This window comes from Echeneis naucrates, chromosome 1 (genome assembly GCF_900963305.1).
Source record: "Echeneis naucrates chromosome 1, fEcheNa1.1, whole genome shotgun sequence".
NCBI lineage: Eukaryota > Metazoa > Chordata > Actinopteri > Carangiformes > Echeneidae > Echeneis > Echeneis naucrates.
The window spans coordinates 14794423-14938601 of NC_042511.1; the positions used below are offsets into that span (position 1 = coordinate 14794423).

At 42.2% G+C, this 144179-nt stretch overlaps 1 protein-coding gene across 9 annotated transcripts; it reads right to left on the bottom strand.

Moving 5' to 3' along the window:
• Positions 1-1509: 1509 nt before the first annotated feature.
• ptprdb (protein tyrosine phosphatase receptor type Db) lies at positions 1510-90022 on the bottom strand. 9 transcript variants are annotated; one of them, XM_029511866.1, is made up of 41 exons: positions 89885-90022; positions 66592-66741; positions 55680-55825; positions 53307-53448; positions 47732-47920; positions 46505-46513; positions 43857-43874; positions 42095-42205; positions 41943-41954; positions 41106-41375; positions 40327-40436; positions 39606-39803; positions 30544-30669; positions 30255-30402; positions 29935-30080; positions 29540-29684; positions 28340-28642; positions 26948-27141; positions 26291-26317; positions 25565-25682; positions 24678-25265; positions 24172-24266; positions 22549-22805; positions 21274-21364; positions 20525-20749; positions 20259-20419; positions 19016-19027; positions 18446-18558; positions 18290-18331; positions 17608-17705; positions 15577-15700; positions 13120-13295; positions 10204-10323; positions 9205-9359; positions 7239-7524; positions 4609-4787; positions 4371-4497; positions 3725-3850; positions 3463-3617; positions 2435-2570; positions 1510-2331 (listed from the first exon to the last, which is right to left on the bottom strand). In XM_029511866.1, exons 2-41 carry the CDS (start codon positions 66674-66676, stop codon positions 2263-2265), a joined length of 5832 nt encoding a protein of 1943 aa, XP_029367726.1. In that variant the 5' UTR covers positions 66677-66741; positions 89885-90022; the 3' UTR covers positions 1510-2262. The 9 variants fall into 9 exon arrangements, with proteins under 9 accessions (XP_029367726.1, XP_029367736.1, XP_029367763.1 ...); XM_029511876.1 differs by lacking the exon at positions 46505-46513; XM_029511903.1 differs by lacking the exon at positions 43857-43874.
• Between the last annotated feature and the right edge of the window lie 54157 nt (positions 90023-144179).

Consider the following 144179-nt stretch of genomic DNA (forward strand, 5'->3'; position numbering starts at 1 on the left):
ACTGAAGTCTCCATCAAAGAAAATATATGCATATACATAAAGCTTGTGCAAGTGTGCCAGGAAGAAAAGATGGAAAGTTGCCAACAAAAACTATTTCCAGTCCAAAAATGATCAGACCGTCCTGCTAACCGACTTGAAACCCCATTTGTCTGTATTTGAGTCTCATTTAAGAGGCTTTTTCGAGAAAAAAAAAAAAAAAAAAACATGACATGACGATGCAGTTGCTTGGTTGAAAGTGATGAGTACAACTATCCAGCCTACACGGAACCTTCCATACAAAATTTCATAGCCGCAACCAGAACACACGAGATACTTTCACGTAACGTAACAAAATCATATACACGGACATTCAGCTCACATACACACAAGCACACACACATAAAATACACAAAGAAAACCCTTTAAAGTAACTTTATCAAAATAGGCGTGTAATATAAGGCACTAGAAATCTAAAATCAAAAATACTTATTAGATGCTTTTTGAAATGTGAGTTTGATCATTCATTGGTTGCCTTTGACGTACAGAAGGACGACGCCCCGTCTACTGGAGTGGTGACATGGATAAAAGGTCTACTTTCTGACAGGCCAGAGGTCGTCTGTCCTCGAACCCTGGTGGGAACCATATTGAGTGAAACATCCTTGTGCCTGGAAAATGATGCGCCATCATTAGTATCATCATAATGGCATGTAACCGCAATTAGTGACTTGACACAAAAATATATAATACATCTACTTATTGCACACTGATTCAGACAGAGAGAAAAGTCATAGGTGAGCATTCCAGTGAGATACTTGTTCCTTCCCTGACCGCCCCCCCCCCCCCCCAGCCCCATCCCACCCCTTTCTCTGCATCCCTTTCTTGCTCCCTACTTGAAAAATCTTTGTGAAGCTTATTTGGACACATAAATAGTTGTTTGTTTCTTCTTATATTTTACTTTCTGTGCATACTCTCTGTAGGTGTGTTATATCTGGTTTTCTCTCAACGTGCACACTTGGCTCGATTATTCCCAGGAATTTGTACCTCTGTGGGCCCCTGGGAGTTTAAAAAAAAAAGAGAGAGAGAGAGAGAGAGAAATGGCCCCAGGTCTTTGACATCGCAGGCCAGATAGAGATGAGGCCAAGACACCTGTGTGCATGCGAACGTCTGTGTTTTTGAAAACAGAGTCTGTAGAGAGTACAGGAGGGTGACACTCAATGGTGGCGTTTTTCATAGAACTGTGAACATTTTCCACACTAGATTTGATTGTACACTTTTAAACAGTACAGTATCACTTTTTAAAAAAATATCGCTACAGTTCATTGGATTACAGGGAAATGAAACAAAAACAAACTTTGCCTTTTTATGGTCAGCGGGGACAAAATAGTACATCTGTCAAAATAAAAAAAAACAAAAAAAAAAACAAATGTGCCCTAAAGAATACCCAGTTCTTAAAAAACAAGATAATCCCATATTCATATAAAAAAAAAAAAAAAAAAAACCTAAGTCATGTTTAACTTTGTGGTATGCATTTTAACTTCAATTTTTCATGTATCTTTAATTGTGAATAACGGTTGAACGGGTGGTCTGTATTACTGTATGGTAGAAATACATATTTTTCATTCACAGGAAACGAGTCTGTTTCCAAAATAAAACAGAAAGGGGGGGAAAAAAAAAAAAAACACTTCTTGGTGTCTTTTTTTGGGATGTGTATTTTTTTTTGTCTTTTTAACACTGTGTGCTCTGTGTTTACAGTCTCCTATTGGCAATTCTCTGGTGCTCGAAAGTTCCAGTTCTTTCAGTCCATGAGGCTTCCATGGGATGGATTTGTAATCTCCTCAAGATAGAAAAAAATCTAAATTTTCCTGTGACAGCTGAATACTGTAGCTGGGTCCGGTTTAGGTCGGCGATGCTACACTGGTGGTGAATGAGGTGAGCGTTCCGCACCCAAACATGGTAAAGCAATCTGGGTGCCCACAAAAGCACTGAAACGAATAAAAATCTAGATCTGATCAAGTATTCTGGTTGGAACAGTGGTTGAAGTTGCTTCTTCAGACTGACCAATGGGTGTGTTTTGGGCTGAGGGTGAGAGGAAAACACCCTTGTCAAGCAGGTTGCTATGGCTCAGTTAGAGGTGCTGATTCTGGGTACGGGTTAAGCCGATGGTCCCCCTTCACTCTGCATGTGGTGGCAAAATCTTCAAAGAAACATCGCAGCCTAATGCATTAATTCAGGCCTAAGAAAAGTGCACTAGGTGGGATGTGGCATGAGAGACAGCCACTGGCTTTATGTTGCATAGTGATCAAAGCTTCCCAGGTACTCCAGACTGGCCCGGTAGCAGAACTGGTACTGGTCCTGGAGGAACACAGAACAGGTCAGTGACACCAGACTGGAGCTGAGACAGACAAAGGAATGGCGTGCGGGCTGATAGAAGCGAGAGGACAAAATGAGACATCACCTCTGTCTGAACTGTGGCAGGTCTCTGGGTACGCAGCATCTTGACCGTCTGGAAGATGTCCACCACTCCTTCGTACCTCATCCTCTCCAGCACAATGCTGAGAGTGATGAACACACCAGTCCTCCCTACTCCAGCACTGTTAGAGGACAGATGGAGAGATATGTAGAAACGGCTGTATCTAAAACTGTAAGGCGGAGCCATTTACAACAAGGTGCACTTGTCAAAAGTAGCCTGTTATGTTTACATATGTGTACACGAGATACAGTCGCCTCATCGCCTCAATGCATCCTCCAGCTCCGTCCTGTCTCAGCTTTATTCTAAGCACTCAGCACTTTTTCTTCCCTTTGCACAAATGTAACATTTACATATGTATGTAAACCAAAAGGATTTCATTAAAGAGGTCAAATTGAGCTAAATTTTCTGAAGTAAAGATCCCGATCGTCGGCTGTGCTCTGGGAAAAAAAATCTGCCTTCCCTATAAGCCCAAAACACAAAACCTCCTATGTGCAGAATGTTCTGATTAGTGGATTGGTGAAGGATGATGAGAACAGGGAAGGCTGCTCAAATTCTGTTTATCTGTGAGAGCATTTTTCCGATAGGAGGTTTTGCGTTTCGGCTATCGATATATGGTAAGTAAAATAATTATAATGTTTTTATGATATTAACAACTGTAATAAGTAATGACTACATGACAGGGCTTCTGAAAAATGATGATAAAGCATTTTACAAATTAAACTAGACGGTGAACTCCATAGTTAACCGTTAGTCTCAGCTATTATATAATATAATTTGAAACTAGGTACAAAAAGATAGGTCCAAAAAAAAAAAAAAAAAAACAACAAACAAACAAACAAAAAAAAAAACAAGGCAAGTGTAAGTAAAAGGTCTAAAATGGACACTGGGGTTTTCAGTATTTATGTAGTTCACATCCAAACTCTCCCACACATTTCAGTGAGATGTTCTTCTGCTTTATCACACATATTCTCTCTCCCAGTGACACAGGAGTCTTTGGGAAGGATGCATCTTACCTGCAGTGCACAGTAATTGGCCCGTCTTGGCCAAACTGTTCTTTCGTTTTGTGCACCTGGCCAATAAAATCAATGAATCCCTCCCCTGACTTTGGCACTCCTTGCTCTGGCCAATCGGTGAACTGGAACTGACGAACTGTCCGCGACTGGCCATCCTAAAAAGCAAAGAAATGTGTTGTTATTTTTTCATTCCCGAACAAAAAGAAGTTAAAAAAAAAAAAAAAAGAAATAAAAAAATGTTGACCGATCACTGAGGGCTCACCCTGGCGTCGGTGACTTTGAACTCTCGGAGGATGTACTGAGGCATGTTATACTCAGCCATGGGATCCACCACAAAGTACTGGTACCTGGCTGAGCGCTCTGCAGGCCAGTACTGGTGACATTTCTCCTGCAGAAAGATAACAGAGGCTTCAGTTCAGAGCTACCCACTGCGTCTGAAAGAGTCCTCCGACATTATGAAAATGTGTTCTTTAATTGTGAAAAGCAATAACTAATAGGGAGGTAAGTATTGAGATTTACGAGTTATAACTCACAATCGTTTGCATTCTTGTTAGTGGGTTGATTGCATTTTTGTTGATTATATATTTAATTGTAGTGGTTTACAAAGGACAAACATCAGCTCATGGCGCTGTCTGAGCAATTGCTGTTTAAGCTGCACTTCCGCTTGTCCTTCAAAATAAAAACTTCCTTGCAAATTAAAATCTGATATCAATGAGTCTTAAATATAATTAGTGTGTAAAAGAAAAATTAATCATGCAATTCAAATCATTGATTTGTATATTCAGACTGATCTAAACAGAAAAAGTCTTATTAATGCATTTTTCAAAGATTTTGTCTGGATTTTTCTGTAGAACTAACTGTACTAACTGTAGTATATCCTATATTGTGATGACACTGGACATGCGTACCCGTCCCATTTCTCTCAGTTTGGTTAGCATGACAACAATGGTGGAGTTGTGCTCCCACAGCATCCTCCAGTAATCCTCTGTGGTTTCAGCTAACGGGCCTTGGGTTGCTATATAAGCCTTCTGCTGCCTGCACACACAGATACACACGTGCAGAATATATGAATTTGGCACTCACTCTGAAGGCCTAGAAGGCAAATAAAAACATTGCAGGATAACAGTTCAGCTCGCTCTCTCTGACCTGTATCCATCAATGAAGCTGGCATTGATATAGTCGGATCCCTCCACTCCTCTGATTGGCTGCAGACACACGCGCGTGGTCTCATAGGGCATGATGTTCACCAGCCGGTTCTTGAACTTGTTGCACGGCAGGTTTGCACTGACGAACCGTGATGTGTGCGCCTTGGCACTGGCCAAACGCTGGAATACAAAGAGAATCCGGCCAAGTTTTATTTGGTCATACTGAGTGATCCTAAGATACAGGCGTAAGTCATATTATTAGTGAGAGCACACAGAACATGAAGGACGGATGGATTTAAAGGGAGGAAGCAAAAAAAAAAAAAAAAAAAGAAAAAAAAAAGGAAGTTCACACAAATTCAAGGACTTCATTCAAATGAATTCAGCACGAAGCTTGGTTTTCCTCTGGCTCATTGGACAACTGAAAGGAAATAATCAGCTTGACAGTAATCAGCCTGGGGATATTTAGTCAGACATTTTCAATGGAACAAAGGAGGGCCAATCTAAGGGGACAAGGGCAGTGGTCGGGAAGGGAGGAGGTGAGGAAACATAATAAGATGAACGAGAAGGGGAAAGACAAAATCAAGTCGGGGTCACAGGAAACCACATGGCCCCACGCTCTCTCTCAATAAACATGTGAGCCAAAGTTGATCCTGCACAGAAAAAAAAAAAACAACCCCAACCTGGAACACACACATTCATAAGAATACATGCAGACAGACAGACGTGAGCGCACACAACCACTGGATGACATGGCATACAACGAACAGCGGAACAACAGAGAAGCGGCAGAGGGAAACCGCAGACTCGTAGGGTGGGGTGGAGGGGGGACGGGCAATGGGGTCTCTTGAACTGAGTCTCCACCATCAGAGACTCCCGGAGCCCTGTGGGAGCAACAGCAGTGCCTCATTTTCTTTTAGACAAACCAAGACGGAAAATCCCACATACTCAAAAGTTCATTAGTTCATTTGTTGTAGCCTGAACCCAATGCTCAGCGTGAACAATAGTAATTCTTTGTGTTGTTTGTTTTGTGTTTGACTCTGTCTTATCAATAAAGCCCGGCAGAAACTAAACATCACACCCTATTGGTACATGTCATAAAAACTGGCAGCCTCTCTTTTTTTATTTATTTATTTTTTTATAACTCAAACCATAAACTCTTTGTGGACGGAAACAAAAACATTGTGTCTTAATATGCTGTTGAAATAGCAAATGTTGCCAGAACAGCTCTGTTCCTTTCTTTTCTCCCACACATGCTTCAGCTTTGTGTGAGGGATGCGACATCGCTGCTCTTTGAGAAATTCCATCCTTCTTGCTGGTTTTTTTTTTTTTTTGTTGATGAAGGTGGAAAGTGACGCTTCAGATGGCAGTCCCCCAACGCCCCATAATAATCCGGTGACTCGGACAAACCCTGGCATGTGTTTTACATCAAAGCAAGGTTGAGCAAACAGTTCAGTGAGAGCTCGGTTCATTGCCATTCAGGGCAGACCGCTGCCATTAGAACAGGAATGCCAGAGCATAGGATGAAGGAGATTGCTTGGAGTGGCTTTGTGTTTACTTTGCCCTCTGAGCGTCTGAGCAGACACAAACCATTCCAGGGAAAATTTAAGACACCTGCTTTCAATATATACCTTTATTGCTAAAACTGATTTGCTTTTCACCCAGCCAGACTAGACAGGTCTGCACAGAGCTTGTCCGGCAAGAGGTCAATATCAAAGTAAAGAAAATAAAAATAGCTGGGGAAAAGAGAAAATAACATGACTCAGTTACACTTTGAACCCATTGTGTACTCCTCCTGCTTCTGTATTGATGCTGTTGTTTGGCGGGCTTGCTCTGAATTCTGATCAGCTCCCTTGATGTTTGAAAATACCCATTTGACCTTTTTCAGAGTCCCAAAGATTTTTGGTCTATATGATATGTGTTTTCTGTGCAGGCCCACTAAACTTTTAAAACTACAATGGCTCCTAAAACCCCTGGTGGAACTCTCTTACCTTGGATTCATAACGTGCAATCCCATAATCCCTTTCAAATCCAACCATCCATCATGACCATATGAAACGCTCAGCGGGGGACTGAAAATCTGAGAACCTCTAACCGCTCTGTGGAAGATGCTGAGTACTACCGAGGTCAAGAATCTCAGGTTCAACAGAGAAGAAGGTTGTTCTCTCTTGAACCTGACATTCTTGACCTTGGTATTACTCAGCATCTTTCCCAAAACGGTAAGAGCGTCTTATATTTTCAGCAGCTACCAAACAGCTTATGTAGGCGAGAATATTTCCAGGTCAGGAATATCCTAATATCTTGGGTCAACATGGATGAGCCGTGCTGGAGATACTGATCAGCAGGGAAAGTCTCAATGCATACTGTACTTTGTTTATAAGGACAGAATGGACCAACAGGACCACCGAAGTCTCAGTGAGGAACAGTCCCACTTTCAAGGATGCTTTAGAGCCTACTATACTATGAGGCTACTGACCCTGAGGTCTGGATTCCCATGCGACGCAGGGCAAGTAAAAGGTAACTCTCACTTCCAGAGAGCAGTGAAGTGTCACATTATTATCATTTAATCATTTTTATGAACCGTCATAAATCGGTCATTTCAGAACCTTCAGGGATATTGTGACTAGGTCTCACCTTGAACTCCAGCTCCATGCCAGTGACATTCTCCCCTGGTTCGATCTGTGTCAGCCTTTGAATGTAGGAGTACAGGTTCCTCGCGGGGACCTCTGTGTTCCCGCAGGTCACCGCTTCCAGCAGTGCGTCATGAATGAAGATGTACTGGTCCTCCGTCTGGACCATGTAGTTCCTCTGGGAACGCATTAGCGTGACATGGCCGTAGATATCGATGGTCTTCTCCTGCTTGATTCGCTCCGTCATGGCGTCGATCACGATGAAGCAGCCTGTGCGACCCACTCCAGCGCTAAGCCCAAACAGGAGAAGACAAAAACAGAGGGGTTTGAACAGATGGCAATGTCATTTTTTTTTTTTTTTTTGGAAGCGGTGAAAACATGAATTTCCACAGTTTGTGCTGTGTTTTCAACCTTGGTACAAATCTAGCCGTGTTGCATCGTGTAGAAGCTCTTAACATATTGTGCTTCAGTCAACTAAATATCACAAAAGATGCCAGCCGGCAATATTTCCAACAAAGTATGTAAAAATTGACATCAGCGATGAGTCAGCATCACCGTCTCGCTTGTCATTAGGAAGATATCCTCTGCTATCGACATACCATCCAGAAATATAATACATTTAGCTGCCCACCCAAACACTTCACATTTTTGCTGCGCTGGTAGCTAAACAGTGAAACAGCCTGACCAAGCAGGTTTCTACGGGTGAATAAAAACCTCTTCAGATGGTTAAATTAATACCAGTGTGTTTGTGCGTGTACGCGCACCGGCTGGCGCGTGTCGCTCAGGTGGAATGAGATTGGGCCCATTGTTTGACACAGAGGCTGGTTGATACGTTAAGAAACATTATGATGGAGTCTTGCCGGCATAATTGAATTTGACTGATAATCCCGTTAGATACTCCATCTGACGGCTACGGAAGATTAGGAAGAGCTCCTCTCCCGCCAACCTTTTCACCCAGCTCTCGCCTTCATCTCCACGCCTCTTTATCTTCCCCTCCAAGTACCCATCCAACACCGGCCCCGCCACTTTTTCACTCCCACATTGCTATACACTCTTTTTTTTCTCTAAAGACCCTATTTTCTTTCCACCTTTCCTCTTCTTTAATTCATCATTTCCATTCACTGTGTCCTGCATTTGACCTCTCCTTCTCTTATTCTGCTCCTATCTCCTCCTCTAACTCCCAGCGCCTTGCTAACTCTACCTCTCAATCATTGTCTCAAGCCCGCTTTTTCTTGGCCACCATCCCCTTCTTCCTCATCTCTAACTCACTAATTCTTTCTCCCAAGGGCTTCTGCTCCAAATTCCCTCTGCTACACTGAGCCAAGACTGTAATTGCAAGCTAACAGAATCTTCGTGCAACTAATGCAGGAGCCTCCTGATGCTCAAATGACGACTCATTTCAATGCAAACGCATGAACCTAACTTAAATGTTAAGTAATCAACAGTGGAACTGACTTGTAATAAATAGGGTCAGCGTGGTGGCTGCTGGAGTTAATTTTGAGATGATGGAGGCTGTTAAGAGATGAATGTTGGCGTTTAAGCCAGTGAGGAAGGTTTCGAGTGTGCGTGATGGCAGGCCAATCTCATTTCCGTTCAGGACCTGTGAATGATTTTATATGAGCACTCCTTGACTCTTGCTGATTTTTTACAGACTCCTTTTTTTTTTGCCATCCTGTCTTTATTAGATAGGACAGGGGAGAATAAGTGGGGAGTGACATGTGGCAGGTGACACTGGCTGGAATTGAACCAGCCTCCTGTTTATGGGGCTCTACTCAATGTGCCTGTGACTCCTGAGATGAAAAAAGTTATGTTGCGAGTAAAACCCCAAAATGTGTATAACAACAAATAAATTACTCTTATTTTTGGTCAGGAATATTGGATTGTCTTCCTTTGTGATTTTGGGAATAATATTTGTAGAATGCTCAGAAAGAAATAACAAAGAAGATCAGAAACACGCAAACTGCACACACCTGCAGTGGACAACCATGGGTCCTGCATCTGGAGGGTTGCAGGCCTTGACCCTCCGGAGGAAGGCCAGGAAAGGGGTGGGGTGTTCAGGCACCCCGTGATCCGGCCAGGCTGTGAATTGGAAGTGACGAACTTCGCGCTTCTCATTGGAGCCACTCTGAAAAAGGAGGCAGCCGAAAGTGTTAAAGATAAATCTGACATGATTCCAATTTTCCAAGTTCAATTTTTTTTTTTTTTTTTTTTGTTAGTGGACAATTCCAATGATAACACCACAACCAGAAATTCAGTGGCCTTTCCCTCAATACAATCCCCCCCCCCGTCTGTGGCACACATGCCCCAATCATATTGTTTTTTAGCCATGGATTAATATCTTTTGTGTTTTTAGTTGTGGTAATTTCCTTGGATTTATTGACACTAACGCAAACAGTTTAAACTGAATCATTATCATTACTCAGAACTCATGTAAAATTTATTGCTTTTCACAACTGCTTTTAATTAACAATCATAAATCACCACATGAAATTGTTGTTTTATGTGAACTGCTAAGGTTAAATGCTTTCAATGTCAGAATGTCATCATAACTCACATAATTTAAACAACTGCTATAAATAAATGATTCATGATTTACATTTCATATGTTTTAGCAGTGATTATTTAGTCATTATCTATTTTAAACATGTGATTACTCTTTGAGTAGCATGAAAAATGTTTTTTATAAAAAAAAATTATTACTGTTATTATTATTGTTCACACCTAACTTGTTTAAATTACCATAGATATGGAATTTGATCAAAATTAATGTATTCTTCACATCAAATGTAACTGGAAGGATCAATGATGTATGAAAAAAAAAAAAAAAAAGTACGATTGCAAATAGAAGCAAAGATCTACAACATGGCTACAGATACAAGAACAAAGGGACTCAAACTAGAATGCATGAATATTTCAACAGATCAATATAATTTTGACCCCATTACACTCCACTGCTCATGTCATGTTACCTTGTAAAGAGCAAAGGTCCTGACAGAATAGGTAGCCAGCTCCACTGTGTCCAGCAGAGTGACCTGGATGAGGCCGTAGGTCTCTGTTCCCCGGGTCGGCCAGTATTGATCACACTTCACCTAGAAGGGAAGAAGGTAGATCGTAAGTTTGACATGTGCAGCACGGGTTAGGTGAGTGCATACTTGGCTGTATGTGCATGTGTAAAGATGCATAGTAGGAGTGTGTTGAAGCACATCAGTGAAAGGTGTATTCAAAATTCAAATAGTAATTCTTTGGTAAAAATGTGGATATAGAGACAACCCAGTGTGAGGCACGGCTTTTAGTAAGTGCGTGAAGGTGGTGAAGAGTGACAGAGAGAGACAGGCGGGGAGAGAGGAGACTGCTTTTTGATGGTGTGTGATCCTGCAAGTTGTTTCAAATACTAGAAAACAGTGTGGCATGAATTTTCCAAAGGTTAGCGAGCTCTCGCAGGAATCCACCACAGTCTACGGGAAAGCCAAATAATTCCCCATCTTCAGCTCCTATGTATTGGACACTGTGCATCGCCCTATATTCCAACCTCGAACATTTCTCTGAAACGACACCCTGCACACCAAATCCCAGCACCCCTTAACCACCACAACACCTGGAATTCCCCTGTATTACACAGTCATATTTGTAGTTCTTCAGCTCAGCCTCAGCGACTATAAAGGCGAGAGCAAAAAAGAAAAAAGGGGGGGAAGAAATATCCCAGAGGAGAGGAAAGAGGGGAGGAGGGCCTTGGCAGAATCAGGCCAAACCAAACGTTATGTGCTGATCCCACCAGTCCTCACATCAAAGACTGCAGGGAGCTCAGCTCAGCTCGCTCTGCATTCCACTGCTCCAGACTGGGGATTATGCATCTTGGCCCAGAATGTTCAAGCTGTAATTACGGCTTTTCAACCGTTGTTTTCCCACCAGACCTTGAGATACTGTGGGGAAAAGAATGGTCGTCCATGTAGGGGGGTTAGACCAGTGCCAAAGACTAAACAGGATCTCAGTAAATGCCTGGTGTGAAGACTATATTATCCACTGATATATGGGTTAACAGCACAACTGCGTCCCGCTTTTATATGTTTGATTGGTGCTAAAAGGAAGGATACCGGCTTGATTCCCACAGTGGGACCATCTGTGATCATCTGTGTTGTTAATGCATAAACACATAATGGCATAATGTTGAGAGGTGTTAAATGAGATTAAATAATCTCTTCCAACAAGCAGTCGACTACTCCCTCAAGCAGTATATATGGAGGTTAGGGGCTTATAATAAACATCTAAGAATATTCCAACCGAAAGCTTTCATTCATCAAATATGGAGAATTTAAAAACAGGGTTTCACAAACTAAAGAGGTATCATGTGAGACAGTAGCAGCTTGTGCCTCACAACTGAGGCTTTTAGAGTCCTCCAGCAAACAGAAAAAAAAAAAAGTCATAAAAATCCATATAATAATTTAGCCAGGGTGTTAAAAAAAAAAAAAAAACACTTTCATGGCTACGTCCTGCAAAACCACAAGAGAAGAAAAGAGAAAAACAGCTGTGGGTGTGATCATGCAAACTGTAGACACTAATGTGCACTGTGCCTGAACTGCAGTGGTTATAATAAAACCCGTTCCTAGTTAACTATAAGTGCCTTGTGGTGAGTTGAAAACAATTCAGCATTTTCACTCGTTGCACTGACTATTGGAGAAAGAGGCACAGAGTAGAGGAAAAAAAAGGTAAGGAGGAAACCATGTGAGGTGAGGTTGCATTTTAAAAGGGATTAGCAAAGGAGAGAAAGAGAGAGGTCTTGCCTTAGAGAAGAAATAAGAGGGCATCTGAGGGTCAAACAGACACAACAGAGACAGTTGGAAAAAGTTGAAAAGGAAACAAAGATTTAACACAAGGCACAGGTTAATAGGAAAAGAAGCACAGATGATAGGAAAGGATTTTTTTTTTAACATGGCTCTGGACATAATTGGATAACACTTAACCACGATTCATACCTGAAGCCATTCTCGTTCATTATATTCTAACATGACATTCTCATTACACTGGATTTTTGCTCAAGTATGTATTCTGTTAGTAAGAGCAAAATGCCTGGAAGCCAAATGATTTTCTAATTCATTACCTACCCACCTACAATTTAGCAGTATTTGTAACACCCCTGGGTCTTGCTCACGATTTTGCTCTATTTCATTTCAGTGTATTATGTTCAACTAGACACGACCCTCTGACTTGGGCCTTTAAAGTTTGGCCATCATCAATCATGTTGGCTGCTGTTTGGTTTATTCGATGTGCTATTTTTGAGCTACGTGACACACCCCGCCTTTTCCGTTTCTGTCCTCTCCTTGTTCATTCTGTTGTCTGGAATCCATCTGGACCTTATTGTCCTTCCACATCCTTAAAAAATCTTGCCGTGCCCTCATCTGGCCTGTACCTCTCAACTGCTTTCAAAAAGCCATACCCCATTCTGTCTGAATCAACACTAACTTTACCATACTTTTCTGCTCTCACTTCACTTTCCTCTAACCTTCAATAGTGAACACGCTCTATTCCCCTCGTTGCAGTTTATTATTGATTATACTTGTCTAACTTTTAAACAGTCTATAATTTTTTTTAATAGCCCATTCATCTATTCTTTCATATCAACGTCTTCCTTAACGATAGTCTCCTCCATCATATTCCACATCCTCTTCAGCTATACACTGTTGTACTTTATATAGTTAAGTTAATGCTACGACACGGTCAAAACGCACCTTTTTCCCTGTCAACACTGATATTCATCACTACAAACTTTGCTGAAAAACTGTCTAATGTGTTGCGCTTGGCCTGTTTTACTACCATTCACTGCCTGATGACGTGACGTGCTGCCGTCCTACCATGTGCCACATTTACTTCTTACCCCATTCCCATCTTACCCGTGACTTTTCTTCCAACTTGGTCATCATGATGATATTGGCTGTGTGCTGCTCCCACACCATCCTCCAGAAGTCTCCAAAGGTCTCAGGCAGGGAGCCCTGAGTGGCGATATAGGCGTTCTGACGGCGATAGCCATCAATGTAATTTGCGTTGATGTAGTCACTGCCTGGGACACCTGCAAAACAAGAAGAAAGTGAAGGTTATGAAATGTGTTGGAAATGGATGAAAGGAGAGGTGTACAGTGTGTGGTGGCGAATGAATTGTGAATGACTGAGGCAAGTGAAAGATGGAAGAGCATTAGGGAAAAACTTGCTGACATACTCCGTGTTATTCATGTTTGCCTGCTGCATCATATGTGATGAATGTTATTAGGGTTGAATATCTTTGCACTGATAACACCGAAACGCTTTGTCTGTGTCATTTTCTTTACAGATGAACCTGACTTTTATTTTCATCCAGGGGAAAATAATCTATATGGATTATTTAAAGTCTTTTGCCATGAAAGCAGGTTTATGTCCCAGTAATAAAGCGTGTGGATCATCTGAGGTCGTGGCCGGGAGATTAATGTTTTCACAGGACCTAGCGTCCTTTGGTGTTGGATTGTTCAGCCGTCTTGTTTTATAATACATGCTAAGACGATCATGGGCCTAATCGTAGTATACTCTGGATGTGTCGCTTTGAAAGGCAATATGACTGTAAGGCCCTCTTTGTGTAAGACTCGGCTGACACTGCTTGTCCTGGAAGGGATTGTGTGTGTATGTGTGTGCGCGTGTCAATGTGTGTATGTGTTTGCGATGTGAGAGACTGTCTGTGTGTGTTTGATTTAGGATCAGTCCTGCTCATCTGGGGCCTAATACCATAATCCAAAAAATCACTGAGTCACAGCTCAAACACACACACACACACACACACACACACACACACACACAGGCGTGTATATGTACGTACAGCCATGACCTGATTCTGCTGAAGTGGGACACAAAACTCCTTTGAGTTGTCTGATCGCCGTTTACGCTTAAAAAGATGGAAGTCAATGAGCACACAGTAGAATCCCGCCAGGAAGAAACTCCTGCAGCTGATTCTCCTCTAGCGTTTTATTTTAGTAGCAGGACACAGTCCCATACAGTCGTAAAACCCTTTGCCATCATTACACACACACACTGAACTGAAAGGGGAGTGTGGAGTGTTCACACAATTTATTTCAAATGGGATGGAGACAGATGGTAAGAAGAGCTTCTAACACATGTTTGTCAACCTCAGTCTTTAAAAGACAGTTTGGCTAAAGCTTTTGATGTGCTACAACTTCATTGCAAAGGACTACAGTAGAGGCATAATGCAGATAAAACAGACACACATACACTCCCAGTCACTTTTGTGGCTTCACTGGCTTGGCACGGAGTGTGTGCTCATGAATGTGTGGAGGAGACCGGGAGCAGAAGCACATATCTGTGCTTGTGTGCATCCTGGGCATGTGTTTTAAACCTTTAGTGCAGTGTGTGTGTGTGTGTGTTGGACATGCTCAAGAGTATATGTCTTTTCTAAGCTGAAAGAAAGACAGACAGCCAGGGCTCCAGGACAGGCGGGGGTGGAAGGGCTGCTCACACATGCTCTGCCCAGATAAGGCTCATCTGCTTGGGCTTGGCCTCCCACTGCCTCCTTCTCTCCACATTGGAGCTGCCAGTTTCTCTGCCTCAGGTCTTTCCCAGACGAGGTGGGCGAGTGCGGTTCAAAACGCACACTGAAAACAGGACTGAGACGATTTATTTCTTTTCATTTTTTTTTAGACCATTCAAAAAGATCAAATCCAGGAAAATGGGCACCCTATTCATATATATGAAGAAATAGGCTATAAATTAAGCGCAAGTCATGCTAATTTATTTTCATAGACATTCGAATTAATAACAGAGACTGTATCAGTTGTACAACGAGTTGCCAAAGAGTGTGGGGAAAGCTGTATGTCTGAATCCTGAAATGATCATCAGAGTGAGACACAGAATACCTTTACTGTCTCACAGCATATAATTTCATACGTGTTGGGTGGGAATTGGCAACAAAGTACATCTACATGACCTGTATATTATATCTGCTAGTAATGATATCCCATTCATCATGGACAGAAATTCTCACACACTCACAGATCAACAAAGACACATTTTAATTCCTGTGTGTGTAATTCTGTACTTGTGATGACACTATGGCAGTTAACCTCTGACCCAAACCTCATCCATCACAACTAAATAGCCAGCTTAAAACCTTCATCAATGTCCTTAACCCTGGAACCAAGTCAGAGACCTTAAAAAACACTTAAAAGAAGTGAGGAAGTGAACAAAATGCTCTCATTTCCAAAATATGTCCTGATTCTCAACATCTGTAGTCCTGTACAAACACAAGAGTGGACTCACACAGACGCGGACACACACACGCACGTACATCCACATGCTGGCAGTGTGTCTTACCCTCAATGCTGGAGAGTATAACCCTGGAGTGATCATAGGCAATGACGTTAGCATAGCGGTTCTTTGGTTTGTTGACCTCCAAGTTGGAGTTCTCCCAGGTGAACTGCTGACCGGGGTCGACGGACTACAGGTCAGAACAAAGAACAAAGATGAACAGACAGACTTTCAAAATGTTTGCTGTTCTTTAATGTCAAGTCGTTAAAAAAAAAAAAAAAAGTAAAATGTAATTATTGGTTTCAGACTGTCATACCAGCATGTGCTTTATCAGTGGGAATATGTTCTGAAAAGTAGCCACTGCTTACATGTTTAGGATTATCATTCCAGCAAAGAATAGGAGGAAAAAAAATATTTTTTGTATTATCAATAAATGTAAATTTACTTTCAAAACAATAACATGAATAATACTTTTATAATATCTTTTTTAAAACCACTTTCGAACCCTGCAGTGTGTAAGTGTGTGTAATATCAAGAATACGCTACAATAACAATAACCAATTCAAGTGTTGTGTTATAACTTAAAATCTGCCTCAAATACAGAAATTAGTGTCTAAAAAGTCAGGATTCGGGAAAATTGATTCGATAATTTGAGCTTATTGTCCAGTTTCACTGTACTGCGACTCACAACATAAAAAAGAAGTACAAATTGAAAATGAACAGAGCTTTATTGACATTGGAAACCAATATCACATTGCTAGAAACAACAAAGAGGTACAGCCTTTCAACTTTTGACAGAAAAATAGCTACCAGAGAAAGATGATAAAAGCATAATACATTTTTTGGGGGGGAGAAAGGATGGTTGTGTTAGACCAACACATTAAGTTCCTTGAGGGTAATTACAGTGTAACCATTACTGTTAGCTGGGAGAGGCAGACATGAGGTCATTATGAGGCTGTCAATGGAGAGGAACGAAAAGGAGGGAGCCAAAGCAGTTTAGCAATTTTGAATATTTTATGACACATAATTATAGTTTGGTTGAGGGAAAATGGACAGGGGTGGTACTGGATGAGAGCATCCCTATGTGTATATGAGTGTGAGTGTGTGTGTGTGTGTGTGTGTGTGTGTGTGTGTGTGCGTTTGAGGCAGGCTTTCTGTGAGCTGCCCAATATCATGTGTGTCTTATTATTACACCGCAATCGTTTCTGGCCTCTCTCTCCCTCCAGCCCTCCTTCATCCATCTCTCCCGCTCCCTCGTTAGGGGCTCAGTACTGAACAAAGCACACAGTCATGCAGAGAGAATGTGAGGCTCAACCGAGCGGTCCAACTCACACCACAATTACATACAGCTTCTCCCTCACTGTCTCTTCCACCCTCCGTTCCCCTCTCCGTCACTTTTTCTCGCCCGAAACATCCTCTCTGCGTTTCTACTTTTTACATAATGCGTCTTTGTCTTCTACGAAATACGTATCTCTGTCACACGCAATTTGTCTCACTCTTGTGGTAGCCAATTAAACCCTTATGCCTCCTTATTCACCCAGAGGCCATCAGTTTAAACAGATTTTTTTCCCCCTCTTTTTTAGCAAGGAAAAGAAAACATTTTCACCCCTTTAATCGCTCTCTGTGGAGCTCATTGCAATGCCAGCACCATTTGCAACACTGCCAGGGATATATTGGGAAATATTTCTACAGATGTGCATGTTTCTTGTCTTGTTGAGTGCTGCAGTTCGGCACACCAAGTTCAGGTGCATTGTCATCTTTTTTTTTTTTTTGGTTCCACATTAACTACGCTGGAAATTGAAGAAAAACGAATGAAAAATTGTCTTTTCTTGACAAAACACTTGCTTTCGGTGTATTTTGGCGCATTTGCTGTCTGTCTTTATTTCTGTCTCTTTCACCACCAGAGGATTGATAACCACCTGGCTGCAAGCAAACTGAGCTTACTGTTTCAATTTTTCTCTTACTTTTGTATAGATAACAACTACGCAGGATAGATGGAAATGTGCTTGATCTTGTATCATTCTGTGAAGACTGCATCAAAAGCAGATGAATTTCCAGAGTTAAAGATTTTCAGGGAGAGATAATCAGCAGTCATACCTCGTACTCTTGAGAGAACTTGAGATTGTCGTTTGCCTTGAGGCGCTCAATGTGATCTGCCAGCTCAGAGATGGGGACAGGCGGGTGACTTGCCATGCCTGCCGAGCACAGAAATAGAAAAAGAAGCCATTTCTACACACATACTGCTGAACTCATTGGGAGAAAAAATGTTAAACGTTAGGATTCTCAGAGGATGTGTTGTTTAGTGTTCTGTCCATGGCCAGTAGAGGAAGCAAATGGAAGTGGTGTTTTTTCTTTTTGTTAAGTGACCATTTTCTTTCTAGCCAGACAGACAGAAAGAACAATGTGTGTTCTGAAAGTTACTGAGGCACAATAACATGTCCTCAGAGTAAATGCACACTGCTGGTGAAGATAAAAAAAGACTATGACACAGACAGTTAAAAAATTTAGCATGAAAAGGAAAAAAACAAAAAAAAAAAACAAAAAACAACATATTTGGGTTTTTTGAACAAGTAGTTCCCAGAGGTATTTTAATGAAATGTTGTCAATTCAAGCAGCATTACCCTATTTTGGATGGGCGTTAGTTAGCATGTAAATGGTAAAGACAGAAAGAAAGGAAGGAGGACAGAAAGAAAGAAAAAAGAAAGGAAGACGAAAGGTAGCCAGACGGACAGAAATGATAACAGAGAAAAAGATCTATGGTGGACTGAGACCAACTAACTTGACAAACGGCGATAACCACGGTAAACTGATACGCGGTAGGCTGGAAAGGGAAACAACACCAGGATTATTCCTATTGATACAAGCACAATTAATACTGAGGACGTCACATCCAACTACAGAGTGTGCATCTGTGTGTACGAGTGTCACAGTCTACCTGGAGTCTGGAAGTTAATTCTGCGCAGCTCCACTGGGTCAGTGGGATGGTGAGATGACATGGCCTTGCTGCAGGGGAAACTGCCCTTCCTGCCTTCGGCCTCTGCTCTTTTTCTGGAATAACAACAACAGGCAGCATTTATATGCACTTCCACTCGATAAACTTAACCTTTCACGGCATCCAACTCCACCTCAATCTGAAAAAATTCTGAATTTATTCACTCAAACGTAACTTCAATTTTGGGGATTTGATGTTGAATTAAAGGGCCATAGAAAAGGTGAGTGTTCAACTTTAAATTGTTATTTAAACATTTGCATGGGTTCACTGATGGTAGCAGTTTCTTACTCTGAATATTTATTAAGCCATTTTATGCCCACTCTTTCATTCAGTCAGCTGGCTAAACTGTACAACTTTCAGTCTACAATGTATACAATTCAATATAGCTTAGAGAAACATGTGGACCGTCCTAAATCTATTTAGATCTATTATCTAAAGCATTCTTTGCAAAGGCTATTCAAAGGAAACATTGCTTTAGGTCAGAGGGAATGGAAATAGATAGTGTTTGTTTACCTGTCAGGTTTGCTGGATCCAAACAGGGAGAGAGGCAGATAAAAGAACAGACAAGGATGAATAACATTAGTGTCCAATCAGAAACCATCGGGGACTAAAGCACTGCTGAAGTCATCATTCTGTCTCCCTCACTTATACTAATCACGTTCTTATAGCTTGCATTAGGCGTGTGAAATAACTCTTCCTGTAGCTTTAAGGCTGAAGCGTGACTATCAAAATAAGATGTTAAAAAAAAAAAAAAAAAAGTATTGTGTTTTTACACAACAAATAGCCTGCCCATTGTCACCAAACACACACTCCCACTGTGACATCTCCCGCATAATAACTCACTAGAAACTAAGTTCAACTCAGTGAGTGAGACATTAATGGCTGCAGACCACAGCAGGTTACACTCCAGGGCTTTTGAACTTTTAAATTATTACCATCAAGGTTAATAATTTTGCTTTGCCACATTGGTCACACCAATTTGCCAACTGCTTTAACAAAGCTCCAGCTGGAAGACCAAATGATTACCATGAATTATGCTAATCAGTGATAATGTTATCGTCCACTCTCGCCTCTCTTAGCTGACTTTTCTGTGTGTATAGATTTATAGACAGATTGCGCAGAAAACATTGGTGTTGCTATCAGAACCTGTGAACTAAATTCAGCCATGACTAGTAATAGATCTAGATGTTAAAGGTGCCTCAGTGGATCTTGGTGTGAATAATTTACATTAAATATACCTTCATGTAAGTCTTGTATGTTCCCTAAATATCAAATGCATAAAGAATCAAAATCATGTTTATGTCTTTGTTCTATTAAATGCGATTAATAAATTGCCTGCTTCAGGACCTGTGGGACACAACATGCCCTTTTTGTGATTTTGTTTTGGGCACCTAGCAACACTGTGAAAGAACCATAACTACTTTGAAATAAATGAGTTGCCAGTTCTTCTCTGTGAATGAGAGACATCTCTCTCACCTCTGGCAGAGAGATGAAGCAGCATTCTGTTACCCAGACAGAGACTGCACGCTGACTGATAGACAAAATAAAAAAAATAAATAAAGAAATGGAATTGGTTGCTTCTATCTTTCTCCCTGACTGATTGTGTTATGGGTAAATATAGCTGAAATAATAGCTCTGGATTAGTCTTTAATGCATGGTGATATTCACAGACAACATCATGGTTATAAACTCAAGATTCTTCTCTCACTGATCTGGTGGCTTATTAAGCAGTTTCCTTTCACCATGGTGTCTTTACCTCTTGAAGAGGAGAATGGCGATGACAATGCACACGATGAAGATGACAGCCAGCACGGGCCCCACAACCCACAGCAGTCCCTCCTCTTCGTCCACAATAGGCTTGGGATCCACATCCAAGGATGTCACAGGATCAGAATAAGGGCTGGTAGCGTACATGGTCTGCAGAAAGACAGAGTTTAATTGTGCATTTCCACACATTCATTAGAAAAAAAAATTCAATCATATGGACAAATGGTGGAATAGCGTGTTTGTATTCTTACTTACATTCTCCGAGAGGTCGAGTAGAGCGAGCACAAAAAAGACATATTCCTGTCCATTCTGCAGTGGGCGGTTGCGGAAGTCACCATAGTTTCGTCCATCACCCAGCGTGAACTCCAGGGGAAGGGTCTTAAAGTGAGCAGTTACATAGGCCCTGGGATCTGACTGGCCAGCCTGTCTGCGGATGCGAAGGGCACGGCTAACACTCGTCCTGTTGATTTCTTTCAGGAGCTAAGAGAAAGGACAAGAGGATGGGCTGACATGAATAAATGGGCTGAACTGCGAAATATCACCTTAACACTTGTCTTCATCATCAACTAAATTGCTTCTGCATTTATCTGCTGTGACAGCAAGCAAAATAGAAACTCTGTTGGAACCAATCTCACACAAAAGTGCCTTCATAATGGAAAAATGAAAAGGCAGGAAGTGAAACTAGACGGGAAATGGCATGTGAAAGTATCGTTTGCATTATTGTAACCAGACGTAACTTTTTTCCTTTTTTTTTTTTTTTTTTTGATTGAACAGTCAATGGTTGGCCGGGTCACCTTCCTATAATACGACACAGAAAGCCTTCATCACATGCCTTTGTTTGTCTGAACACAGCACCTACATATTTTCATTTACATGTGTATCAATTTCTGATCATATTTAATAAGATTGTCATACTTAATTTTTAAAAAACAATAAGCCATGTTGGATTATAACCATTGCATGGCTATTGATTTGTATCAGACTCCTGTTTGCTGAAAGTTTACCTCATCAAGGTTCATCTGATCAGGCTCCTCCCAGGGATTCAAGAACTTTCCCCTCTGCTTCTTCAATGGCACCACCACTACATAGTAACCCCTGAAATAAGGCATGCATGCAGCGGGCTTAGTCTCAAGTAAAAATATACCATGGACAGAGATTTAAGAAAGGTCATCAATGCTTCGAAATTTAAAATGAATAATTCAGAACATTGCGTTTTGTCATATGCCCTGACGCTGAACCCAAAGTTGCTCCTCACAGTGAAGGAGGTGTGCGAAACTGCATGTGATTTTAGCAGATATCTCATTCCTAAATTCTGAGAGTTGAGATGAGAAGATCATTACTTTCTCAGAGCTAAACATTATATATGAATATACAGCCAGCTGCCTGTTAGCTTAGTTGAGCATATAGCCTGGAAATAATTGAAACATATCTTTTTGTTTATTAAATTTAAATTAGTCATTTAATAACTTTGTTTGAGAGAAGGGTTAGTACGTAAACCCAGGATAGCTGTTTCAAGCACTAGACTACCTAGGTGCTTCATATTACCCTACAAACATAAGAGTGGTACTGAGCTTCTCATGTAACAGCAGTATAGTGTAGCATGTCGTAGACATGGTGTCTGAAGCCAAAAGAAAAACAAAGACAGTGATATCACTGCAGGGAGTTTTCAGTAGAAGCCAAACAGCCTTAAGAACCCACTGAGCATCCAAAGTGTCTTCCATATGTCAATAATTCACTGCTTTATATCCTTTAGATGTGAGATGTAATGGTGAAATCCTGTAAAGCAGGATTTTATATATATATTTAGTTAATTTGTCCAAGTCACCTAAGCCGATAATGGCAAAAATGATATTTGGACTTAAAAATACTCTAAAACCCTTCTGAGGTGACAGAGACAAATTGTAGGACATTTGAGCTGAGCACATGTAAGTAGCATGTGGGGTGACTGTGGCTGTGCTCCAAGGATGAATAAGGAGTGCTTCCTTGTGGTTTCTATATTTGTTCTTGGTTGCAAAAAAAAGCGTAAGATTATCAGCTTTGTGCTTTCATTTGGCCTGTTGTGGGAATTCTCCGAGTATTGCTGCCAATTCAGAGAAATCCCCCCTGATAGTGAAATTACCTCTCACGGTCTACAAATCAACTCATTCCACAAAAACCCAACAGAAGCCACTCTGCCTTTATCACGACACTCACACCTGTTTATTAAACTCAACCAGCTGTTTAACATGCTCAATAACATGTCTCACTCTTCATCTAACTCTCCCTCCTTCATTCTCTACCTGACTTTAGCTGTTGTCTGCACAGTTGGTAGCTGCACAGTCACCATGCCGTCTGCGTTGGTTTTCCCCACCACGATGGGTTTGGTCTTCAGGAGGTCTGGGGCTGTGGTGGCAGTGACGCGGTGCTGTAGGCCCCCAGCGCTGTTGGCCCGGTTGGTGAGCAGGAAAGAGTACTGAGTATCTGGCTCTAAGCCGGTGATCAACTTTTGAGTTTGCTTGCCGTCCACTTCAACTGACTGGCCTTTTCCATACAGGATCTAGACATGGGAGGGGTCGCATCATTGAGTTATGATTGAATACCGCAAACATTTCTTCTTAACTAACTGCAGCTTGACACAATTGAACACAAAATTCTAGTTTAAAGCACTGTGTGGCACTTTGGGATGCTGGTTTGGATTGGTTTAGGTCTTTGTATCATCTTTTCCCTGCTTTGGGCCCATCCTATTCCCCCATTCTCTGTATATCTCCTGCTGCCAGGACTTCATTTAAAAAAAAAACTTGGCATCTTCTACAATCTCTATGAGAATAATTCTCAAATTTCTGTGCCCCTCAGAAGGAACACCAATAGCTCCCTGATAGCTCCTTTTTGATGTCTTTGAGGACATTAAGGCACGGATGGCTCTAAACTTCTTAAATGCAAATGAGAGCAAAGCAGATGTGTTGAGACCCTGATCTGAACTCATCGCATCTTTATGGTAAACTCATGGTCTCTGATCTTGTTGTCATTATGGATAATGCTTTTTAACCTGATAAACAGATAAATGCTGTGGTTAGAACCAGCTTTATCATCTGAAACGTCTTTCTCGAATTAAATCTGTTATCTTTTAATGACTTTGAGCGACTGATACATGCTTTTATTTTTACACACTTGGATTACTGCAGTGCCCTAGGTGCTGGCCTGCAGCAGGCCTCTATCGCATGATTGCAGTAACTTGAACATACAAGCATGAACACAACAAACCTATTCTGGCCACTCTCCATTGGCTCTCTCTTTCTCTCACCGTGAAAAACATTTGAATCTCACCTGATGTCTCGGCTTTTAATCGAACGTAAGAGGTTTTTGTTCTCAGCCTCAATTAACTGGCTGTGGACTTGGTGCTGTGATTTATGTTGGTTTGTTTATGTTTCTTAGCTTATGTAGAGAACTTATTTAGTGTTATTATATGGTGTACCTTAGTGTATTTTTTTTTTTTTTTTTTATGCTTGGAACAGCACTTTGCTTTGTAAAACGTGTTTTACGAATAAGTGGATTACTTCACTTTTGCCTGTTTTAAATGTATTTGTAGTTATACTTACACTAGCACACTGCCGTTTGCTAAGGGTGCTGTTTGGTTTTAATGCAAACTGAACACATCCTTTCTACATTCTACATTAAAATCCCAAAAATGCTTCCTCAAAGGGCATAATCCATTTATTCTAGCCAGCATCTCGGGCTAGGGTGGGGTCACCTTGGAAAAGTCGCCAGTCTATCGTTGGGCCGACATATACAAACAACCACTCACTCACAACTTTTCTTGCTGCGGGGCAACAGTACTAACCACCATGTCACCGTGCTCCCCTTTTATTTGCATTCTTTCTTCTTAATTAAATATATTTAAATAAGTACAGTGCAAATGCACTTACTGTGAAGGGTTGGGCAGGGTTCTTGTCTCGGATCTCCCAGGACAGCAGAACAGAGTTCTTCATAGCTGCCTTTACTCTGAAGTTAGTGGCAAAAACTAAGACAGAGAAGAAAATAAATAAATAAAATAAAGAGACAACAAAGATGAATATGTTTTGAAAATTAAATATTTAATCTTCCCACTGAGTCAGACATAATGGCCTTACCTGTATATCAATCCCTAGTACCAGTCTCAAGCTAACTATCTGCTTGGTTCAACGCTATGACTGGACAGCAATACTTGTTCAAGACCCAAGACTCTTACCTTGAATTTGGAAAAGGACGTAGGGTCTAAGACTACAGTGACAAGACAACGAAAAAGGGACACGTAGGATGTTGTCGTCAGATGTTGTGTGTCTGAGTGTGGGTATGAATTTGGGACAATATGTGCACTGTTTTGCTGTTAGGAAGCAGATTTCTGCTGAGCAATGAGGACGACGAGTTGTTAGGAACTGAATACGAGTCCTACCTTGGTCTAGCCGCTGCGTCCTTAACTGGACACTGGGGCTGTACGGCCCAGGGCCAACAGCTGTGAATGCGCACACCCTGACATCATACACAGTATCGGCACTCAGACCCTCCAACAATACACTTGACCCGGGAGCAGGCACCACAACTTCTGAGGCGTTCCCTCGACTGTTTATATCCTTGTACAACACCAAGTACTTTGTAATTTTCCCATTCTGCTCGATTAGAGGGACTGATTTCCACGCGAGCCGGAGGGAAGTTGCAAAGGCCTCCTCAGAGATGATATTTTCTGGGTATCCACTGGGGACGTCCTCCGAAGTAGTTACCTCCTTTACTGCCTCCTCTCCATAGCCCATTTTGTTGCGGGCAGAGAGTCTGAAAACATAGTTAGCTCCTTTGTGGATGCCCTGGGCGGTGTAACGGTTATCCTTGAAGGGGAATTCCATCACCGTAAACGGGAGCACGTCAATGCGGCCAAAGGTTAGGCGGTAGCCGAGGAGTGGGGTGGGTGGGTTTGGTGGTGGATACCACTGAAGCAGAGCAGTACCTGAATCAGCAGCAGTCACAACTAGTTTGGGTTTGTCAGGCACTAGGGGGGAACAGGGAGGGCCGGGGAGAGAGAATGAGGAGGAGCGAGTTAGAAGTTAAATGAAAAACATGTTATTTATTTCACCTCAAAATATATCTGGTTAACATGGCATCAAGAAACTGGCCTCTTACTGGCACAGCAAGGCGTGACAGAAAAAGACAAACCAATATAATGCAACAATATATAATGGCCTATGTGATGCTATTGTCCAAAAGATCAATACTAGCTGTGCATGTTTGTGTGTGCTTTTGTAGCTTTCTCGTGTTTAAATATGAGAGAGCTTGTGTGGACACACTTACATGGCAGGGCGGTGCAGACCGTAACAGGTTTGGTGCGAGCACCATCACCTTTGGCAGTGTAAGCCCCCACTGATACAGAGTAGGGAGTGTCTGCTTTTAAGTCTCCAAGAACAACCTCCTGCAAGAGAACAAAAAGCCGTGTCAGCTGTAAAAGGCAACTGCTTCTCTGTGCCCTCAGGACAATGATTGCAAGTTCAATTTAATAACCAAGTCTAGGTCAAAACTAGTCAGAAAGGTGCACCCTGCCTTTTTTTAATGTCAGTGTACCAGTAGAGATACTTTTTTTGGCTATTTTGTGGACCAGGACATTTTCAACCTGAACTTTTCTTTCTTTCATGGCTCATCTGGTTTCTGCTTGAAGATTTGGTTTGTGGTCAGCTTACCAAACAATGTCAACAGTGCTCTGGACAAATCTGGACAATTGTCAATACCAAACTGTTTAGTTTAAATACTTGACCACTGAAAGCCTTTCATAATAGTCTCTATCTTCATACTAAACACACTCAGTATTGATATGCACAATATTAAATAATAGAACCATAATTACTCATATCATCTGTTTACAGGTTTTGCAGGGTCATGAAATTAATAAAATGCATTTCCCTGACTTTAAGCCCTTGTTTTTCTGGAGAATCTGCAATTTTTAAGTAGGACTCAGGACTATTGTATGTTTAATTTTAGTTATCATTTTTGTTGAATAATAGCCTGAAATAAAGTTTTACTCACATATTCAGTTGAGTCATCATATTCCCACTGAATGATGGGACAGCATAGGAAAAAAAAAAAGAAAAAAGAGAGACAGTTCTTATAATCTGGGATAGAACCTATGTCCTTTGTGTCTTTTCTACACTTAAACATGCACATGTCTTTTACTGCCATAGAACTATAGTTATTGGGCCAGTATAACAAGATATGGGTCCATTAACTACAGTGAACAAAAAACTGATTAAACCCAAAACTGGAAAAAAAAAAAAACCCTCTGACTATTCAAACACCTTTTATTTTAATGGAATAGTTAGACATTGTGGGAAATCAGGAGCAAGACAAGACAATTAATCTTGTCCTAATTTAGAGTTAGGGTTACTACATGTAAAAAATACAACTTTCAGGTAAAATTCTTTCGATAGTGAAAACCAGAAGGCAACTTGCAAGCTCTCTTCTTTGAGAAACCTAAGTAAAAGTGATTATTTCTTTCTGCCTTTGGTGAAGACAAAAAAAGAAAAAAGAAAAAAGAAAAAGAAAAAAAAACATTACTGTACATTAAAAGAAATGCATGCATAAAATATTGAATAGAATATATATTTTTTAATTTAAACCATTAGTAAAACACTTCCTGACAAATACAATTTGATTATAAGGTGTTAGTGTGTGTGTTAGTGTTACCTGTGAGTCCTCTATGAGGATGTCCTTGATAAAGGGCTGACCTTGAGGCTCGCCATAGTTCATCCTCACATAGTGGACTTGGTAGCCTCTGATCTGACCGTGCCGCCGTTCAGGTGCTGGTGCTCGCCATTTCACCCTAATGGCCGAGGCATTCAGAGTCTCTGCCTCCACCCCTCGCGGAGGACCACTTGGAACTAAAAATGCATTTTGGGATAGAGGTCAAAAATCACAGATGATGGGCACGCAAACCTTCTTAAGTAAAGGCCTTTCATTTTAGTGAAGTTCTTTGTTCTAATTTAAAAAAATAAATAAAAATTTGAGGGGTCAGACAAAAAAGAATACTCAAAAATTTTAAAAATACAACCCTCCAAAAAGTCTAGAACTGCTCTGATGTCTTTGGAAAAAGTCAAAATAGTAAAAAAAAAAAAATGAGAGTGCTTGAGGAAAAACATGGAGGAAAAAAGCAGTGGCGGATAAGAAGCAAATGTAGAGAAAGATAAGAATGGCAGATAGAAAAGGATTTGTTGCCAAGGGCAGATTAACAGTGGCGGGCAGTCAAAGAGAAAATACTGTTATCAAGAAAAACCTCTCTCATGCTGCCAAGAACTAGACTTCTTACAAAAAAAAAAAAAAAAAATACTGACAGAAAAAAACCTCCTCCACCTCTTGTTATGACTGACCCTCAGAAGAGCACTCTAAAGTAAGATGGTGTCAGAAAAAATTCCATAGTTAGGAGAATGAGAATGGATATCAAAAAGTATCACTGAAAATATTACAAATAGCTGTAAGCAAAATTAAATCAATTGAATAAAAGTTAGTTAAAATATATCCACGTATTTGTGAAGAAACTAAAGGGGCGGAGGTCCAGTGGGGAAAAACCAAGGTGAGGAAAGGCCAAGGTACAGCTGCAGCCAAGGGGGTTATTTTTGTTAGTGTTAGTGGGAAATATTGTTATCCTCTCTTAGGGAAAATCCTAACCACACCTTTTCCCAAAAACAGGAAATTTAAGAAGAAAGGAGTAAGTGTGGATGGACGAAGCTGGTCCAAAAAAAGAGGACAAAATGGCTGCTGGGAAAAATAGGGGTTTACAAGAGAAAGCAGCAGTGAGGGGGTAGCAGGAGGAGATTTCCGGATGTTGGAGGTATCTGCCAGTTATGAAGGAATAAAGGAGAGGTTTTCCACACTGAAGGGTCTCACAGTAGTTCTTAAATGCATCATCTGTTTAGATTTGCAGCTCAAGAAATGACAAAATGCGGACGGAAACGGAAAAAGGCTTGCAGTTAGTTTAGATTGCCTTGAGCTCATTAGTGCTATGTTTTGTGCATTAGAGGTAACCATTGTTAGTGGAGGGGACCATCCTACGACAGGCAGTGGGTTTGCATTGGAACATACCGTCCTCCTCAGTGCGGATAAGCAGCTGTAAACTTTCTGGTCCAGCCCCAGCTTCGGTCATCGCTTGTACCGTTATGCCATATTCAGTCCATTTCTCCAGGTTCTCCAGGAGATAGGGAGAACTTTCCGAAGGAATTCCGTCAATTCTTTTAGACGTTTTGTTGCCCTCCTTGGTGGAATACTGGATGGAGTATCCCGTAATGATGCCGTTCTGAAACTCCAGAGGAGGCGGAGCCCAACTTACCAGGATGCTGGTAGAACTGGGGCTGGTGCATGTGATGTCCTGGGGAGGGGCTGAAGGAACTGAGTGGCCAGTTTTAAGGAAGCACAGTTGGGGGGTGGAGGGGTGGGGTTCATTGGGATAAATGTTATTTGGTCGTGTGTACAAGTTGTGATTGGTGGGTGAAAGGTGAGGGAGTGAGGTTTGCCATTGAGGAATGGTGGATGAAATTGAGCAGACGAGAGACAGAGAACAAAAGACAAAGAAACATAAAATGAAAACAAAACAATGGAAAACTGAAGCTTGTATGTAAAATGAGCCTGTGACTAGAAAGCAAGATGGTCCAACAAAGATACTGCAGGATGGCTGTCAACTTTGGTTTTGGTAGAGATGCTTGATTAATGAAAACAGGTCAATGACTTAGAGGAGATGCGAGACAAAAACACTGACTAGACCTTTAACACACAAACATACCTTTCCATAGCTTGTCCTTACAGCCTATCCAAGCCTCTGTGCCTGAGTCGTGATGAAGGTCTGTTCATCTATCTACAAAACTGTGGCTTCTTACCTTGTCCTGACTGTATCTCTGACAGACCTCAGGTTGATGGCCAACAAATTTGCTATGAGTTATAATTACTTCTCCTTTAGCGTATTTACCGAAGAGCCTTTTCTGAGGTTTTGTTCTGGATCATAAATCAGTTAAGTGGCGCTATATTTGTTGAAATATCAAAGCTGAGGTCAGTTCAAGTCTGGATTCACGCAACCTCTTATTTGTGACAATGCAAAAACAACTAATCAAGCGACATATTTTTTAAATCAAATTCAAATAAATAATGTTCAGATTGTGCATCACATATATGCAGCGTGTGGTTCACTCTGTGTTGATTGTCAGTTTTGCATTGCCAACTTTCAAAATCTTCTCTCTCAAACACACACACACACACACACACACACACAGGAGTGTGTGCAGCTGGACCTACGTGTCTGCGGTGTGTCGATGGACACTTCATTGGTATACGCCCCGATTCCATGCTTGCTCCTGGCTGCCAGCTGGAAGGTGTAGGTGGAGAAAGGCTTCAAATTCTTCAGCAGGTAGGAAGTTGTTGGCTCAAAGCTAATTTTCTTCTGATGGGGTATGAAGACAAAAGGACAGTGGAAGACATCATGTTATGAGAAAGAAAATAAAAGACTTGGCACCACTTATTATCTACAGAGTATATAAAAAAAAACACAAGCTCTTTTTGGCTCACTTTTAATGTCGCCATCAATTGTCAGCCCAACCATTCATCCAGTCATACATCTGTCCTTTAATCTGTTATCATCCCATCAACTCAGCTACAAATCCAAGGAGTGAAGTCCCTCCCTTCACTCATACCTCCTCTGTGTTGTCAGCTCGTCGGTAGACCAGCTCATATCCTGTGATTTGGTTGTCTGGGCCACCCTGGGGTGGGGCCACCCAGGACAACAGGATACTCGTCTCAGACTTGGCCTCCCCCTTAAATTCTGAGGGTTGGGATGGAACTGCGGAATTACAGGAAACAAGGATTAACAAAAAGAGAAGTAGAGAGGTATTTCCTTTCTTCTACTCTTCTGGGTACTCTTTGGTTTATCCCTGTAGTCCTTCTACAAAATGAGCACCCATATCAGTACAATTCTCTCTGTGCACACAGACAAAACCGGGCATTGGCCTCTTACCTCCAGTTTTGGCTATAATCTGCAGGTCCTGGGACAGGGGTCCGTCACCCACGGATGTGAAGGCCAGCACTCTGATGTAATAAGTCTTATTAGGAGTCAGACCCTGTATGGTGATGAAGTTGGCGCTGCGCACCATCTGCTTCTCCCACTGAGAAAACACGGACACAAATCCACACACAGATGCACACTCGCTTCTTAGATACATTGCAGACAGCACAAGTTGTCCGCCGCAGTTAATAAGAAGTGGCAACAAAATGAGATGTAACCATGCACACACACTGGCACACACCTGGTTGACTGGCAGCATGTTGTCTAATGTGTAGTACACTCTGTAGCCGACCACCTGTCCGTTCGGTTCCTCTGGTTCATCCCAGTGGATGATCGCAGTTGTTGTGCTCAGCATACGACCTCTGACCTGCAGGGGAAATGGGAAGAACTGTACACTGCATCTCCACTTGAGAAATTTTTGTTCAAGAAGTTAGGTTGGGTTTTTAGGACACTTAATATAAGTTGATGCTAGAATTTGCAAACTCGTGCACTAAAATCAGGATTTATTTATTTGATCAGTTTTATAGATGGCGGATGTCACAGCGCAGCAGCTCCTGGTTCTGAACCTGCTTTTAAATGTGCTCGGCTAAAGCTGGAGATCTACAGAAGATGGCAAAGCAATTGTTGAGGATGAACTGCTAAACTTCTTATCTGTGAAATTGAAGACTAAGTCACGATGAACTCGTGCTATTGGTGGTGAGCACATTTGATTCAGAGGGGAATGAGGCCTTCAAGAAAGCCCTGTTTGAACTCTGCCCTGCCTATGAAGGACAGCACAAAGATGTCAACAATATAAAACTTTGTCTTAGAGTGTTGAATGAATGTGGGGAGAACATTCCCAGATTTGTCTCCTACCACTTGGATGAATTGCCGACAGTTACCTTTATCAGGATGGATGCTTCTTGGCTTCTAAGGAGGATGGAGCAGTTATGTGATGGAGTGAAAGTTCTGACACAAACGACCCAGCTCCAGACTGATGTGTGTGAGCAGCTTCGCATCGGCATGGAGCAGAGCAAAGCAAAGGAATGCCGCGCTGGTGCTGCCGTTTTGAACACTACAGAGCCAGGGGGCTTCATTGGATCCTGCCACCGAGGAACCGAAGCGGCCTGACGGCGATGGGAGCTCCTGGGCGCAGGTGACTCGGCCGTGACGGGGGGTCTCACGCTCCGCAGTCGAGAGGAGGCTGAAGTTGGGGCCCGCAACCGAGACGTGGAAGGCGTCGTTAATCTTACCGCCCAAACACGGTCGGGAAAGACGACCGGTGTGTCAACCGATTTGGTTCCCCCCAAATTCCTGTTCCCCTTTACGCTGATTTACTGCTGAGTCGTGCGTAGTTGCTAACTTAAGGAAGAAACACAAATAGAAACACAGCTGGGTGTACGGAAAGCGAAATAGAACAAGCCAATGTGTAGGTTACTGGTATGTTATTTATTATATAACAAAATAAATTGAGAATGCATTTGTTCGGCCATTCTTTGTCAATCTTTGTGTAAATAGATGCCAGCTAGCATATCTGTGCGAGAGTAGCCTACGTTAAGTAAACCTCACTGCCGGATCACTTACACAAGTTAGTCGCTTCGAAATGGACTGCTAGCTAACTAGTTAGCATGCTCGACTGACGGATTGATGACATTACGTTACTATTGCTTCCCGTTCATTTGGAAACGGGCAGAGCGCCTGCGAATGACACATTTCTGCTCCTCGGAAACACCCACCGGATAGTGTCCATATGTTTCATAATTCACGAACTCGTTGAACAAAAGTTTACCATTTTAAGAACATACACTCACATGACAAACGCTCATCCTGGCCTCCCGAATGTATCAAATTTGCGCCCTTTGGGAAACTGGGCTGGGAATTAGTTTATGCCCTGGGTTAGTTCAAGTAAGTGCATGATTTATACGAAAGTCAATGATCCATTCACTGAACACTTGAAATATTTTTTCCCTGAAAGCCTACACATGATCTGTTATCTCTTGCACGACATGCCCATAAAATAGGCTATAGGTCTACATAATTATCATTGATCGATCAACCAGTTAAACTGTAGCATATACACAAGAAAAATTCAGCAACAAAGCATAGTATTTATTTACTCATAAAAATTATCAACAAGTCAACAGGCGTGGACTCGGAGCTAAGAAGAATAGGTCACGTGGGATGCTGGAACCAATCGCAGCCCACTCTGGGTGGCACGTCATCACGGTTAGGTCAGGTGACGTAAATGTGAAATGGGGAAGTAGCGCAAATGTGTGCAGCAACTCGAGCAGCGCTGTGGCACAGCGGTAATGCTGCCGTCCCGCACCTAGTTGGGAAGTGTTCGATTCCCGGCTAGGTGATGTAAATGTACAATGTAGTGTAGGTATGTAATGTAATGTATCCCCGGGGTTAAGTGATGACAATGTTAATATGTAATGTAATGATTGTATGATTTACTGTAATGTTAAGTATGTTGTATGTAATATGTATGTAAAGGTCCATTCCCGGTGTGGGCACCGGAACATGTCTACGGAGTTAATTGGTTACGAGTATTGGACTGGGCTAATGCAGATACGGCGCCCCCCCCAGGACCTAGGCCGAACCAGACCAGACGGGTGACGGCACCCCTCCAGGAACGGACCGAGACCAGACCGGAGACAGGACGCGTCCACAGACTAGACCAGTAAAGAGATGAACTATTTTAGTGAAAGATTATATTTCAGTATATTAACTTGTTTTCTTCCTAATTGTAAGCACCCATTATACATGGTGTTTCTCCATAACGATCGGGTCATTCTACATCATATATCTTGGTCGTATTATTACCTGGTGTGTATCACCACCAGGTTTCTTCTGGTTCTTCTGTCCCGGTCCTTGTGTGTGTTGTTGTGTCTGAAGCGGTGGAGTACTTCTTCTAAATTTGCGGTCAATCTTTATTTCTGTGCAGAAATAAAGCCAACATGTCACTTTCTCTGTTACTTGACTGCAGCTACAGTCAAAGATAGCGTTTTGTGTCGGGCTTTAATACAAGCTAGACTAATGGACATTAGCATTAGAGCTGTCCAGTTAGCTTACGTTACAAGCTAACGACCCTGTTTCTTACCTTGCTCTACGTTTCTCGTCCCAAATCCACCGTCACAATCTTTTTAAAAAACATTTGTATAGAAAAGTTCTCAACCTTTTATTTTCTTATTCTTCTTTCTTCTCCTTTCTGATCACTGGACTGATGCTGACTGGACATTTTCCTACCGAACTTCAGACAACAGGCTAGCATAGCAATAGTAACCAAGGGGGGCGGGGCTTAGCGAAGGATCGGTGGCCAAACCATTTGTTGTTGGGGGTGGTTTACACACAGACCTAACCGTGAATAATAATTATGTAGAGATAACAGATCATGTGTAGGCTTTCAGGGAAAAATATTTGAAGTGTTCAGTGAATGGATCATTGACTTTCGTATAAATCATGCCCTTACTTGGAACTAACCCAGGGCATAAACTAATACCCAACCCAGTTTCCCAAAGGGCGGCCAGGATGAGCGTTTGTCATGTGAGTGTATTTTCTTAAAATGGTAAACTTTTGTTCAACGAGTTCGTGAATTATGAAACATATGGACACTATCCGGTGGGTGTTTCCGAGGAGCAGAAATGTGTCATTCGCAGGCGCTCTGCCCGTTTCCAAATGAACGGGAAGCAATAGTAACGTAATGTCATCAATCCGTCAGTCGAGCATGCTAACTAGTTAGCTAGCAGTCCATTTCGAAGCGACTAACTAGTGTAAGTGATCCGACAGTGAGGTTTACTTAATGTAGGCTACTCTCGCACAGATATGCTAGCTGGCATCTATTTACACAAAGATTGACAAAGAATGTCCGAACAAATGCATTCTCAATTGATTTTGTTATATAATAAATAACATACCAGTAACCTACACATTGGCTTTTTCCATTTCGCTTTCCGTACACCCAGCTGTGTTTCCATTTGTGTTTCTTCCTTAAGTACGCACGGTAACCTAGCAACTACGCACGACTCAGCAGTAAATCAGAGTAAAGGGGAACAGAAATTTGGGGGGGAACCAAATCGGTTGACACACCCGCGCTTGGAGAAATGTCGCTGACCGCCCGGGTAATGCCGCTGGACGAAAACAGAGACTGGGTGCTGTGCCTGTCGACGGGACCGGTGTCATGAGTGCCAGCCATACCGTCGAGACAAAATGAATGAGTGTGTTTGCCACCATATTCTCTCCAGACATGGACGGTGAAACCGTGTGTGTCCTAAAGAGAAAACTCCGCCGAGATGTCGGTCCGCCGGAAGATAAATACTGTGAACAGTAGACTTGGATCACTCAGTCTGTGCTGAATGTAACGATGTCGGTGAAATGTACAGCCCTGAGCTTTGGCCTGAGGGAGCCGTTCTCCGGCGTGTCTGTGAACCAGGCATGGCTAAAGTTGTTGGATCAGGTGGGCGGCGGTTTTCGTAGTAGTATTTCCCAGCTTCCTGCTCGTATTTCGGTCTTATACAGCCCCTCACAGTTCTCCATACTTGTACCATTAGCGACCGTTGTCATTATGGCAACAATAAAAAACACGTTTCGCAAAAGGCAGCATGTCACATAGTTTGCTCATTCAAACATTTAACTTTGCTAAGCAGGACGCTTCAACCAATTCAATTACTGTATTTACATGGTCTTTGGTATCCCGGATTTGTTTGGGTTTTTGACGTATCCACATTTGGTTTTTGTGCAGTCGGTTTCTGACGGCTGAGCGCTGTCTGCGCAGGCGCAAGATGTACAAACAACATGGCGGCAAGGGTATTTTAACGAGGCCGAGCCCGCTAGAAGCCGCAGAGGTCTCGTTTTTTATGTTATCTTACAGTTCCCGCTCAGTCTGTTGCGCGGCAACTGTAAACAAAATACGTGTAAGACGTATCGCACGCCTGCGCAGATAGGACGCAGTGATCAGAAAACGGGTTACTGGTATTCATCATGTATGCAGCGATATGAATAAGCGGACTTGACTGGTATTCGTCTAAGACGACGTTGAAGACGTTTCGCCTCTTGTCCGAGGGGCTTCATCAGTTCATGTTAGTTGGTCTACTAGTCTGACCAAGGCAGTGGAGAAGGACCCAGATATGTAACCTCTGTGGGTGTGTTCACCAGAAAGTACCTGGTCCCAGGTGTACCCCTGGTGAACACCAATCGTTCACCAGGGGTACACCTGACCCCGACTGTCGTTCACATGTGACCACAACAATGGTCAATTGAAACCAGCACTTTCAGTTACACACCCACATGACGCCCCTCGGATAAGAGGCGAAACGTCTTCAACGTCTTCTTAGACAAACACAAGTCCAGTTGCCTACTAATCAATGTTGAGATGGAGAATAATGACCTGGATGAATGAGAATCTTCGTTGACGTCTCTCCATGCGATTGGCTGAAAGCACCTGATTGGCTAGTGAGTGTCAATCAAAAACATACTTTTAATCGAAAGCTTTACCAGCCAATGGCGACGTTGGCTGACCTGCGACTACAGGTCAGTCTCAAAATTCAACCTACAGATTTCGGAATTGCACATTCAGCAATTCTTATGCTCTGTAAATGTGTAGTGTGCCTCAAAATTACATGAGCGAAGTCCCAAATATGAGTACGAAACTGCGATATACAACTACGAAAACCCCCGCGAGAGTTCATTCATTATGAGACTGTTTTGACTCCATACAAATGTGTTCAATGGAGCAGGCTCAGCAGCTCAATAATGTGCATATGGGTCAGAGCGAAGGGGATTTAACAAGGCGCATGGTTGTTAACAAACTGCTTGAGGACTGTGACATTTTATGCTTGCAAGACACTTTCTTAGCTGAACAAAAGTTGGAAAAACTGAACTCATTTCATCCACAATTTCTTGGAGCTGGAGAATCAACAACTGATCTTAGTACAGGAATAAGGAGGAGTGGCTATTCACTGGAAAAAAAGAAAAAAAAAAGCTTGATCCTATGATAAAAAGTATTCGACTTTGAGTAGATTGGTGCATTGGTGTACAATATACACACAAAGATAATGATTTTATCATTCTCAATGTCTACACGCCTTATGAGTCCTGGGAGAATGAAGATGAATATCTTAATAGGCTTGCTTTTAAATGCTTTTATTCAGGACAATATCTCCTGCAGTGTGTACATTATTTGTGATATGAATGCAGATGTCACAGATAGCAACTCTTTGCTTGCCAAACATTTGAGTCACTTTTGTGAAGATAACATCCGAATGTTGTTGAGTAAAGCACTTTAGTGTTAGTGAACTCTGGCACACTACATCATGGCTGGACCACTGCATAAGCACAGCTGATGGGCATGCAGCAGTTGAGCATATGAGTATTAGTTATGGGCTATCAATGTCTGATCATATACCCTTTAATATGACCGCAAATGTTGCTGAGCTGCCAACCATTGCTGAGAATAACTGTAAAGTCAACACTGAAAAATTGGATTGGTCAACCCTTTCTCAGGAGGACATCTTGAAATATCACACAAATACTGATAAATATTTGAGTAATATTAATTTGCCTCAATTTTGTGTAAAGACGCTAACTGTAAGAATAAGAAGCATAGTGAAGCCTTCTATAGCATGTATAATAATACTGTATAGTGGCTGTTTTGTATAAAGGGGGTAAGCCTTTTTATAATCATAGCAAAACATTTAGCATCAGACCTGGGTGGAATGAGCATGTAGCTACATATTATACTGAAGCTCAGTAAGCCTTCCAAGTATGGAAAATGGCTGGAAGGCCAAGACAAGGGCCTGAGTTTGAGCATAAAAAGCTCACTAATGCCAGATATTAATATGCCATTCGCTATACAGTACAGGCCAAAAGTTTGGACACACCTTCTCATTCAAATGAAGAGGTAAGTGGGTCCAAACGTTTGGCCTGTACTGTATATATAAGAAGGAGTAAATCATGAGGGCTGATTCCATGGCCAAGAAGCCATTAAGCAACAGTGCTGCTGAGTTTTGGAAGGAGGGTGCAATCTACCCTTACCTTGCACAGCTGAAGGATAACATTGTGGCATTGTGGCGACAGCATTGTAGTTCATTGTTCAACTGTATTAAAAGCGAGCTGTATGTAGATGATTCTGACATGTAGTAGTGAATTAATAGGAATTACGGCACACCAGTTGTGTGGAAGCTATTCTTAAATTGTCTGATTTCAAAGCTTGTGGCATGGAGGGTATTTCTACTGAACATCTGAAAAATGCTAGCTTGAAGTTATCTCCTCTTCGGGCTATCACCTGGTTTTATGATCCATGGTTTACTACCAGATTCAGTGTTGTCTGTGTTGCTTGTTCAAGTTATAAAGGACAAGGGTGGTAAAGTTGGGAGCATGGATAATTACAGACCCATGGCCTTAGCCAGTGTTCTGTCTGAAGCCGTGGAAAGGATCCTGTTGGATCAAATATCTGAAAGTGTTTCATCTTCTGACAGTCAGTTTGGATTTAAACCAAAACATGGCACTGACTTATGTGTCTATGCTCTCAAAGAAATGGTTCACAACTACAGAAACAAAGATTCATCTGTCCTCATGTGTTTTATAGATGCCTCCAAAGATTTTTTATTTGTGTAAACCACAAAAAGCTCTAAATCAAACTGAAGCAAAGAGGGATCCCTGGGTACATTGTGAGGGTTCTGGCTTATTGGTACGCTCATCGGACTATGCAGGTTAAATGGGGAAGTAAGATCTCATCCTCATTTGAAGTTCGCAATGGTGTCCGACAGGGTAGAATTTTATCCCCAGTTCTGTTTAATTTATATTTGGATGATTTAACTATGAGACTGAGAGGCTTTAACACTGGTTGTCTGATTGGTGAAACACTTGTGAATCATCTTATGTACGCAGATGATCTGGTGATGCTTAACGCAAGTAGTGCTGGTCTACAGCAGCTTCTTGATTTGTACTGAGTATGGTGTGCAATAGGACAATCCCTGTAAGAGTGCTGTGTTAATATGCAGAACGAAAATGGACAAATGTTTAAAATTTCCGATTATTGAAGTTATCAGATGTGAATCCTGAGGTTTGCGATAAAGTTAAATACCTTGGGCACATTATTACGGACAAGTTGACAGATGATGATGATGATATTTCCAGACAATGCCAAAAGTTGTATGCACAAGCTAACACTGCTGCACGCAAATTCGGCATGTGTTCTTTCAATGCAAAAGTGGCTTTGTTTATTGCACACCACTGTACACAGCACAGCTTTGGTCATGTTAAATAAAAGCAAGCTTACAAAGACTGCAAGTTGCATATAATGATGCAATGAGGATTTTACTTAAAGTACCAAGAGGTGCTAGTGCAAGTTCAATGTTTGTCACTGCAGGTGTAAGCACTTTTAAAGCTCTGTTAAGAACTTTTATGTATTTATGCACATTATCATAGGGTCACTCTCCAAACCCACGATGAGCTGTTGCCATTACTCATCTAAACTGAGGATCCCTTGGAAGAAATGCCGATATGTGAACTGTTCCTAAATGTATAGTTTATACATACCGTATTTTGCGGACCATAAGGCGCACCGCATTATTAGGCGCAATACCAATGAACGGGTCTATTTTCATAGATAAGGCACATGATAAAACATTTAGAAAGTGAAGCACTGGTATTACAAAAAGTGGCAGAACGTACTGCGTATTGTTCTCTGATTGGTTTATCGTTGCCAGCAATAGAAAACACCTGAAGTTAGTTTGATGTTGGAACAACGTTGTCTCCCAACATTTGATTATAATTGGATTATGATATGGATTTAAAAATAGGGTTTACGTTAAACTAACGTTGGCTTGACGTCTAATTAGTTATCTAAAGTTGTCTGACGTTTCAACCCGAAGCCAGCCAAGGACCAATGTTTTAACAACATCCGTGTCAACTGGGAATGCTCTGACAATCCATCAAGCGGAGCGGCTTTGTTGCTTAAAAAAGTCGCACTAAAACATTTTGACAGATTTTTGAGCGCAGTGTACCACATAAAATTGGTTCGAGGTCAGTAAGGACAGCAAGAATTTATACATAAGGTGCACTGCCGATTTTTGAGAAAATATAAGGATTTTAAGTGCGCCTTATAGTGCGGAAAATACAGTATTTATTTAATTATTGATGTTTCTATAGTGCATGTTTTTATGGACCAGAGTCTTTTAATAAAGATTGAATTGAATTCTCTACATTGTGTCTAATTGTCTTGAAATATCAGGCAATTAATTATTTTGTATAACAGCTCAGCTTGTTCGTGGTACTGTGTGTTGTGAAAACTTCAGCTTTGTCAAATCAAGGCATCATGTAGACCTGTCGAGGAGGTGAGGAAGGGGCCTGCTCCGCAGTGCGAGCCTCCACCACGTCGCTGGAGGGGCCCTGGCCGATGGTGTTAACGGCTGCCACCCGAAAGTCGTAGTGGGAGTATGGGCTGAGGCCACCTACGCTGTAGCGGGTCGTGGCGATGCCATCAATCTCTTTATATGGGTCCTCTGAGCCTTTGGCACGATGCTGGAGCGAAAGAGAGAGGACAGAAGGAGAGTATGTTCATTTAAATCTGCCTTCGTCAACTTTGCACAGGAAGCTCTCTGTAAAGCTCTATGTATACACGTTACAGAAATACACTCCAAATAATGTGCTCTTTCCCACAAAGATTTAAAAAGGAGCCTTCACATATCTAATGTGGTTGTCCCAATTTTTGTGAATAAAATATTCAGTCACTGCTGTTTAAGCAGTTTGCGTTTAATTCTTACATCTCAGCTCAATACTACTTGAGTAAGAAGTTCTCACAAGACATCAGAATTTCATTTGAGCAATTTGGGCAATTTTATTACTATCAGGAGAAACAAAAGGCTCTTTTCTTTTGCAGCCCCACTTAGTGATTTAAGCTGTTAATAACGGTTTATGTTCGTATAAAAGTCTTGCTCTAGGAGCTCTAGCCTTTTGAAGGTTTGTGTCTAAGGAACCTGTGTGCACATGCAGTGGTGCTGTGCGGTAGGTAATGCATGTGCTTGTGTGTCCAACACACACACACCTGTATGATATAGTAGGAGACGGGCTCAGGGTTTCCAGAGTCCCAGGTGAGCGTGATACTTGTTGCAGTTCTCTCTGTCACCACAGGGGTCCCAGGAGCCTTTGGCAGAGCTAACACAGAGAGAGTAATCTCATGCAATGTTTCTTTAAAATAAAAAAAATAATAATAATTAATTTATACAAACTGAAAAACTTGGAAACAATTTGATGATGACACAAGTTTGGAATCAGAATGATGCCATGACCGTAATCTCTGCACAACAATTTAAAAAACAATTATCAGCTAAATTAGTACGACCACTGGACAAAACAAATCCTGTCGGTTCAAATTTGTTATCTAGCACTTCAAAGAGACTTCTAGCTCATCACATATGTAATCCAAATCAAAAATCATGCAAACTGACACATTCAGTACAGACTTGGCGATAACATCAAAATGGGTCAGCAAAGAAAGACAGCAATCAAAGAGACAAGGATTCTGCGGCTGGCATGAAACGTGATAAATGAAAAGTTAAGTGAGTTAATACAAAACAACAGACCAAAACTTTTCCCCTTTTCTTCCCAGGGACATTAGAAGAAGCATTTCTTACTTATTTAAATGTTAATAATGAATTCTGCTGGGCCGGAATAGTTCCATCAATTGTAAATCATAACAGGAACCGATTCACAGACACAGGGCTCTGTGATAGTCACAAACACTTTGCTCTTTTCAATAAAGTCTTAACCCAAAATTTTACTCAAACTATCGTAAATATTTCTTTTTTTCTTGCACCAACTCACCTTTCACAATAATTTGTGCCACTGCCTCAATCACGCCTAGTGTTGACATGGCAACGCAAGTGTAATTGTTGGACTGGCGTACGTCTGTCAGCTCCAGGACGTTGCGGCCGATGGGCATGTCATCTTCGGGTGTCAGGTCCTCTGCTCCCAGCATCCACTTCACGTAGGGCATGGGTGACCCCACGGCCACACAGGTGATGTTGACGTTCCCCCCTGGCATGATCTCGCTGTCGGCTGGCGGAATGGAGAAGCGAGGGGGGACACGGCGCACTGGACCGGACGGCAAAGTTAAGAAATTGTTTAGTTTTGTTCAGTAGCGTAAGAGAGTTGATACTATGGTTCTTTATATATATTTTTTAACAATGACAATATTGTTTGAATCTGAAGTACAGTGGATAACGCTGTATCGGATCTATATGGTGATGGACGATTATCTTTTTGTGGAGTCATGTGCTCTCAGATGAAGCTTTATTGCATTCGAAGAAGACTGGAAGCACTGTGATACAACACAATAATGGCGCAAGTGATATCAAAATGTTTTATTCATGTTTTTTTAGGTGTGTGTCAATAAATATTTAATGAGATGAAACACAAAAGATGCTCACAAAAAAAAAAAAACCTCACAGCAAAAACACATGCACTCAGAGGTAAAAAAGAGAAAAGAAGAACGCAGGGTACAGTAAATCTCAAAGGAGTGAAGGCTGTACAGACAGCCTTAAACCTTCAGTACTGCACATAAAAAAGCCAAGACACACAAACACAAATGGCAGTTTAATGGAAGAAAAGAAAATACTCAGGAGGGACTCAAACGAGTCACACAGTTGTTACAGTACCAACCTTCTCGCAGCTCTGCAGAGGGAGGTAGGACAGAAAGCAACGGGAGCAGTAGGGGGATGGAAAAACAGAAAATATCAGAGGAGACAGGGAGAAAACAAGTTATACAAAGGAGCATAATTTGTTGGACTGGTGGCTGGTTTTTATCCTCTTACCTCTGACATAGAGGTTGGCTGGGGTAGAGTAGCGTGTCCCATCACTGTTGGTGGCAACACACTCATACTTCCCCTGATCCGACTCCTCACTCATCTCTATCTGGAGGGCACCTGGAGGGATGGAGGGAAAGAGCAGAAGGTAGAGAAGGAAAAGAGAGGAAGAGTCACACAAAAAGACAGAAGGGGAGAAAGCAATCCCACAAACAACACCAGGTAATTGGATATAGTCCATAATTTCACCAACATATAAATGGCAAAAATTGCAGGAAGGGTAAATGAATCTGAGTTTTCAGCAAAAGCAAACGGAACTCTATGAAGAACAAGGGACTAAAAAAGTCTACTAGTAGACATTAACAGGTTTCTACCACTGTCAACAAGGTTCTGTCTAAAGTAGCTTCCTGATTTATAAATGTCAAGGACAGCAAAAACAAAAATAAATAAATGAAAAAAAAAAAAAAAAGCTTTAAAAAGGCACTGATACAGAGCCTATAAAAACGGGGAATGTTGTTTTCATGCAAGGCAGAAACAAATGAACAAAGCAGCCAAGAGGTGGAGAAATCCATTCGCAAATACAGCATTTAGAAAACTCTTTGCTGAAAATTGAGATATTGTTATATTAGGGAGCAAATCATGTTTCAGTTTTCAAGGATAAAATCTGACAAAGATATTGCCATGTCAAAGTGGTTATCCCCAACCCTTTCAAATCCACCAGTGGGATCAGGAGTGTGATGTCATTTTAAAACACACCCGATAAGGAGGTAAAGACATCAACCGACCTCCAGCTAGGCAAACATATAAAAAAACCAAAAAGGAACGACATACGCAAAGCCTTGGGAAGGGACCGATGCTTTCTCGCTCCCTGAAAATAGAAAAATTGTCAAAAAAGTCAACCAGAGGTTCTCTAAAGATGGTGTGGTAAGGCAAAAAAGCGCCCATAAAAACTTTATCAAAAAAGTGGTTGTTGGGGGCTTTTTATCGGTAATGGGAGAGAAAAGAGAAAGTAATGGTAAAAAATCATGAAGAAATGTGTGTGTGTCGATGTGGTTATGTGTGCAGGTTTGTTTTTTTTATGTGTGTGAGCACACTAATGTCTGGAAGTGTGTCTGAGTCTTTGCCATCTGGACTTTTCAGGCTGAGCGAATAACAGCTGGGAGGAAAAACAAAAGTAGGGCGTTTGATTGGGCAAATATAGACAAGGTAAAAAGAGCCTGGGCCAAACCTAGGTCAAGACCACAAAAAAAAAAAAAAACAAAAACAAAAACTGAAAATCAGGTCATAAAAAAATTGAAAAAACAAAACACAACGTGAAAGCATGTTTTGTTACCTCAAACTAAGCAATAAAAAGGAAAAACCCAACGAAAAACAGGTTGTAAACACACCATGCTTTAGATTGGAAAATCTAAATGATGTTAAACTGATGAATACAGAAGAAAGACCACAATATGGCAAGGAGGGAAGCAATGGATTTTTGTGTTACAGAGTAAACGCTGAGGCTGAGATGGAGAAATGACGGGATGGAGAGAGGATGATCGACAAGAAGAGGGGAGGTGATTAAAAGTCAGAGTGTAATGAATTGCGAGCTCAATTCCAATTCCCCCCTTTTGCGCCTGCTGTAGGTCTGACCAATGAGTCTTGAATCATTTGGATTAAAACCCATCCAGAGCTGCGGCCTTTTTTTGTTTGGATCTGCGAGACAAGCAGGAACCAGGGGTTGAAGAGGAATCGGGCTGCTGTGTCATGTTGGTCCTCCCAGCAGTCTTACCTCGTATGGGCGTGCCACCTGAGTGGGCAATGAATGCACGAGATTAGAGAAGGAGAAGAAGAAGACAATGTTAGTACCACAGAAGGGGAAGGGTTATGGGAGGCAGGGATTTGGGAAGGGGGCAGGGTGGGTTTGGGGGGGGTGGGGGAGGGGGTGTAGGGAGTTGGTGGGGGATTTTGCGGGGGTGGGGTGGGGGGGCTTTGAAAGAAGAAGAATCAAATTAGAGAGAAAGACTCAAAATATAGATCCTTAGAAAGTGAGAGGAGGAAGAAGAAGAGGCATTAAAGGGAAAGGCCAGAGTAAATAAAGACAGACAGAATAAGCTGGAGAAGAGAAAGACAGATACTAGAGAGACGTAGTGACAGAGCTCTAAGGAGAGAGATTATTGATTTGACTTCATTGAGTTGCAGCAGGGGGATGTGGCTGTAGGAGTAGGGGAATGTCTGCACTGCTCTCATCTGGGCGTCTCAGAGGTGGACTGAGACTGCAAGTAGACTCGGCTGCCCTGAATCTTAACCTGCTCCTGCCCTGCATGTAGTTCCAGCCAAGGTTCAATCCAACTAGCAGACCAGGATATCGATTAAAGCACTTAAACACATATTACTGTCCGTTACACAATTGTTGCGAAAGGACATATCCACCCTCCAACACTGAAACACACTTTTCAGAAAAAAAGGATATTTCGCCTGAAGTGTATTAGCGTTTTGTTTTTAGCTTGCGAGCTCTGCTGCGTAAATGACAGAAAGGTACACAATGTGACATCCAGGAAAAACCCCACCGTCAGGGCAACAGCTTAAATTGTCAACAATCTAAAGTATCTGCAGCACATGCGAAATCGATGTCTCAGCCCCTCCGAATCGAAGAGCGCGGCTGTGTTTGTGGACTCTATAACTTAAATTGACCATCAGCGGTCAGACTGTGAGAGGTTCATCACATCGCGCAAAAGGACGGCGACAACAGACTCACACTTGATACTAGACTGCTGTGTTAAGTGTTACGGTGTTACGGGCTCCAAATCAAAGATACGTGTATCTTTTAAGAGCTAACACTCCCTCTCCCTCCACCGCGCTTCTCGAAGTCTCTGTCTCTCCCAGTCCCTCTCCTCTCTCCCCCTGTCCTCATCCTGCAGGTGGTGAATCATTGCCACCCCGTGTCCCTGCAATGCCCGCTGCTCCCATATCGCTGAACTCCATACAGCATCATTTCTATGACCTCCATGCAGCACCATATGCTCCCGCTTGCACCTGTGTTGCATATCCCCTCCTCCTGCTCTCATCACTCCCTAACCCTAACCCTAATCCTATAAAGACTTTGGTCTAGACCTGCTCTACATATAAAGTGCCTTGATGTAACATTGCTATGATTTGGCGCTATATAAATAAATCTGATTGGATTTGATTTGAAATGGTGGTGTCACCTGCAAATGACACAGTGACTAGTAAAATCTGTACTTCTCTCTCTCCATTTTTAGCACTGTTATCTATCTCTTTGCTATCTCTTTCACTAAATCATTTGGTCAACACCATGTCAGTGTTTAAATTGATCACCATTTCCCAAAGCTTGATGTGATGTCTGCAAATTGTGAACGAAATTGCTTGTTTTTTTTTTTTTTTTTTTTGCAACGGTCCCAAATGCAAGAAAATTCAATAAAAAACTCAAACGATAAGAGAACACGCAGACAAAAAGCAGGAGGCAGAGACGAAAAAAACTGGAAAGTAATTTGGATTAATCAACTAATTGCTTCGGCTCCGAAGAACTTCACAGGAAAACTAATCTATCATGACGTTTGCATACATACTCTGTATCTATGTTTGTAGATATGATTTTTTTTTTGGGGGGAAAATAAGAAAATTACTAACAAAATGACAGTTAGAAACTGAAGTTACAGCACTATGGCCAAATAGCCATCTATCAGAAAAGGAATTTTCTCACTGTGTAAAATGATTGAAGAGTGGATTTTCTGAACTGCTGCACCGTTTGCCTGCATGTCTACTCAACAGACTACTATTTCCGCACTAAAGTTCGCATCAAAGCTGCATACTATACTGTACGGCCATGACTACAATTCTGAAACCTGGCATTGATTTACTCCCAGTGCCTCCACCAGAGGCCTTCCTAACAGCCAACTGATGACTTATTGACTGGTAACTGTATAGCAGACCGAACAGGGTAAGTGGGTGAGCGAATGATCAAGTGAGTGAGTGAGTGAGTGAGGGACAGAATAATTGAATAAGTGAAGGAGTGGAAAAGTAAATAGGTGAGTGTGAGAAGAATGTTATTGCACTTCTTTGGATGTGGAGAGGTTGCAGGTAAACAGGTGAGGGTGAGGCCAACTACCTTGAGGTTAACATACGTGTGTGTGTTTTTATGTCCATGTGTGTATTAATGTCCAAGTTGTAGCAGCTATGCTATAATTTTTAGAATCCAAACTGTTGCCGTGCGTAAGTGTGTGCTTGTGTGGTTATGTTTTTGAATCAGTTTCATGTTGTCTTTGTGTGCGACTGTTAGTAAAATGCATGCCATGCATTTTAATAACATTTCAACATTTGCAAAGGTGAGCAGCAGCAGCAGCAACAGTAGAAACATGAGTGAACAGTATACAGAGAAGTGGACAGTGAGGGTGTGGGCCTTGGAACAGAAGCACTTACCAAAGGACTCTGTTGTTAAAAAGATATAAAGAGAAAAGAAACAGCATAGACAAGGCATTACAATTGGACCGTTGGTTACACAGAGGAGTTGTTATAGTAGAAATACCTTGAAAAGTCAATGGGGGAAAAAAAATCAAAGAAAAACAACGGATATTGATGATTTACATAAAACTAAAAAGAATTATACAAGTCGACTATTTTGCAATCACTACACAGACAAAGAAATGCTGTAACGTGACATTTAAAAATTTTCTGTAATTTATTAAATTATTTTTCTCCTAAAAAATAAAGGTCAAAGAGGGAGTCTGAGCAAGCTGTTCACGGTTGAGACATAGAATTTACAAAATAAATGGGGAGAGAAGCAAAGAGGTTATTATCCACGAAGAAGGCAGAGTGCTGGGTGTCCAATCATAAGAAAGGGAGGGGGGGCTCACAGTTGGCCCCTGGAAGCAGAAGGAGGACTGAGGGGGGGGGGGCGTATTTGCTGGAAGTTGGAATTAGACACACTACTGTGGCTACAGACAGTCTAAAATGGGTTGAGTGGGTTGACTAATTACGTGTGTGATTTTAGTTTTTGATTTTGACAAATTGTGTCCATGCACTTCCTCCATATCACGGACACAATGTCTGCGAGGTAAATTCATACCCACACAACAAATGCTTTCCAGGAAATGGTTATTTGATTGTTTAGTCACAGCAGTGAGCTATCCTAGCGAGGCCAGTCCCTCAGTACATGCCACCATCACCTGGGTTTACCTAGGCCCTGAGTTACTCCGACAGATATGGGATGCATTGATGCATGTTGCCACAAATATTTTAGAATGTTTTTACTGGGTGAAAAATGAAAACCGTTGGTGATGGTGATTTGCACAGGAAGACCTCAGAGAGTTTGCAGAGAAAAGATGAAAGTTCACTTTTCAAGGCCTTGAGGAGTTTAGACGGGTTGGAAAACCATACACAGTCAAATCAAAGCACAGCAGCAGCAGTGAAACACAGCCAATAACCACAGAAGGAGAGTCGAACAGCAATCAGAAAAAGGGTGAAGAGCGGCGAAAAGTAAAATCAACTCTTTAGGAACAGAGAAACACACAAGAAAGATGTATCGGGTTGGAAATGACTGTAGGGGGGAAGAAAAGCAAAAGTAGATGGGAAGAAACCTCACGGTTGAAACATAAATCTGGGATTGAAGACAAGGGGAAAGAACAGAGGTATAAAAGAATGGGTTACCTGAGCGGAGCTGCTTGATACGTCCATTGTTACTGGACGTGTTGACTGGCAGGAAATCCTTGAACCAGGTAATTTCTGGGTCAGGGTTGCCGCTTGCAGCGCAGAGCATGGTGGCGGTCCGAGAACGCTCCACCACTTTCAGCTGGGGACCCATGTCTATGGTGGGGAACCCAGAGGGCAGCTGGTCCTCTGCAGAAATCAAACACACACCTTCAGCTTGGTGTCACAGAGCTGGCTCACAACCTTTTCACACTCTACTCCCACAAATAAAGAATCCTTTGATGCTTTCTTACTCTGTGTTTTAAATACACCCATTTGAATGTATTTTTTTAAAGTCATATATATATACATATATATTTTTTCATACACGGTATAACCATCTCTCTAATAATCTCTGTCCCATTCACCTTACTTGTTGTGTAACTGATGATGCGGTATATACTTGATTTTACAGCGGGGGGGGATTTATTGCATATGTATGTGTTTTCTCATCTGTCATTCTGCAAGAAAGTGAAATATTGTACTTAGTAAAATGTGCTCGTTCAGTGTTCTTTTAAATGAACCTATCTGCCACGGCACAACAAACAGTCTGTGCTCAGTACCGGAGATAACATGATGTTCAAGCCCTCAGCTGACAAGAACTTCCGAAAGTAACAACACCAGCGTGAAAAGACTTGATGGGAAATTGGCTGGTCAAATGCAGAAGCCAAATTTAGATTCAATTTAAAGTCAAAATATGTTTTTCATGAGCATTCAGCCTAGAGGCAAAACTTTTGGAAAATCCAATAGTTAGGTCAAATAGAAAAAGTAACATTTCATTCCATTTGACAAACAACCTCACTAAAGCTTTGGGCAGTCGGTCTTCGAATAAAAATCAAATGAAAATCAGTTATTCTTTGTTGGGAATCTGTTGGTAGCAGTTTAGGTCCACTTTTTGTCCGGCTGAGTCTATCGCATGCAAACATCTTTGGGAGTTCAATAAAGACACCGCTGGGACCCGCACCGTTTTGAGATGGAAAATCAAATGTGATTCCATAGACCTCTGAGGCAATTAAATCAAACATGAAGAGTCATTCCACTGTGATAGAGGAAATCAAAGGCACCAGGCCAACTTCATGCAGTTCAAGAGGGAGACTTAACAGAAAGGAACGGGACAATGCTTCGAGGAGGTGGGCAGAATCAAAGGCTAACAGACCTCCAGTAAGAAATTAAAAAGATAACAGCTTTTGTCCGTAGACTCAAATAAGTTAAATTCAGCTTTTAAGCAACAAATTCTTAACTTTATTCAAGGCTGCCCTTTGAAAACTGTACAGTAACATGCCGCATTCATGACTCATCCATAATAAAGATAGACAAGCATGTAGCGTGTGCTCGTGATATAGTTTATTTTCCCCTTTTACATTTTTTTTTTTTACCCTCTTGTGAGTTTATCCCTCTTCACCACAGAGAGCCACATTTGCGGGAAATCATAGCACTGAACCTTGCCAACGAGATGCTAATTCTGGTACCAGCCCATAGAGCTGTGGCTGACGGGTCGTGAGACGCCGGCTTCGTGAGCATGTGTGTGGCCTTTTAACAGCTCCGGTTACGATCAATCACAACTCCCAACAAATGGAAACATAGTTAATGTAAACCAAGAGAACAAGATGAGAGGGTGTTTGTGTGTACCAGTGTGTCTGTGTGGGCGAGTGGTGAAGGAGGGCAAGAGTGCAAAAAAAAAAAAATAAATAAAAAAAATACAAGGGCGGGGGGGGGGGGGGGGGGCAGAATTAAATAGAAAATAATAATGAGACAAAGAAAGAGAGACAGAAAGGAAAACAAAGGGAGAGAGCAAGAGAAAGACAGATGGAAAATAGAGGGAGAGCACAAGGGACCCATACGGCATAACAATCCTGATTCTCTCTGCTTTCATTATGCGAACGCTCACTTCAAAGCCAAGCCCTCATAGGCAGGAATAATGCATTCTATTTCATCTACCTGGGGTGGGACATCTTACTGAGTACTGAGGACGCACTGCTACAACGCTGCTCATCATACGACAGCTCACACAAGCAAAAAGCAGAGTTAGACACATGCGATGTGTGGCCAAAAAGAACAGGAAACCCAAATGAGCTGGATGAAAACACACACTCACGTGCAAATATCCAGATGTACAGACACAGACAGAAGTTTTTTCTATTCAAACCTGCCAAGATGTGAATGGATAGTGAGAACGTTAGAGGGCTGATGAGATGATGAAAACAAACACACACACACACACACACACACGAAAACACACAAGTTTACACGTGCACATGGCTAGCCTTCCACCATCCATCACAGGGAAAGGTGTAAGCAAAGCCAAAATGGGTTTGGGGCAGAGCTGTGTGTGTGTGTGAGAACAGTTAAGAACCCTGAGGTCACAGCAGATGCATAACCCTAGACTCCCTTGTTGACGGAGGGTTTCACACACCCACTGTTTCATTTGGACGTGCTCCCATTTCACTGTTTTCCACTGTGAGCCATCCAGACAATTTCACAGCTCATAAAGAGACCGGCTCTCATAATCATGGGAACCACTGTGCGAACACTGTCCTCTTTATATGAGGCCCAAAAGTGAAATCCACACACACACACACACACGCATGCTCGCTGGGTTTGTCATTTAGAAATCTGGAAGGCTGTACGTTCCAATCGTGGGAGCTACAGCACGAGCCGACGTTTGTGCACCTGCAAGCAAACCTATTTATATTATTCAGGACCGACTCAGGGAACAAACAACGTTAAGGGACAGATACATTGGTCGCATATATTGCAATACAATACAAGAGTTCTGCGCTGAAGCAAAACTCTTATTTGTATGTTACTAAAACTGTGTTGGCTCACCTCTGGTCTTATTGGTGAGGCCATTTTGCCTTTGAGGCCATTTTGCCCTCTTGTAAAAGCCACATTTCATAAAAGTCACAAGTATATTTGTGTTAGCAAAACAATGAATGTGATGAGGCTTGCATATTGACATTAGAAGGAATATATTTATCGAAAAAATTTCCCTCGCTCTACAGCTTAGGTTTTACTATGATCAGTTTCTTTTCTTCTTCTTTTTTATCCGTATTTCTCAGTAATAGTAGCACTGCTGGGACTGAGTTAAGTGCTTTGAGATTTGAGAACATGGTGACCTCCCTGAAGAAGTCAGATAGGGTGAGAGACAACAAACAGCTGGCCTCGGCTTGGTAAAATGTATTCAGAGGATGGAACAATGGGAAGCAGTGAAATCACAATCCAAACTGTCCGTATATTTGACCTACCACACTCGTGTTGCCAGCAGTTTTGCTGCACTCTGTTGAACTTATTTGGTTTAAATAAGATGGTCAAATTTTTCCATTCACTGTAGGAATGTCACCATGTTCCCAGGTCTTAGCAAATATTTGAATGGATGGCAACCAAAGCGATGATGAGAAGTTTTACCACAATTTTAAAGATATAAATAAGTCAGGGCTCAACAGCTTCACATTTCCACCTAACAACGTTGTTCAAGATCTAATTCATTCAAACGGACACACCCACAGCTTCATGAATTATAGAGTATCTGACTGTACACTGGATCTTAAAGTGCATAATTGCTCTCAAGTTCATTATTATTTCAACCATTGCCAATCACAGCCATTTACTGGAAGCCAAGATTTCAATTAGGCTGGTTCTAATCCACAGTAATTAAGCCGGCTGACCTTAACATTGGATCCATGCTGTCAGACAGTCAGCCAGTCAGTCACTGGAGCTGTGTCTTTACGGAGGCAAGGAAGACAAGGAGACATGACTGACAGGACTGCCTGTGAACCTGTGTGTGCGTGTGTGTGTGTGTGTGTGTGTGTGTGCAACTGACATTTGGACTGACAGCCTATCAGGATCTATTAGCTCCTCCCAGGTGGCCTCTTATTCATCCACAACACAATGACTCCACAGAGGGGTAGAAAGAGACTAATCACTACATAAAGACTGCCTGTCTTAGACTTAGGATAGATTTGTTTTTGTGTGTTGTTTGTGTGCATACATGTATGTATGCGTCTTCAAAGGTGTGTGTGTGTGTGTCTATATGCGCAAGGGTTTTTATATTCTCAATAAAGAGAAATATTGCAGAAGCGTGGATAAGAGATTCCATCAAGAGCGGTGGGAAAAATGAAAATAGATGCAGAGACACATAAGATATACAAATTTACACGCGCAACTTAGCCTGTATGCACACACACCTAGAGACAGGCTCACATACACGCAAATATAACCATGTGAGAAAGGGAAAATTCTGGATGGATGGAGCGGAACAGCACAGAAGATGCAAAGAGTGGTCCGACGTGAATAATTTAGGAGTTGCTGTGTAGTGGACCTAAGAGCATGTGCAGAGACGGGGAAGAGGGCGAGACAGAGAAAACGAGGAAAGCGAATAGAAAGATGGACAGAACGAGTGAAATCAAAGAGTGAGGGAGGGACCGGGCTTGGTTGGGGTACACAAACACGCAGACGAAAGAGGAGAGAGTGAGGAGGGAGAGCTGTAGACGGTGTTGTTACGAACCCTGAGAGAGATAAGAGGGAATGTGCAGGGGGGGTAAAACAATAGGCTGCATGTCCTTTACCCATGAGCATGTACTGTAAAAGCAGGCAATGTGATTATCCACAGTTGAGCAGCTTCACTCACTAAGACACTCTGGGGCTTCAAACTACTGGTACATAATGTTCTCCTAATGGACTCCACTAACACTAACATCACTATCTGCATTAATGGACACTCGCGAACACTAACAAAACCATCAACCACTGTGGACCTTGGCTTACACTCCCATGCTTATACATACATGTCTGCATCAGAAAAAAAAAAAAAAGCATGGCACAAGAGAAGCTGAATATCAGCAATCAGAATAAATGAGCAGCTGCTGTCTTGGTATTAAATTAATTTGGTCGTACCTTTTTTTCCCCCCTGTTACAGACATCGTATTAGGCGTTTGGAAAAGTATATACATATACGCATGGGAAAAAGTTCATAAATAAGTGACAGCACACTTTTTGTGTTAATAATTATTATTTCACCAATAAAGCATCCATAAGTAGAGAATCAGCAGTTAGTAGATGATTGGTGGCACGGTACTATGTAGCTAAGTAATATGAGCAATTACACACATGAGCGAATCCTCAGTGTGTTAAAATTATGAAAGCGTGAATGTTGAGCTTGAAGATTTTTTACATTTATTTCTCTTACCATGAAGATTTTGGCGAACAATCAACGAGTTGAATAAATGACTAAATATAACCTTTATTACTGCAATAAAACGTGTGTGATATAATTAAAACTATACGCCGTGGGATTGTGTGAGTCACTCATTAGCTATCTACATGTTAGTTAAGGATGCTTTAAAGGTGCAGTTATAAGTGATGAAAACTTCAAGTGCCCTTTTATCAGTTTACAAATATACAAACATTGTGTTATAAAGAATTTGCTGGATCCATTTGTAATGTAAGTGTTGAAGAAAGGTCATTAAAATATAGTTCCTTCACAGCCTCATTGCTTGACAGCTCGATGGAAACATGGCTTGTGTGTGTTCACACTGACCTCGCAGAACACTTAGCCTGGTGGAGGCTGTGATCTCTCCTGCAGGGTTGGAGGCGTGACATTCGTAAATAGCCTCGTCTCTGGGGGTCCTCAGCGGCTGGATCCTCAGGACCGAACCAGACCCATCGTCAAACTCTATTACCTGTGAGTAGGAAAAAGACATTAAAGGGGATACAATTTAATTTTTTTTTTTTTTTAAATCAACAGAACAAATGACTTGAGAAGTGATAGAAGTGTCACTTCTCAGATTAATAACCCTATCCCAAAGCAAAAAAGAGAGTTAAAGCTGCATTTGCTAAAAATGCTCCATACTGTATATGCTGGATTTATAAATAAGCCACTATGAAGGAATATATCAGTGCTGTTCTTACAGATTATTCCCACTAACCCTCAAAATGAGCTGCTGCACATTTTAATAAACCTCCTCCAGATGCTTTAAGCATTATTACACTGTGGTGCAGATGTATGTGCAGCAGACAAATGTCGAGCTGAGGCCGTGGAGCTTTAATGGAATTGTTTGGCTTTAATCTTACTTTGCATTTTGTTTGCATCTCAGCGACAAATAGACATTTTCAGAACCAAACTTTAGGTTTTTGAAGGTCTATCCTCGTTTTTAGTTGATTAGGAGAAGCTGAGGGGGTTGAGACTGAGAAAAATGAGCATTATAGTCAAGTTTAATCCTCAGCCACAAGGCTTATCCCGAGCCTCTAAATCACAGTACCATTTAAAGTAAAATTCAGGTAGCGTCTGACAAGCAGTCCATTGATTGTGATTGTGGATTGGAGTACAAATGTCCTTGATTATGACTAATGTCTTTTTCAAGTCTGGGACATGTAATAACTTCAGATCTTTCAAAAAGACTGGATTTTACATTATAAATGCTCTTGCATAAGTTTAATGAATGCATGTAGTAGATTTAGATTCTGAATTCTGAGAAGGTTTCCACTGACTGCAATCCAATAAAAAACGAAATCCCACAACAACTCCTGATGGACGGGACAGCAGGAAGAAATATACCGGTGATCATCAAAGCGTATACAGGGTAGATTAAAAAATAAAATATCTCCCCGAGTGATTTAATCACAAACAGGGAGACACCAAGATGAACTTAAACCTGGGAGGAGACTTGGCTTATTAAAGTGTAAAAACACCCTGAGCTCAGAGTGACACTGACTGACTAGGAGAGGCCAGTTCAACATCTCCATCCAAGAGTGTCTGCTAAGGTGGGGAAATAAATCAAAGGGTAGCGCTTTCGGGAAACTAATAAGACTGATCATATAAGAATCTCATATATAGTAGCTTGAGGCATCATGTGACATATGAGGGCTATGGGAACAGCATTTCACACAGTTACACAAAAGGTTACACAAACCTTTTTTGAAAAACCAGGTACATTTATCAAATGTTCAATAACATAATTTTGGCTTTGCATGCAAAATGGTTTGTGTGTGTATAAATATGTATATATATATATATATATACACATACATACATACATACATACATACATACATAGTTCATGTTGCCTTATTTTACCCAAACACAAAACAACCCTAATAATGGCTTAAATGTCAGCTTTCATTGTGGTAATGACAATAATAGCAATACACCCATCTAGCAGCAACCACTGTGGTTTGTCATCAAAGGGAGTGCACAGGCGTAACTAAAAACATTAATGACGGCTCTGTTTCAGTGAGGCAAAAGGAGAACCTGACTGTGAGGGAGCCATTCAATACTCTCCCTATCAAGACATGCTTAAGACTTTTTTCTGAACTTCTGTAGTTCTTCAGTTCTATAAAATGGCAAAAAAATAAAAAAAATAAAAAAAATCTCATAATTTCCCAAGAACGCAGGGGGATGTCTTCGAAATTCCTGTTGTTGAGGTAACACTTGCTTTTTTGGCTTTTGTACGAGTTACATGAGAATTGAAAAAAGTACAGTGCAATAACCTTCCCTCTTTTGTCAATTATGAATCCACAGCAAACAGTAAGGAAAGGACGGAAAACAAATAAACGACTGGTCTGGCTCTGCTGCCCAAGGGGAAGAAAAAAGGCCTAGCTGTATCTCTAAAGCCCTCAAATACCCTCTTATTTAATAGACTGATAAGAGATAAGGTCTTCTCACTCTCAGTTGATTGGCTAATCTACCATTTGTTTGAGCTTCAGGTTAAAATGTCTGCTGTGAGAAAGGTTTATGAAGAACCGTAACAGGAAAAGCAATGCCAAGAGACCAACAGCAACAGCAATAGCATAATCTGGAGACACTACTGCCTTTCACGACACTCCACTGTGGTCTCTGTTGTGGGATACAACACTTTCTGGCAGAAATAGCAACAAGGTTATGAGATACTTAATCAGCGTCGCAGCAGCATACCTCGAATCTCTGATTGCTGACTTTTTTGCCTTTTTTGTTCCAGACAATCCTAGGCTGCGGATCCCCCGTAGCTTGGCACACGAAGGAAGCCACTCCGCCCTGGACTCCTGTTTGATCTTCAGGGGTTCGTGTGAATCTGGGGGGCGCTTTAATGAAAGATGCAATTGAAAAGTGAGGTCAGGTTCAAAGCAATATTGCTGTGTGTACCTGTGAAAAGCATAGGATCAGAGGAAATTTGATGGATGGACAATCCAATACTCTTCTAACTGTTAAAGGACAACACATCACTCTCATCACACGCTCGGTGCTACATTAATGATATATTTGTACATACACGCATTCTTTGGTGGACTATTGTGTTTTCCTCCTTTACATGCACTTATGCCCAAGAAAACCTCTTAATATGCTAATCTAATCTTCCATTCACACATCTCCAGCACTTACACTACCGCAAAAAAAAAAAAAAAAAAGAGCTTGGGAAATAAGAATGCCAGATGCGTGTGTGTGTGTGTAGTTTAAATAAAAAAGGGAGGTAACCATGCAGTCACTTGGTTGCTTTCAATCAAAAGACAGATCAGAACATTATTGATTTGGCAGGTGTTGTGTGATTGGGTGTTTAAGTGTGAGCCAATTTTTTGCACACACAAGCACCTGTGCGGGCATTTCACAGCAGGTGTGTATGTGGGCAGCTTGGCGTCTGCACTTTTTTTTTTTTTTTTTTTTTTTTTCCCCTGCACCGTTCCACCATGTTTTTTCCTCTGTCCCCGTACCACCAAAGAAGCTTAATATTTCTCTGCCATAAAGGATTTATGAAGACTTACTCCTGACATGACCACTAAAACCCCTCGCTCCGGGGACGCCAACAATATCATAACCACGGCCTCCGCTGGATTGTGACATCACAACATCAAAAAGATTCGGCACGTCAGTCAGGGCACGTCATCGTCAGCTCGCCTAATGGCATTCCAGCCAAACCAGAAAATCCCTACTTAAGGGCTTACCGCCAACCACCCTGACAAAGGGAGAGAAATTGCTTTTTGCTGTTTAAAAGGAGGGAGGGAGAGAGGGAGAGAGCTAAGCTTTTCAGAGAAGGAGAGAAAAAAGAGAGAGTGTGCTGAAAGCGTGAGGACAGCAGAACAGAAGTGCGAGGGAGATAAAGTGAATGAGTAAGAGAGACAGATGGAGAGCAGCAGAATGGGTAAGGAAGGGGGGGGAAAAAAAGCATGAAAAATAGAAGTAAAGGGAAAGAGGAAGACGAGCAGGAGGTGGATTCAGGGAAGAGCGAGATACTGAGGGCGGGGCGGCAGAGTGAGTGAGATGGAGAGAGAAAGAGCCAGATGCACTGGCAAACATGGTCAGAGAGCCCCAAGCTGCCCAATCACCACTACACCTCACTGGCTCGAGGCTATCTACCCCAATGACTGAAGACACCAGATTACGTGTGTGCGTGCGTGTGTGTGTGTGTGTACCTGCAGATGAGTCTTCTTTCTTTTTGTTTTTGTGTACACAAACTAGGCATGCGTATGTTTGAGTGTGTATAGAAGAATGAACAATTTAACGATAAGTCAGGAGGCACACTGCGGTCATTGATTTATCATTTCCTTTCTCTGGCAGGTCACTGTTTGTTGAAGACATCACAGCGAGTTGAGCGAAGCTGTGAGGGTAAGTTTTCACACGTTCTGCCTGCTAAAGGACAAATGATTTCATAAGAAACAGTTTGCCATCTGAATAAATGCCAAAAATAATCTTCAATTTTAACAATAATACATCAAGCATTGCATGCGGGCAGTTTGTGCATGCGCATCGTCACACTGTATGTGTGTGTGTGTGTGTGTGTGATGCCTGAGTGACTGAGCAAATGTGGGTGTGCCTATCTGAGAGAGAGAGAGAGAGAGAAAGAGAGCGGACGACTGAGAGAAAGAGAGGGAAATGGAAAGAATGAGGAGTGGGAGAATCGCTCTCTTAATCCTCTTGCTAATCTCTCCCCCACAAAACAAATGAAAAGTGTAAAGCCAGCAGAAACATACTAAAAGGCACGGCAGATCTTTCAATAGTTTTTTTTTTTTTTTTTTTTAAATCCCCCCCCACCCTTCTCTTTATCTCTGTAGCACCGATCCCCCTTTCATATAGCTGCTGTTTAATTGTCTTAGGCACTTGCTTTCTCAGATTTTACCAACTTTATCTTTCAGCCCCACTCCGAAGTCAACACCCCCCCCCCCCCCCCCCTTCACAGCTGCTGCTCTCCTTCCTCCCTCTTTCATCCTCCTCCTTGTTACTCTTTCTCCATCTCCTCCCTCCATCTCTGGGGTGTTACGTAAGGTGGGGTGCGCAACCGTATGCTCCGCACATCTCCCAACCCTCTCGTGATTCCTCTTCTCTCTTATTTCTCTCCTCCCCTCTCTTTAAAGGGCTTTCATCCTCTTTCTCCTGTCTATCTCTATCAACTGCCACCCTCCCAAATATTCGTCCTCGCTGCTCTCCCCTTCCTGCCATCCCCGTTCCTCTTGCTTTGGTTCTTCACCGTGTCATAACTGTTGTGTCTTTTGCCAAGATCATCAGTGTATTTTGGCCGTGCTGATTGGTGGGATTAAGCATTGAGATTTGGGTTGGTGCGCAAGCAGAGAGTGGAGGCAGGGGGGTTAAAGCTTAAAGGAGCACTTTAATATTTGTTGCTGTTTAGGGGGGTAAGAAGGGGATGGCAGCAGGTTTATTGTTTTGCTGATGGAAGGTCAAAAATGATAACAGACTTGAAGAAAACTTAATAGAGTTCAGCAGTGCAGGCTGAGATGTTTGTGCATGTCACTAAGTACTCCTGGCAGCCCTCCTCTTCTTCCTTTATATGACCAAAAATGGAAGTGAGACCAAAACACTAACTGGTGCCGCAAAAAGGGGATTTAGATGGAATTAGATGGTGGCAATCTTTCCCCTCTCGGTGTGTTTGTGTGGGCTGGACAGAGATTGGCCGACATAAAGTCATACCATACTGTGGTATCTGATCTATACAGCAGATAGCATGGATGAAGTCAGCTCCCCTTTCTGGACCATTTTTGAGTCTCGGCCGAACGTGTAATTAATCTTGGCAAGATTATCGTTTTGTCTTTTTTGCTAATTAAGAACAAAGATATCAGAGACGTCGCACAGAATGATGGAAATTTGACTTGCATGAACAACTTTCATGCAGACATCACAAGCATGTCACCTGACAATCAGGTAAGAACTAGAGTGATGCCACAGTGAAAACAAAACCATTTCTCACTAAACTGTCCCTGCTTGATCCTACACTCCATAATGGATAGTGGCAGTTCAGTGGAGTAGCACTTCGAAAAGACAAATAACAAGACTAAATGAAGTTAATGGCACTGTGCGGGAGACAACAGGGACATACTGTTGCTGGCAGATGCTGTCTTAACCAAGAGGGACCGAAGGAGAGAGATCTTATTTGTCACAACAGATGCTTGCCCGCGCCCTCAGGGACCATGATGTACGATTATACTGTATTAAGATGGGCAAACAGTATAAATCGAAGAATGGAGAATACATATTTGAATGGCAAAACAGCTGGACCTCAAAAGGAAAGACGCATGTCTCCAGTTGTAAAAACAGAGCTGGAAAAGTGTGTTAAATTAGGAGCTTTTAAACTTTTTTATGAATAAGTGAACAAGCGAAATGTGGTTCACCCTTGGGATCCCACATTTGATGGCAAAGTAGAATTAGAAAATGTCACTTTTTCACCATTCAAATAATTTAGTAAAATTATGAGGTAATAAGAATGATACTGTTCTCTATCATATAAGAAATGAGCCGAGGCATTTGTTTGATTTATTTCGGAGGCACAGTGGTCTGTTAGTAAAGTGTTGGTTTATTAAGCACTCTGTGGTTTAGGGCCGAAACATATTTCTGACCTGCTGCTGTGTTATGAACCATCCAGACCACTCAGGTCATCTGGGACAGATCTGCTCTTTGTACCCAGAGTCAAAGCTAAACACGGAGAAGCAGCGTTCAGTTTCTATGCAGCATACATCTGGAAAAAACTGGTCTGCTCCAACTCTCTGTCCAGTAGACTTTGCACTTCGCCACAGCTTTTTATCAAAACATACACTAGACTGGAACTTTTTGTCTTGCATTTCATATCTTTCATTTCATTTTGCCTCATTTATTGTCATTATATTGTGTATATATATATATATATATTTTTATCTTTAATCCTTTTCATATTCCAATTAAATCTTTAACATTTGTGCTGAAATGTAACTTTGCGTCGTCCACTGTTGCTCTCATGTTTTGCTAAAGCCTTTTATGTTTCATGTAAAGCACTTTGAATCGTCTTGTTGCCGAAATGTGCAGTTTCAATAAACTTGCCTCATCTTTAGTGATCTACACTCATTCCTATAAATCCTTTCCAAAACTCTGCAACAAGTCTCATCCGGTGTCCCCTCAGTGTTATGAGAAGTAAAGCATGAAGCAGGCCTATCCAAACAAATCTAATCAGCACAATGCAACGGACTTTGAAGCCCCACTTTGCCCGATTCTGCAGGTAACAAAGTGAAAAAACTGTGAAACAGATGTTGAATAACAAGTATAAAATCAATGAATGACAAAGCTGAGCATTCATGCAGAAAAGACAACAGTTTTGACTAAAAGGAACAGATGGGGAAGCACAGACAGAAGTGGCAGCTAATCCCGCATATTTCTATATATATATATATATATATATATATATATATATATATATATATATATATGTGTGAGTGTGTGTGTGTGTGCGTGTTTGAGTTCAATGCGTGGCTATTTCTGCTCACAGGATGGTGCCTCTGAGGAGGAAGGAGATAAATGGTTATTGAACTCCCTGATCAGATCAATAGTAGGCACATTCCTCTTGGGCAACTTCTAATGATTCCAAGTTTTTGCAGACAACTGTTTGTGTACACCTTTTGTGACCGCTTCTTTTTCTGCGATGAACATTTTGATCACATCTAAAGAGGCTGATCTGGATGTTGGTAACTGCCAAGCATCTGCGGATAAGACTCACAGTTTCCTGTGTGCGCGTGCGTGCGCGCGTGTGTGTGTGCTCATGTCGATATTTAAGCATGTAATGAGCAATTTATAGTCTTTGCCAGGGAGAGATCCAGCTGCATAGTGTTGAATGGAGTGGTGGGTGGTTAGCTGATGACTCCCCAAATGAGGAGTGAGTCAGGCTTGTTAGACAAGTTGAGGAACGACGCCAATATCAGGACCTGAGCCAGGGCCATGATAGCCATCCTCCAGAGTGGGCGGGCAGCTGGCCAGGGCCATAACTTAAAACACATTAACATCAAACCGAAACATTAAGAGCAAATTATTAGCTGCTTGCTTTCGTCCTGGAAATGAAATTGGATTACTGGGGCCAATAAACACAGAGAGACAGCTATCATCCCTCTGCAGCACACATGAGTGTTAATTGGGAAACATTTGGCAAAATGGGCTACTTCAACACTGAAAGTTAAATTATACACAATTAATTGCCATAACTTTTGATAAAAGTGCACATAGAGATAAGATAGATTTCACCCAAGTTTCACAAAGTTGGAGGGTCCATTCATCTGAGGAGCCTTGAAACCAAATCTGGACTGTTAAATGATTATTTTTCTTCCCATATAAAACTAGATGATTGGAACACATAGCCCTTAACTGTGGCATATAGATTTGCAATATACAGTATATATTTGGTCAATATTCAGCTGATGTCGTCAAACATCACTCAATACTGGTGGAACAGTGTAAAATTGAATGGACTATTATTGCTGATAGCAATTCATGTCCAATTAACATGTCACTTATCCACCGCTGCTGCCCCAGGGGCTGACTGGTGGCAATTTAATCACGGTTAATTTGTCTGAAACACAAGGGGGGGGAGGGACTGAATCAAATATGGTCTTATTTTATACTCAAGTCATTAAGTGCACATGGACAACGACGTGTGCACAACTTTACCGGGCCAGAACTGTCCTCCCGGAAGCATGAACAGAGGGTTTTCTCAGCGTTGCTCGCAGTGCATTACTCACAGGCCAGTGGGTCAGCTGCACCACAGTTAAGCTAACCCTCACCAGCCCTCTTCACAGATGGCTGCCCCTGCAAAAGATCATGCTAAGCTAATGCTAGTCAGATCCTGTTACTCATGCTCGGACGCACAGCTATGCTAGCTGCTAATAGCCTCTCCGCTGAGAGTGACACAGGATGGAAAGGCCTTCCGTCAGCCCAATCCGTCTCACGCATGGGCTGACATTAATAGATGAGGATGGGAAAGTTACTGGGGGACCACAAGGGTCACTGTGCTACGGACTACTAACGCAAAGGCGTGCCAGGTGCCCTATACTCCGAATGCAAGCATCTGACTGCTCCTAATGCCAGCACCAGTCATAAAAGGCAAAAAATAATAACACTACTGTGATTGGCATTTGAATTTTGTGCGTATAGGCGTTCTGAAAATGCTAATGATGTGACCCATTTCTGTTGCCTTCTACTGAACAGATATTTGCGCTGGAGATGATAAAAAGAGGCCGTCAAGCATTTAAATGAGGTATTTCATTTTTTAAGGTTTAATGTCCTATTTTTGATGAGCATGAGCTGGCACCTCATCACTGGAGCCTGATATTAATACAGTACACTAAATTATTTTAAAAAATGTACCATGAATTATTTAGATAATGACAGAAATGAGTTAAGTTCATAAGTGGACTGTTAATTAACAATGAAGAAGTCAAAGTACAATTTGAGGGTGATCAGAGATATAATTTTCTTATATTTCTTACTCAACATCACTGTGGCAGTTTCAAAACACATTTTTTCCCCTTTGATTTTAAATAAGCGCTGTCTAAGTGCATTAACCCTCCTGATGTCTTAAGGGGGTAAAATGACCCATTTATTAATTTAACAGCAGAGAAAACTTGCTAAATTCATTTTCCTTCAGCATGAGATTTGATGAGTTTGCCTGACCTGACCCGGAAATTAGCAAAAGCTTACATTACCGGAATACACATATTGTCAGGTTTCCTATTGCATTTTTAAAGCTTACACCGCTCTGCCTTTAATCCCTACAATTACCCCCCATCGGGATTCATCGACTGAAAAAAAAAAAAAAAGAAAAAGAAAAAGATAATGCTGAAATTATCTCTGAAGACTTCACCAGTGTGTCGACCAGTGTTACACTGGAGGGGCTTTTGGTCATTTGATCATTACTGCCCAGTCCACAGGAGAAATTACTCAGTGCCTCTTTCATAAACTGCCAGGAGCAGCTGTTGACACTTTGACATTTCATACTGTGGTTGTAGGCAATAAAGTCAACAGGGATCTTGCCTTTTCCTTGCACCCTCAATGACTCAATCAATCAAAGAAAAGAAGCATAATCCATCGAAGAAAATAACAGCTTGATTCCGTTTCACACCCTTAACTAATCCTCGGGGGCAGAACCTCTGACCTTTGCAACTCTGCCCCCTCATCTCATTCCAGTGGATCTCAGTAGTTCTTCATCCATCAGACACAAGGAGCCATGAGGCTTGCACGGAACTAGATACTTATCATGATCTAATCTCTTGTCTACCCCAAGCACTACACATGTTTCCACATACATACATACAAAACAGATGAGTACAAACATACGCACAGGGACGTAATGCTGTGCATTGCCACTGAACCTGCCTAAGGTCACAAATCTTTGATGAACGGCATTACATCTATAGCAGGTTTGTCTGTCTTTTTGTGCTTTTGATTTCATCCAACGAAGCTTTGTGCACATTTTACTTAGCCCTACACATACTAAAATCTCAGCTGAAAGTAAACAACTCGAGGATCTGTTCCAGAAGTAATAAACTCGCTGGCACAGTGTGAGAAGTAAAAATCCAAATTAAAAAGGTCACGTGTCTGCAACGTGTTGTGGGAGAAGACATTGCTTTTTTCCGCTGATGCAGACCCTTGAACTTCACACCTGAGGGGAAGCTAAACAAAATACTTGATGGTAACAAGAGAGGGCTCCTGTCTAAGCTGAAGCGAAGTCTTCTGGTGCAGTCTGTCCCAAAGTAGTGGTGCTGTCAGTGTGGTAGATTGACCGAAACATCTTTCAGATCCCAGCCAGCCAGATGGCCATGGGAGTGCTGGCAATATGGTCCAAAGTTGACAAGTCAATCAGTCACCACAGGAGCAATTCCCTGTTTCCAATGTACACGGGCCAAATATGTCATTTATGAAAAGGTCACATTTGCAGAAATTGGGAAAAACTGGTCAAGTTTGTATTGTTTTTTTTTACAATACAAACAGCTTACACTAAGCTTTGGGGGAAAAAGCAAATTGGAAATGCACAGAAATGATACAGTATAAGCTGAGGGTAAAGAGTTTCACATTACCCACAGTGACCCCGGGCAGAATCCTAAACCACTTTCGCTTGGTTTGAAAATATACAGTCTGCTTACTAAAGCAACTCAGCATTGCTGCCCTGACTGCAGCCTGTGAAGAAGCAGACGTTTGTTGAGTTCTATTACCCAAACAAGGAGTTGTGTTTCAGCTGGAATTTTTATTGTTACGTTCAAGCTGCCAAGGGACGGATGACAGCTTGTTGGTTTTGGGGCAAATGAGGGTCAGCAGAAAAAAAAAAGAAGAAAAAAACCAACAAAAGAAAACAAAAAAAAAACCCAAAAACCGTGTTGTTGCATTGTTTCCTGTTGCCCTGAATGACACGCAGAGAGATGCAGCTCCTCGCACAGGGCATCTCACTGTGGCCTAGTTTGCGACGGGATCAGGGCATTACTTTTAATCCACCAGATAGATGTCATATGCACGCACGCACACACAAGCTCACCGAGAAACAAAAATGGTGGCAAGAGGAAAGCAGAGAGAAAAAGACATTAAACAAGGGAAAGACATTTGGACACGCAAAGCTCAGTGCACTGCTTGGATTGTTCTACCAGTGGTTTTGTGTGCAGGATGCACATATGGCACAGTGACATGCAATGTTTTCAACGATGCACGTGTGATACCGTTTCATCTGACTGCATCCTAAAACCCTTAGTTCACTGTTGTGTATATGTCTTATCGTGCGTCTGTTGGAGTTGTGTCTTAAGTGTGACGCAAATGATGTGTTGCTGTGAATTATTGGAGTAAATAAAATTTAGCACCTTATTTTACAGCACACTGTTATGGTTCCAGTGTATCCCATTAATTTCCCATTAAGAAACTGAGAGCAATTGTTTCAGAGAGAGCGTTTCACATTTCAGAACATGCAGACAAGTGACGAGCAGCATGGATTCAGCATCCAGAGAAAGCCTCTGTTTGAATTTTCTCCATTCAATTCTCTGAGTTCCCACTGTTGATGTTAAAAGAGGCATTGCATGTCATACACAATGAGATAGAAAGAGAAAAGAACAGCCCCCCCCCGCCCCCCAAGCCCTCTGTCCCTCCTTTCTCACCAGATTATATGGATGTGCTGAGAAGAAGCAGAGAGCAAGAAAAAAAAAAAGAGCAATTGAGAAAGTCACGGCCAATGAGACGAAGGCAAGGGGAAAAAAGAAAAATATAGACAAGGGAGACATACGATGAATCTTTTCCACCCTCGTTATATTTGTGCTGCTCCCCCAGCCCTCATAGAGGAAGTCTGGGAGCATCATCGTTTTGATGGATGACTGGGCCTTCACTGGCCGACCCTGGAACTTACACAGGGGACATAAGGGCAGGAGGCTGAAAGGAATACAAGAGTGGCTTGTGGATGTGTGTGCTTTTACTGGGCTCTGTGTGAAAGTGGACTAAACGGCTCCCCCAAGCTTATATCTGTGTGTGCGCGTTATTGGGTGGTGATGATACATGTTCAGCATCACACAGCCATTAGCCTTGAGGGACGCAGCAGTTTTTTCTTTCCCACCGTACGCCCACTGTATGTGCTGCATATATATACGTTTTGTTTTGTTTGTACAACAGAAGTACGCATCGGCCCCCATCACTCTCCTCTCTTATTCCCTCTTTGTCTATCCCCTTTCTGTCTGCATATCTTTTATCCTCACAACAACAACAGCCTATTTCAACAACACAGTCAAATCCTCACTGCTGACCGTCAGGCTGGTGGGTTGACTGGGAGGCCACGTGGAACCAAAACATTTTCTGACTCTTTCTCTGCATAGGTAAACTATAACACAGAAAAGCATCCTTGTAATGTGCAACTGCAGCATAAAATACACTATTGTTAGTTAGCGTACCATCATAATCTTGTATCAGACACGTGGATGAGCTGAATACGGTAACTAAGAAATCCCCCAAAGTTTATATACAAACACCAAACTGTTCACTTTTCACTTTACTCCAAAATGTTGAGAAGTCACCGAGATACCTGACAGACACAGATGATCGAAAACTGTATAATGAATCACATGATGATGTCTGGCTAATTGATAATATTATATACGTGCTTTCGGTTTTAATTGTAATGAAAACTGCTTTAGTATTGTTTATTATTATTGTATAGTTTAATATATCAGTTCTATTCTTTATGTATAAATGTGAGAAATTCAGAAATACATTGGCTGTGCCACAATCAGATCACACACACGCAGTAGGAACACAATCATACGAGCAGTGGGGAAATTATCTGATTTGCCATATGTGGTTTGTCTATTTGAGCCAAGTAATACTGGGATGGACGAAAACAGCTGGCCTCGTATCAAACCTGCTATCCAACACACACTCATACGCACACAGGCACACACGTGCAGATCAAAACATGTACTGTATGGATGAGATATCAGCAGTGAAGTGTAAAATAAAATCAGGCCATTTTCCCTGTCGTGTATGTGTCCGCACACAAGCAGTGAGAATTCAAGATATACAGCGTCACTTCTGCATGTATACATGTGTGTGCCTTTGTGTGTAAAGTGTTTATGAGTGTGAAAGTACTCACACTCTGCATCAGCGACGAAGAGGAAGCTGAGGAGGAGCAGGCCTGAACTGGCAGAATGCATCATGGGATATGTCGACACATGCATGCTGTATCTGCCGTGAGATCACTGCCTCACTGTACAACAGGACGATAGGAACAGGCCCTCACAACCTGGAGAGAGAAAGGAGAGGAGAAAAGAAAATTGCAGTCATTAGCATCCTTCCAAACTCCAAATTCTCAGATTTACAGATATTCTACTCTTTGTGTACAAACTCGAATACACACACACACACACGCGCATGCATGCAGAAATGCACACTAACACACATGCAGACTTGAAGTGTGCGAATTCCCTCTAGGCCTCGAAGACTCCGGTTATGCAGCTGCCTCTCCTCTTCTCGCTTCATTAAGACCATACATTTGTTGCTGAAGGCGTGTTTCGGTGTGTACATATGTAAGGGTTCACAAAGTAGCTGAATTTTAACTGATGGCAAACATTTAGCATTGAAACATTAGTTGGCTTCTGAAGTTCTTTTTTGAAGTCCTTGTTTTGTTTTGTTTTTTTTATTTGTCCGGTAAGCGATGGCCCCAGTTTCTTGTCATTTAGCTTTTATCCGTTGTGCGATCTACAAAGCCGGCTGCACTTCGATAGTGGATTTCTTCCAAATGTGCGTCAAAATGTCACCATTTCAGATTGATGAAGAGGAATGAGTAGCTTTAAGAGGGGTGGAGGGGTGGAGAGAGGGAATGATGGATTATGGGGAGATTAAAGTGGGAGGAGACTGGCTGGTGTTATCTTCTGGCTATGTTCCGTGTATGTTGAGTGTTGAATCAACATATGACTCTCGATGTCTTTTATCGTTTCATCCTTCACTCACTGTCTGTTCTTAAACTCTCTATGCTTCTCCCAGTGGCGCTTTTCTGCTTTTATTCTCATAAATTTATCCCTTAAGCAACTTTTTTGCAGGTTTAAGTTTCCTAAATATTTTAAATATTCCTTCTGAAATGTATTTTTCTCCTTAACTCCCCTTGCTCTTTCGTTTTTCTCTTTAACTTTTCCCTCTCTCGCTCTCTCTGTCTCCCCGTGTCTGTCTATATGTCTGTCTCCGTGCCATCTGCAGCGCCAGGGTGTGAGTGTTTGGCGTTGGGCGAGACAGGCGTCAGTCTTTGTGTCAGAAATCTCACTCCTCAAATCACGTGATACAATCAGACATGGCGCATCGCCGCTGCCGCCCAGAAGCTGACAGTGCAGAGTGAGGGCCACTGAAAGCGAGCCGAGATATGAGAGAGGCCGTGTTTAGGTGTGTAATGTGCGTGAATGCATAGGTCTGCGCCATACATGCAAGCCTACGAGGTAGTTCATGCAAACGTTGATGCTTCTGTAGTGTATGTGCATGCGTGCATGTATATATTAATGCTGAGTGACCCTGTGCTAAATTGCTTGTGTACTGTATAAACGCGTGTGTGTGTGTTTGCAAATGCATGCTTGCAGCAGTATGCGCCAAATTGTCCGAATGTGCATATGTCTGTGGGCTTTCCAAAACTGGACAGAGTCATCAGCAGTGGTAGCAGCAGTCTTAATCCTCTCCACTCCTGAACAAGCCATCTGATTAAAAAAAAAAAAAAGGGGGGGGGGCCGGGGAGTAGAAGACCGCTGGAACCCAGAGCTCTTAGCGTCCCTGCAGCCAAGGCAGCGAACAACTAAACCCACACTGGATTTTCTGCTTGGTTTGGTCAGAAACAATTGCTTTGGGATAACCTAGATCTCTCCCTTCACAAATTAAGTCCTCCGCACTGCGATTCACACCACTACAGTAGAGACCCAGCAGTACAGTATGAAAGGCCATAATAAAATCCACAGCCCAGAAATATTGCTGTTGAAATCCTTATTTATTTTTTTCCCCTTTGGGATCTAATTAAAATTTTTTTATATAGTTTTCAAGAGATATTACAGTTTTTTTCTTCTTTTGATTGCCTAATGTTATCGGTGCTTTCTTCTTCCTCCTCTTCTTCTTTTTGTAAAGAATTTGCTTTTCACTACCATATGTTTACATTTCTGGACTAATTTTGGTGAACAAAACCAAAACTTTTATTTATTGTAATACTTTTACTATTGTTATTTTAACTACAGGTAACTATTGAATTAATACTTGTTCCATTAACATTCACACTGGTAACAGAATATTCCATCTGCATATTTGTCCAATTAAGTCAAAACTTTTGCTGAAAAATAATATGGTTACAGGCAAACCACTGACAAAGAAGAGCATCTGTTTTAGTGTGCGTGTGTGTGTGTGTGTGTGTATGTGTGTGTGTGTGGCCACTAATCACTTTGGCTGACTCAATGTCACTGGAAAAGCTTGCATTATTTAGTATCTCACTTCACAGCATGTCACGTTAATTAAAGAGCTAAGATAACGGGGAGAGAGAAGGGGAGACAGAGACAGATGAAAAGAGAGAGGGAGATGAGGAAAGGTGTGTGGAGGGAGGAGAAATGAAAGTGGAGTGGTAAACAGAGCTGGGAAGCAGAAAATAAAACAGACCTGGGACGGAAAGACAGGGAGGAAAAAAAAAAAAAAAAGAAAAAAAGAGATAACCTGATTCATGCATAGACACACAAACACACAAATGGAGCCAGGTAGTCACCAGATAGTAATCTGGGTGGCTGTTGTTGCTGTTATTACCGAGGGCCTAACGGGAAGCCTCCCTTAGCGCCTGCTGCCGCTGTGGATCACAGTCGGCTCTAGAGCATTCACTTACATTAGTCCCTATCACTCAATTATACAGTGTCTGTCTGCCTGGGCCTGCAGCGATCAGTCACACTTATCTCCAGGATAGTTTCTGACAGAACAAAGACCAACTCAAAGAGTGACAGACGGGCTTATGTTTGTTTCAAAGGACAGGCAGAGAGACACGTGGAGAGGGAGGAAGAAGAGGAGGAAGACGGAAGAACAGAAGGAGAGGGGATGTGGGAGAGGCAGAAGAATGGAAGCGGGTGGGGGGGGGGGTGTAAAAAAAAAATAAAGCATTGCTGTGCTGACAACTTGAAGATAACCTGACTTGTCAAAAATTTGAAATGCCAAAAAAAAATTGAGTAAGACGATTGTTATATGATGGTTCAATATTTTTGAAAAAGCTATAGCAAGAGTGTTTAAAAACTGCCAATTTCATCATGATCTGAAAAAACAAAATGCCATTAATCATAGTTATTGGATTAACGGCTTTTATTTATTTTTGTCCCATTTAGAGGGTAATACATTTTCTGGTACATTATCAGCTGCCACAGAGCTAAAGCGAAGACAATTTATTAGGATGTACAGCTGGAAAGTTTCAAGATGAGGAAGCAAAAGTAAAAAGGCAAAAGAAATTAAAAGGGAGAAAGAGATCAAAAAACATCGCAAAGAAAAGCGGACAAAAATGTGGGTGGTTGATGAGAGAGAGAGCAGGAGAGCGGGGGGTGGGCTACAAAGCGAAGGCGTCATATGGCTCCAAGGGATGTTGGGAAAGATAGAGACCAAGACAAAAGGCAGATCCTAAAAAGCATAGCTAAAGGCAAAACTGTGCCATGGAAAAGAACACTGAGCAGACCTATCCTAATTTGATTTGATATTCCCACAGCTGAGCCATCAAATGCAATTAGACAATAATTAGACTTATTCTGCTCATCTTGTTCAAACAGTGGCAGACTGACAGAAATGTCAATGGAGGGACAATTTGTACCTGTTGCATCATGGAGCATGAAAAACAAGATAAGCTGGGTGGGGGGGGGGGGGGGGGGGGGGGGGGACCTGTGCCCTTTTCTCTGGTGAGAGGAGCATTAGGCCCGAGCCATAAGAGTTTTTTTGAAGTCAGTTAAGCGATGAGGTCTGCCAGGCTGGTTAAGAACATTCTTTAATGGTCTCACATTTGGTTCAGTTGATTTGGGCTGATGATGACAAAAAAGTAATATAAATATTACCTTTAACTTGAGGAGGTTTTGAAAACCGCGTTGGACATAAAGGTCTTTTAATGCATTTAGTCAGATACCCAAGTCAAACAAAAACTTTTTTTTTTTTATATATATATATCTGCGGTATATCTAGGAATGAAGGCAACTCCGTGGCCCAAAGACTTCAGCAGAGGCTTTATATCTTCTCATGGCAGCCAACTTCAGCTTTTGCTGTTTGTGGGATGTCTGCGCCTTTAGTCTGGTTTTCAGCGCAGCTCAGTCACAGTGAGATCAGGCGATTGACTCGGCCAGCTGAGAATATTCCACCTCTACACCGCTGAAAATCTATTTGGTTACTCTGGCACTGACTGATGTTAACGTTTTGTTGCATTTGACTGAATCTTAGTGCAAAAAAAGCACCCGGGTAACTTTGAAATCATCATGCTTGTTTCCTCAGCAGTGAAATTGTCATAAAAATAAAAAACCAAAAAACAAAAAAACAAACCTACATGCCAGCTCCACTGGCAGCCATATAATCTGGAGCCGCAGTACCACCACCATGTTTGACAAATAAGGTGGCGGCTTTGGGTCATGGGTTTCTTCCATCATTCTGAGATTGAATTTAGTTTCATCAGTCTATACAACTTTCTGCTACCGTTTTTGTTGACTATAGGCTGTTTTTGCTCACCAGGTTTTTTAATCTTGTGGCAAAACATCTGTGGTTACAGTATGATCCTGTCTCTCACAACGCCGCCTACATCTCGGAGTGTACTGTTCACTCCCCGGGCTTTCCTTACCATGCAAGTGATTTTCCTCTCCTTCAGAGGACCAATTTGTGCCAGCTTGTTTGCAATTTTCCAGTTGAACACCTCATTTTTTTTTTTTTTTTTGAGAGGATTTATGGTTTTTTTCTGAGCTACATTTCTGTCTCCTTCCTTCACACGGTAAGTTCTTTTCTCCCCACACTGACTGGCACCTCCACCTCACTGTGAAAGGAAGCTCTCAATAAACTTTTAGCCATGTGTTGATCGGTTTTTGTTTTTGTTTTTGTTTTGTCCATGAAGTTGCAGTGAAACAACACAGCCTGCGGTACACAGCGTATTTTAACGGCTCTTTTTACACTCATCATTCTTCCTATATTAACAAAAAACTACTTAAATTAAAGCTGAGACTCAGCTCTTCAATCTACTATCCATCACTTGAACCAAATATTCTGTAGCTCAGACTCAGAAGAATAAAACATGTGCAACTTTTATTAAAAAACCTGCATCCCCCTGTTGGTCATTACTCACGAAACCAGCTCCAGCTGTAGTCGTGATTGTTGATGTTCATACTCAGTTCTTTCCCTCAGAATTCACTGTGACGCGAGATATAAACACATAATGCAACACCGAAGTGCTTCATAAGTTGCTGTCAGTCACCAAAATTTGATTTCCTCATGTGGGTCTGAGTTTGTTTAGTCCTGATAAGATAGGATGACATCATGCGAACTGGCTTCGTTTTTGGTTTCTAAAAAGTCATGAAGTGGAATGACCCAAACTAACGTGTTTAAAGTGAGAACTTTTGTCTTTGTCTCAAAGCATTTCACCCGGTCCTGATTGTTCTTCAGGAAGTAGTTTTTCTGACACCGTGTGTCCTTAAATGATCATCCTGATGTCTCGTCACATCACGAGCCCACAATGACAATGATTGCTTTAAGAGCATGACTGACTTTTAGCCTAAAGGGTTTGAATTCTTCTGATCTCAGCTGTTTCTCGGTTTGAATGGAGACAGTCTAGACTGTGACATGTTGGCTGACTATCTAACAACTTGGGCCAATTTAAGTTTAACTTAAGCCAATCCCAAAGCTTGAGAACGAAGTTTAATGTGCAACCCTGTCATTTACAAAAGATTCTGCAAACACTCACCCAGACAGATAACAACCAGTGTGGTAAAAAGACGTGTAAAAATGTCTGAGGAATGTCTCCTGCAGGCACACAAAATAAAAAAGAAATAATAAAATAAAGACGCAGGAAATGGCTTGAAGGAAGGAGTGTTTGTTTGATGTATATGCCTGCTGAGCACGTGCGCGCACGCACACTCATGTACACACTGATGTACTACCAGTGAACTGCCGTCTCCCCTGCTGCACAGAAAGAAAAAAAAAGAGACTCAAACAGATTCCAGAAGTAAACCCATGAGAATGTTTTCAAGAGAACTGCTGATATTTATAAGACGCAAGTCAGCATCAGTGTCTGTGGGGATGGCAGCTGATGACATCATGCTGTGACAGAGATGTTTTAACTGCGTCTGCATCGGATGATTCGCCGACTTTCAGCGAAGCAACAGCTGCATACATTGCACTTTAACATGGCAGGATGTGAGTGTGTGCGCGCGTAGACAAGGCAAGCGACATAGTCAGTGCCTCACTAAACCACTTTTCAACACACGCAGAGGTGAGGCGTTTTATGTGGGTGGATGAAAGTACATGATACATGTGTCAGATGTATTTCTCAGAGACTTACGCATCACTGTTCATATCAAACAAATTTGTAGATACCTACTACACTTCTGTGGAAAATTGACGCTGCATGAATTAAGTTTTTCACCGCCAATGTGTTGATTTTTTTTTTTTTTTTTTTTTACCCTCCTGAAGTTTTCAGATTGTTGAGCTGGGATAACACTTTTGCAAAATGCATGTAAAATGCAAGCAATGCTACACAGATATGAGCGCCAACTGGCCTTTGCAGAGCATAGCAGAGGAAGCGACATGAAGCCCCGAGTCCATTTTCCTACGTAAAAATGGGAAATGGTTAGGAACCCAGAACTTGATCGGAGTTAGAGACAGATACTGATCATGCTTCAATGAATAAAAAAAAATGTCGACATGACTCTTAGCTTCAAGTAGCCTATAGCTGTAGTCCTCTAGGCAAACACACAATCCATTTCAAACTTCCATATCTTAACTTTAAACTGTACTATATCCTCATTCAAACCGGACTCGAGCTGGACAAAAGCTGAAAAAAAAAAAAAAAAAAGACTTGTGACTTGACTTGAATTCCGTCTTACTTGAGGAACTAAGCTGAGAAAAGACCTCGGCTTTGGACCAGATTTCACCTAATCCTTGAGCAAAATAAACACACGTGCATTTGAACAATAAATTATGAGCCTTTACAAAGTTGTGTTGCCACTATGTAAATAACAGGAAAAAACTTAACCTGCAATTTACTCACGAAGGCTTATGACTTGCTTGGACTTGGACGAGACACTTCTGAATTGGTCCTCAATTTAATCCAGTCACCACGGGTTGCTCCCGGAACGCAATAAATACATTATATGTAGTTTCATACGAGCATAATCTGTGGGAGACTGAGCTGCTACAAGACTTTCTGGAAAATAATCTTGTGATATCTTAAATCCCTTTATATAGCGATGACCAAAACAGATGACTAAACAGGAGCTAGGGGAGAGTGAGCCCCAAAAAAACTCTGAGAAGTCATTGGAGTCAGCCTTCAGGACACTGGCAGAAACAAGAAATCAATGAGACAAACTGAGCGGAGAGGAAGTAAAAATGTGATTGATTGAGATGAGAATTTAGGATGAGGCTGCCTGGCTGTGCTCAACTCCTCCCTTCTCCTAGCTCCCTCTCTCCTTCCAAGGTTTCTACTTTTCTTTATTCCTTGTTGTCATCCTCCTCAAATCCTGAATCTTTCATTTATTCTTAGTTCCACTCTTTGTCGTTCCTATCACCAACTTCACGTTCTGGCTGTGTGAGTTTAACTTCAGGAGTGCCCCGATTGACCCAAAAATGGGGAACATCAGTCATATAACCAGATTTCCATTGTGCATGCAAATTTATTTTGATTTCAATGTTCAATTTGCACGCATCCCTCTCTCTTGGTTCAATAACCTTGATGTCTGAATGAAAGCTTTTCGGTTGGTCCTCCTGAAAAGGAGCCTCGTCCTTTTCAGCAGCTCCAAGTATGCGCGTGGCCTGGCCCCAGCACATGAAAGATGAAAATCACATTGTTAGGACATCGTTGAATAATGGGCCGACCTCGACAATGGCAGAATTAGTGAACCACCCTGCATAGATGGTGTTGAATAGACATTTGTATATCACCGTTATTGTTGATGTAACAGATGGAGAGTATTCAACAACAACAACAACAACAACAACAACAACAAAAAAAAACAATGTGTTTGCATCAATATATCCTACCCACTGTAAAGCTGATAAATACAGTGTTTCCTTTCTTGGCTGCGGCAGACATGAGCACACAATGCAACCCACCAGCTACCCAGACCGTGGACTGTGCCTCGAGGCAGGCAATTTGATTGCATCAATAGCCGTGAGAGTGCAGAGCCATGATGCCGACACTCTCTGACTGTCAATCAGACAAAAAGTAGAATTCCCTCCCACTACTTTTTCTTCCACCTGTCATCATTCATTTCACTTCTCTCTCTCTGACCCGCAATAACTCCTGGCCCCGCTGAAGATCTCTCTTAATAAGCAGGATTGCATCAACATTTAACTAGTGGGTGGTTCCACTTTTCCCATTCCGATGATAAAGTGTCCCAATAAACGGAGCCGAAATAAAGCTGAGAAAAGTGAAAACTGCGCACTACGCAGAAGTGCTGAATGCGGCCCAGTCGAAGGGTTAAGCCAGCTGTGACTAACAGGTCCACTGTGGGCCTCCGCCGGAGCAACTCTGGCAGCCAGCCATGATATCGATAGAGGAAGAAGGAGAGAGGTAGATGGAGTGGCGCGGAGGGAAGTGGAGTGGATTAGCAAGAGGTGGGGGATGGGTGAGGACAACTTGTAATTACCTATTCACCCAGCCTTTAGTGGAAACCTCATCGAAGGCAAATTGAGCGGTGCATTAGTGAGAGGGTCATAAAGATAGCAGCAGGACTGCAGAGGGAGGGATTAAGAGAAGGCGAACGCAGGCCACCTGAGCGATAAAAGGTTAACGATAGGAATTTGCAGGTTTTAGTTAGGAAAACGGGTAATGAAGTAGATGAAGAAACAAAATGGTGTTACAGCCAGCCACAAGGTGTTTCCATCTCGATGTGATTTTTCAAGACCTGTATTTGTAACGGCAGCAGTGAAATTCCCAAATAAACCAACCGGAGCACAGCTCAAATTAATATGTTAGCCACTTCACAAAGTCTGCAACTATTCTGACACCTGGTTAATCATTTAAGGTTATCATTTAAGGCCTCATGTCACGTTTTGTCTTCCGGACATCATAAATATGAAAATATGCGAAATTTGAATAGTAGTCAGATAAAAAGAAAACAAAAAAAAAAAAAAACAAGCAAACAAAACAAAAAAAAAAAACCTTTGTCCTTCAGGACACTGTGAAGGAAATCTTGCATTTTATTTTCTGACATTTCTGATTGTGAAGGACTTTGCCCACTTCCAGAGCTAAACCATTTCAATGTTTGAGGCAGCCGAAGCAAGGCCGCTTCCCTCATCATTGAAAAATTTGAATTATAGAAGCATATCACATTTTATGAGCTTGTTTTATGCTTTGCAAGAAAAAAAAAAAAATCTGCAAACTAGCGAGGGCCTACAGCCATCAGATAAATGTAAATGGCGTAATACCAGGCTACATTATTCAGAAAGTCTCATAAAATGGAAATGTTTCAGTTCAGCACATCAGAACCGCGCACAGCGCTTCACTAAAGACCACTTATTTCATACATCTGATATTGTAGTGTGTGTGCTTTCGCATGTGTGAATTTGTGTGTGTGTGTTTGTGCATTTCCCCTCATTGTGGCCATGATACCTCCTGCCTCCAATGGCCTGCGCTCCACAGTGTAGCAGGGAGCCTTTAGTGCTGGGGGGAGAGTGGCACATCGGAGGCAGTCATCTCTGTAATGTGCTTTAGTACATGGATGGATGGAGGGAAGAATAGAGCTATGGTTGGATGAGCCTGCAGTATGGTTATGCTGTGACATGCTACACATACCACTGCTAGCTACTGGGGATGGACACACGTTAGGAAGAGCATGTGCACGCACGCACACACACACACACACGGATCTACCAATCTCATTCACTGGGTGACCTCCACATGCAGGTGAACTACAGGAGTAATAATTTGCAGGCATTGAGCGCCTCTCGCATCAAATAAAATATGGATTTCCTCCACATCAGAGCGGCCCTAACCTTTCACTGACTGGTCCTTTTATCCATATGATGCTCCAGTTATAACCCATCTCCTACATCCCCTTCTCTTATATACCGTCTGCATTGGATGCTCAACAGGTGGAGGTTATTTCTTGCCTAAAATAGACAATTCAGCCCTTTACCCTCCTCTCTTTGACCCGGTAAGTGTTTACATTATTTTGTAATGGCAGCATTCACCTATCGTCTTCAGCCGAAGGCCAGCAGGCACTCATTCAAAGAAAAATAATGACACGAAGATCGGTCTGTATGGATTAAATGAACCCTCTGGGGTTTCTTTTTTTTTTCTGACTCAGAGGAGGAGGATGAGGACAAAGTACTCAGTAGTTCACGAATTCTTCTTCATGCATTCAATGAATTCCACAGTGAACCCAGAATTCACGAGGTCACCTTAACATGGTGAATGCAAAACACTTTCCTTTCCAATGGGCACTGGAGGGATGGGACTTATACATAATGAAGAACAACTTCCTTTCCTCAAGGCCTCCCTCAAGGTGAGGGTCATGTGGAGTGGACAAATTAAAACAGATCTTTCCTTTTCATTCATTCAGAAAAAAGCCTACAGGAGGATCTCATGAATTCTGAAAAAAAAAAAAAACTTTTTCTTAACTACTGACATATAAACAGCACAAAGGTGATGAGCCATCTACCGCATAAAAGACGATGATGATACAACTTCAGTTTGAAGGTCAAAGGCGAGGCAATGGATAGTTGAGTCCAAAAATACATTTCTTGATCAATCTTCTCCAATGTCATGTTATAATGGCTGAGAGAGAAGGATGAGGTTACACAACCTTTTTCCTTAGATTGATTTTGGACGACGGGGGAATGGGAGGACATGAGAATGACTCAAAATAACATGCAAGGAAATATGAAGACATGAATGCTGCACATGTATCTCTTTCTAATGACCCTGATGTTTCTCGCTGCACACATGGCAACACGCCTAAAAATCCTTGCCAACTGTAAAATAAACCGCGATTGTTATAATTAGGAATGTAGCATGTGCTTGGAAGTAGATTATATCTTGCTTAGGGTGATGCCAATTTGAATTAGGAAAGAAATCTGCCAAGGAGGAAGAGTTAAATGCAGTTTCCTCAAATGGAAATGTTTAACAAGGTGTCTATGTGAGTTAAGAAATAGATGCTAGATGCTTGCAAGGATCACAAAAGTTGCCTTGAGCTGTGAGACACACACACACACACACACACACACACACACACAGTAACGTGTGTGCATGTGCACGTGCCACATATGCCAATTCCTCTGGTTTTCTGTAGGAATATGTGCACGTGTAATTTTCCATAACACTGGCTGATTCCAGTTTACACAAGACCTCATATTTTCCATTGGTGGTTACTTTATATGGACGTGAAGATGCACCGCTTAGAAAGATGTAGGTCTGACAAATGGAGAAAGGGATGAGTGAGAAGGGCAAGAGAGAGGGGGAGAAGACCTCTTTTCCCCGAGTTAAAAAGAGGGATGGATGGAGAAAGAACGAAAGCAAAACCCACATCCCCTCTGGCTTGATAAATAAGACTGGGGACAATAAATATGTAATGGGGGCTTTTTCCACCAAGTGCGGCTGCCTCTCCTTCTTGGGGATGGGACCGCGGGGAGACAGGCCCAGGAAGAGCGACTAAGTACACTGGCCATTAAAAATGGATGCAAGGAACACCGGCCCTGACTGGCCCCGTCGACCAACCACCCAGAATGTTGTGATGGGAGTTGCCATGGTTACAGGGCTCCCAAATGGTCCTTGGTTGTCAGGGTGAATCAAATCAGACATCTGAGCGCCAGCACCGGCACATTCTCCCTTCCTCGGCTCGCTGCCGCTGGGGGCACCACAACTCAATGATGTCACTGAGAAAGAAAGTTTTTGACTGCACTCTGTGTGTGTGTGTGTGTTTGGGAGAGACAGAGGAGATGGATAAACTGATATAATTTCCCGAACACCCTCCAAAAGCGTTCTGGTTGCCACTATCAGTGGTCCATCCGTCTCAAGTGGCTCGAGCACTTTATGTAACAGCAGGGTTACTTATTGAATTCCATGAGCATGACTACTGCGGTGCTAAACAGAGTTAAATCCCCTTCCTCTACACGATTTATCGGCTACATAGATTTACCACTACCACTTTTTGCCGAGACACTGAAAGGATATTCAGAGAAAGTGGAAGGAATTAAAAGAGGTTATACTTAAAGGTTGGATATTTTGCTTAATATTTCTGGTGGATAGTGGATTGACACGGTGCTGCCGCCAGCCATCCTAGCTAAGCAATTTGAATGTGCAAAAAAAGCATAAATGGAACAGTAACTTAATCTCCAATGGCTGTCTGGCAGCTGCTCTCAGCCAATAAACAATCTGGCAGATTTACACCCTATAACATGGAAAATTGCTGTTTTTAAACCTATTTTTCCGTATGCATTAAACAAGTATGACAGTACGTGTGAATTTGCGAGCGTTATTTTCTGATGCTAATGGCTGGATTTTGTTAACCGGGGACAAAGCTATGCCAGCTGTTTCAGTCTTTGTGCTCAGCTCAGCTAATTAAAGTCTGTGGCCAAAAATTGAACAGTCGGACTCGATAACGTCCTATACAGAGTAACACTGATGTCAACTATTTGATCCGAATAAATATCAGCCAGAAAGCAATTAACAAATATGATAAAAGAAGTAATAAATACTATTATCACATAGAATGTTTGCATAATGCAAAAACAGTGTCCTGTGACAGGCAGACGACAACACAGCCACAGTTTTTTTTATTAGGGCTGCTTGAGACACACTGTCTAACATCCATTTGTTTACTTTGTCGCTACACACCGGCAACAAGATACTTTCCCTTTCCTTTAATAGTATGTAATGACTTATATCACGTTCCTAAAAACAAGTTGTTGTTTTTTTTTTTTTTTTTCCCCCCCTTTGAAATTGGCCAGAATAAATGTCCTTTGATTATTCCCAGCGAGAAAGCGCAAGATGAAGCAAAGCGTACTCAGGCAGGAGCCAGAGAGACTGAATCGTGTATGATGTGCAATCCCGTGCACGCATACAGTATGGGCCATATGTGGTTATCTTTCGCTCTCTCTCTGTGAGTGTGTGTTTGATCTTTAAGCCTCAGAGGAGATACGTGATGTATGGTGCTGTATACATTATAATGCTCAGTGACAGCAGCGCAGAGCTTGTCTTACAGTAGAACAGGCTGGGGGCCCATGAAGGGAATACTGAGGAGTAAAAGGGTACCACGGGGTGCTTTCACTCACATACAAACGCACACACAAGTATGTATTATGGCCATGTTCTTTGCTGGTGATGGAAGAAATAAGAAAACTTCTGCTGCAATGATGAAGACTGAGAGAAATGTTGTGCGGTACCTTGTCGCCTCATGTTTCGATAAATGGACAAGTCACACTCATAACACATGTTGGATGCATGCCGTGAGGCTGCTGTCAATCAAAAGGAGTCCTTGTTTCTGTGTGTCACTGATGATCTTCATGACATCATCAATCATGCTGCTGCGCAATAGGAGGGTATTTAAGAGTCGGGGGTCAGGGACAAAGCCTGCAGACCAAATGATAGCAGCACTAAATTGCTCCATATACACTGTAAATACTCTGGACTGCTCTGGACCTTCCACAGAAGGTCAAAGAACAGCTTCATCACGTTGCCTCCTGGAGGCAGGCATTATTTGTGAAATTGATTTCAGGGTTAAGAAAACAAATGCTTATGTATTGAAACTGACACAGTGCATTTTGTTTTCACTTGTTTTTCAGTGTGTTGTGAAATGATTGAAACTCTCTTTTACATGCAGCGGCTTTATCCAGACATTTCAGAAAACCTGTATACCTGTTTGATTACCGCTCATGGTCACATAGTTATGAAAGAAATACCGTTTTTGAAGCCACAGATCTGCAGGAGACTGAATTATATCTACTGAAAGCTTCTTACGGCATGCCTATCATATAGGTGTAATCTATTACATGCCACTTGAAGAGAAATGTACATGAAAAAAATTTATGCTTTAGCTTCAGAAGTGAAAATCTATTGCATCAATTACGCCAGTTTCTCGTCACAGGATCAGAATTCCGCGCAACTGTGGTTCGCCAGAGGTTCATCAAAACAATCCCTCCGTGCTCCACTAGGTAGTTCGAATTCTGTGCATCATGGGCACTCTTAAGAATATGTCAGGTATGGAAAATGAAGGACTGGAGAAATACACTCACCTCTGCAGTCTTAGAGGGAGGAGGTGAGAATCATTCATAAGTCGGATGCAGTCTTTTGACTTTAGTTTTATGAGTCCTCTCCAACCAAATAATGTAATAAAGGCTGCATTTGTTGTCCATCCATATGAATCAAAGCATCAAATGAGCTACTGAAGAAACTGCAAACAGCAATACATCTCAGGCTAAAAAATGTGTTGTTTTGAAAATTTTATATTTTCTATACGCTGGAATTTACCAAATGTGGACTGTGCAGTGTGGGAATTCAACACAACAAATATCGCCTGTTTATTATACCACTTTTTGACTAGGGGTGCTTGAAAATCTACTTTCAGCCTGACAACGAATTATCTGCTGTTGGTAGAGTGTACTTTCGGAGAACATACAAAGGTCTGTTCTGAGCGTTTGAGCTTTTCCTTCAGGAGAAATGCCTCCTTTCTGTCAAGTCCCTCCTGATAAAAGCAGAGCCACCTCTTCTCTTCTTCTTATCCTCCTCCAAGTACACAACAATACCGTGCTTTTTATGTGCGACAACAAAATCTTGCGCGGGAGAAACACTAATATATATATGAAACAAGATTCATGTAATCATAAAGGAACATAATGATCTAATCTGTCACTTCCTCTGTCTGATAGGCCAATACATCAGCCCATAGAAAGCAATCTATCATGGAGCAGCGGCAGGTTATGGCACTGTGCTGATGGATAGGAGCTGTGGATGGGGAGGATGGCTGAGTTGCCCTTGTCGGAGTTATGAAAAGGAAAAGGGAAAGGAGAAGGATTGGGAGTGCTGGGTGGGGGGCGGGTTCTACGAGACCTAAATGTGTTCCGAACAGACTCATTTGTCACACTTTGTCATCGAGGGACATCAAGGCAGTAAACAGCATGTGCATGTATGTCTCTGCGTGTGTGTGCGAAGAGATAGTCAGTGTGTGCCTGGCTAAATATGTGACACTGAATAAAAAAATTTGTGTGCATGTGTACGTAATTATTACACTCACTGCTCTCTGGGGAATGATTATGGCTTACAGGGAAAAAAAAAACACAATGTATAATGTGAATTTGTATGTGTGTGTGTGTGTGCGCGCCTGTGTGCGAGTATGAGCTCCCATCCAGGCATATGTATGAGTTGTGGAATCCAAAGCATTTGACCCCAATCTGTGTCTCTGCATTATTTATAGTCCATTGCCAGCTTCCCCTTTGTTTGTTTTTCAAAGCTTGTCTGAAGAATCGAAGTGTGAGAAAAACAAAATGCGAGTAAAATGGAGGCGAGATGAAGAGCACTTTTCTGAACCAGCAGTTTTCCCTTTCCATCTCTCTCTCTCTCTAAAAGATGACATATGACATTGAAAGTATCCCATCGAACTGATCACTCAGGGCCTTGCTGTAGATTTTCTGCCGGGGTTTAACCATTTTGAAATATATAGTTGTTGCAGACAGTCTTCAGAGCGAGAGCAGAGATTTTCACTGTTACACTTTGCACCACTGTACAAACGCACAAAACCCACTGTGCAAATGCACTTTATACTCCCTCCTCCTTATATCTGGCACACACACGCATGCTTACGCACGTCACAGTCCTGTTTCCTTGGCCTAGCTGGCAGGGCAACAGTGTGTATCCTCAGAGACCTGCTGGGCCAAATCAATGGCAGCCAGCAGCCTTCTACAATGAGCGCCACCATTTTACTGGCTGCCACCCAGCACGGCAGTGAAGCAGCTAAATAGTCTATGAGGAGAGGAGAGCAGAGCGGCATGACTAGGCTGCTCGCAATGAGCACACGCCACAACGGAAAAAAAAAAAGAAAAAAAAGAATATATATTTATATATTTCACCCTGTTGCAGTGTGCGTGTGTCCATGTGCTGGGCATTCATTTGGTTGTCCTTAATGTATGCTGTTTGTGAGGTTGTGTACTCGTGTGCATGTGTGATTTTGGGGCGGCCCAGTTGGGGTAAGCAAGCTTATAAACTGCCTGGCTTGTGCATGCGTGCATGAGAGAGACAGAGTGTGTGAGTCGCCTGTGAGAGATGGAGCCAACGTAGAGGTTGAATTCCAATCAGAGAGATGTAGCTTTTGGCAATTCTCATTCGGATGATTGTTCCCTTTTATGTGGTCTAGCGGGCAGCATACGTTAAGCTTGCCTGCAAATAACCCAATACATACACACACACACACACACACACACACACACTTATAATTTGTCATCATGTCACTCCCTCTCACACACTTCTGGCATAGCAGACTGGTTTCTAATTGGTGAATCAGCATATCACTGTCTTTAACTCTGGACACTGTGTGTGTGTCTGTGTGTCATACTTTTGACAGTTCCCCATTATGTCTGTCTGTCAGTTAAGAGGGATACAACGCAGATGTGCACATCTCTCACACAAACTCATGCACCGTCGCGCGCGGCCACAGAGACATTTAAATCCACTGGAGAGCAGAGACAGCTCCAGGGTCAAGAGGCGACAGAGCTGTGCACAAGGAAGAGAATCAGTCTGTGCTGTGACTGACTTCCGGACCTGACTCAGTTCCCACCGTGGTGCTTATAGAAGGAGGACACACTGCTACAACAAGCGATGGCCGTTTAAGTTTGTAGAATTAACTCATTTGATGACCAAGAGCTGCTTAAATTACTTTCTTTGCGTCTTTTAAATGCCTGAAACGAAGGCAATAATCTGTAATGCCACATCAATTAATGTGATGGTAACAGTTCAGTGTTCAGGGTTTTGAAATGCAGGTGCGAGAGCTGATGCTGGTCTAGAGTGTCCTCATAAAACCAAATGATTTTTTTTTTTTTTTTTTTTAAATCTCACTAGCCTGATCATGTATCATATTTCTTCATCAATTAATTCTATGATTTGTTAAATTTATATTAAAAAAAAGCCCATCTCTATTGAAAAGCAGCCTTCGGTTTATTGACGTTCAAGCGGAGACAGAAGCAGAGCCCCGTCTGCAACTCTAGAACCCGAACCTTGTTATTTTCAATAAATGTATTAGAGGAGTTTCTTATGAAAGGCATGGGGGAGGTTCGCAGTTGGTTAGGTGTCTCTTAGCTTTGGTCGTGCAATTCAGAGGATGCAGAGGGAAAATGATGCCAATCTCTACACCAGGGGATGTATTAAATGACGGGTCTAATTTAATACTGAGATACTGAGAGACCTGCTAAGGCACTTCCTGTGTCTAAAGACCATCCTAGAATGGAGTAGTTGGGGATTGCTGAGTAGGGGGGTTAGGAAACAATAAAGAGGAAATGATTTCAAACAGGCTAGAAGGATGGGCCCGATATAATAATGCCAAGACTCCGTGTTGGCATTATTTTATGGAATGCACTGGCATGTCCTATAATAGTTTTTCTTTGATTATGTTTACTATATCGACTGACTGTGACAAGACTTTTCAACCAAGGTTTGGAGTTGACCCAAGCATGGGTGGACCTGTGATATACTGAGTGCATACGTGCGGTGTATGAACCCATCGCCACACACACACACACACACACACACACACACTTGACCATTCTCATGAGCAAACAAATGAGACAAACACACTAAATCCGCCAGATACATCAGGACATTTCAGGTCAGGGTTAGTAATGTTTGCATTCAAGCGCATGTGGCATCGTGTCTTATGAGGACAGCGCACGTCTAGTAATTTGGAATGTTTGGTGCTTGTAAAGAGATTATTCATCCTCATGTGCACATGTACACACACACACACGCACGCACACATACCTGCACAGGGATAGAAACACACAATCCGCACTCATACAAACCACATGGAGACACATCCTGTACACTCTTAAACCTCATCAAAGGTCATTCTTTACTGTGTTTATTACACACAGAAAGCCCTTACACAATCATGACAAACAGTAAAGCTGGGAAACACAGCGCGCGCGCGCGCACACACACACACACACATCACACATCATTTAATCCCAGGTGCCTTAGGGAATCTGAGAGAAATGGGGATGCAGAACATAATTCCTGAACACGTACAATGAGAAATGGGATTTGTGTCGGACTCCCAGCTCCCCCAGAGAGAAGGAGAGGGTAACCGGATGACAACAGGATGAAGGATAAACGAAGGGACAAAAGAAAAAGATCGACTGAACAATCTTATCCTGATTCAACTGGCAAAAACAAACAATTCATTAATTACAAATCTACAAACAAATCATGGTGAGGGCTAATCCTGCACAGGCAGAACAATTCGGAGCTAAGACAAAGTAATAGAATTAATGTGCAGCGGTTGCTTGGTGGGAGCCATTTTGAGGCACACATTTACTGTTTGACCCTGTCGTTCCTGAATGGAGAAGCTGTGAGACTGGATCAAGGACTAAAGCTTTGGAACGGAGGGCTGTGGATGTAAAGACTCCTGGAGAGAGCACAGATTAAACAGTCTCTGCTTATATAATGCACTGGAAAATTCAATTCTCTGGCCAGAAGTATTCATCCATAAAATGTTCACATAAATGTCTGATTTGCTACTCTGCCGCTGATTGATATAACACAATGGTGATTCATACCAGCTTCACAGAAAAGCCTTTCATAGTTATTGTTCTTAACGCCTGGAGGTGTGAGGTTCCTTCCAGGGGGGAAAAAAGGCCTCCGACACATGAACTATTTCCTGGAGTGGCAAAAGCGGTTAGGAGAGTTAGCATGAACGGTGAAAGTTGCCACAGCTGAATAAAGAAAAGAGTGCCACCTACAGAAAAGGAAATAACTGCCTATACTGCTTGACTGACAAGTGATAGCTGGGAAAACATCCACGGCAGTGACTGCTTAGTGCTTGGGATGTTGCCAGAAAAGCAAAGAGAAGAACAAAAAAACAAAGGTTTGGATGGCGACTAAGTTCAAGGAAATAAAGTTCTATGTTCCAGTTGTTTAAAGAAGTGGAGCAAATGCTGTTGCTATCTTTGTATCTGTACACTGAAATAAGGGGGGAAATGCATGACAGCAGTTTCACAGACATAAGCTCACTTTATGGCTTTGTTGATGGGACAGTGATTAAAGACAAGAATAACAAGAAGAAATGCAAACATATGTCACACAGGCGCCACTGTATGGGGAAGGGGAGGGGAAACGAGCGACAATATGGGAGAGCCAGAAGAAAGGCAAATTAAAAGATATAAATTCGAAGAAGGAAAAACAGCTTTAGAAAGTGGAGAGGACAGAGGGCCTAGAGGGCCAGAGGAGAACTGCTGCAAACAGCAGCAAATCCTCTGGCTGAGAGAAAGAAGTAATGTGGAAGTCCCGCAGCTGTGCCACTAAGCTCCCGCTGCAGATTAAACTGTATAGTAGTAAGGAGGAGAGGGGCGGCAAGGAAGGGAGGAGAGGGGAGAGACAGATAGAGGGAGAGAGAGAGAGAGAGAGAGAGAGAGAGAGAGAGAGCAGGCGAAATAACTGCAAGGGGAACACAAGGCTTTGTGGTCTGGCACCAGTTTGCTATGTCAAAACATCATGTGTGCCATGGTGATGGAAGGCGGAGGAGAAAGAGAACAGCAATGGTGAGAAAGACACATGGTGGTGGTGGGTTCGACAATAATTGAAGGGGCGGGCCGAAGGAAGGAGACGAGAAACAATACGTGCGAGGAGAGACTCGAAACATGAAGGAAACACTTCAGCCTTGACTTTGCAGGGCTCAACATGTTTGGCTCTGGTTTTGTCTGTCTGTTTGTGTGTGTAAGTGTGGTCGGAAAACAGAATTGTTGTGGTCGTTCCCTGGCTCCTTCAGAGTGTCTCGAAATGAGTTAGTTAGTGCGTGTCTGTGCGTGTGCGTGCGTGAAGAGATCACCCCAACCACAACCCCACTTGCTGTCATTGTCCCTTCTCTTTCTCCCTCTATTCATCTGCCTCTTTTCTTTATTTGCCTGCTTCTCATTACATATGTCTCTTTTCAGAAAAAAATTCAAAACACACCAACACAGGGGGAATACACAGCACATGTAATAAATATGGAAATCTGATGCCAGTGTGTCTCTGTAATGGAATACTAAGGGTTAGCAGGACACTGCTAAAATTGTTCATGAGCGCAAATATTGTTTGCTTGCTATGTACTTCCCACTAGGACATGTTGATAACAAAAATCACAATATAAAGCGAAGAAAGAAGGAAATGAGATCTTGTGCCAACGCCAAGAAAGACTGAGGCTGAGTAAAAGAGGCGAACGGAGAGAAGGATAGCTACAGAAATAAGACACCAACAGAGAGAACAAACCTGCCTGAGCGCAGAATAGATGAAGGGAGGAAAGTCTTAAGTTAAATTTTTAATATCGCACCATATGCTCCTCTCCACAGGTGAAGACATCTTTGCTATTAATTACCTGTTCACAGCCTGTATACGGGTGTGATTGTGCTATGGCTGGATGAAAAGAAAAAGGAGCCGGCACAGCGACATAAGGGAAGAGAAGGGCATGGAAGTGTAATAAGGTAAGGTGGAACATGAGCGAAGAAGAAACAAATAAATCAAACAGTGAGATGACAGAAATTTGTTGTATTGATTGGGCTTTGGTGCTGGAGAAACACACGGGAAAGTTAGAGCTGGAGACAATCTAGAAGTCAGACACGGGAAGACAGAGACAGGTAAACAGAGGGACAGATGATAGGGAGAGCCAAGACAGATTCAAAGATGTCCCCTCCGACTGTCAGGTAAATTAATATTCTCTCTGCGCCTTCTCCTCCACTCCCCACAGCCGCTCACCCACCACCTTCATGCTCTCGACTCCTTGTCCTCTCACTTTTTTCAAGCGGCCACGCAGCTGGATGCTGACTAACTGTATAAGAAGTGGGAGCCTTCTGTCTGCCCACTCTTGACTGCTACAACCTCTTCTCACCACAGGCCTGTCTCTCAGAATAGCCTCTGTGGAAACCTTTACATATGCAGTTTGATTCTCGAGAACCAGTTAGCTGAAAGAAGGCATGCTTCTAATTTTCGACCGTCTGAATGATCAGGCAACAAACAAGCCTGGTTTATTTTTATGAACGAAAAACTCTTCTGGTCTGTTTTGCTCTAGACAAGCACAACTTGACCCGGGCAACTATCTGGCTCTGCTGTCCTGCTCACGTCTTCCTGGTTTAGACTAAATTGGCCCGGTCTGTGGGAACCGAAAGAGCAGTCACTATAATTACCAACCAACTCATAACATTGTTGACCTTACAATCACCTCTGCTAACCTGGCCCAGCCCTTAGGGCCATAACATGGACATTTGCATTTGTGCACATAGAAATGCGCTGACAAACATGTAACACACACATGTAAACACACACACACACACACACACAGCTGGCTCTACAGACACTGGCATCCATCACATCTTGCGAAACTTAATCTCTCTGAGAGGAGAACAGCTGCACTGGCACGCATGTGCACACGCACACACACACTTACACACATATACACACCAAGCACACAGTGGAAGATCAGCTGGAGTGAAGCACTGTTCATCCACCGACTGGCATGTGACGAGGCACCTCTGAACTTAGAGCAGCAGGCTACGGTTGTAAAAAAAAGGTTGTAGTCCACCTGCCTTATGTAGCCAAACATGGACGTGATTAGATGCTTTTCAAAACTGAACATTATTTTAAATCACATTTAAATTTATCTGAACTTCATTTGTCAATTTCAGATATTTTCATTCATATCTAGCAAGATTTTTGTTTTTTTGCACTTTTAAGACAAACATCGCATAGAGCTCCCACTATGGGTGGACAGACCAGTATGCTAGCTGTGGCAAACACATGAAGTTCAGTCTCCCACTCGTCCTCGTATCTCACATCCCAGAGTGGAACTGCTGTAAAAGTACTGGTGTGATTGATTTGCGCGCTAGTGACGTCTGTAATGCTGCCATAAACAGTGTTGAGCAAGACTGCTGACTGCTGTCTAACACACACACATCAGCACATTACAATCATAGAGTGATGCCATTAAGACTAATTTAATGTAAGGCCGAACAAATTGCTGTTAAGTGCAAACTATGCAACTATACAGCTACCGACGAAAAACTCACAGCTGTATATTATTCCTGATCACATGGGCATCAGCCAGAATATTTTCTTACTTCTTTAAAATTTGCATCAGTTCGTTAAATTGTGGCAGAATGGATTTGATACAGGCTGTCGTAGGGAAATCCACAGACCTGTAATCCACTGGAGCCTATTTGAGTCTAAAGACTTCACACAGTTTAGCATAAATTTGCAGAGAGCCCACTCAAAAACTGGCTGAACTACCTGACAGCCCCTAGCAAATTCTCCCCGTTTCGTGTCTGCATACATCATTTCATGTCTGCCTTGTTTGCTCTCTGCTGGTGGCATCACATCAGGTCTCTTTAATCTCTCATCAGCCAACAAATAAATATATAAACGCATAAATCATGAGCGCTCTGGTGAAAAGAACTATAATCATCCCACTGCAAAGATGCACTGTAACAATCAGGGGAAACCCTACATTTAGTGTGATTTCACAGTTCTACGACACCACATGAATTAAAGCTCAGTAGTGGGCTGGGGTGGCAGTCATTTAGTGCTGTGCACCCTACATGTTAAAAAAACAAACAAACAAACTAACTAAACACCTTGAAAGCGCCTTGGCAGACTAGGATGAATATCAGTGATTGGGCTAAATCAAGATGAACGTGAACTCGGTGTTGACTGGCTCAGACATGCCCACAAGTGTTGAAATATGTGTCTCCCAAAATATTTCAGCGATTTTCCATCAGGCGACCACCTGAGAGCCCAATAAAACAAATGTCTGTGCTGGGGGAGTGAGACTGATAATAGGTGTCACTCAAATGTGTTTGATACCGGAGGGGTGATGCGCGCGCGCGCGCACACACACACACACACACACACACACACACACACACACGGGAATGGATGGGGGCAGATGCGTTCATGGGGGTAATTAATACTAGAAGTTAACGCTCCGACGTGCGTGTCTACAGTCAGAAAAAAAAAGTCCAGCCGGTGGCTTTTATAGAAGAGACGTGCTTACCATATCAGCCGTCGTTGGAGAAGCTCTCAGCGTGAATGGATCGGAGCTCCGTCCGCCGTGAGTCTGTAACATCCACCGAGGCTGCAGCCGCTCTGCCCGAATAATCCAACACCGCGCGTCTGCGCTCCCTCCCTCTCAGTCAATTGCTCTCTCTCTCTCTCTCTCCCTCCCTCTCAGTCAATTGCTCTCTCTCTCTCTCTCTCTCCCTCCCTCTCACTCAATTGCTCTCTCTCTCTCTCTCTCCCTCCCTCTCAGTCAATTGCTCTCTCTCTCTCCCTCCCTCTCACTCAATTGCTCTCTCTCTCTCTCTCTCTCTCCCTCCCTCTCAGTCAATTGCTCTCTCTCTCTCTCTCTCTCCCTCCCTCTCAGTCAATTGCTCTCTCTCTCTCTCTCTCTCTCTCCCTCTCACTCAATAGCTCTCTCTCTCTCTCTCCCTCCCTCTCACTCAATTGCTCTCTCTCTCTCTCTCTCTCTCCCTCCCTCTCAGTCAATTGCTCTCTCTCTCTCTCTCTCTCCCTCTCACTCAATAGCTCTCTCTCTCTCTCTCCCTCCCTCTCACTCAATTGCTCTCTCTCTCTCTCTCTCTCCAATAATTTCCTGCCCGGTGTGTACATTTGCTAAGGTAGGAGCTAAATCCCTCTCATTACACACACTCCTCCCTGTCTCTCTGTGTGTGGTAGCTGGAGTGAAGTTGGGGGCAGATTTAAAGCTGCAGATCCAGCGCGTTAAAGCCTCCTGTAGTTGGTCCGAAGTGTCTTCAGTGTGTTTTCTGTCGGTCTGCCCTCCCATCACCTGACCCCATACTGAAGGTTAGCTCATCCCGGTGGACAGAAGAAGGGATAGAGTCGGTGGGCGGAGGGCGGATGATGATAATAATAATAATAATAATAATAATAATAATAAGCGGTGGGTTTAATGTCAGCCTGCATTTACACATGTCACATGTTACTCGGGTGTGTGTGTGTGTGTGTGTGTGGTGGGGGGGGGGGGGGGGGGGGGGGGGATTCACCAGCTGATGCCTTTTTCTTTCTCAAGCTCATCCATTCATCCATCTATCTTCCACCGCTTTTCCGTTTCCGGGTCGCAGGGAGGGGGGAGTGTTGGTGCCACTCCCGAAAGGCGGGGTACACCCTGGACAGGTCCTTTCTCAAGTTATTTGGTGAAAATCTAAACTCAATTCTAGGTTAAAAAAATAATCTCTGCTGGGATTTCTCAGCAGACTACACAGGCTCTCTGCGATGTTTGGTTTGTGGAGATTAGGAAAAGGGCATTCACAGGCGCAGCGTATCAGTGTGGACGAGCAGAGTCGATCTAATCTGAAATGAGGAGCAGCTCCTTTGGTAAACGTTGAGTATGGCCTCAGCATTTCATGTTACTTAAGACAACCATTTCCAAAATGTTTCCATTTTGATTTGGCAGATAAATGTGGGAATGTGTTCACACCGTTAACAGCACAGACAGCTGACATGACTATGAAGTAAAACCTTCCCAGATGGGCCTGCTCGGAGCACCCGGGGACGTGACGAAGCCTGCCCTGTATGAATGAGAGCTGATTTACTGCGAAGTGACAAATACAGGACTGGAGCGTTCCATAACTAGCACAGAAGCAAGACACCACAGCCCACCGAGTCTTACAATGCTGGCTGCTCAATGTATGTATGTTCGTAGTGACAAAAATATTCTTAAACTTCAGAAAAAGCAACAACAACAATAATAATAGAGCTCTCATAGAGACAAGAAGGAGAAGAGGGAAGACAAACTCCAACGCTAGTTTTCAGTCAATGGGCACATGCTTCATCTACATACACAGACACACACACACACTCATTTGGGGGAGCTGACAGAGAACACCAAACACAATCAGCAGTGCAGCAGATTCCCATCAGTGCAACGTAAATGAGATGGCGAGGCATTAACATGCTTTTGATGCAGAAACTCCTCAGCTCAATGGGTACAAGGAAACACAACCTCAGGCTGGGGACACACGCACGCACGCACACACAAGCAAGCTTCCGTGCACAGTCGTGTCCGCTCTCAGTGTCACAAAGGCGCTCAAAAGATAATAAGTTGTTTCATAAGAGATAAGGACTTTTCCTATCGGGAAAACTTCACTGGCTGAAAGAGAATCTGGAGCTGTATTTGATGGGCCTCACGTCAGAGCAGCACACTGCATACACACTGAGCCGCACAGCACCGCATTTCCATACAACGCAGAGGATGGAAACCTCCAATAAATACCCACTAATCTGAAAGTTGCGTAGTGTATGATCTTGCTTCACACCCCAGGGCCCCCTTGCTGTCAGCAGATATTTACACTCTCTGCTAGGACTTGATTAAATATTCAAGTGATCCACTGATACATATGTACGGTTATATGGGCTTGATATTCAGTGCGTGCGCTTCCACGGATACTTTTTTTTTTTTTATAAAGAAATCACAGGATTGTCCACACACGCATACACGATGACTTCGGTTGAGACACTGCCTTCAAGCATAGTGTAACTTATTAGTTTTCAGTGTTGCTTTATATCATGCATGAATGCTGCCTCTTCTGAGCACTCTTTCTCGACACTCGACGACCTCAGATGAACACATCAGTATATTCAAAGGCTGCATCAAGATCTAAATTTGGCCAAGTGTAAAGTTTGAACTAGGGCCCCACTTCAGAGTAAATATCTCCAATGAGATTGGAAAGTAGGTTTAATAAAATACTCCAGGCTGAACATACAACGGAATTTTTTGTTGTTGTTGTTGTTTTTAATTAGAGTACGTGTGTTTCATAGAAAATGTCCTGCTCAGTTATGAATTAACTCCCACGACAACCAGTAATGTATAATTGCTTAATGTTCTAAAAATAGGATTTGTGTGATTAAATAAAAGAAAATAAAACCCATCATTTCTGTTTTTGGAACCTGATGACATGCCGACTTTATAGAAGCCGAATTTAGTCAGACAAACGTCTTTTATTATGTGTTGAATGAATGAACCTCATCCTAAATCATCAAAATAATGGAATCCACAGATATTACTGAGAGAAAAGATTCTTATTTTCTCAGGTTTCTCATTTTAAAGTGCTATAGCCAGCCTCGTGGTCACAGTAGATGGACTGGTGAATTTTGGCGAACAATTCTTCAGTGCAATTACAGCTTGTGTATCTGCTGAGTGGAACGTTGGAGTAATGGGGCACTGGAGAAATCACATCTACTGGGCCATATATCTCGGACTGACCGTTACGATATGACAGCAGACTTCCCCAGCAGCAGATATTTCGACCCACCATAACTGGAAAAACACGAGTGGAACCAGTAACTGTAATGATGACTCCATTCAAAGGAACAATGATGAATCAGCCTACAGGGAGGAAGTCCAGCACTTGTCAGCAGGGTGTGCAAATAACAACCTTGTGCTCACCACCACTAAAGCCAAAGAACTCATTGTCAACTTCCGGAAAGCAAAGGCGGGCAGCCACACAGCCATTCATATCAACTAAGGGGGCTAAGGTAGTGCGGGTCACCAACTTCAAGTTCCTGGGTGTCCACATTTCACAGGACCTTTCCTGGTCTCTTAACACCTCCAGTCTGATCGAGAAAGTTCACCAACGCCTCTTCTTCCTCAGAAGACTGAAAAAAGCTGGACTTTCCCCTCAGATCCTCCATAACTTCCACCGCTGCACCGTCGAGAGAATCCTCACCAACTGCTTCATGGTGTGGTGTGGAAACTGCACAGTGGCTGACAGGAAAGCCCTACAGCGAGTGGTAAAAATGCTCACTCACGCCGACTGTGACACACACACACACCAGTCATGGACTGCTTCTCCAACCTCCCGTCTGGGAGACGTTACGGGAGCCTTACCTGTAGGAGTCGCACCAGCAGGCTCAGGCGCATGAACACCAAGACTTAACACTAGCCCCTGCACATGGACTACGGACTGTTTGACTACCTCTGACCACTATGTACTTTATTAATGCACTTTATATGATCATACTGCATTCTGTCCCTACTCTTAATGAACTAAGGACTGTCTAAGCACTAACTAAGCACTGCTATAAAGATAAAGAAAAAGCACGTTTTAATGATTGCACTACTGGTTAGATGTTAAACTGCATTTCATTGTACTGGTTGTCCTTACTTGTGCAATGACAATAAAGTTGAATCTAATCTAATTCAATTTAGGAGGCCACGACAGTGAATCAGCATGCACAGTGCTGAGTGAAACACCTGCAGTAGATGGAAAACACGAATCATTACTCTCATTATATTGGACCAAATTGCAGTCAGTGTGTAGCAGGTAAAGCTTTTCTCGTGCCTTCAAACTGTCGGCCTCCACTGTGGTTTCGTCTGCATGCTTATTGAAATACTGACCAGTCTCTTAATTAGGCCGGGTTGCTAAGATTGCTGTCAAAGCAGGCTCTGTAGCTAGCTTGAGCTCCATTATCCACATGTTCTTTCTCACATTTGTAAAGTTTGTCTTCTTATCAGTGTATTGAGTTAAATAAAGTTATTAATTAAGTGAAATAAGTTATCGGTTAGGCTAGCTTGTTAATTGACTGCTCTGTCAGTTCTGAAAGGCAGCATCAGAGCAGCTCTTTGTAATGTTGTCTATGTGCTGCTCTCCTTCGTCTCCTTCCTGAGCTTAACCTGCAAGACAAGCAGTGCTAGTTATCCTAAGCTACCCCAAATGCAGTAATATACTGTACAAACAACCAACAGTAGATGTGCTGGAAAATGAAATGAAATTAAAATAACACCCAGAGTTATTCCACAATCTTATACTGTAATGTAAAATTCAGTATTACAATGCTAAAATAAATTACAGTTGGTGGCTATAAAATAAATTAAAATAATAAGTAAAATGCTGGCATCCGTGCTGACATTATTTTACTGTTATTATATGGTGAATTTTGTTACAGGGCACCTTTGACATCTACAATAAGTTCAGCAAGCGTCTTTCTTTGCATGCTGGTCGGTTGACTGCTGTGTACAGAAAGACAGGGCTTCTGCAGATTTCATTGGATTTGAATATATTATTTCTAAAATCAATTAGTCATTTGACAGAAACCTGAATAGAATTCCTAACCAAAAAAAGTCAATACGTTTTTTTTGTCTGTCTGTTCGCATAAATAATATTTTGGTAAAATATTATGGGCCGGCATAGTGGTTAGCGCTGTCGCAATAAAAAGGTCGCAGGTTCGGTTTTGGGCCTGGGGCCTTTCTGTGTGGAGTTTGCATGTTTTCTGGGTGGTTCTCCTCCAGGTACTCCGGTTTCCTCCCACCGTCCAAAGACGTCATGTTTGGGTTAACTGCTGACTCTAAACTGTCCGCAGGTCTGAGCGTGAGTGGTTGTTGGTCTCTGTCTGTCTCTGTGTGTTGGCGCTGTGATGGACTGGCGACCTGTCTAAGGTGTACTCCACCCTCACCCAGAACGCTGGCTGGGACTGGCTCCAGCAGCCCCGCGACCCGGAAACAGAAAAAGCGGTAGAAGATGGAGGGATTATGAGCCTTACTTACTATTTTGTTTACAGACCAAACCATTAAAGTTGATGCATGAAGAATGTAATTGAAAGTTCAACAAATAATGAAGATGTGCTCTCTCGTGATTCTCCAGTTGGTTGTGTTACACTCTCAGAGGATAGCAAAGGGTCGCCACGCAGTGTTTATTTTCTCCTAAATGGGTCCACAATTTAAGAAATCTGCCTCTGTTGTAACGAGGAAGACTCGAAAACAGCATTTGAGATAAACTCATTAGGAAAGCGTGATAAGTACTGACCATTTCCTCATAGGCCCCCCCTCCGATTTTAAGGCACTTTCACATTGGCTTTTGTTAAAAGACTCAGAGGCTAACTATAAAGTTGACACATGCCTTCTTGACTCCTTTGAGCAGTCGGCTAAAGTCCATTGTGTGATTAGTAAAGAGAAAAACAAGTTTGAAAACACCTCGTTTCATCACCTTCAAATTTGATTTCATGACTTGTGAGGATGGTGCAGAGCAACGGCCCATTAGAGCCTTGACATTTCAATAATTGCTTCTAATCTCAGCATCATTGAGAGACATAGTACCACCGACGTTAATGATTAATGATCCACATACACTTGACCTCCCAGTCCCATATATGTATGTACACAGAAAATTGTTTGTGTTCCTCTCAGTGTCTGTGTGTAACTGTATATCACTTCATTTCTGGCTGCACTCATTGATTTATCGCGCACACACACACGTACACAAACACACAAACCATGCGAGTATGCCTTCATTCCTTTATACACAGATTGCCCAGTTATTTGTTTTTTACATGCAAGGCTACGTGGGCTGCTAACCGATAGCAGCTTGGCTGGGATTAGACACGACACCTTTATATTCTCCTGGATAATTACATCCTTAACTTCGTAGAGGGAGAGCGTAAGGAGAGCATAAACAGTCAGAATGATGTCAAAGGAAAAGCCCATGGCCTGTTTCTTTTCCTAACCTGTAATCATATATCTGGAGTATGTACAAGGGTAAGCTATGAAACTTACTTTCATGGTTACTTTCGCGATTCCTTTGCTATTCAGGAGTTCAATGTCACTGAATGAGTGTTTTTGACCGTTGTTGTGAACATGCTGATTTGACTGCGGTAATAGAAATCTTAGTCCGATATAGCTGCGAGGGAGAAAAGAAAACTGGGAGAGAACTGGATTCGGTGCTGAAATGTGTTTTTATCTCACTGTAAAAATCGCCGGAATGGATTTTTACAGACACAATACAGACGAGCTCGGCTGGGCTGAATTTGATGTGTTACAGGCTTATAATACTAAGCAGCATTGCAAAGAGCCACAGCGTGATGCATTGTGCATTAATCATGCACAGGAGACAGATCAACCATTTTCCTAAAATGGTAGGAAGGTATGACTGCAAAGTGTGTGTGTCGATGTGTGTATACACAGAGTCAGAAAGAGTGAAAATCAGAGGCTGACAGCAAAAAAAGAACATGAGACAGAACTGGCTTTCAGTCCTAAAGCAGCTTTTATTGAACACTAAGAGGGGAGTATAGAATGACGAACATCTAGGTTACTCTTTTCACATTGAGGAAATTGCATTTGGGAATATTGAGCTGGCTGGTATAATGAAGTGCACAACCCCTCCTTCACACGAGCACACGCACACACACACACGCAAGTGTGCACAATTCTTCATGGTACCACATATTAGCAGTGCAGAAAAGATCATATTTACAGAGTGAGCGCTGTGCACACACGGGATCTCATTTAGTCTGCGCATGGGGCGGGTGAACGTTCCATATTACTCTCTACTATTGAAAGAGCGGAAATGAGAATCGCTGCAAACAGGGAGGGAGCCAGAACAGGGGGAAAAAAATACAGAGAGAACAGGAAGTGGCGGAGAGATAGAATACAGGAGTGAGCAATGAAGGAGTGAATGCTAAATGGAAAGAATGAAAAAAAAAGAAAAAGAGGGAAATAAAGAAAAGCGAGACGTCCTCCACTTTTACCGGGGCTGTTATTTCATACACCATTTCTGATCATTTCAGCTAAAGTCACGCCAGTGTGAGGGGACAGATCAGGGTTATTTTCCACATAAAAAAAAATTATAATAATACTTATACAGACTTCTTTTTGGTGGCCTGTTTTTTGAGCAGACTCCACAGGTTCCATGTAAATGACTACATATCATTAATGAAGACTGATGAGTGAAAACGTGAGGCTGAGAAGGTGAGAATATACAACAAGGACATGCCTTTGAAGTTACATCCATGCAGGCCTAAAATGTTGGCGCATCTATGTAGACATTAAACAAAAGCAGGCATTGTAATTTAATAAAATACTAGACAGCAGCGGTGGCAAAGTGGTTAGCTCTGCTGCCCCACAATAAGAAGGTCGCGGGTTTGGTTCCTGGCGTGGGTCCTTTCTGCGCGGAGTTTGCATTTTGTCTGTGCGGGTTTCCTCCCACCGTCCAAAGACATGCATGTTTAGGTTAACTGGTAACTCTAAATTGACTGTCGGTGTGAATGTGAGTGGTTGTTTGTCTTTGTGTGCTGGCCCTGTGATGGACTGGCGACCTCGCCCAATGTGAGCTGGGATTGGCTCCAGCGACCCGGAAATGGAAAAGCGGTAGAGGATGGATGAATAGACAGCATCAGGTATTCAGATTTTAAGTGTACACTCACACACACACACACACACACACACAAACACCCCCCCCCCCCCCCCCCCCACAAGCAAACTCGGGGAAATGTTTTTATGTTTACATAAATGCTACAATGACTGAGATATTAATTACAAAGAACGCTGTCAGTTACATGCTGAACGTGACTTGTAATTACTTCTAAACATAAAGCAATGAAGGCAGACAATAAACTAAAATACAATCAGTCTTTCACACACACTCAGATACTCATGCTTGCATGTGCACCCACTCACGCAAACACCCATGGGTCATGGAAAAGTGGCTGTCACCGTGATTGGTTCCTGCTGCCAAGGGCAAACCCACAATAGCCAATTATGTGTCATTATACACCACAGCAACTCTTGAGGGCTGGTTGCCTCTGCACGTGTCTATGCGTGCGTGTGCATATGTGTGTGTCACAGTCGGAGAGATTGGCAAATTGCTAGTTACATATTTCAGCATGGCGAAAGAAGAGACAAGAAATGTAGAGGAGGTGGGCGAGCGGGGAGCGTTCGAGGAGCCCAGGCAGAAATATGCAGCGTGACTATGAAAGGAAGCGGAGAAGAGATTGATGATTATATTTGATGGTTAGTAGAGAAGACGGGATCACAGGCAGCCACAGACCTCCAGTGAGCTGCGTGCTGATGACAGATGTTTGGTGACCAAGACATGCCTCGTGCAGCAGGGCCAGAACATGGATGGCCCCAGACTGAGCAGACTGTGAGCAGTGAATGGCTTACATTCTGAAACATTACAGGACAAGTACCACTTTCTTCCACTTTTCAGCTCCAAGAACACCACGTGTAGAGCCCATATACGGCATCTGCTCTTATTCACAGCCAGGCGTTGGTTTCAATGCCTTGGCAATTTGCTCACATTATCAAGGCATTGGAGAGGTGAATTAGTCCCACTTATTTTTTCCTAATGTGTGTGTATGTGTTAATTCAGCTCAATGATATGGATTATGTCAGTCAGAAAGCCCCTCAGCTGTAATGGATGGTAATCTGACCACAGCAATGTCAGAAAAATTCTCTAAAATATATATATATATATATAATAAAACTCTGGACTAATGAAGAGGGAGTAGCGGTGGCTGTAAAGTTTATCAAAGCTAATATTTTCACAAAGTACCTGCGCTTTAATAACAGGATGAGGTTAACAGGTCAGTAACATGAATGAGCAGAAAAAGTAGCATTTCAGAGCGGCAAAGCCTCTCGGATATAAATATGGGCAGAGGATCACCTATGTATCAGAAAAACGTTCCTCAATGTAAAATAGAGAAGACTTTGAAAATGTCACCATCCACAGTGCATTATGGTATCAAACGATTCAGAGAATCAGGAGGAGCGGACCACGCCGAAGGTCAAAACTGGATGCCCGTGATCTTCGGTCTCTGGGGTGGCGCCGCATCAGAAACAGACATGCTTCTCCACTGGACATGGCTGCGTAGGATTGGAAGGAGCACTTCCAGAAATCACTGTCTGTAAACACAGTTTGCTGTGCATATCCTCAAAAGCAATTTAACGCTGTATCATGCAAAGAAGAAGCCGTATGCGAACACAGTCCAGAAACGCCGTCGTCTTCTTCGGGCCAAAATGAATTTAAAATGGTCTGAGGCAAAATGGAAAACTGCTCTGTGGTCAGATGAATCCAAATTCGAAATTCTTTTTGGAAACCATGGACGCCATGTCCTGCGGACTAAAGAAGAGCGGAACCATCCAGCTTGTTATCAGCAGAGAGTTCAAAAGCCTTCATATGCGATGGGATGGGCTTGCACTAGTGCCTATGGCATGGGCAGCTTACATTGATGCTGAAAAGTACGCAGAGGTTTTAGAGCACCATATGCTTCCATCCTCTTTCAGGGAAGACCTTGCATATTTCAGCAAGACAATGCTAAACCACGCATCCATGACAACAGCATGGCTTCGCAGGAGAAGTGTTCAGGTGCTGCACTGGCCTGCCTGCAGCCCAAACCAAACCAGATAGAAAACTTTTGGTGCATGAAAAAAAAAAAAAAAAAACGTCAGCAAGGGCCCAGGACTGTTGAGCAGCTAGAGTCATGGATCAGAAAAGAATGGGAAAACATTCCTCCCCTAAAACCCCAGCAACCGGTCTCCTCACAGACAGACGAAAAGAAGAGGGGACACAGCACAACGGTGAACATCGCCCTGTTCCAACCTGAGACATGTTGCTGCCATCAAATTCAAAATGAGCGAATATATTCCACGCAATGGTAAAATGTCTCGGTTTCAACATCAGATATGTTGTTTATGGTCTATTGGGAATAAAATATGGCTTTTTCCAGATTTACACATCAATGTCTTTTCTTTACACTTTACACAGTGTCCCAAATTTTTTGGGAACTGGGGACGTACATATCCAGCTTGCATGTTTATTAAGTATGACAGTGATCTGTGTCTGCCTGTTCTACAGCTATACTTCCATAATCCCCATCCTAATCCACTGCCTGTGTGTGTGTGTGTGTGTGTGTGTGTGTGTGTGTGTGTGTATCTGTGCGCATATCCACGAGTGTGTGTTTGTGTGTGTTCTCGCTTTATGTCCATGTATGTCAGGTGAAGTGTTTAAGCTTCTGCCTTTCAGAGAGGCCTCTCTTTCCCACGCCTTCCACACAATATGTAATACCATAGATAGCCCTCCAGTCATCCAGTCCTCTCCATCGAACCACTCAACACAATGGCCTGGACAGAACCACTCTGCACTCCACCATCAATATCTCCATTACCATTTCAGTCAACAGAGTAAACACAGTGAAAATTGAATGGTTATGGGTAACATTACTTTTAAATGAGCTGATGAAATGGGTGCAGTGATGATGGTAGAAAGGGCAGAGGCCGGTTGAGATGGAGAGGTGAATATCGCACAACTACAGGATAAAATAACAGAGAACCAAATCACTATTTCTCTCCCAATCAATTTTTTCCTTTTTTTTTTTTTTTTAAGTCCACCATCATGTCCTTATTACATCAAGGGCTTTTATCATTATCCTGTTGTTTGCTGATCAGCTGTATGGGCAGCACGGTGGCATAGTGGTTAGCGCTGTTGCCCCACAATAAGGTCGCGGGTTCGGTTCCCGGCTTGGGTCCTTTCTGTGTGGAGTTTGCATGTTCTCCCCGTGTCTGCGTGGGTTTCCTCCCACCGTCCGAAGACATGCAGGTTAACTGGAGACTCTAAATTGACTGTAGGTGTGAATGCGAGCGTGAGCGGTTGTTCGTCTCGGTTTGTCTTTGTGTGTTGGCCCTGTGATGGACTGGCATGTGTCCAGGGTGTACCCTGCCCCTCACCCAATGTCAGCTGGGATTGGCTCCATCAGCCCCGCCACCCGGAAACGGATAAAGCGGTTGAAGATGAATGAATGAAGCTGTAAGCCCCAAATTACATTTTGTATAAATTGTGCGCCTGACTTGATTAATTTTTAGTCCTGCAGCCAATGTTTCTATGAATATGGATTCTAATTTAGTTCTTTCTTTACCATTGTGTTATTTGTACAGTTTAACAATAGTTCCTTACCTGTGGGGTTAGGGCCTTTACAAAGGGGGCTGCAGTTTAAGCATGAATTGATCGAAAGCTGAACATATTTCTGATACACAAAATTTACTTGCAACTTCTCTGCAATACCTTAGGTCACACCAAATATTTTCACCATGAGATATCCCCTGTCTGAAAGCCGTAGACTCTGTTCAAGAGAAACTTGAGCCCATGGACCTCTTGTGCTTTCTGACCTCCACAGGTTTACCCTTTCGCATTTTCGTGGTGACGCACAGGTGGACGTCAACCCTTAGGCATCGCCGTTGAGCCATCCATCCATTACTGATGCTTTCGTTGCAAACTGAACTTGAGCCCGGTGACTTTAGCGGTGGTGGGAGAAAGAAAAAGAAAGAATGGAGAGAAAGCGATAGTGTCTCCTCAGTGTGTAAGAATGTTGCTTTGTGATGAATGGAGAGAGGAATAAGAGGTTGATGAGTGGGACCCTTAGCAATGATAATCCCATTAGTGCTGTACTGTATGTTAAACTCTCCACTAATGACTGATGTGTCTGTACGTGTGCATGTGTGTCACATGTGTGGGTGCACTCAGCCTGTGTGTGTGTGTGTGTCTGAGTGAGACAAAGTCCTTTTTGGACCATCCTAATTATCAGATGTGATTCACGTGAGGGTAATTACAGAATTTACAGACAGAAGGAGTAAGGCTACAAATGACCCTGAAATCTGCAGCCTAATGAAGCAATAAGAGACACACACACACACACACACACTCTATCTTTTTTTTTTTTTCTTACTCACCTCACACTGAGAGACGGGGATGGTGTGGAGGAGAAAGAGACACAGTCAGAAAGATAGAGAGAGGAACAATGTCTCTCTCAGATGACATTAGAGAGATTTGGGAGGAGCTGCCAAAAGATGCTCTGTCGAGCAGCTTCAAGCTCAGCCCTCTTTCTAGTGTGAACTAATCTGGCTGCTGTCTGTTCTCTGTCATATCTGGCCACAGCTCCGCAGCAGTGTGGTCTGCTTCCACAGGCGCGGATTAAGCTCGGCTACCCGAGACTAAATTCTCTATTGAAGAATCATCTAGGTGTAATCCCTGTGTGAAGCCAGCCCTGTATAGTACAGCACATTATATCTCTCACAATGACTATTATACACAGAGGCCTGCACACTGAGATACAGCAGACAAGAATGAAGATGGGTCACTGTATGTACTGGCAGCAGAGCTTAAGGGTTGCTTTGAATTAGTCTGCACTGGCTCCCCTGGCAACAAATCAACGAGATCAGTTCTTTACCTCGGTGAGTATCATATTAACATTTTATTAAACACGCACATTTCTAATGCTAATTTTTCATTAGCACTTTCCTATATTTCACTGATATCTCAGAAAAAGAGAATATTTTCACATCAATATTCCCATAAAATAATAATGTGATGATTCAAGTTAAGAGAATTAACTTATCTTAAAGGTCCCATGTTTTATTTGAAGTATTGAAATCCAAAGGAAGATATACTTGTAGTTTAATGTACCAAAAACCCTCTCAGTGTAATTTTAAAATCAGCTCTCTCAGAGACCTCTCCGCGGATATTCAGCGAGAACAGATCGGTCAGGAGCGACACCAAAACTCTGTCTTCTGTTTGGCTGATCATTCTAAATGACAAAGAGCCGAGCCAGATGAACACATTGTATTCGAGTACTGTAGTTTGGTAAATAAATGCCATTGGCGACAGCGAGTCAGCACTTAAATGAACAAAACAGATGGTCAAAGACTAAAGTGCTCCAACTGGAGATGGCTTGCCACACCAGAGCCAGGCTTGGGTGAAATCCCCCCACCCCCAATCATCTGGTGACTTTTGGGCAACTGCCTACAGCGTTGTATCATCGAGGTCAATGCATGGGTGTCAGAGCCAACTTGCTCTCTTCGGCTGCTGGACCTTCCAGACGGAGCAGTACAGTGGCAGTCTAAGTTGAGGGCAGCTAAGGAGGCCTACCTAGCCACAGAATAACAAACCATATGGACACCAGGCAGGTAGTGATTAGGCGGCCAGGAGAGTAAAAGTGTATATACCAAGTATACTTTGCTCAGACAACAGTTATGACAAGAAGGCCGCTAAACAACTGGTCCTTCTTTACAGAGCTCCGAATCAAAGCAGGAGTAGGAGATTAGCGAGTAAGCAAGTTTGTCTTAGAATGGATGAATATCAGTCCAAGTGATTACAAGACACCAGATACTTAAATCAGGGATATAAAGTCGTCTTAAAGAGAGTTTCAATGTGTGAATATATAAAAGAATATGCCAGTGTATCAAAAATAAAAGTGCAGCAAAAAAGAGGGAATTTTTGGGAAAAAGAAGGCAGACAATTTGTCTGTATCATCATCAGTGCTAACTCAAAATATGGATCAGGCACCAGCAATAATCTGCCCAAAACACATTAAAAGCAGCATCTTTGGAATTATCATGTTATCAGTCACAGTCACTCTGACACTGTCTTTAGCACCGCAACAACGCCATAGCTCATGTTGCCTTACAGAAGAATTACTCAGCTCGGTTACGCACAGAGGAGCAAAAAGGCCTCAGAATTTTAGGAAAACTGGTATTGGATCAGCACAGAAGCAGCAGAGATCGTGAGTTATTGGAATCAGTACGACGGGAGAGAAGTGGAATGAGGTCAAACAACGAAAACAAGCCGGATAAAATGCGTTCCACAAGCCCCGAGAAGCCGCCAGTCATGCCTGATTTTTATGTATTTCAACTGTGTAGCGTTTTGTCTCCTCAGATTGTTTTGCCTACATTACTTTAAAAGGCTCAAGGATATAAAATGTCATCTATTACTCAAGAGACACAGCAGAGGGGAAAAAAACCTCTCAATGAGCTCAGGCCTCAAATTTCTCTTGACTGTCAGACTGATCACCCCTCTCTCAGAATACAAACAAGAAATGATGAGCAGCCCTAAGTTGAAAATTCAAGCTGCTTGGTGTTTCAGATTTGCTGGTTTCTAGAGGCCACATGCCAACAAAGGCAGAGGGCATTGCTCTCGCTTACACAGTTTGCACAAAAGTGACGAGTCAATTTAAGTGATAAGTGATACAAAGTGCGCCCCCATGGTTGTTTGCTTTCTCTGAGGCAGAGAAGGTTGCCCTCAGCCCACATTCCAGCCATCACAGCAACGCTGCTGCTGTCACACGCACACACGGACTGAATGTGTGTGTGTGTACACATGATGGATTGTGTGTTTGAGTAAGTCATTTTGATCACCCCCCCCCCCCCACACACACACATACACGCATATATATACACACACACACACACAGACAGATGAATGTCTCTTTGTACATATTCGCTTACAAACGGACACAGGCGTCACACAAACACACCCACTTACGTATACAAAAACAGAGACAGACACACACACTCTCTCCCAAACACACACACACACACACGCCAGAGGCACTAGGCACTTCATTTTCTATTCCACCCCCTCTCCTCATCCTCTGCACCCTCATATTCCACTCTGGCCTCCCCAACACTCAACCTTCAGTCACTATAGCAACCCCACACAGGGAAACTGGCAGCCAGAGGGCTAATCATGTCATTACAACATCTGTCAGAAAACACACACACACACACACACACACACACACCCTCAAACATGTGTACAACTAAATACACTGATGCGGGCCCTGCAGCGGCCAAACCCAGATGTCCCTGCAACCAGAGAAACAGATGCATCTCAACACACAAAACAAGGTCATGCTCATGACAACTTTCTTACCTTTGTTCATGGTTCATCCTGGAACTTGGAATTGAAGGGTGGGAGCTGAAACGGAAGAGAAGAACATTTTTTTATTTTTTTTATTTTCTTGAACTGTCTTTACACTCCATGTATCAGCAAACAGACATAATGATGACTTTTTCCGCTCTTTTCCCTGGCCAGGCAGAATTAGTTGCTTGCAAACCTGTCTTGGATGAGACAGAGAGATAAATGAAGGGAGACTCTCCCCATTCATTTGCGGGTAAAAATGGGCCAATCTAGCCTGCCGCCGGAAACTTGCCTGCTGGGTATGTTGCTCTGCTGCCACCTGTAGACCAGACCTGGTTACTCCACCTGCACAAACCCTCAGGACACTGACCTCAGAACATTCACCTCAATGCAACCTGGGCAAAGAGACACTAATGAAAAGAGCAGGTGGGTTCGAGAAAAAAAACTGAGATAACGCTGACTTTATCTCAGAGTTGTTGACAGGTCGGCGTCCCACATGCTGTCTGATTTAAAATCAATCTCCTCAATTACATCTTTTTCACTGTACAGTACACTCAACTCCCAGTGCAGCGCTCCACTCAGCTCAGTGCACTCTGTGCATCATCTAATGCCACTTTCAAATAGTTTGATGAAATCTATTTTGGTTTTTTGTTTGGCAACGCTTGCTTCCAAAATGAGTCACACACAAAACTCGACTCAAACTCCAGCCAGCATCGGAAGAGGAAAGAGCCACTCAGAGCAACACACACAGCCCACGGTACAGCCTCTGCATCTTTTAACAAACCAAAGACGGGGGGTGAGAGAATGCTTTATATTTAGAATGGTGACGCTATGCGAACTAACATGAGAGGAAAGCTCAGCGGTGCATTGGAGAGCTGCATATTCAATAATGTATCAGAGGCAGCATTTTAAAAACAGCTGGGGATCGCCGCTCTGTCTTGTCCTGTCTGACGGTCTGTCTCTTTGCATGTCTTTCCTTCACTCTGTCTAGTGCGACGGCAGCAGATTTGCCACTCCTGTGGGGAGCTAATGTTTGGTTAAACTTTCATCCTGTCGAGTCTTAACTTGCTCTTTCTGTCCCAAAGGACGAGTCTCTCTCTCTCTCTCTGTTTCCTGTTCACTCTTTCTTTCTTTCTGAAGAAAGAGCCCGCTGCTTCATCCTTGTTTTTGGACTAACTCAACTGTGTCTTTCTTCGTGGATGTGGCAGAGCGTTTTTAGCAATTAAAAAAATACACAAATCTGGCTGGGGCCAAATCTTCTTATGACAGTAAGGGAAGGCCGTGTATATATGTGTGTGTGCACGTGTCAGCTTGAAGGTCATTGCGATAATCGGGGCCTACCTTGCTCAGTACACAGGTACACTGCGCTGCTTCATCCTTGAGGAATGAAAGAGTAAGAAATCTCCACAGAATTCTCCTGCAAGAGAGAAAAAAGAAAAAAAAAAAGCAGAGAGGGTGGAAGGGAAGGGGAGAAGAAGGAAGGGGATTAGGAATAGAGTCTTAGCCTTTGAGAACTCAATGCTCTTAAAGCCATCTCTGGCTTTAAACTAAGTTTGTTGTGCTTGTGTCTTCGAGAATTTGCCTTTGCATTGGTGTGTGCGTGGATCTGTTTATGTTGCAGCATTCAGACAGAAACTTCCTGTGTGCACTTTGAGTTCAACTGCTGCAGCTGAGTTGTCCCAACGGCAGGGTGGGTCAAATCGACAGCCTAGGCTCAGCTCGTATGCTAAGGTTTTTCTTTAAGGCTTTTAGGGCTTCCACGCCAGCTACTTACAAGCCATTTTGGGATGTGAGGGGGGATGAGGGGCTAAAAAGCATGAGTGGGAAAAGCATACAGCACCTCAGTATGAGAAGCATACACTCGGACAGATCAAAGGAGTTGAATTAGGACACGTGAACACCAGCACAGAAGCGTGTGAAACATAAACAGAGAGACACAAAAACATCCAGATGCTACTTTTCCATTTTCTGGGCCTGCAAAGACCTTAAGTCCTGATCCAGAATTCTTCTGCCATCTACGGAGCGCACCAGAGCACACCAAGTTGCAGCAAAATAGAAATCACTTGGCTGGTGCAATGAAATAAGAATGGGTCTCAAAGGATCATGGGCAGGGGCAAAGTTATTTTTGTGATGAAATCCATGCTGAGTGGAGCAGAAAGGCCTTAAACAAATAACACTGCAGCAGTCCTGTGACCCACTGTTGGGCTGCAGTTTAGGAACTTCTATTAAAATGATAATTTTTCCAATCAGATGAGTTGGGCTGTAGGCCCCCATCAGCCTCTGACAAATTAAAATCATTATACAAAACAGTAAAATAAGATATAGTGACATCACAGCGATGGCGAGAATGATTGTTGCCGGAGCAAGGTGCTGTACAGCAGACCCACCACTAGTCGGTGCTGTTACACTGCTCCTGGGTATGTGCTGCTGACCGACTTACTAAACAAGGGCAGAGACGATGATGGCAGCATGCATTAACTGCCGGATCCGACGGTGTTAAAATCACGAGTGATTTAATTGTAAGTGAAAACTAGGACGTTAGTCATTACTGCTACACTCCTTGTCACCAAACCCTCAACTGTTTACCGCTCATGGCAACAACGGACTGAATGCAATCAAAGGAAAAAAAAAAAAAAAAAAAAGAAAGAAAAAGAAAAATCACAATCGATGCCGTTGCTTGGCTCTGATGATCTGAATTAGATTTCAGATTCAGATTTCATAGTTTCTATATGTGGCAAAGGTATGAACGTGCCATGTGTGAAAACTAGTTAACACTTTCTTTTTTTCTTTTCTTTTCAGCTGATGACACATTCAACCCTGGATTCCTTTCCTCTCGCGCCACGTTTCTTCTGTAATGATCTGACAATTGCTGATGAAATCAGTTGGGTGGAGGATTATTATAAGCATCGGTTATCCTTTATTAAGGCCGCCAGTTTTCCTCTCCATCACGTTGTTTTTCTTTTGGGTCTCACTGCTCCCTGGTTGGAAACCACCTTGTTAGTGAGAATGTGCTTCACCTGCGCTGGCCCAGCAGAAGTAATTAAAGCCTGATGGAGCCTTGTGCAGGAGAGGAAGTGTTTGGAAACTAGATCATTTGGAAAGCTCTTGTTGGTGCAAGCAATTTCAGTTTACAGCTCTAGCACAATGTGTGAGGAGAAGTTGTGTTTATCTTGTCTTTGGAAGACATGGCATTACTGTAGTTTCCTCCCAGATTTCGTGTGATAAACTGGCACCCATGGTGAAAGCCCATCTGCAATCTCTTAGTTGCTTTGAATCTCAGTGAGGACTCTCATGGGAGCACTTCAGAGCAGCCTTTGAATCCCTTTCATGTTGATGGCTGAAGTCACTATTCAGTGAGAGCTAAAATGTTGATAATAATTTGAAAGAATTCAACTCCGGCTGCTTCTTATGCACGTCACCGTACAGGCCTCCGCTGATGGCAAAAAAGATCCAAGGCAGAATGGCATATTATTTAGGTCGCAGAAGTGCTTTTGCATACTCTGATCACACCGTGAACCAAACGACTTCTGTGGTGATCTGCACAGCAATGGCCCAGATAATTTTTTTTATGTCGAACCCTAACCAGGGCAGCTCAGTGGAACTCTGTTTACTTTGGTTTGACTTCACTTGGCAGACTCTTTTTTTTTAATTTATTTATTTATTTTTTTTTTTAGGTGTCTGTCAACTGGACTCAACATCAGAGCAAGTGGGTAAGCAGGGCAGCAGAGTGGGCATCAGATGACTGACAAATTGTCTTAAGCCCTATTTTATGCAACGTAGAGTCACAGTCGGACCGTGCATAACACTGACATGATTACCTACAAGCTTCATCTCCAGACACAAGCATCCTCATGCTGCACCTTTTCTTTCAAATCGGGAAGTGTGAATATTTGCACATCCAATAATCATCGGTGGTGACATTTTTTATTTTTTTGCAGCAGCAAATTTAACCTTGTTAATATGTTTACTCTTTCCAGGCACATATGCAGCTCCAATCAAAGTTTGCCCACAATGTCAGAGATTATTACAGGTCAAGTTGGAAAAAAGGAGACCTGGGAGCAGTATGGCATTTATTTGTGTAAACAAGTCGTTTACAAAGTCGGTATGCGTCTGACGCACAAGAGTTTACACAAAGGGGTAGGTGCCTAATCTGCCCGTGCTTGGATGATTAAGCATTCTGCGAGTATACATGATGCAAAAATGCCAACATAATTCAGGTGATCCTTCTCAAGTGACCTTCTCGAGACTGAGCGAGGCTGTTGGTGGAACGAGGATTTTCCGCGACACATGTGCACATTCCCCCTGCCAACAAGACGTGCCCGACACGGTGAGATAGCGGGCAGACAGTGCTGAAACAAACACAAAATAGATCTACGAGTCATGCTTTAATCCTCGACGACATGAAAAATTTGCTCCCCTTAAAACCTAAAGGAGGATAAGAACAGCTACATCTGGCACTTTGAGTCGAGTCAGATGACAATGCTCCAGTGTGGCTACACGTGTTGACTTTACTTACCGAACACACAAGTAAATTTCCTGGGAGTTAAACCAGAGAGTTGGGTTTCAAATCTCGTGTCTCTATTGGCTTTTTTGAGAAGGAATTTGTTCACAACAGTGGTTTAGAAAAATGGCAGACATATAGAAAAAAAAAAAGCACACAAGTCACAAAGGCATACACGCATCAGAACAAACACGAACACAAAGGCGCGCACATACATTTTGGATGCTAAATTAGCTTCGAGTTTGGAAACCAGCAGACTGTGCGTGCACCAGAAAGGCGAACTGGAGGGTTGGTTTGCGTACTCTGCGTGTGCAGTTTTTCCATTTTGGTTTGAGACACCCGAAAATTAGATGACACATCCCATATTTTATCATCATATAATACGGTTGATAATAATATGATACTCCTTATCGTTGGTCATATTGCCGTTAAGCCGTAACACAATCTGTTTCCAGCCAAATACAAGAGAAGCACCACCTCTTTGTATTTTTCATTGCCATCACATTTTCCACGTCTGAGCAGACCCTAATATGTATATGATGTATTTCGCTGCATCTTAATGGCGTGGTGTGCGCAGGTATGATCAAGACTTCAGATGATTAGGACGTCCTTGTCTCTGTCATTGTTTCGCTTTAACAGCCTATAACTTTAATGGCTCATTTTAAGCAGCAGTAGGCATCTGTTTTCAGTAAAAACTTGTAAACACCTGCTGAATGGGAAGGACAGAGTTTGTGACAAGGTGGTAGACACAGTGGCGCATTTAGCAGTCAAAATTTGGTGGCGGCCAAAACTGAGCTAAAAGAGTGAACAATGACAGACAACAAATAAATTGAGGGTTAAAACTACTGTAACAGGAACAGATCATGCTTCTCTTCACAAGACCAATATTCAGTCTACTACTCTGCCTCTGACTGTGGTGATACTGTGTATATCAACGCCTCAAGCGCCACCTTAAAGAAAAGTGACAATGCGAGTCCATCACAGTACGCAGTGAGTAATTCTTCACCCATCACTGTGATTTGTGAAAATTAATTGGACTTTTTTTCTTTCTTTTTTTTTTTATATATATATGGCTTTATTGCAAATTTGAAGATAAACTCTTGTGCATTTCGGGCCATTTCAACATTAGCTTCTTGTGTGTGTGTATGTGTATGTGTCTGTGTGTGTGCTTGCGTCAATTTGAACTGCGAGTGCTTATTTTGATCCAAAGTTCAGAACTGCATATTATAATAAACGATTAAAAAAAAAAACAAACAAAAAAAAAACAGGATTAAAAACAAATCAATAGCCACCAAATCAACTTTGTAACATGATAAGGTCTGACTCTAGCATTGCCAGCTTGTCATGTTGCCCTCAAGGTGCCAAAAAAAAAAAAAAAAAAAAAATCTGTCAGTGCATGATTAAATTCATTAAAATTTTGTAGGGGTTGTAACGACATTAGCACTCCGGTCATATTTATCCGTACAAATAAAGGTCTTGCATGAGCCCATTTGAAAAGGAAGTCGAAAGTGATGCCGTGGTGGGAAAAAAGTTAAGTTTTACCCACCAGACATGAATGAAGGTCAAAAAAACTCCCAATTCTACACTGCTGAATAATTAAACAAAGGCTCTGATTAACCCTGATTACATCACTACGGTTATTCACATCACCTTCATTTGTTGGGCGGCACAATTTAAGTAAGTGGGCTTTGTAACGATGAGGAATAATCCTCTACCTTGTTCTGCTTGTACCGGCCCACAGTGTTCTCTAGGACTGAGATATAAGCAAGATATTGTGCTCATCTCATCAAAAACTGGCTGTGAGCAATCTGCAACGTAACAGAATTACATGTAAATGCAACGTAATGACACAGCTCGCACAAAAGGTACAAAAATCCCTGCTGCGAAATGGTGTCATGCCTTTGTTAAGTAATCCTATATTTTCAAATTCTATTTAACACCACAGCGACATGAAAATCACAATGGCTGCGCTCCCAAGAAGCACCCGCTTTTGTCTGTTTTGGGTGGCCCCTAGTCATGGGCATATTGTGACAATTCTGAATTATTATTTGGTAGGTGCAACAAATTCCTCACTGGTGTCCCACTTTTAAAGACATATTAGACGCTACTTTGCTCGGGGCCAAGAAAACGAATGACTGAGAGAGTAAATGAAATGAAAGTGTCAACACAGAGGAGAGGCTAGAAAAATGAATGGGTATTATGGGGGTGAAGCGGAGAGAGAAGGAATTAAGGGGAATTATAGCAAATGAGTTATAAGATGGAGGAAGAGCTTCTTAAGTGAAGAAACTCTGATAGAGCTTTGTCCTCTTCCATTGGCTCAGCTATCATCTTTAAGAGGCAAAATTATACAGTACATCTAATTCCCTGGAGTTAACATCAAATTGTCTCAGTGCTAACATACTAATTCTTTTGCTGGCAGAAAGTGGGGTGCAGCTTTTTGCACTAACTCGCAAAGTTCTGGATGATAAACACCTGACATTTTACTCTCCGAGGCGGGCGAGATGGAGCGATAATTTAAGCAGGATAAATAGAGAAAGGTGGCAGAGTGTCAGTGACGTGGCAGAAGGTGAGACCAGCATGGTCTCACTCCTGCTTATTTCTTGCTTTTGACGAGATCACAAATGTTAGGCCGATATTGGATTCCCACAAGTGCTGGATGGGAATGTTGGAGCCGAGTCAGAGTGGCCACAGTACGACTGGAACAAGCTTCCTAATGAAGCCCCTCAGTCCCTCTGCTAAAGTGACCCATTTTCTCTTTCTCTCTCCCCCCCCCCACCCTCGCTGATACAGCTGCCCCAAATTCTTCACAGGGAAGAATATGCATAAATTTAATTAAAATGGCTAAAATGATTGGGATAGATTTTTTTCTTATCCACTTTCTCTGACGCAACAGTCCTTGGCTTTGCTTGGGAGTCTTGTAGGTGAGGAGTTTGATGGGGTCGGTCCTCATTGTCGAGAGAAAATGTCATCACGGAGATGCTAAATTACAATAACAGAAATGAACTTTTGCTTCCAAGGACAAGATCCAATCGTAAAGCTGTTTAAGTGCGTATGCCTGTATGTATGTAAGTGGGTGGTATCAAGACTGTAACATTTTTTTAAAGGTATTCATCCTCTCCCAGGTTAGTTTTTAACCAAAATTAATTAGTCTTAGTGGCTCCTTTACACAACTGGAAGTAAATGAAGAATGGTGCTGGTCCTACCCCCATTTCTCTCTAGATTCAGTTTGAAATAAATATATTTTTTTAAAATACCCAAAAGTCTTCTTTGATTTTATTGTTCTGACACAGTTCAGCTGTTTTAGAAAAATTAAAAGGGTTTGAGGTTTGCGGAGTATAATATGGAGGCCAGTCCAAACTGCAAACCCTTGCAAGTTAGCTGGGGATTTTGTTAAATAACTTGCAATTAAAAATTCCCCTGAGCAACTGATTATACAGCACTCAGACACCCACTATGCAAGTGTACAAGGTTGTTAGCTGAACAGAAGACGTTTCCATGCTTCAAATAGGATGTGGTTTTCCAGACGTGCTTACCAACATGATCGAGACAAAGCGAATCAACTCACAACTACCTTCACAGTTAGCTTGTCATGTCATCCATGTTTTCTGTTTGCCTTTTCTTTTCATAGATGTAGATAATATTTTACAGTTATGTTGCTTTTTTTTCAGCACAAGGGATCACAATTTGAAAATGTGTAGATCATTTGTAGTTACCATTCCTAGTAATGCTGCGTGGAAACAACAGAGAGTCAAAGTGAAATAGAATAAAATCCATGACGGAGCGATGAAAGAAACTCATCAGTTTGAGCAGCTTGCTTGTGTCTAGTCCAGGGCAAGAGGACTCGAAATATTGTTATAAAAATAATAAAGTAAAACTATTCAGAAAGGGAATGAGACTATTAATGAACCGAGATGCTGGAGTAAAATCAGATGTACAAATCTGTATTTACAGCAGCGCAGCGATCAATGAATGTTGTAAAAGTTTTTACACAGCAGAGATTTCAACAGTAAGCTCCGATGACGTAATGCCATGTTTGCACATTACTTGAACTGTACTTATGCGCAGCTGGGAGAGAAAACAAATGGTTGTTAGCTGAAACATTTTCATTCTGAATCTACGATTTTAGGATTCATCTTGCTTTTAGTCTGACACTGACAATTCTCCCACTCGGGGTTAAGAAACTGTTGCAGAAGGGCTGCATATGCACCATCAGTGGCATCCATGCCCAATAAAAGCCGACATCCAGTGACAATATAGTCAGCTAATTTAAAAGGAACTATCAAGAGATGATTCATTAGCTACATCATTGAGTTACAGAAGTTGGAGTATAACAGAGACAATCCACTATCCTGTGAACGTAAAAGAGAAAAGGGGGATGTGGAGATGACAGACTGTTTGAGCATTACTTTAGTGCAGAGGGGAATTGCTGAGCGGTGCCAAAAAAAAGGGGAAAAATTAACAGATAATTGGCCACTGAGTCAACAGAAGTGATGTAATAATAGAATGCTGCAAAAAACTCAGATATTAGTTAGCAAGTTAGCTTTTCCTGTTCCTCGGTCCACAAGTCCTGAGGTTTTTTCATTGGCTTTGCTTCGCTTCGCTGTGCCTCATTATATTCTATGAATAAAATACCCTGAATAAATATAATCTCTAAACACCCTGATATAATTAGCAAAGTTTTTATGTGTCTCGGTTATGTGTTTATGTGAAAAAGTATGGCTGTCACCAAGTGGTGAAGTTGAGCTTCTGGGGTTTTCAGGGTTCTGAAATGTTATCATGTTGATGAGTGTGCAAACAGCTAATAAATTTGCAAAAGGACAAAAGGACAAGGGCGCCATCTTGCCCTTGTCCTTTTGATGGAATTGATTGAGCAGTTGCGATATTGAAGTCGTCTGACCGTGTTGTTGTTCACGTGTTGTCTAACAATGTCATATTACTCCCAGCAATCAAATTTACGCTACAGAAGTCATGTGTTGTTTATTTGGAATGATAATTTCACTGAACAAAACTAATCCAAAAGCCCAGGTGGCAGTCTCATTGGCCACTTACCGGGGTAAAGCTAACATCAAGATCGGCCCGCAAAGATACACCATTCCTCCAGCACTATGTAAGCAAATATTTAAGTTAAGTTACTGATTAAATCTTTCCAGCAACGTGAGCAGTTCTGTTCTTTGATTAGAATCTCATTAAATAAAATCTATGAATATTTTCGTTTCTAAAGTACCTCTATGATCTGACACTTCGTTATAAGCTGGTAGATTTTCTGTAGTGATGTCATTCTGTCTTCACATCACAAAGAAGGAGCAGGTTAGTGTAGCTGCCTGAATGCGAAAGTGTGTGTGTGTGTGTGTGTGCGTGCGTGTCTGTTTGTTTCTTCCTGAGCATCTGCTGTCATCCCCGTTGGTGAAAAACGAGGTGCATATAAGTCATTCAGTGAGAGGTAGTCACTAATAGGACAGAGGCTGCTCCCTCTCAGCTACCCAGGAGCACACAGACGCACACCGAGTGAGCACACAGACTGTCTGAGACACACACACACACACACACACACACACACCTCACAGGAATGAGCTATGGCCTTATTACCCACCTCACTTCCTGCAGTCGGTGTCCTCCCGTAAAAGCACAACACTGTTCCTGTCCTCTCTCCTACACATAGTCCATCCATCCATACATCTATCTATCCATCCATCTTTGTGCTCCTTCCTCTCTCTCTCTCTCTCTCTCTCTCACACAGCCACCACTTTTTCATCACACTTTTTCCTCATTCTGCCCCTTTTTCTTTTTACCTCATTCACTTCTCCGCTCCCCACCTCCCATCACCATTCTTTTCTTCTCTACTTCCTTTTCTCCCACCTTGAACACCTGATTCCTAGCCTGTATGAAAATAGCCTCTTGCACACTTCTTGCCTCTGCATAGCGCCTACCTGCTTAGCTCTGATCTGTAACCCCCCCCAGTCCTCTCTGTTCCAATCCTCCCCAAACCTGACCCATCCATTTTCTTTCTTTTCATTTCCTTTCCTTTCCTCTCCATACTCTTCTAAACTTTCATCATACTCCTCTCCACTTGATCTGTTAATCTCCCTCCTATTTCCTCCACCTCTCCCCACACCCGCTGGTGAGGTTGTCTAGACTGGAAATAAAATGAGGATGGAGAGGAGCTGGAGGGGCACAACACAAGTAGGGGGCGAATGTGCACAAACTGAGAGATACTTAGTAAAAGGCGAGTGCAAAAGGGGAGATGAGGTTGTTTGAGGAGAGTGATAAAAGTTGATAGAGAGTGGAGGAGATCACATGAAAGAGAGCAGAGATGTTGTAAAAAGGGTTCATGGAAAAGCTGTTTATTATACTTTTTTTGGTGGTTTCTTTTGATATGTCAGTTTCATTTGCTTTTTTTTTTTTTTTTTTTTTCTCTGTAAATTGGTTGGCTTCTTACAAAGAACACAACAGCAATCGTTTTTCAGCATTTCACTGCTTTACACCTACTGAACACCTCTGTCCGCTCATCTGTCATTTCATTTTTGAATTGTGCCCCGTTTCTTTCTAGCGATGTGATAAATCTGGCCGATTCACACATAGTATCAAAGTGAAGAAACGTGATCCAAGGGGACTTTGTCCGTTCCTACCTGACAAATGACAACAAGAATGAATTTTATGACATCAGCCTCATAATGGGCACTGGAGGAGAGAGGGAGGAAGAAGTGGGGGGAGGAAAAGAAGAAATTAGAGGCTCAACTGAGAGAAGAAGGAAATGAGGACGAGCAGATGCTAGATTACATCTTTATATGACAGATACAAACACACACGCAGCTTTGTTTGATGGTTTGATGGTTCGTGTTTGTGTAGTGTGTGTGTGTGTGTGTGTCTGTGCGTGTGCTTGACAGGCGGTGTCCTGTCTGTCTGTAACAGGATGTGATAATTAACCTTTCTCCTGCTGAGTGGAGATATTAAAGCTGAGGCTGTAAACTGGTATTATCACGAACAAAACACAGTGCACAACTTGAAGTGTTCAGGGCTGCTGTATAAATACAGTGCGCCCGTTCACGCAGGGGCCATTACGTCCATCTATCTATCTGTTCATTTGTCATGCATGACTCTTCATCACTTTAACTTCCAATAAATGTCCAGTCATGTGAGAAATACGCCATTATTTAACTATCCAGCTGACATCCAGATTCCATATTCATGAGGCTTTCTTTGTTTTATCATTTATTTATTTATTTATTTATTTATTAATCCCTTACTTACTGTCTGGAGAGATGTGGCTGATTTCACAATATACAGACAAAGGCATGTGCGGAAACGAAGAGATACTTTCTGTATAGACAGCAACTGAGGAAGTTTTTATTTGGCTCACTGAAATGGAGTACCAATGGCATACTTTCAAATTACAATCAACATCCTGAAGTTTTGCAATGAATTTCTTTCTCAGCAACAGGAAATTATAGACCACAGGCTGTCTAGACTTGCACTTGATTCTGAAAGGTACAAAGTAGAACATAAGAATTTATCATGTTGACCAGCCGCTGACAGTGTTAGATAAATAGTATGCGACTAACTCTGAGGCAGTACTTTAATTTTGCACTTGGCCAAGGGCTTTATATGATATTCTAATGTAATGGAGGTTTTCAAACTGTGAGGCGTACCTCTCTGGGCGCTGCAGTTGCTGCTACACACAGCTGTAAACACAATCAGGGTACTTTAGATACACAATTTCCATCGAAACTTGTATTTTTCTAAAAATCAGAACTCGGTTAAATCAAAACTCAGATGTAACAGTTACTTCTAGTTTCTGTGAGAACTTTATTATTGTATTACTATCCCTGCTGTCCACTGCCAAAAAAAAAAAAACTTGAAACAAAAAAAAACTTGAAACAAAAATCCCAAACCTTGTCTAATTGTCTCCCCTTTTTACTGATAAGGAATTACCCAGCCTTTTTCCTCGCTCACGCTGAACTTGAATGCCCCGTCGATATGAGAGGGCGTGTAAGGACAGTAATCCCACCCAGCCTGGGTGGATGCGGAACCTATAGTGTGTTTTCTTTTTAATATCCTAATTTCTATAGTTTTTCAAATTTAACTGAGCTTTGAACCTGCAGTACAGGCCAAGAATAAAATTGCAAAGGCAATACTTGCGTAAATGTACTTAGTAAGCAGGGGTGGAAGGTAACTAAGATGCAAGCGGATAAAAAAAGAAGTAAATTCAACCTTCAAATGAGGACCAGCATGGCAGATTGGCCAGCAATAGAGTAACATATGACTTTGTGCCCCCGAGTGAGTCTCCAGTAGCAGAGTGCTGGCCAAACCTTAGCCACTAATGAGGCACTACACTAAGTCCCAACAGAGGCCACTCCAAACACTGGGAACCGCACACAAACACACACACACACACACAAAGTGAAGGGGACAGATAGTAAGATGTAATAGTATGCCCTCATGTACACACACACACACACACACACACACACACACACACACACACACACGTACACTTGGGAGACCAATACAGACACGTTAATACAACCTTGGGCACCCAAACAACTCAACGCTAAGAGCCAAAGTACGATGACATCTGTCTTTGGTAAAAATCTTTTAGTTATAACTGTCGCCTTTTATGTTCATAACTTCTGAGGTGAATTGGCATTCCTCTTTGCTTCTCCTCACTTCTGTCAGTTCTGAGATGGGTCTGGGTAGTTTGGACGAAATCCACGAGTAAATAGAGGATCACAGTTTTTTTTCAGTGCTTCACATTCAAATTAAACGTACAAAGTTTAAGCTTCTTACGGCAATATCATTGAAATCACATCTTTCTAGCTATGGATTTATTATTATTCTTTGTGAGCAGATGCAGTTTTTCGTTGCTTTTAGCGAGCGTCCAAAGGTCAACAAAGTCTGAAGCTTTGAAGCATATGATGCCATATGTTCTTAAGTTAAAAGGACCTGTGCCCTCACACACAGGATTTGAGGTTGGGAAATGTGTGATCATCTTTAATTTATGGTAAAATATAAAAGTTATTGGACAACTCAAAAATAGAATTCAATTCATCAGTACACGTTATTGTCAGGTATCTGTATCGAAGCATATTGTTTGAATTAGAGTGTCCCAGCTAATGTATTATGTGCGCCAGTTGGCATGTTCGCCTTGTTGGTGTGTCACCTTTTTCTGCTTTTGAGCTCATTGGACTTTTGAGGTTGGACATCCAAATTTTCCTCCCTTTTTGGATAAAGTCTTTGGCCTGGGGTTGTGCAAATATGTGGAGGCGTCAACCGTCGGACACCACACATAACACAGTGCAGACGTGGTGGCGCAGCAAAATTTAAATAAGGCGGCCTGCCTGTTCTGATAGAGCAAATAACCAAATGTGCATGTGTCAGGCTCTCAATCAAGAGTGATCAATGCGCGGCGCCTGTGGCGTGGTGGGTTGAGCGCACGCCCCATAAGCAGCAGGGTACAAGGCCATCGTTGGCAACACTGTTTGGTTCCAGCAGGAGCTGTTTGCCACATACTGTATCTTTCCCCATTATGTCTCGCCCATTTCCTGTCACTCTTAAAGCTGTCCTACTGAAAAAAAGCCAGAAAAAGTGACCTATGCAGCAAAGTAGCATGTTATTGTTTTGTACGATAAATCATTTAAAGGCAATTTATTTATTTCAACCAATGATGATGTTGGCGCAGAAAATTGTTTTGTAAAAGTTTTGTATCCCTCTTTACAGTGTTCCTAAACTGTTTATGCACTTAAAGGAATAGTTCATTCTATAAATGACTACTACTTTTCCTTCCTCCATGTTGTTAAAATTGTTAAAAAAGAGAGAGACGGGAGTCATTCGTGTTTCACATCATCAGTAATATCGTTCTGAGAGGTATAATAATATCGGCTATGATCACATTGCTCACCTCGACACATCCTTAGTTTGTACCAGTTGTACAAAGTCAGGTTCAAACAATGGAAGCTATTTCTTTTTACACTTCATTTTAATCAGGGAACAGACAATAATATTCATATTGCACATTGAAAAAAAAAAATAATAATAATAATTTATTTTTGCCGCAGGTCGAACGTTGTGAAATTGGTAAAATATTAGGCTGTTAAAAATCAGAGGAGGGTTTAGAGACCTTTTAAAAGCACAGCATGGTGTGTCAATACCTACGCTAAACTCTCTAGTCAGAATTACAAATTACACACACGCATGCATCTGGTGTGCCCAAACACACGATCAAGTTGTTGTATGGCATTGTGACACATTTCATTTTCTTCTGAAAGTATTGTGAGTCCGCTGATATTATTACACTGCATTCCAAGCCTGGAAGTAATAAGTTTGAGATATAGTAAAGCTGAACCCTATGATCCATAAATAAACAACAGAGGTGGCCTTGCCTTTTAAAAAGTATAAAGCTTTTCTTTTTTTTTTTTTTTTTTTTGCCGGCAGACCCCATTATGAATAAGACGGGCGGATTCAGTTGGAGGATTTGCTATATGTTATTTCTCTCTCTGTGCACTTTGCAGAATGACTTTACTGCTCTTATAGCATTAATTACATTTATATACTAATTAATGGGAGGGTGCAAATGTATCACAAACACTGCATGATCCCTATAGAAATTGTCCTGCAGATTCAGTTCAGTGGATTTCTGATTGTAGCTTTACCAGGGGGAGTGCAGTGGGAGTTCTACTCAGAGTGTCTCTTTGTTATCTTAACACAATGTTATTGTGTTCAAAACGCACAGTTATCTGAGCCAAATAAATTATGAGGACGCAGATTGTTGTGATACACGCACTGTGCCAAGTGCTGATGGCATGCTGTGTTTTATAAGTTGGAAATTAAGTGGGAAAAGGGACAAATAAACAAATAAATAAATAAAAATGAAACGAGCGCGTCTTACCTTAAGAGGCACCTCAACACGTCAAACTGCAAAGAGGAGAGAAAAAAGGGGAGAGACAGAGGAAAGTGGGAGGAACAGGAGAGAAAAAAGGGGATCAAATTAGATTACCATTGGATGCAGCAATTTTCCAAGACACTTCGATGTGTTGGCTAGATCAAAACAAAATGTGAAAGAAAGGATTTTATTTCACGAGCATGCCTGTTGTGTATTTGTCTGCAGTGTTTCTCCCTTATTTTCGATCACATTTCATTACCTACACTGCAGTTATACACTCATATCATTCTTCCTCACACAGATTTGCACAATGTAATTCTCCAGCCACTCTGACGTGCATTTTGATTTCCCATAAGACATCCTTTAATGGCGAATCAGTCCACAAAATGAACTACAATTCATGTAAATGACCTCAGCTCTTAATTCCCAACCAATTTATTATATAACCCTTTTTTCTAGTTGGGGAAAAAAAAAAAAAAAAAAAACAATCATAATTTTGCTTTTTCAGTTCAGACCAGGTGGCTTTGACTAACAGCTCTTCCTGGGGAAGAGTAGATCTGCATGAAGCTGCAAAGTAAAACTGTTTCCGCTGCAGTGAATTCCATTTGACAGTTGCATCATGAGAAACAAACAAAAGAAAGAAAAAGGCTTAAAGAGCCTGTTCTTAAATCTGCTTTTGAGGGGGCTGTTTAAGAGACAACTTTTAGAGTTTAAGAAGACAAACAAACAGAACAATAATATTCCGAATATAGCCATCCTGGATTTGCTGAATGTCTGGAACCTGTACAATAACTTCTCCCTTCCTTCTGCAGCTCCAGCTGGATGCAGCGAGATAGAGCTGCTTTGTTGGGTCTTTTTACTGACCTACTGTATTTCACATTGCCACACTCTCTTGGTCAGAATATACGTGGCCTTGGAAAGAGATCAAAGCCCTCACAATTCAGTTTCAGGTTACTGGCCCAACTAAATAAACACAGTCATTTTCAAATGGTTAAAAAAAGGAATCCAAAGGCATCCTCGTTAAAAACAGCTGCTACCTTGAAATGCTGTCAGACATACTGTAAAGCCTGAGCACATTTGGAAAACATTGCGTTCTTGCAACACAAATTAGCTCCTGTTCTTTTTACTTCAATTCTTAAAAGGTCACCGAAATAGAATCCAGGTACCGTTTTGTTATTTTACTCTGAAGAGAACTCCAAACACAATCAGTTGCCTTTAAATTGCGGTTAAAGCCGCAAAACACAACACAGCCGGCAACAAATGGTGCTGCAATAACTTCAAGTTAAGGTCAAGTTTTAACACTGGGCAGAATTTCTTCAAAACTCATAAAGCATTATTTAAATAAGAAGAAAAAAAAAAACAATCATCAAAAAAACCTACCTACAGCATACTAAAGTTATTTCCTGCGCTATACAAGGGCATTTATTTACCGCCATTGTGGGTCTGTTTTGTACTGTTGCACTCACATTGGTTGTACACAATTTTGTTCCTGGAATCTAAACATGGACTTTACTCTAGAAAAACATGAATACAAACTAAGCCATTTGTGTTTCCACCTTTTGTAGGGGGAATATAAATTTAAAGGGAAAAAAAAAAAAAAAAAAAGGTTTGGACAAAAAATACTGAATAAGAAGCCAAAATTCCTGATTTTGTGGCTGCCGAACTCAATAATCATGTCCATCACACAGCTTTTTAGTATTTTTGTGCGAGACGCTGTAAACACCATGTTAAGATGAACATCTCCCCCCCCCCCCCCCCCCCCCCCCAACGCTAACGTAATGGAAGTTCTGTCACAGTAATTATTCCAGAGTACATAGATAATAAATAGATACAATTATTTTAATAGATGTGTATTTCAACAGAGAAAATAGACTGCCTTTAACCTAAGAACTAACAACATGACACCATATCCATACACTTTTGACACAATCTGACACGCCTGAACACACAAATCCAGACACACACACACACACACACAGAGAGTGCAGAACGTTTCATTAGTGAGGAGCAGATAGATTACCCTCCCAGAGGAGACATTGACCAAGAAGCCATTGATCCACTGAGCTAAGCCAATCTGTGTGTGTGTGTGTGTGTGTGTGTGAGTGTGTTTGTGTGGAAAGTAGCCTACTGATGGAGTCTTTAAGTTGTTAGCGTAAGTACAGTAAATCTAATCCAGTTGTGCTTAATGGGCGAGCGAGAGAAACAGGCTGTTGACATCTTCATTAGGTCCAATTATTCTGTCCAATCACTACCATCTCACTCACTCACTGGGGAGACAGATGAAGAGACAGCATCAGCAATATTTATGTCTTGGCATATCACCATGGGAAAAGATGGATAGTAGTTGAATGGTAAATAAAAAACATATTTATTCCACTTACTAAGTGACAACATGGAGCATTTGGAGGCCACTAATATCATTTTGATCTCATTCAAGCCTGGCAGAGTACAGGAGCGTAAATCAATCTGGTTAAAGCTGGATTCACTAAATTACAGCCTTATTGATGATGGTGAAGATCGTTGTAATAATGACTTATGGCTATAACACAATGACATGGCCATATTCCCCAAAACGTGCTCAGTGTAAACACTACCATAATCAAATTCAAGAAAAGCCAACTATGCTGTGTGTGTGTGTGTGTGTGTGTGTGTGTGTGTGTGTGTGTGTGTGTTGCAGACTTGAATGCTTCCCATCTACATGTGGGGGGGGGGGGGACTTGTAATTAGCTTTCTAGCTTGTTCTCTTATATTGGATGTGAAGGTAATTGGGGCTTTTGGACACTCACTCTCAATCTCTGTCAATGTGTGTGTGTTTGTGTGTGTTGAAGTGTGTTGAAGTGTCTGTATTCTGGAGGATGGCCAAACCATTACTGTGTGCTCAGCCTGCTCTAAAGCAGCTTGTGATTCATTAGTAATGAGTCCATTTGCAAACTAAATGAGTGTTTGAGTGGCGGCACAACGACGTGTGTGATGATTGTGTCCACTTACTCCACTTGCTGTTGCTCTACTAATTTGTAGCAAACCATACACTCTGCCTCCCTCACACACACACACACACACACACACAGATTCTGGTTGGGATACTTGGTAAATGTAACGTATGTTTGTATGGCAAATGCGTGTGTTTTTGTTCGGCTGGCATGAGAAGCTCATGTGGTGATAATGAAGTCAGTCAGTTGTGTCATTAATTACTGTTTTACACCTGCTTGTCTCAGCTAATTGAACATGCTGACACACACAAGTACACACACACACCCATGCACACATCACACACAAACGCACTCTCTCTCTTTCTATCACATATGCGCACACACATGCACGCCTCTCTGCACACAAAAGCACATATTTTTAATCACACATCGGATTCATGCACAAACTTCTAGACAAGTTTTTTTTTTTTTTTTTTTTACACCACTGAGTCAAAAATATATTCTCATTTTCACTTTGAGGAAGCTGAGATGGCACGGCTAAACACAGCGCGGTTCGGGGGATCTCTCTCCTTCTTTGAGTCTCACCTACAAACATGTCTCCATACATGTCCTTCTCGCTTTCTCTCTGTCACTCTGCCATCCTCACACTCTTGCCACTGCCTCCCGGTTCGCTCTATAGCCCGTTCTTTGCTCCTCTCACACCGCACTCCGTCGCTTTCACAGTGTGCGTGCATGTGTGTCTGTCTCCTCTTCCAGCCCGTTTTCTCAACAAAGGCCACAGCTGCTGTCGGTTTGTTGAATAAAAGATGACAGAACCATAATATCAGGAGATTACCAGCTAACGAAACAATGATTTTGTCCAATTTAAATAGCGACATCAGTTGCATCCCAAGCACTTTGCATGTCAACTGTGATATGGTAATGTTTGCATCCAGATGAAAACAGTTTTCATCTGCGCAGAGAAATTCCCTGACTCTGTCTCTTCTCTTCTTTTGTTCTCTTGCTGCCAATCTCTCTCTCTGCCCCCCCCAAACACGCACACTTTCTCCTGATCTCTTGCCCTCCCCTTGTCTCCTCTACACACACACACACACACACACACACACACACACACAGACACACAAAATCACACGCACAAACACACAGAGCACGTAGAGCATATGGCCATTTCTCTCCTCTTTGAAGGGTTGCTTTGAAGCTATGGCACCCGTATCGATTGGGCGCTCAGATGAGCTCGCTTTTCCAGAGCCCTGCGATTATCTGTCGCTTTATTTCAAACAGAACGCTGGAGAGGGGGGCTTACACACCCATCACTCACTCACACTCTCACAGTCAGTTATGCACTCATACTCAAAGCGCACGCACATGTCCACACACAAACGGGGATAATGAGATGAGCTTACACACTGAATCCTGATACTTAAGGCAAGCTGCGCTTCAGAACTGACAAGTAAGTGGTGAATGTTAAGAGAGTGAGGACACAGTGAGAGAAAGAGACTATAAAGTCTGGCAAAGTGATGAAACTGAAGAGAAAAATTTCCCCCTTCGGCTTCACTCTGATTTAAAAAAAATCTGTTCCTCCATCGGCATTATGAAAATGACTTTGTCAAAATGAACATGGAAACTAGAAACAAACTTCATAAGCAAAAGGTTGTACTTCCTGTCCAACTTTTTTATTTTTTAAAGTAAAAACAATACAATTAAAAAAAAAAAATCTCAGTAAACAAAGTATGGCCATTGTTGATCTGCTGTTGCAGACTGTAGGGATTATTCAAAGAGGCAATTTCTGTTCCATGCCCACAGGAGGAAGACAGAGAGTGAATCCAGGGTGACATTAAATGTTAATGCTCTGCCCAGAGCAGCAAAACTTCATAAAGGACTTGATTTAGGAACTACGGTGGCTTTCAGAGACACTGAACATTGTCACATTAAACAGGGCTGGAAACACACAAACACACACACACACACATTTGATTAAAACCTCGGGCCGCGGTACTGAGTTGTTATTGAGATGGAACATCTGAGTGTGTAATTCATGTGCTAAAGAGCATCACTCCTGGACGCTGAAACACCAAACATCACAAAACACACGCATACAAAGATAGTACACAGCTGAATAAACACCAGACATATTGTGACGCCATCCGAGCTAAACATTTTATAATTGCAAACACTCACAGGCTGCTCCAATCCCTGCCATTATTCTGCTTGCCAATCACCAGGTTTACATCGACGACACAATGAACCAGGAATGGATGAATTCATTAGCTCAGAGTTCAAGAAGTTACATGTTTGCAGACACACAAACCAGATGCGGCTAACTGGTTTGTGTACAAATGCAGATGCAAATGTTTCATTGCGCAATTGGATGTCTCAAAAGACAGTGTGATAGGTTTTTGTCTATTCATCATTCTGACACAATTTCACTATGCAAGTGACGTTTAGTCTGTGTTTAAGAGGACAGACACGCATAAACACGACATACAAACAGGCTACTTTAAGGCTTCATCCCTAAAGACAACTGCATGTGAACATGTTAATACACGTTTCCTAACGGTTTTCAAATCCCAAAGGGATTGGTAAGGGATGATACAAAACATTACATGTCACTGGGCCCAACAAAAATCTTTCACATCCATTGTAATCTGGGATGGGAATCCATGAGTGCTGAACTGAAAATGCCAACCTGCTGGTGGCAGCAGAGGAAAAATCAGGGGATGATTCAAGCTATTTGAGGACATCATCTGAGGACCACGAATGTCTGCACTAAAAATAAAGTATAGACTAAATCCACCTCAAGGTATTGAAATACTTTACCACACAAATTTCTGGTCAAACATCAAGTTTGATCTGATGTTGGCGATTTAGAGAAAGTGAAGGATCACAGAGGTTAGTTGGTCTGATCCTCAGTGAACCATGCATGTCTGCCCAAAGTGTCATGGCATTATATACCAGAGTTTTTCCGTCACCGGAGCCGCGCCAACAGCGAGAAACAAGAAAAGCCATATTGAACTGATATTTAATCTCTGATATGGATCAGGTTCAAAAATGCTGAATCCTTCTATTCTAACCAGCAGAAATGTTTATTATACCTTCTCCATCTGGGAAATGCAGTTTTTAAAGAAAAATCAAGTACTCAAAGTCTTTTGCAGTCACAGCGATAACAGTTTCAGTGGCTGAGTGGGACCCCCGCAAGACCAGTAAACTGCCCTTTATTAAAAAAAAAAAAAGACAAAACAGAACAAAAAAAGAAACCTAAATTGTCTGATGTGATGCTGAAAACATATATTTTAAATGTATTTTGTACACGCATGACATAAAGTACTGTAATGTCCTATAATGTCCTATTTCACACATTCAAATTGTCGTTGCTTTTATCTTTGTCATAACTTACTCATCACTGGCAGATAATTTCCTGGTTACACTCACTGGAAGTTTCCTTGCACTGTCTATTGCACTGTATGCTATTGCGTGTAGCCTATGAGTGTGTGCACATTTCCAGGTGTGTGTGTGTGTGTGTGTGTGTGTGTGTGTATGTCAGGATCATTTGCAGGCCTGTCAAAACTGAAGAAGTGGCAACTCAACACAATACCTACCACCTGTCTGGTTATATGGATCTCAGGGTGTTCGTGTCTAAGTGTGTTTGAATGTGTGTTTAAATCTGTTACTGTGTGTATGTGTGTAGATGCGTGTGTGTGTGTGCATGCTCAAGTACAAAAGCAAAAGAGGTTTAGAGAGGTGGAGTGAGAGATGTCTGCGTGAGTAAGTTTATTAGCTTATGCGGAAGGTTTATGTGCATAAGTGCACCTATGAGAGCCTGAAAGAAATGAAAATGTGTGTGTATGTGTGAGAGTGAGAAAGACTGTGTGTGTGTGTGTGTGTGTGTGTGTGTGCGCATGCTTGTGTATGGTGTGAGTATATTTAAACACTTGTTAGGTCGGTATCCAACCATCGCAATCAGCAGTACTCCTGACTCAGCATCAATAATGACCCCATTAGTCACAAACCCCTAGTGGTGCACAGACAGCGCGCGCACACACACACACACACACACACACACACACTCAGACAGACACAAATGAAGCAGATGGACACCTCCTCTCAATAGCATGTAAGTGATGCATTATGTGATACTGACACGAAAGCTTCAGAGATAGAACATGGAACATGGAACAATCAGTGCATCTCATCATCTTCCATTAATGAAAGCAGCTTGGACAGATCAGTCGTCTTTACACCCCTGCCAATGCAGGTGATAAGCTTGCGCTGATTTAAAAAAAAAAAACAAAAAAAAAAAAAACGTGTAATGCGTGTGATTTTCACAACTATGATAGCAGCTGAATATGTCGGCGAGTTTTAGAAAGGTCACTTCTCACGATGAAACTCATCCAACATGACTGGCTTTCAAATGAACACTGTGAATCCTGATTTCATATACATATATAAACATATATACATATATATTGTGTGTTTTTGTTTTGTGTTTTTTTTTTTTTCTTTTTTTATCTGTACCAAAACAATCTTATGCATAAAGCCCTCATTAACTCTGCACAGATCTACCCTTCGGTTTTATGACGCCTTTTAATAGATGTACTGAGCTATATGAATGCATAAATTAAAGTTTTCGCTTGATCTTGACGCTATAAAAATGCGTCTGCAAGAACATGAGGGGTGATTATGATAATATACAACAGCTTCGGGTTAACTCTGAAACCGAAATATAGTTTGTGCTCTTATGTTCGGTCAAATGTCACGCTGACAACTGACTTCACTCTATGAATGCTGTGAGAGTCAGCTGAGTGTTCTGGGAAAAAGCTGACACTGGAATCATTCCTCTGTCATCAAAGTGTGACTATGTGACTACTGTATGCATGTGCACTTTTATTCATGTAACATACATGATGGTAGTTTTAGGACATTATTTGCTTGCTTGTGTTACGCTACAGAGACACTGTCTCTGTAGAAGGAACGAAAGAATGAAAAAAAGGAAATAAATAAATAAAAACAGCTGCATGTGTATAAACATAAGAGCATTAACAGAAATATACAGACACATTCACACACCTCAGATAAAGTCTGATGTGAAACTTAGGTCCAGTGTAAAGCTACACTGCTGACAATGTGAAGGTCAAAGGTCAGAAGTCAAATGTTAAGATCCAGTCAGCAAGAACGGGCCCACAGGAGACTTCATCTCTGCTAGACCCTCTCTGCAATTGTGAGTGCAAGTCTTCAGTTACTGTGTGTGTACGTGCTTGTGTGCATACGCACAAAGAGATGGCATATTTTCTACCATGCCAGGATGTGCGTGTGTGTGTGTATAAAACCAACATTAGGTATGTAGCCCTCCCTTTATTTGACTGTGTATATTATTTTGTGTATGTGTGACCCCGTGCCCTACATCCTGACAGGAAGAGCCAGCAGACTGAGAGGGGAGTGCTGCACCCTGAGGTGTCAATCACAGATTGAGATTGACAGACGAGTTAGCAAACGCCGCTCTCACACTCACCCACATACTCTCCCTCTCAGGACGGCACTCTGTCACTCGCTCAGCCTGGATGTCTTTCGATGTCTTTCACGCTCTTTTTCTGTCTCTGTCTTGTCCCTCTTCGTTTCTGCGTCCCCTTTTTTCTTGACTGCCTCACAGCCCGTGTCTGTATATCCCTGTGCTGTTTGCAGTTTGTCAATTTAGCCCGCACCCCACTTCACTCTGCGTCTCTTTCTCTTTCACTCTGCCCATCTCATCTCTCCCCTTTTTGTCTGACAGTTGGGCGCATCTGACCATTTCTATTTCTGCTTTCACTCTCTCTCTCAATACATTTCATCTTTAGTTTTCTAGTTTGCTCCACGGTGCTTAATGCAGGCACTCATGCACTCACAAACATACACACATTTACTGTGTGTGTGTGTGTGTGTTGGGTCGTTGGGTGTTTTTGTTCGATTGTCCTTGGGATAAAACATTGGAAATTTTTGGTGAGGTTGTATGTGCATGCTTTTCATTAGGAAAAGCCAACTCATTACTTACAGTGATGAAACTAAACAAAAGATGCCAAGGCACAAATAAATCTTTTAATGGTTGCTAGCAGAGGTCTCTATAGTTTGAGATTGAATATGAAATCATAAACATTTGGACTGAATTGAAAATGTATTGACTGGAATTAATATATATAAGCTGCAAAAAAAAAAAAAAAAAAAAAAAAAAAAAGTACTACAGAAAATGTGAAAAGCGCTTAGGTACCAAGTCAGCTAAGTTCCTTCGCCTGATCGGTATTCACAGCAGTGCATAGTGCATGCACAGGTACTATATCAAATATTTAAGTCCTATTTACTGCTATCAAACTATATCTGTATAACGTGTTCATTGTAAACAGCACTCTGAGGATGAATCACGTTATAATGACATGAGGTGTCCAGATTGTGCCGACACCGACAGACTTGCATGGTGTGAACCTGAAGACCAGTCATGGAGAGTACAAAACCGACAATAAATGCATCCTGTGATAGCGACAGAGCTGCTTTCCGATATTGAAAGTCAGATTAGAAAAACAGGTCATCCCATTGGCACCGACATGAAATCTCCTGCGGTTCATATAAACCGGCGATTTTGCTCTGCGGCTAACGCAAGATGTTTTGCTGTGTGGCCTCTCAAACTATACCACTCTGTGCTAAATAGCAATGTGCTAAATGTGTTTGAGTGTCTAGACAGGAGAGCGGATTACTGCTGACGTTTTAACTCTGCAGAGTAGTAAAATCCTCCCTCAAAGGAGCATAAACTGCTGTAGTGTCTTGTTGTATGATAAGGCTTTAAATCTGGACATCCTGGTTTGTGTCTCCTTTTCTCACCAGCACCTGTAGGCACACACCTACACCAAAGCAGCCCCTTGGTGCAGCGCTATTTTTGGCTTTGCAGGATAAGAAGTGGCGACGCTTTATGAGCTATTTTTTATTATTTTTTTTTTTTTTTAACAGCACAGCTAATATGCGTTCATGCACTTAAATAACCTACACGATGCATCTGAAAGTGTAATTACAGTATTTGTTGTTGAATTAGGGACCTGGATAAACTGGGTCATTATTTTGTTGGAACTATTTGAGTCGAGTTTTCTGGTCATGTTGTCTACTGCAGAGGGGGGGTCGTGGAAATTTTGGTTGATTGGACATTCCCACAAATTTAAATGTCTTTAAATACACATTAACATGAATCCAACACAGGACGAAGGCAGTCAGCAGTGCACACATTCAGCGAAGCTCAGGAGCTTTATCAAGCTCTGCACCGGTTCATTCACAACACCTGTCCCTACGACGAGGTGGACCTATCGCTCTGTCAGCTTCCTCGTGATCGGCCGAAAAGCCCATTGCTATTATACTAGCAGCTAGCAAACCTTTACGAAATGGATAATTTTGTAACTCATGTACGTTTTAAAATAAAAATGTCAAATTGAATAGCTTTTAAGCATGATTACAAGCAATTGACAGATATTGTTGATCTTGGCAGGTATCAGTTTGAGGTATGATTATAAATGGCAGCGGCATGGTCACCCTACTCACTGTACCTTACACATGTTTAAAATAAAAACATGAATATATGAACCTGTGTATTATTTGAATTTCTTAGTACTGAATGTACAATAACAAGGTACATTTATAGACGGCACTACAGGACCAGTTTAATATAAAACACAACTTTATATATTATATATAAGTAGGGGGTCCCCGCTCCATCGCTCCATTAGTTTGGGGGTCCTTGGCCTGGAAAACGTTGAAGATCCCTGGTCTACTGTGTGGTTGATGCATGCAGAGGAGAAACATTTCCCAAGTCAACCTGATTTTTGAGGATATATGCATGTTTCCTTTTTGGGGGTCACTAAGTGTGTGAATGGGCTGTTAATGGTAGAGCTGGGCGATATGGCTTCAAAAATAAAATTAGCCTCTCAAATTTTTTCAGCGTAAACTCAACTCGACTCATTTCAATGGATTTCTTCTTAGAAAACAAGCTCAAATTACAGAGAAATTATTCAAAACAAGTTTTACTTTCATGTTATTGTGATTTCCCCTTCTGCTATTTGGACAGTTTCTCCTCAGGGTTAAAGTGGCAAAGTGTAAAAAGTTCTTTCCTGGCAAATTGTGATTGTTTGATGTCTTTTTCGTCCAAATGGAGCTGCCATGCATAGCTGCCCAGGATGGTGAACCCTACTGTGCCAAAGAACTTATACTAACAACCCTTTAATGTCCTGACTAAGAAAAAAAAAAGCAATGGAAAAATGATTTCTTTGCATTTTTTATTTCCTTGAGGCAAGAATAACAACAAAATAAGAATTTTACTTTTTTTTTAAAGTTTTTCAAATATAGGCCTCTACCAAACGGTTAAGATGACTGACTGGGAAATGTTTAAAATACATAAGATACCAAAATGCGCTCTACCAAAGAGTTGAGCAGGACATTAAAGGGATAACAGGTGAGAACCAACTGGGCGTTCCATTGCAACATCAGTGAGCAGCAGCAGAGCTACGCCTGTTCAATTTTGGACGGAAGGCGACTATCAAACATCTCTAAATACCTACCTATCTGAATAAGTGACAGAATAACTGATTGCAATCAGTTATTGAAGAAGCTGACGATTGTGTGAAAAAGCACAGATTGTTGCGTTTGCTTGTGTTTGCTTTTGAAAGCTCCACTGTGGAATCGCTCACTTAAATTCACACAAAATTCATTAAAGAATCAAAGGGGAAATGTTTTCATTTTTGCACTTATCTTCATTCAGAATTTGGTTTAATGAACTAATTTGTCAGATATCCCTGCTGTCAGCGTCAAACAATTAAATAGATGTTATCACTAAATAACCGTATTTAACAAACCCACTCTAATTTTTTTGGCATATCCATGTTTATAAGCAAAATTTATATGATTTTTATATCTGGGAGCTTTTTATTTCAAAAAGTAATTCGAACTACTGCAATGCCGTGCAACTTAAAGTGAGCAGTTGTATGAGCGATAGCGCTAGCAGAGCTCCCACTTAGACTTATACTAAACTGCTGTACACTTAAGTGAATTTTGTGAACTGCCTGTCGGGGTCTTTGGGGAAATGGTGAAAGGCAAGCTGTTGACTGTCACAGGTGATTGCCAAACACAGTTTCTTCTTTGATTCAACGTATAATTCTCCCACGTCTCAGTCATGCTGTCTGGAGTTTCCACGCTGTTCCCATTTGCGTTTCCAGTCCAAAATGGCGTCAGCACACCACCATCCATCCGGTTGTCAAAAGAGCACCAAAGTTTTGTTGCTTTGCTTCTATGCTCTTTAACTGTGCGTCGCCGCAAAGAGCTCTTTGTCAATGCGCTTGTCAAATCTCACTGGTTCACAACAAGCTCAGCCCATAACTGCAGCCCAAGTGGCGGAGGTTAAACGACAAAATATCCTAAACTACAAACCCGAATGAATGGATATTTTGCCCAGGTTATTATTATCGGGTTAAACAAATTTAAAGCAACTTTAACCTGCTCATGAAGATACACGGCCCTTCACTGCAGAGAGGTAAACCAGAATGTGAGGTCAACATATTTATGCAGTTATGCAGCAACATAAATTGATTCAGGTTGACTCGAGAGGAGGTTTCACCTGGACTGGCAGCATGAATTCATTTGCTTGTGTCTGCAATTGTGCGAGTTCATATTTGTGCTTGTTTTTACGGTTAAGGTGAGGAACTGAGCGAGAGATGGGGAAGTAAGGGAGAAAGTTGGATGTGAGTATTGAGCCGTTCTGTCAAACTATATTCAAAGGCTGTTTCCAAAAACATAGTGGAGCGCCGTTATTCTACACTGTTTGAATTTTTCTTACTTTATTTATTTGTATGGTCTCTCGTATAGTCCTCTCTTTCTCACCCCCCCCATCTTATTCCATTTCCCTTTGTACTACTCCATCTTCCATCTGCGCCCCCCCCCACCCCAACCTCCCCCGTCCCCATCGCGTTCCTTTCGTCTCCACACCTGACAGACAGGATCCAGCAGTAAATCTCCTAAAGCACAGTCACAGTCACACACCATCGTTCACACCACAAAGCCACAGAGGGAGAGAGACGAAAGACAAGGGGGACGGGATAGGAAGACAATGAGTGTTAGTTTGCTGAAGAGGCGTACAAAAGATACAAGATGGCAAAAAAGGCATACACAAGTAAACACAAAATGGCCAGAGACACGGCGGTGAAGAGGGGGGGAAACTGACACTGATGGTGATGGAGGTGTTAAAAGAGTGATGGAAGGGAAGAGACAGTGAGGAAAGGAGATAAAGACGCAAGCTTTCACATAACTCACACACACAGAAGACGGTCGTCCATTTATGCACATGTTCATGCACGCACGCACGCACACACACAGGAGCAAGATGAGCAGCATGATTAAGAATCTCCCTGGGCCAGAGGACATCCTTTCTGCCCCGGCAGGGTGGGACACGTTGGGCTAACCTCCTTGGGGCTGAAAGCCTGAGCTTATGGAGGACCACCACTCGGCTCTCAACACCTCACTATAAGCTATTTGTGCGTTCCTGCATGCATAAGGAGGTGCCGATATGCGAGCAGGTGTTAGCCAAAGCTAACATCAAAGCGCTATCGCTCACGTGCATTCAGTTTTGTTTCTTCTGACTGCGTCTCTGCTTACACACACAAATCCCTCCTTGTGCACAAGTCTACAATGGAATTAATTTGTTTGTATCTGTGTACTTGAATTGTGTGGGTGTGTGTGTGACAGCGGGCTGGGCTGAGTGTCCATAGCTAGTGGTTTATGGCTGCTGAGGGCTGATTACATTGGTGCGACTGGAGGGGTGAGCAGACTGGTGGTTCTATCTATCTTCTGTGTGGCTGCCTGAACAGACACAGCGAATGGAGATGGCTCAGCCAGAGACACTTGGCCTGATTCCCAGAGATCTCACAGGGACATGGCAACATAATGGATTCACAAAAGAAAATGCATCCAATTCATATATGACTTGCTGACTTCCATGTCTGATATTTTATCTAATTTTTATCGAAGGTGAAAGAATTGAACTCTGCACACTGGGGAGTTGGAAAACAACACTTTTCATGTGTAAATCCATATATTACCACCTTGCTATTGGTTCATTTTACTTGTGACTAAATGTGACTAAATATCGTGGGAGAACAAAAGAAAAGTCTTTTACATAATAAAAATTCGTCATTCTGCACTTAGCTGACTATTTGTACTGCTGCTACAGCAAAAACAACATGTCCTAAATTGTGTTTACTGTTAAATGATTCCAATAGTCAGTTGCGTTGCTGAGTACGTAATCTTTATTGTATTCCTGTGCTTCCACTTACATGTACTAGCGCCCGTTCCTGTTCAGTTGGGCATCTGATCTGTGTATATTTAAACCTTTCTTTTCTTTAAGGCTGATTATTTTACCACAGTTGCTGATCACTTTTGTCAATCAAACAGTTGATAAATCAGTTATTTGGATGCATTTGGATGCATAACTCTTGATTCAGTTTATTTGAATGTCTTTTACTTATCAGCGCAGTGAGTTTTGTATTTAGCATTTAACACTGCTCCATTTTTTTTTTTTTTTTAATTGACATGCACAACTTTTAACTAAGTAAATTCTGAATGTTCTTTTTGCAACCTTTTTTCTTGCTGCCTTATCTCAAGGTAAAAAAAAAAAAAATTCAGCTCCAAAAAAGGTTGGATGAAATAATTTTTCGCGGCTGAATGTGAAATGTGAAATGCTCAGTTCTGAACTGTTTAATACCTGCATACTTTAAGCACAGATAGTTCTGATTAAAATGTTGGCTATAGTAATCATGTCTTACTGTGTTTGTCCTGGGGCAAAAAAACGTTTTAATACACCGCAACTGTCTGCTGCAGTTAAAACTGACAGCCTGCAAATCACAGCATTAGCTGTTTGCTGCAGTAAAAATATTTTATAGCTGTACATATATCTACTTTTAAGTTTGTATGGCCCTTGAAAAAAAACAAAACAAAAACAGGTTCTGACTGCTTTTATCTGTATTTTAATCAAGCCCAGTCTTTTTTTCCATAGAATTTGATCTTTATATAGAATATGGGAGTGTTTTAAGGTGTTCCTGCTTAATGATAACCACAGTGGATTTATATAATACACAGAGGGATAAAGCAGAGGTAGCACACTTTATCTTGTGACTGTATGACTGTGCGCTAGTAGATAATCTGGTGAGAGAAAGAGAAGTGACAGAGAAGAGGGGGAGCGGGGGGTAGTGAGGAGGAGGAGGAGGAGGAGGAGGGAGAAGGGAGAGAACAGGAGGCGAGATGTTACATTTATTGAGAAGTAGCTAAGCCCTTTGTGGTCTGGGAGTTTGAAGATGAGAGAGGAGAAAGGACAAAGACGGGGCTGGTAGATGGGAGAGTGATGTTGGGAAAGATGAGAAATGAGAAGGAAAATAAATAGACATAAAACCCAAGACTACTGGGCGGGGGTGCTGGTAGGAACAGTTGGAGACGTGGAGAGAGCTGGAATAGATGGACAGTGATGTATAGGTGTGCTGGGTAGTTCAGCACAGTGAGTGCAGTGCAGGGTTACTCCCGAGTGTGTGCCGTGTGTGGAATTATAGAGAACAATGTAGTGTAAAGCGATGAGGGAGCCTCCGATGCCTGACGTTGTTTCTGTTCACTTTCGGTATTTCGGAAAAAAAAAAAAATATCAACTTCAACCAGCCACAGTAGTTACTGTTGTTAGAGACAGAGAGCGAAAGAGAGAGGAAGGACAACGGAGGCAGGAAGCAAAAGAGTAAAAAAGAACAACGAAAATGATAATGATGAGGGGGAAAACTGTGTGCGTTCGTGTGTGAATGCATTTGTGCACGTGAGTGCGTGTGTGATTTTATGTGAATCCAAAATGTGGATGAAAACCAAGGCTTTAGGTTTTTAATCAGCCCCATCTGAGCGTTGTATGGGGACTCTGAGAAGCTTTCATGTGGAGTTTTTCTTTCTCTCTCTTTCTGTCGCTCTCTTTCTCTTGCTCTCTCTCTCTCTCTTCTCTTCTCTCTGTCTCTCAAACACACACACACACACACACACACATGCACGGATGCACACAAAGCATCCCCTCATGCCTTCTGTTCTAAATTTACACCAAACATGAGAACAGGAGGATGGGGGAGGAGGCAAGGAGGAACCAGGCAAGGTAAGGGAGCGAGGAAGGAGAGTAAAAGGAGAAAGGTGGAGGACAAAAGTGTGATAACGGTGGGTGGAGGAAGAGGAAAAAAAAGGGGGAAGGAATTGACAGAAGTGTGGACAGACTTGAGGAAGAAAGCAAATCTAAAAGAGGGAACAAATCAGAGAGAGGGACCAGTTTGATTTAAACAGTGAGGGATGGAGAGAGGGATGAATGACTGGAGTTAGATAGACGGGGAGTGAGGGAGGGAGGCGGAGAGGCAGAAGGACAGTGGTATATTAGTCAAGGTGTCCAGTCTATGTATTGCCTGCTGCGCAATACCACCCCTCTGATTTACTCTGCCGAGTGACTGATGAGAGGGAGGAAGAGAACGAGGGATGCAGAGATGAAGGGATGAGAGAGGAGAGAGGTCTCGCAACGAGCGTTTAGGCCAAATTAACGGCACCTCATAAATTAGACTAACAGCCAAAGCTGAGGGGGCTGCTGGGGAGGGGCTGAGGGTATGCATGCTTGTGTGTGTGTGTGTGTGTGTGTGTCTATATACACAAGAAAAGTATGTGTGGTGCATGTATGTGAATGATGACATGTCAAGCAGGCACAATTTGAGCCAGTGCAAACAGATTACTCTCTGATAAAGTAGTGATATCCAGCCGCTCACTCATACAAACACAATCTTCCCTTGATTACCACACGTACTGAAGCGTTCTCTCCTGTGTGATGCGCTCATAAACGGAAACAGCAGGAAGACTGTACGTGATGAATTTGAGTTGCCCACCTCCCCACTCATGAAATATTGAATTTGATTACACCTCTCCATCCTCGCATGTAAGGTACAATTAGTATAAGGTTCATATGCTTTCCCATTGGCTCTGATAGGTAAGCCTGCCTCTTAGAAACACAAAAAGAAAAATTGCACTTGCAAAAAAAAGATGTCTCATCCTAGCAGCAAAAGCATGAGTAATATTTTAATGGGTTGGGATACAGAATGTAAAGATTATGTTTTATCCAATGTCGATTTTTTTTTCTTCCATTTTTTTTATTCTAATGAGAAATGAAGCAGCGTTTTCAATATTTCAAAGAATCCCTGAGTTTTTCCTGACTTTAATCGAGTGGGATAGTAACATCACAAAGGACACAGGGCGAACTCCCGTCCTGTGCTTTGTGAATCAACCATTCACTCTGTCTTCCTCTGTGACATCTGGGCAATATAAGGATGTCACAGTTCATGGGTGAGAAAAAAACTATTCAGTTTAATCTAGGCAGCAATTATGTTTCCAAAGTCAGTTGGGAAAAACAAATTAAAAGTGTATGAATGCACTTTGTAAGAGGCAGAGCTGCTGAGTGAGGGCTCTCAGTTTCTACAATGTGATTGTCAATCTGTTTCAGGTTGACGCTAAACTAAAATAATTCAGTGCCGCTGTCGCTTCACTTTATGAGCGTCTTCTGTTTCCATTCAACCACACATAACACAAATCCTCCCTGCTAAATGCTATTTATGTTTCTTCCTTTACATTCTCAAGATATGTTAACTTAGTGAGAAGTACAGACACTTGCCAATTGCTGTGTGATTACAGCAGTGCTTCACACACGCACGCACGCACGCACGCACGCACACACACGCATAGCAATCTTGGCGGTGTAGACTTGATGCTCAGAGTGATTAAAGTGGCGTGGCTCTGAGTGTGTCACCTGGGTGCAGCTGTATCTTAAATCAGGACAGTGGGGCTCAGATTGGGTATTGACTGGCCTGAAGAAGTCTCAATCCATCACGCTGAGAAACGATAGCACAGCGGCAGCCCTGATGTAGCCATATACCAATAATGTTGCTCCCTGGCAGGCCGAGGTGACGCAAAGTTTAGGGTTATGGCACGAAGGGTTATTTATGCTGCATGGTAAGCAGGAAGAGGGACCTGTCCCGCAGGCAGATTCAGACGGTCGGCCCGACGCGCTCTGCATGTCAAGATATGGATAAGCACACTTTCAGAAGGTAACACCGGGGCAGGAGCACCTGTGACAAGCACAGCCTGACAGACACATATGCTAAGATCTGAAGCACTTACTGTAAGAGATAAGACCTTTCTTTTTTTCCTCTGTGGCTCTACTCTTGTCACTCATTCCAGGTAACACACACACACACACACACACACAAAGAGAAGCACAAAGACCCACTGACGTACCACTCTGTCTTGAGGGCCTGAGCAGCATCTTTTGACTGTGTGCCTAATGATAATAAATGAGCCATCATGGGTGGGGAGGGAGGCACTAAGTCATCCCCTTCATCGACAGGAGGAATACTGGGAGCCTCAAGGTCACCTCACTGTATGCATCACTCTTCCTAACAACTCCAATTGCTCTCACACACATGCATGCATGTGCACATCCATATGCACACACACAGATAGTGACACCAGGTCCGCCACACCGTGTTTGCAGCCGTACACTGTGCTCATTGGAGAGCACCTGGAAAGATCAGCCTCGAGGAACACAGGTGCATTGATCCACTTGATAAGTGTTATTTTTATTGAGACAAGCACCTGCCACTGGGAGAGATATTTTCAAACTCCACTTGTCTTTTTTTAGCAGAAAGGTTACATTGAGGCTAGATGGCTATCTGTAATTCAGCAGTTGCCAAGCTTTTGCTGTATGTGGGCAGTTCCACCAAAGCAAACAATCCAGTATTTCATTTATATAGCGAAATCATTTGTTTATCGTGTTACGATTTATACTCCATGTTCTTAGTCTGCCATGTGCCCCCAAATCAGAAAGCACTCCTTTAAGCTCTAGATAATTGAGTCTCTCAGCTCAGTTTAACATTATTAACTAGCAATGATTTGGTTATTTTATTCAAAACATTTTTTTTTTTATAGTACCTGATACACATACTCAGAGCAACTAACTGAAGTTTTCAGAGATCTGGTGACAGCCCTGCACCTGCGCTCTCACAGTGTACAGAATATCACCAACCAGCCTTTTCCTTTTGCAAAATAATACCAGATGAGATCAGCTGGGGAAGACAAGGATTGCATAACTGAAACATGTCTTTATAAACTCCCCCTGACCCTCCTGATTTCTGTCCCTCTCCCTAATGAGCTGCCATGTACTGTTATCCCTCAGAGGCACAGAGCAGAATTCAAATCCAAACAAGAGAGGCAGGGTGGTGGCGATAAATTCTTCCAGCCAAGAGACACAACCCGACCAAGTCCAAGCCAATGAATGTTATTAATATTGTACTAAAAATGTAAGTTTGTGGGAGAGAGGAGCCATCAGAAGTCATATCGGAGAAATGAACAAGAAGGTAGTGCCTCCTCTTTCAACTGTGGAAATTCTTTTCTCGTGCACCCACACGTATACTGGGACACACACACACACACACACACGCATATAGATTCCACATGCACACATACATCCAAAGGCACGCACACACACAGGTTGCAAGTTTAGACTGGAGCTGTAGAAAGCTAATTTGCACCACATTGAAATGCATCTCAATTAAAGAGAAACACATCGACGTGCCAGGGGAGAAGAGAAGAGAGAGATGTGAGAGAACGGGCGGGAGGAACAGGGTGTGAAACAGATAGTGTGTGAGAGTATGAGAGTAATAGAAAGAGAGGGGGGAGTTGGGGGAGTTGGGGGGTGGGCTCCACTGTATTTGGCAGGGAAAGAAGGGAGAGAGAAAGAGAGAGAGAGAGAGAGAGAGAGAATGTTTTTATCTCCCTCTCTTGGAAAAACATCTCATTTTGGGATGAATCCGATTTAGAAAGGGTGTTAGGAGGTTGATGCACAGCTAAAATCCTAGCTAACTTCAACCTCGTTATCACCAGCTCTTTGGTTCAGCTCCAGCACACCGGGGCTGTCCCTGCTCAAAATGTGTATATCTCTGCCCTTTTGTGTGTCCCTGTGTATACATGTGTGCATTGATATTTAATAACGCTATAACACCAAGGCCATCTACTGTATGTTCCAAAAGGTGAATAAGTACAACACACAATATGAAATGTAGGCAAGTGTCTTTCAATGTACTGAGTTCTTCTGTTTCTCATATTTGACCATGTTAAAAATTAGATAATGTACCAAAATGAATTTGAACGAGTATGTGTCTGTTAGGTGCAACCTAGTAAACACGTCTGAGAGAACAAACAACAACCCGGAGAAAACACACGCACACGCACACACTTACAATCTGTCACATGGAAAAATCAGGATTGGCTTTGTATGCTTCTACCATTTTGCACGGACTGTCAAGACTGCGATGATGCTGCCAGCCCACCACTTTAACAACACAGAATACAAGTAGATTCATTCTTTCATGCTGCCAGAAGATACTCAATTTGCTGCTTTGTGCAAGAGCACATTAACCTGGTGTTTGCCTTTGCAGCAATGCAAGCCACAACGCTCTTAGATTGACGAGCATTCTGGGAAATCAAGTCTTTTTGATCTTATTTCAGTCCAAGATGCAGCACCGTAACTCTTGACTGCTGCAGCTCTGTAGAAGCACTAACACCATGATGTAATGAACCTATCCACCTACTTCACACCAGTATCAGTGATAATAAGATGATCAGTATTGTAACTATCGTTAAGACCAGCCTGGCACAACAACACTATCATCATCATGACCATCAGCGACACTACGTCAGCACATCATCGGAAAATTTATCATCTCATTTTCACCTGACAAAAAGCTGATTGGAGCCGCCGAGGCTAAATGATTGGTTCATGGTATGGCTGCCATATTCAGTGAGAGTTTCACAATCTCATCTGAAACACCCGCGTGGATTCAAGCGCAAAAACTCATGTGAAGCAAGTACAGGAAGTAAATTGGGGTTGATGGTTGAGGGTGGGGAAACTCTCCCAACCTTTGATATGTTACTGCTGTTACCTTACATGTACCGGAGCTGGCAGTCTGAAATTTTTTTTTATATCCACAGCTCACCTGCGGGTAACAGATCTCTCTTATATGCACTTTCACCTCAGCTTTTGGAGCTACAGTATAGTAGCCCTCAACTGGTGCCTGGCAACTTTCTCTCATTTGAGTTTTAATCCACATTCTTTTGTGTCTTTACTCCTGTTTGGTCAATTCTTAAATGCCTTTTGTATTACAGTCAAATAGTTAAGCTAAAATAAGCAGTGGCCTTTCTGCATATAAACCTCTAGCTGGTGATAAGCACGTCAAATCCAGAAGAGCATTCACGGTATATCAGTGAAGGCCCTGACAGCTAAATATATAAATATATAAGCTAAAAGAAAAACTGCTTACATGGGTTTTCCTTTTCCTCCAATACTTTGAGTTAACATAATCTCTCTCTCTCTGTCTTTCTTTCCTTTTTGCTCACTTATTTTTTCCTCGCACGCACATGACAGAGCATAGCTGACACACACACACACACACACACACACACGCGCGCGCACACAGATAAACATTCCTTGGTGCCTGTTTCACTTTGACTGTACCATACTGTACGTGGACAATACAGCACATCAGCAAACCGCTCAGACAACCTCCACAGGCACTTCGTTGTGTTGTCTCTGTCTTTACGGCCTCTCAGTCTGCCCTTGGTGACACCGCTTATGAGCCTTTAAGCAGACCTCTGTTGTGCCCAGACTGACAGATCGAGTTGTCATTACATTAAGTAGGGACTCTCTATTAGTGCAAATGGTGGCACATAACCAGATAATCGGCTGTGGACAGCAAGTGTGGCTATGTGGGAGGTGAGATGCTAACGGATGGTGTGTGGGAGAGTAATGCTTTATGTTGGAGGAAGTGTGATATCTCCATTATAGACAAGCTTAATTGATAAACAGGACAATAAAAGCAAGCAAATGGCCTCATAGATTTGTGCCTACAGCCCAGCCAGCAGCTCTGTAGGATGCCACAGCCTATAGGGGGGTAATGACACTGACAATGATAGCATATTAAGTTGAGGCTTTACAACAATATCAAACAACGTAATCATCGTAGGAAAATAAAAGCCTAATAAAATCCCTCTCACAAAAGAGGCCAATCGGCACTTCCCTGAGGTATTCCTCAAATGTTTCTTCCTTTCTCACACTGCTCACTCCTCTCACCTAAAATCTGGCCCCCGTCCCCCACCTGATCCCCACCCACTGTATTCCACTTTGGCCACCCTCCGTGTCAGAACGGCTGACTGATAATTGTCACAAATGAACTGAATTCCGCTGCATGATGGGCGAGAAGTTTGCTGCCATGGAATAAAATAAATAAAAAGAGCGAGAGCATCGGAGGAGCTGGCGGCCACGCTGCCTCTCTCAGCTGATGGCACGAAGAGGGAAAAAACAAAAGCGTGAGGCGCTTCTCCAAGTGCTTTCTGGAGATCATTCTCAAAAAAACGAGTAAGTAAATAACTACATAAAAGTGTCCGCGCATTTAGACACGCCCGTTTCCTCTCAAATCACTCCACCAACCCCCCCCCCCCCCCCAAAAAAAAAAATAAAATTATAAATTAATTAATTAATTAAAAAAACACAGGCGGCACTTTCTTTTAACCAGCTAACGATTAGGAAATTAATAATCAAACAAACAAACAAAATCAAGCGGCAATTCTGGCCCAGGTGTGCTCACCAGAGGATCCGGATCAGAGCTCGATGTACGGAGAATCCCCAGGAGTTTCCTCGTTCTTTCTGCGCCCCAAGTTGAAGAGCAGCGAGCGGACGCGCTCCCACAGTCTCACAGTCCCGATCAGCTGCGAACACACAAAGGTAAGGACCACACTGAGACCACACAGAGAACTGTTACCCCCCCATCCACACACACACACACACACACACACAAACCCCATACAGACGTTCACATCCTGGGCGGCAAACGAGGTCAGCCTCCCTCCCTCCCTCCGACCCCCCACGTCACCCATGCAGAATAAAAGGCAGATCATTAATTAACCACGTTTAGTTAATTAATCCAGTGTGAGGAGGGGGGAGGGGGGAGGGGGTGTACCTCTTCATCGAGACGGGATGACCACCAGAGAGAGAGGGAGATGGAAAACGGACCGGGCAAAGGCAGAGGCTGTCAGATTGGACTTCAAACTGATGCTGACGATGCGCACCGAGATAAGCTCCGGAGGAGAGAGAGAGAGAGAGAGGGAGAGAGAGAGCGAGAGAGAGAGAGAGAGAGAGAGAGAGAGATCAGAGGTGCAGCAGCGAGAGGCAGATACGGAGAATTGAATTCTCTTTAAAAAAAAAAAAAAAAAATCCACCACTTAAAAGTTATTCAAGTAGGTCAAGATGGGAAACAGAAAGTACAAATAGACCACCTGAGCTCATAACTGGAGACAAGGAAAACACCAGGGGTCCATCAATTCTCTCTCTCTCCCCCTCACACCCACAAAGAAGTGGGACATACCTGGGACATACCTTAGGTGGTGTCTCATGTGTCTTGCAGCTCTCTCTCTGCCTAGCT

Coding starts and splice junctions, on each gene's coding strand:
- ptprdb (XM_029511866.1), bottom strand. CDS start 66,676: ATGCATGTGTCGACATATCCCATGATGCATTCTGCCAGTTCAGGCCTG. Junction 53,449..55,679: donor TCAGCAATCAGAGATTCGAG/GTATGCTGCTGC, acceptor TCCTACTCACAG/GTAATAGAGTTTGACGATGG. Junction 20,420..20,524: donor TACTCGACCTCTCGGAGAAT/GTAAGTAAGAAT, acceptor GTCTTTCTGCAG/ACCATGTACGCTACCAGCCC.